Source organism: Hippoglossus stenolepis, chromosome 14, assembly GCF_022539355.2.
Source record: "Hippoglossus stenolepis isolate QCI-W04-F060 chromosome 14, HSTE1.2, whole genome shotgun sequence".
NCBI lineage: Eukaryota > Metazoa > Chordata > Actinopteri > Pleuronectiformes > Pleuronectidae > Hippoglossus > Hippoglossus stenolepis.
This window is the reverse complement of record NC_061496.1, coordinates 13,380,359-13,512,450: the sequence shown is the minus strand read 5'-3', so window position 1 is coordinate 13,512,450 and position 132,092 is coordinate 13,380,359. Positions and strand designations below refer to the sequence as shown.

The 132,092-nt window shown below is 42.3% G+C and overlaps 10 protein-coding genes across 15 annotated transcripts in view; 3 read left to right on the top strand and 7 right to left on the bottom strand.

Annotated features, from left to right (window-relative positions):
- Positions 1-6,896, bottom strand: part of mindy4 (MINDY lysine 48 deubiquitinase 4) — a 7,933-nt gene extending 1,037 nt beyond the window's left edge. The window contains exons 1-18 of the mRNA XM_035176656.2: positions 5,822-6,896; positions 5,369-5,488; positions 4,955-5,163; positions 4,593-4,860; positions 4,250-4,503; positions 4,067-4,119; positions 3,846-3,949; positions 3,620-3,736; positions 3,421-3,512; positions 3,127-3,228; positions 2,385-2,448; positions 2,240-2,305; positions 2,081-2,148; positions 1,819-1,882; positions 1,231-1,392; positions 818-998; positions 507-579; positions 1-360 (exon numbers count right to left, since the gene is read on the bottom strand). The exon at positions 1-360 is cut by the window's left edge and continues 1,037 nt beyond it. Coding sequence (XP_035032547.2) covers positions 312-360; positions 507-579; positions 818-998; positions 1,231-1,392; positions 1,819-1,882; positions 2,081-2,148; positions 2,240-2,305; positions 2,385-2,448; positions 3,127-3,228; positions 3,421-3,512; positions 3,620-3,736; positions 3,846-3,949; positions 4,067-4,119; positions 4,250-4,503; positions 4,593-4,860; positions 4,955-5,163; positions 5,369-5,488; positions 5,822-5,881 — 2,106 coding nt within the window. The 5' untranslated portion in view covers positions 5,882-6,896 and the 3' untranslated portion in view covers positions 1-311. The remainder of the gene's footprint in view (positions 361-506; positions 580-817; positions 999-1,230; positions 1,393-1,818; positions 1,883-2,080; positions 2,149-2,239; positions 2,306-2,384; positions 2,449-3,126; positions 3,229-3,420; positions 3,513-3,619; positions 3,737-3,845; positions 3,950-4,066; positions 4,120-4,249; positions 4,504-4,592; positions 4,861-4,954; positions 5,164-5,368; positions 5,489-5,821) is intronic.
- A 140-nt stretch (positions 6,897-7,036) lies between these two features.
- On the bottom strand, positions 7,037-19,810 carry nexn (nexilin (F actin binding protein)). 2 transcript variants are annotated; one of them, XM_035176655.2, is made up of 14 exons: positions 19,640-19,809; positions 16,803-17,247; positions 16,473-16,670; positions 14,885-14,969; positions 14,639-14,787; positions 12,286-12,486; positions 12,021-12,194; positions 11,592-11,780; positions 10,488-10,679; positions 9,459-9,653; positions 8,986-9,207; positions 8,631-8,819; positions 8,147-8,510; positions 7,037-7,994 (listed from the first exon to the last, which is right to left on the bottom strand). In XM_035176655.2, the coding sequence occupies exons 2-14, from the start codon at positions 17,196-17,198 to the stop codon at positions 7,981-7,983; spliced, it is 2,568 nt and encodes an 855-aa protein (XP_035032546.2). In that variant the 5' UTR covers positions 17,199-17,247; positions 19,640-19,809; the 3' UTR covers positions 7,037-7,980. The 2 variants fall into 2 exon arrangements, with proteins under 2 accessions (XP_035032546.2, XP_035032545.2); XM_035176654.2 differs by lacking the exon at positions 7,037-7,994 and having other exon boundaries at positions 8,112-8,510; positions 19,640-19,810.
- A 5,347-nt stretch (positions 19,811-25,157) lies between these two features.
- Positions 25,158-33,461, top strand: tab3 (TGF-beta activated kinase 1 (MAP3K7) binding protein 3). Of its 2 annotated transcripts, none has more exons than XM_035176657.2 (7): positions 25,158-25,448; positions 26,118-26,286; positions 27,531-28,794; positions 29,194-29,354; positions 29,740-29,833; positions 31,998-32,081; positions 32,596-33,461. In XM_035176657.2, exons 2-7 carry the CDS (start codon positions 26,185-26,187, stop codon positions 32,739-32,741), a joined length of 1,851 nt encoding a protein of 616 aa, XP_035032548.1. In that variant the 5' UTR covers positions 25,158-25,448; positions 26,118-26,184; the 3' UTR covers positions 32,742-33,461. The 2 variants fall into 2 exon arrangements, with proteins under 2 accessions (XP_035032548.1, XP_035032549.1); XM_035176658.1 differs by lacking the exon at positions 32,596-33,461 and adding an exon at positions 32,310-32,548.
- Positions 33,462-33,537: 76 nt separating this feature from the next.
- Positions 33,538-41,058, bottom strand: tmem47 (transmembrane protein 47). The gene is made up of 3 exons (XM_035176659.2): positions 40,633-41,058; positions 36,327-36,467; positions 33,538-35,993 (listed from the first exon to the last, which is right to left on the bottom strand). The coding sequence occupies exons 1-3, from the start codon at positions 40,856-40,858 to the stop codon at positions 35,815-35,817; spliced, it is 546 nt and encodes a 181-aa protein (XP_035032550.1). The 5' UTR covers positions 40,859-41,058; the 3' UTR covers positions 33,538-35,814.
- Positions 41,059-45,091: 4,033 nt separating this feature from the next.
- prrg1 (proline rich Gla (G-carboxyglutamic acid) 1) lies at positions 45,092-50,953 on the top strand. 2 transcript variants are annotated; one of them, XM_035177407.2, is made up of 4 exons: positions 45,092-45,172; positions 46,297-46,338; positions 47,138-47,298; positions 48,161-50,953. In XM_035177407.2, the coding sequence occupies exons 1-4, from the start codon at positions 45,148-45,150 to the stop codon at positions 48,620-48,622; spliced, it is 690 nt and encodes a 229-aa protein (XP_035033298.1). In that variant the 5' UTR covers positions 45,092-45,147; the 3' UTR covers positions 48,623-50,953. The 2 variants fall into 2 exon arrangements, with proteins under 2 accessions (XP_035033298.1, XP_035033300.1); XM_035177409.2 differs by lacking the exon at positions 45,092-45,172 and adding an exon at positions 45,547-45,758.
- A 681-nt stretch (positions 50,954-51,634) lies between these two features.
- On the bottom strand, positions 51,635-55,817 carry cpox (coproporphyrinogen oxidase). Its single transcript, XM_035177404.2, has 7 exons — positions 55,091-55,817; positions 54,814-54,957; positions 54,585-54,695; positions 54,207-54,348; positions 53,057-53,275; positions 52,366-52,470; positions 51,635-52,267 (listed from the first exon to the last, which is right to left on the bottom strand). The coding sequence occupies exons 1-7, from the start codon at positions 55,653-55,655 to the stop codon at positions 52,183-52,185; spliced, it is 1,371 nt and encodes a 456-aa protein (XP_035033295.1). The 5' UTR covers positions 55,656-55,817; the 3' UTR covers positions 51,635-52,182.
- Positions 55,818-56,616: 799 nt separating this feature from the next.
- Positions 56,617-61,895, top strand: ccdc181 (coiled-coil domain containing 181). Of its 3 annotated transcripts, none has more exons than XM_035177403.2 (6): positions 56,617-56,835; positions 57,528-57,671; positions 58,039-59,037; positions 59,434-59,580; positions 60,329-60,477; positions 61,138-61,895. In XM_035177403.2, exons 2-6 carry the CDS (start codon positions 57,588-57,590, stop codon positions 61,307-61,309), a joined length of 1,551 nt encoding a protein of 516 aa, XP_035033294.1. In that variant the 5' UTR covers positions 56,617-56,835; positions 57,528-57,587; the 3' UTR covers positions 61,310-61,895. The 3 variants fall into 3 exon arrangements, with proteins under 3 accessions (XP_035033294.1, XP_035033293.1, XP_035033292.1); XM_035177402.2 differs by having other exon boundaries at positions 60,317-60,477; XM_035177401.2 differs by having other exon boundaries at positions 60,314-60,477.
- A 5-nt stretch (positions 61,896-61,900) lies between these two features.
- On the bottom strand, positions 61,901-121,726 carry p3h2 (prolyl 3-hydroxylase 2). Its single transcript, XM_035177400.2, has 15 exons — positions 121,062-121,726; positions 76,968-77,120; positions 75,939-76,128; positions 72,827-72,958; positions 70,237-70,364; positions 67,687-67,776; positions 67,187-67,227; positions 65,965-66,056; positions 65,720-65,847; positions 65,416-65,511; positions 64,853-65,003; positions 64,398-64,515; positions 64,193-64,268; positions 63,470-63,610; positions 61,901-63,215 (listed from the first exon to the last, which is right to left on the bottom strand). The coding sequence occupies exons 1-15, from the start codon at positions 121,470-121,472 to the stop codon at positions 63,123-63,125; spliced, it is 2,040 nt and encodes a 679-aa protein (XP_035033291.1). The 5' UTR covers positions 121,473-121,726; the 3' UTR covers positions 61,901-63,122.
- Positions 91,066-93,088, bottom strand: LOC118121493 (homeodomain-interacting protein kinase 3-like). The gene is made up of 3 exons (XM_047343213.1): positions 92,815-93,088; positions 92,320-92,576; positions 91,066-92,225 (listed from the first exon to the last, which is right to left on the bottom strand). Exons 1-3 carry the CDS (start codon positions 92,854-92,856, stop codon positions 91,940-91,942), a joined length of 585 nt encoding a protein of 194 aa, XP_047199169.1. The 5' UTR covers positions 92,857-93,088; the 3' UTR covers positions 91,066-91,939.
- A 3,171-nt stretch (positions 121,727-124,897) lies between the features above and the next one.
- Positions 124,898-127,135, bottom strand: LOC118121167 (claudin-1). The gene is made up of 4 exons (XM_035176876.2): positions 126,758-127,135; positions 126,208-126,372; positions 125,640-125,718; positions 124,898-125,530 (listed from the first exon to the last, which is right to left on the bottom strand). The coding sequence occupies exons 1-4, from the start codon at positions 126,957-126,959 to the stop codon at positions 125,365-125,367; spliced, it is 612 nt and encodes a 203-aa protein (XP_035032767.2). The 5' UTR covers positions 126,960-127,135; the 3' UTR covers positions 124,898-125,364.
- Positions 127,136-132,092: the final 4,957 nt, after the last annotated feature.

The window sequence follows — 132,092 nt, the reverse complement described above, 5'->3', positions numbered from 1 at the left end:
ATCGTTCTTAGGAAACAGCATGAGACTTTGTGGCTGACGTGATGTGTCGTATAGTAATTTGGACCCAAAGCTGCACATACATTATGTGATTATGTAACATCTAGATCATTGTGGCACGTGAACAAATGGCAGTTGACTGTTCCTCACTTGGAAGAGAAAACGATAGTGACATTGAAATATATAGATCAATATGAAGAGAACATAAACAATATGAACAAAATTATGTACATAAAAATGGGTAAAAATAGCGATACGTTGACAAAATATGATCATTGTTGGGCCTGGTAAATTAGATAAAACCTAGTGATCAGTTAGAGAATCGGCTCTGTGTCATTCCAACTGACATATGCATCTGTCCACCTGCAAAAAACAAACAAATAGGAAAGAAATTTAATTAGTGCCTTGTGGTCGTGCGACTCCACCAAACAATCAGCGGGTGTATGGTCAATTTAATATTTTCAGGGTCTGCTGAAATCACTGTGCATGTATGTATGTCCATGTGTCACCTTGTTCGGATACAGTGCTCCAGCGGAGGAATGAGATCAGGGTCCTGGCTGCTCATGGTCGATTTACCAACAGCTACAAATGCAAAACATTTTCAGTTTAGACAAACTAACAGTTAGTGACACAGCAACTTAATCAACTATCTTACTGCTACTAAGGAATCAACATTAGACAGATCCAAAGAATTAGGATTGCCATGAAAATATGAATTGTATGACAAAATCACTTCATACAAAAGTTATACCTGAATCTGAACATCTGTATATTTCTGTGTTTAAGTTTAAAGTACTTGACTACAAATAAAACCACATACAGACAGTGAGCCGGATCTCCTCCTGTTGATTGGCCAGTCCGTCATAATAGTACAGGTCAAACTCCAGCTCTCTGTCCGGATTGGTCAACAGCTCCCTCTGCAGGCCAAAGAGCACGCTGAAGTGGCTCTCACTGCACACCACCCAGATGGGGTAACGGGGCGTCTTCATGTAAGCTCCTACCTTAAATAAACAAAACAAAAACGAACCCAGCAGAGCAGACTCCAATATTAGCATGTTAACTATTATATGAGGCCCGTCACAGTCTTAAGAACATTCTTTGCCGGGATGATGGACACATCTGTGGTGCAGAGACCAGCCCATAATTACACTGAAGAATGCTCATTGACGTCTTGTGACTTAACTTGAATCAGATCTGTCAGTGACCAGAGAGTCAGCCAGCGATGTCACTCACCTTACAGATGTTATAATGTTCAAATAGGGAAAGCAGGCCAACATCACAGCGGCCTTTCATTCCCTTGAGTAGAGTCATGTTTCCATTGCCAGAGTCTAACTCCATGTCATTGTCAAACACATTCGAAACTGCTCTGCCACAGAGCAACAAGTTGACCAGCTCCTGGTAAACAAAGACACAAGGACATGTTAGTGCCACAATACACTGTTTTTTATATATAGATTAGTAACAGTATTGTATCGATTATAATACTTTTTGTATGTCTGAGATTCATCTGTTATTGTTCCATCAATAAACTCAGCGTCCTCTGTGCACATCTGTTACACGATCAAAGCACATTTCTAACTGTTTGATTTAATTTATCATTTGCAGTTGCTGATTGAAGAGCTGTTTGTTCGTCTGTAAAGATGACACGTCTTTGACGCAACTGTTCCAACACTGTAACATGAACGCTGCAAGCAGCAGACTTGAAGAATTACAAGTAAATTAATACCTTTCACACTTAAAACCCGCCAATGATTTCAAAGTAATGAAGTCCCAGTGTCACACAACACCCAGTGATCCTAAACTGTTTGTTTTGTGTCAAACCTGAGTGCAGTAACCATGAGCTCCGATGAGTGTGGTGGTGGGCACGTCCATATCTTCTCTTATTCTTCAAAAATAAAAAAGAACGCTCATTTAAGGAAGTTGTTTCACAATCTGGAACATAGGGGTTTAAACTGTACATCACAAAACCAGATGCATACAACGAAGTTAGGAGCGCTGCTTTGGTGCATTCAAAAACAGACAAAAGTGTAGTGATGACCTTGGGGAGGAAATATTGTTGTAGTGTAAAGAGAGATCTACATACTTCTCAATAGATCGAGACAGAACAGCAGATATGGTCAGCAGAATGCAACCTAACACTCCCGTCTCAAACTGCGGAGAAAAAGAAAATCAATTACCCGCAGAAAAGTTGCCAGAGGTTTTCATCATATGACCAGTTCAATGAAACTGAAGGATCTCTCACCTGCTCCATATGCTGCTCCAACAGCAACTGCAGATCCTTGATGCTCTCCGCAGAGAAAACGGTTACCTACAACAGAAACACAACAGTGTTGATACGAACAGCGTGGCTAACTCCGACAACATAAACATTTCACAGGTGTCTGTACCTTTTCAAGCACCCCTTCATATTTGTAGTGTCCTGTTTGGGTGAAATGATTTCTTCCTGTACTTCTGTTTACCAAAAATAAATGTAAAAACAAGGGTTAAATCAATGCTTCAACTGAAACAGCAGATTTATCAGGTACTCTGAGATGAATGGCCCAAGCTCGGACAAACACAAGAATAGCACTCAGTAGAGCGCAAACCTCTGCCAAGGCCCGACAGTCCGCTCAAATCCAATCAAGCCGGATCGAATGAGACACACTAATAGATACCAATCCCTTAATAGCCCTGGTTTTTTTCATCAAGGTCCATGAATTATTCCTTGGGGAATTGGGGAATCTCCCAATGTCAAAGAAAGTGAAACTAATTCTTGGATAAGCCCCCTGATTCAGATTTGCACCCAAAATTGAATGGGTTCCTCCCTGACTCATACCTCCTCCTTCCACTAAGTTTCTGCCTGTACTCCACCTGTAGTTTTTATGTAATGCTGCTAACATACAGACAAACAAAAACATAACCCCCCTGGCAGAGGTAATAATGATGGTGTTGGGACACTGGAGTTAAACTTTTTATTAACTCTTGGCTTCTACAGGCAAATTCAGTCCAGTTCAACAAAGTGGATGTTGCTCATGTAACAGTGACACACTGAACTTCCCTGACCCTTAACATCTGAGCCATGTATTTACAAGGTTCAGCGTGATGGTGGCTGTTTGGATGTAGAGGATTAAAAAAAGAGTAAGATCTCACATTGCAACTGTGGCTTGTTTCTCCTCGCCAGCCCTCCACAGGATTTCAGCCACGGCTAAGATGAGACACTTTCTTCTGATATTGCTGGAAGGTGTTAATCTCCTGAGAAAAGGCATTTGAATGAAAAGCAGGTCGTCTCGCATAATAATACAGTTCATATCAAAATTCAAGGGTCAGTACTTGACAGTGGCTGAGCGCTCCTTGATGTGAATTAACGGCTGTAAAAAGCAATCCAGTGATTGCACTGGTGCACACAGAGGTCAACAGCATAACACTGAAAGAGGGATAACGTACTGGAGGCCTGCGTTCTTGCTCTCGCTGTTCTCAAACAGCAGCTTCTTTAGAACAAAGGCTTGGATGGATGCCAGAACTCCACAAGGACCACCCTAGAAAATACATTTGCAGAGGTCAACAAGCAGCCTATTGCCACAGTTCGATAAGTCGTATGGAAATCTGTGTGCTGTATTACTGAGTTTTAGCAAACCAAGACAACCTTTTTCTGCACAATTCCATATCTCAGGTCGTGCGTTTCGGAGAATGTGAAGCCCTGATTCCTCCACTCGGCGCTGAAGCAATTTACGCTGGAACCGAGAAGAATCGCTTTCAATTCCTGGAACCGAAACAAAAACAGAAAAACAACAAGAATGAAAATCAAATGCAACTGCAGAAACCGTCCCCAGCGTTTTCTAAAGACACCCTGCTGTAAATCACCAACCAACCACGGCAGTGTGTTGGTCCATCGGACGGCCCGCAGAGCTGCGCTCTCTGATGGTTCTCTGGAAGGACACTTTAGAGAGATCTTGCAGCTCGTCATCAATGTCATCTAGAAATACAGTAACACCTCACGTCAGCTCGGACAAATCCAAAGCAATATAGGGTAAAACCGAGGAATTATGCCTGTTTTTTCTATTCTCTACATTGCTACATATAGATTACCTACCTAAAGCCATCTCGGACACATCCAAATCCGCCACAGTGGGTCTGGTCTTTACTCTGAGAAAAGGGACATTATACATAAACTTCTAAACTATAGCCTTAAGCTTTCCAGTAGGAAAACATGCTCAACTGTATAAAACCATTAAGTCACTCGCCATGTAGAGTCTAACATCTTTAAGATATTTACTTGCTTGTCTTGAGCAAGTCTTGCCCCACTTTCTCAAAGCTGTTTTCACTCTGCCTTCTCTCTGGTGCACTCAGCAACTCCCGGCTCCCTCCTGCGCAGTCAGCTGAGCATATCGCTGTTGGACCACTTTCCACACTTTTGAGATGTGAGCCTGTCACCAAGAGTCCATTGCTCGACTTCCTGTGTTCTTCTTGTTTTCTGAGCGGCAGCTGGGGAGCTTCTACCCTTCGACTTAGCCTTTTTTTAATTGATTCCTAAAAAGATAAACAACAGTTAGGGGTAAGGGTATGATGAAGATTGGGATCAACGTCATATCTTAAAAACTGCAACACAGTCTCAGCACCTGAGGGGAACTTGCTATTGGTCCAGCCATCATGCCACGTCTAATTCGATTAGTTTTGCTCCTTTGGGCGCTCTCAGTGATGGTCGTCTTTTTCTCTGGTTCTCTTCTCATGAAGCTCTCATTGTCCTGGGCAGGAGCCAGCAGTGGATGAGCTTTGTGATCCTCTGAGTCATAGGTTTGGAAGCATGTTTGATTGTTGCCGGACAGACTTTCAGGCATCGATGAGGTATATGTAGGTTGAAAGGAGGAGATATCTTCTACATCAGACCTGTGAGAAACACAATCCCATATCAGTTCAAACCCATACTCAAAACAAAAGTCAAAACAGCACAAAATGATCAAAGACGCTGCTTGTGAAATACCTCGGTTTGATGCGTTTGCTAATAACAAAGGCTGCTGTGTTATCCTCGCTCATCTCTGCTGGTGTGAAAGCAGGAGGAGCAGCAGAGCCGACAGCCGAAGCAGACAGCAGACGCTCACTTTCACTGCTGGGGACCTCGTCATTATGCAGACCTGCGATGTGATGCTTCACAATAATCTCCAGTAAAGTTTTCAGGGGGGAGCTGTGAACCTGCAACGACAGAGATGTCAGCCTCAGACTGGTTTGTGTCGTTCACTTGCACAGCAGCCATTATCCAGCTGCGAGGCAAGTCGAGATTCCCATGCCTCCTGTTAGAAAAGACACCGCACGCCATGTTTTCTGTTTACATTTTGCGTCATGCACCAAAAACGCTTGGGAGTCGCACTGAGGTAAAGTGACCTGGTGGATCTCTCACCTTGTTCTCTCTGTAGAGACTCTCTATGTTGAGGATCTGCCTCAGGTGGGATCTGTTGTTGATGCTGGCCTCTGTGCGCGGATGCTCCTCGTCCATACAGCTGATCGTTCTCTTCAGTCCCTGCACATTAACAGGAGCAGTGTTACATCCCTTTTATACAGTCTATGGTTACATCCTGATCTGTGAGCCGTCAGACCCCCGAGACCCCCTGCAGAAGTTTTATTTTTGTGTTAACCATGATCATAGAATCTGACGCTGATTGAACATAAAGCTATGTTAGCATCATCCTAGCCAGAGCTAAATACTGCAAATACGGTCACATATTTCACGCTGGTTTCCCAGATGAATCTTTATCATAGCATCAGACGAGAGACAGAGTTCGACCCACACGAACTCTTTAGCATAGCTGGCCGGGGGCTAACGCTAACAGTGCTAGCTAGTTAGCTTACTTACCTTCCGACTCAGGTATTCCCTCACAAGAGACGAAGAGACCTCCTCCACAGAAACAGCCATGGTGGGAACATACAGTGTTTGATTCCCACACGACACATCCAACAACACGGAGCCCTGTGGAGCCGAGATGTGACGCACAGATCTACGGTCAGCAGACGCGCAGATCTACGGTCAGTAGAAAAACACAGATCTACGGTCAGTAGATGCACAGATCTACAGTCAGTAGATGCACAGATCTACAGTCAGTAGACGCACAGATCTACAGTCAGCAGATGCACAGATCTACAGTCAGCAGATGCACAGATCTACGGTCAGTAGAAAAACACAGATCTACGGTCAGCAGATGCACAGATCTACGGTCAGTTCTGCAATGTGCGTTTCCATGGAGACGCCAGTCGCGGATCAGTGGATGAGGTAAACAAACATGGCGGCCTGTGATTTTCCAAAGGAAATTCTCCCTGGAGCAAGTTTATGAGGGAACGAGACTTCCAGAGTCCGAGTTTACCGTGGATTCACAATAATAACAATAATAATAATCATAATAATAATAATGCATTACTAGATGGATTTTTGTTTGTGTTATTGGTGTGATGGTCCTTGTTTTGCCATGTATTCAGACTGTTATAACTACTGAAAATGCATTAGTCCCCCACTGATCCCCAACCCACCACTACCATCAATAGTCTAGTTCCTCCAAGTTCCCATCAAGACTATAGTGCCCAGTTCTCACATGCAGCAATAATATATAATTTGTGCTGCTTTGTGGCAATTAGATTAAATACAACTCAACCAGGAAAAGCAAAACAAATATTTCATACTTCTGTTTGTATGAAATCAAACTGATTTGGAAACATGCCCCTTGACAAGCAAGATATTGTACTTTAGAGGTTATTTAAATAAACAAAATCAACTGCCCTACAGGTCCCAGGGTGGCTGCTTGCTTTACCTGGACAGTAAACTAGTCTTGAAACATTTATTGAAACAGGGTTGCAAGTGTTACAAAAACTGGGGTTACATTTCTGTAATAAATTCAATTTGTAATAGCAATGGCCCAGAGCATTATGACACAAAACGTTGGCCACTATAATATAATCCCGCTCCACAGCCCGAACTGTCGCTTTGAACCCTAAAGCTACACAGCCAAAGTATCATGTACAACAATCAGGTAGTAGGTGGCAGTTCTTACATCACAATAAAATACAAAGACAAAAAAGATGTTATCTTTTGTTCATTTTATTAAAACATTTTCATATGACAAATATTCAGGCTAGTCTAGTTTTTCTTTTCTTATCAAACCATACGACGGTGACCTACTGTCCAGCACGACTGAATTATGACAACTTCATCAAGAGTATGACATTCAAAAGAAAAAAGGGGGATTGGTGCATTAAAAATCAACATATTAAAATGGTTTATATGCTGCGATCAAAAAACACTTTATCTGGACTTCAAGAGTTTCATTGAAAATCAGGATGTACACAAGCTCAAATTGCTTTGATCCTCCAATACGTGGCTATAATTACAATGTCACATCATCGAAATACAACCCCACAGAGATGACTAACATGTTAGCCTTTGATATAATACCAGCCAAGTATCACAATACCATTTACTAATAAGAGGAGGGGTGCATAAAACTACACACGACAATACTGATGATATAGTTGAGCATTAGTAGAATATAAACTTGTAAGGTGTTTTCCCGTATATTGTTCGTTCAAAATCAGCAGACAAGGACGTTGTACATTTGACATTTCTATGCCTCAACGTAACATTTGCCATGTATGGGAAGTCTGATATTTACATTACAGTACTATGATACTGAAAAATTGCTGGTATCCCAAATATCACTACGGCCTCTGAGTGAAGGTGGTTTGAGAGCTTTGTGCAACCCTTGACATGGGAGCAAAGAATCCTGTCGGTTTTTGGCACATGTATCATTCTACTCTAGCAGGGAGTGCAGCTTTAACATTGAGCAATATGTAAACAACATCTTGCTTTTGTGTGTGTTTGTGTGTGCGTGTGTCCCTCCCTAAGGAATGCCAAGCATACTGCTATTTTCTTCCCTCTGCTGTTTGACCATACCGTACCACGCGGGGCAAAGTTTTACAAAGGGAGCGAGAGACAACAGGGAAAGTTTCCAGAACCTGGAAGGGACGTCAGTAGTCGTACGCTGCAAGAAAGAAACAGAAGAGCAGTTATCCACATCTGCCACCCGGCACAGGTTTGCAAGGAAGAGGAGCATGCGATCCACTTCATGCAGAGAGGCTGGAATCCACATCGGAGGTATCATGCAGGCATGCAATCACACCAAGGTGGTCTTACTTTCTATTGTGAGGATGCAGGTGCTCGCTGCTGTGCCTCTGCTGTTCACGGCCTTGCACATGTACTCGCCCTCGTCCTCCGGGAAGGTCTCGGGCAGGTAGAGGCAGGACGTCTCTCCTCTCTCTATATACTGATAGTCCTCACAGTCCTGGAGCATCTCCCCCTCGAACCACCAGGTGACCTCAGGCTTTGGCTCCCCGGTGATCTTAACAGTGAACCGCACCGGCTCCTGATCCACCACCGATTGATTCTTGAGGGGCTTTTTGAACCACGGCGCCCCAGACCTGGCGTGATCCTCCTCATCTTCATAGGCTGCGGAGCCGTTGATGATGCTGCTGTCATCCTCCCCATCATCCTCCTTTTTCTGCAAACACATGACAACAAGAATCACGAGTGTTAGAGTCAAAGCGACCTGAGAACAAACTCTCGCTTGGCTGTCATCCAGTCAGAATACATATATGGTCGTGAATATGGGAAGATTTACTTTCTGGAGTGCAGCATCAATCTCCTGCTGCTCAAACTGCATCCTCTGCAGCTTCTGCTCCTCTATCCTCTTCTTCTCCTCGTCCTCTCTGGCTTTGGCCATTTGTTCAAATCGGGCTCGCATGTCCACCTTCTGTTTGAATGGAGACTCGTCGGCCCTCGCTGGAGTCGTTTCTCTTTCCTCATCCTCCTGAAAAACACAGCAACTTCAGTATGTGACAATGAGGTAATCCTTCAATGGTGCCACGTCTTAATGAAAAGAGTGAGACCGGACTCTCTGAAGAAAACCTAATATCTGTCAAGAAACATTTCATGAATTTAAAGAGACAATATAAATTGAGGGGCAACATTCTTACGTCTTGGAACCTCTCGGATTCTCTCTCTTTAATTTCCTCATCGACCGCCTTCCTCCGTGCTCTCTCCATCTCGATCTTCTTCTGAATTTCCTCTTCACTCAGCTGCTTGATCTTCTCAAACTTGGACTTGAGGTTTTTGGCCTGGATGGAGCCAGTCCTCTTGAGCTTCGTGAGCTCTTCATACTCTTTGCTCACAATGTTTGAGCTTTCATTTACTACGTCCTGTGAAATACAAGCCAGTTTAATTTGCACAGGGTTGAGTACTTATATAAATCACGGAAAAAATGTGCTAGGAAAAAAAATTACTTTGTTAAATTTGTTGAGTTTTGCATGTTTGTGATACAAAAAAACTCCCGAGAAACAAATACAGTTATTTTCTGGTATAATTAGTGGACAAAGTGTTGATAGTTTTGATTGATTGATCAATATTGATTGATATGCTTCACATGTATTTTAAACAGTCCCTCACTGACCTCGCCCATCTCTTGTCGGAGCTGCTCAAATTCCTGCTTCTCCTGCTCCATCTTCTTCTTGCGCTCCTCTGCCTTACATCTTCTCTCAGCTTCCTCCTTTTCTTTCAGCAGCTCCTCAAAGTTCATCTCCAGTTTTCTGGGGTACAGCGCCTCCTGAGAATCGCTCTTCACTATCCCTTCTTCCTCATCTAGCACCTATACACACAAAGTACACACAAAGGCAGATATTCTTTATATGGGGGAGAGTTACTGAATCCAGGATTATGGCCATGTTGTATCACTGTCTAAATCTGGTTTCAGTTTAAAACAGAGCAAAACAACTACTTACCCACAATTGAATAATGTCATAAAACCAGGAAAACACCAAGCAGCTGCCATTGTTATTTTTGTACGTTGCACACATCCAACACACATCCCAAAAAAACCTCATCATCATCTGGAGACCTTCATGTCCATGTATTAAGATTAAATGCATTATTAGAATCAGTCTTATACGATATATGAACGACTGTTGTTTCTTTTTTCTTCTTCGTGGGAGTAGTGTACATTTGAAATTGAAAATATCTTACTGTTTCATCTCCATATGCAGACATTCCCTGATCCAGGCCAGGGCTCTTATAATAACAAATAAAATAAATACATGTTCAAAAGTGATGCATTTAATTAGAATCCAATTAAAGGTGCACACATAAAGTCAGTGTGAAAATATAAAATAAAATAGGTCTTAGTTTGATGTAGATCACAACTGCTGTGGTCCGTAACTGATATTTATTGATAGTGTTTTTAATAAATATTGTTATATGCTCTCAATATCGCCATGATGATGAAGTATATATTGTGTTTATGCACATTTCTATGAGCATTGTGCTATTAAAATGTTTCTAATGCATCTGTCTCCCTGTTGTTTCACAGAGAAAGCTATGCAGCAGACAAAGACAACATTTGAGCAACAATAACGCAGCTCTGACGTGTTAGTGATCAGCCACATATATACGTGCACACTACAGTTCTTGTACCACGTGCACGTACCATACTCTTGCGGGCCTCAGCGAAGAGCCTCTTCTCCTCCTCCAGCCTCCTCTTGGCCTCCTCCTCTGCTTTCTTCTGCTCCTCTTCTCTTCTCTGTCGCTCCAGATCCTCGAAACTGGCACATATCTTCCCAGGTTCACTGCCCTCCAAGTTCAACAAGGCCATCAGCCCATCATCGTCCTCATCTACCAGCTGAGTCAGAACACAACAAGGTGAGCTTTGACGACTGTTGATGAGAAGTTTTGTGTAATTTCTCAAAATGTGGCTCCTGCACAGAGTACTTCGAGTTCAAGTAAAAGCTGAGGCTTTGTTCAACATTTTTAAACAACACATTCATTTGTAATAGTGGAGGAGAGGTAGATTTTTTAAAAAGGATTTAAACCTCACATGTGTTCGGTAAATATGAAACTACAGTTGAGTTGGTTAACTTAGCTCAAATGCTAGAAACAGCAAACCTTCAGTTTTTTGCCTTTTGTCTGTTGCGTGTTAGAAACGCCATCAACACCCAACTCACTTGCTGTGATTTTTCTCACATGGGCTGACACTGACACTCTGACAGCCAGGGGACTGGCAGGAAAAGCTCCAGAAAAATATCCGAAGCAACTGACTCGGACATTTGCGTTCTCACATACAGCCCCTCCAGAAAAATTCAAGAAAGAGTTCAGCGCATGATAATTAAGTATCTTAATTAACATGTTATGTCTTATTTCTTAAATCCGTACAAAAAACAAAGCTTAACAACCACAATTGTTTGTTGACTGTTTCTTGGCCCTGAGCAGCTTTCAGACAACCAACGTAGTCGATGGGAAGATACTGCTCCCAAACCAGAAACAACCTGGGCAATAATAGCTTATAAAATGTCAAAATGTAATTTTCACACCTATTTTTGTGTGGGTTTTACAAATAATGTGATAATTAATAAGCTTTAAAGTCACTGCTAGGGCTGCTGTCCCCCCGCTTTCCAGTGGTTGTTCTAAGCTAGGATAACCAGCCTGCCAGAAAGCATCATGTAACTCTCTAATCTTTCTAATCTTTGGGAGCTTGTCTTCCTTCACTTCAGTTTTCATAGTGTATTTTGCAGGGATTCCTGTGAGGCATACTGACCATGCTCTTTCTGGCTTCAGCAAAAGCTCTCCTCTCCTCCTCCATTCGTCTCTTGGTGTCCTCCTCTGCTTTCTTGCGCACTTCTTCGACTCTTTGCCTCTCCAGCTCCTCAAAGCTCAGCCTCAGTCTTCCAGGTCGGAAGTCCTCCTTGTCTTCCTGAGATGGCTGATCCTCGCCCTCACCTTCTCCCTGATAACACACCAACATGCAACCAGCACTGAGACAACTCAACGACATTCAAAAATTTACTACACAATAAAAGTATATGTGGAGAATTATGAGGTGTAAAACAAACCCAAAGATACTGCTACTGATCACTCACAATGAAAATTATATTGTATCAGTATAGAGGGAAAGGGGATAATCATGCAAGAGTGCATTATTTCAATTTTCCAAATTTCAATTGTCCAACTAAAGGTTGTTTTTTACCATTCCCAGTCTGGCCTCCTCAAACGCCTTCTTCTCATCTACCAGGCGGCGTTTGGCCTCCTCCTCTGCCTGCTTCTTCCTATGGTCCTGTCTGTCCTTCTCCAGCTCCTCAAATGTCATCTTCAGCTTCCCAGGAGTCACCTGCAGCTTCTCAGAGGGCTTCTCCTCTTCATCCTGACGTCAAAAAAGAGGAAGGCTGTTTCAAACCACAGCATCTGGATGTTCAAAAAAAGACTTTCAACAACCATTTATCTTTGTTCCTTACCTGTTCAACAACAGAGCGCCGCTTGGCTTCCCTGAAGGAGAGTCTGTTCTCGTCGTAGCGTCTCTTTTTCTCCTCCTCTGCCTTCTTCTTCAGGTCCTCCTCTCGGCCCTTCTCCATGTCCTCAAAGTTCACCTTGATCCTGCCCGGATGTCGTGAAGACTTCGCTGGAACCACCCGCACCAGGATTGTGTCATCTCCCTCCTAAAGAGTACGATTATCCAAGGCACAGAGAGAGGAATTCGTTATAGTGAAGGAATGATGAAATATAGACCACATTGTCAAGTCACGTTCAAGGTGTTCAGCTCTTATAGAGGGTGTAATACACTAACTATTCAGTAGCAAGAAGGAAAACCAGTTTAGATCACTCACAGTTTTATAAACTGTGAATAAGAGCATGTAGGTGAGTTGGGAGCAACTTTATTGGCATAATGTCACCCAGCACCATTTGCAGTAGGTCAGAGGATGGGTGTCAGTCAGATAGCAGAGTCTAATTCAGTCACAGTGAGGAGGACTGGAGCTAATTCAGTCGCTGGGAGGTGTGGGAAACAGTTGCCAGTCACATGCTGTCTACACCTGGCAGCTCTGTTCCAGCTTTTTAAACTGTTTCACTCAGTCTTACATTTAAACATGACCCTTTTAGTTGTTAGACACTCACTTGAGACAAGAGAAGAAAACGTTATTATGTCAAAGTAAAAAATGGATCTGACTCACTGTAAATAACAAGTATAAAGTATGTAAAGATGTATAAGAGAACTGTACATATAGATGGATGGGCATGTGTTTTCTTTTGTTTTTTGATGCCATTTATGAGTCAGGTTTTTTACAATTAGAAGAAACTACGGTTGTTAATGACGGTGTTCAATTGACGTACACGATTCCTGTCTGCATCAATACTGGAGCAATTGCCAGGATTTTCAAATGTCTTAGTATTTTTCAAATTATTTAGATTTCTCCATGGTGAGCTAATCCATTTATATACTGTCGTCAAGCTTTACTTTAACAGAGCAGTTATTTCAAAGAAAATACTCAGAAAACCCTCAACTGCTTCTAAACTCAAGATAAACAACTAAATTAAACTGCCTCACAACTTTATCTCCACATGAAACGTCAAAGTAATGTCATCAGAGTCACAGACCAAGTTTTATTTCCCTACATGGACGTCTAACTGCTGTTTCAAAGCTATATTCAAGATGTGGAAATAATCGGAATCAGCATCAGAAAACACATAATTGATCCCATCAGGGAAACTGCTTTGTTACAGTAAATACAAAGTTAGTAGTTAAACCTGGTGGAATAACAAAGCATCTAAAAGCAGTTAAATTAGCCTAGATAATGTCAAAGTCTTTAATTGTCGAATGTAAGGCTCCAAAAGCTTTTAAAACCACTAAATTCCAATAAAAAGCCAAAGGACAGGATCCCACAGTCCTCAATGGATCATAAACTATTGCTTTGATCATATTAATTATGAAGGCAGGGTAGTAAAGACAAAGCCATCAAACCCTGGTTAGTTCAGCAACAAACTTGCTCTTGCCTGTAATGTTTTTATAAGTGTTTTTATTTTTCAGTTTTATCTCTCGATATATGTTCACCAAGGAGGTTATGTTTTCTCCCCTGTCCATTGGTTTGTTTGTTTGTTTGTCAACAGGATTACACAAAAAAATAACAAAACGGATTTTCACAAAACTTAGTGGAAGGATGGGACATGAGCCAAGAAAGAACTCATTACATTTTGCCCTGGATTCTAACAAAGGACGGGATCCACTTTCTATGCCATTGTGAGATGGGGTGTTTTTTTAAATTGTCCGCAATTTCCCTGGAAATAATTTATTGGTCTTGCTGAAAAACATCAGGCATATTTAGAGGACCGATATCAACAAGTATCTGCAAGTATCTAGTTATAGGACTGTTCTGACGGTACTAGAGCAGAACTAGGGCAAGGGAGTCACAGGTAATAGTCTTTAATTGCCTATCTGGCACAGGAATGCTTATGTAAGCATTCCCCAGACCTACACTCTCTGTCTGAAGGTATATGAAGCCTTAAAACTCCATAGTTCCACACATTGTAATGTACTGCCACAGGTCTTACCCAGTGAGATGTTATAAAGGCGACCAATTCACCTTGAGTTCACACACTGGTCATGTCAACAGTCCTACTGGTGGTTTCAGACCTATATCCAGCCTCTGCCAACTGTTTGGTTCTCAAATGCCACTTAAAATAACTCATCCGAGTGGCAGCTGAGGATTACCTGAATCATTATAGACACGAGTACCCCTGTTCTCATCAGAAAGGCAGGACTGAGCCACTCAGACGTTCCACTTCCCTGTGCAGGGACTTCAGCCCAGGTTCACTCACCTCAGCTGCTTTCTTAGCCAAATCCTTCTTGATTTTGGCTTTTTCCATGTTGTCCTGGGTCTCCCTTTTCTTCCTCTCTCCGTCCGCCCTCTTCCTTTCCTCCTCTTGTCTTTGTTTCTCCATCACTGCAAATTTCCCCTTCACACTGCCTGGGGATTTCACAGAGCAGGACACAAGCCTTCAGCCTCCCTTTCCTCCCAGACCCCTCACTGAACATCCATCTGTTCAACCCTCTGTCTGTCTTACCTGTGATTTTGGGGACGTATGATTTTTCCACCTTTGCTGGCTTCACCTCTTCCTCCTCATCGCTGGATGCGAGCAGTTCTTTTATCTGTGGTGGATCAGATAGAGAGTGTGGTGAGGTTACGGTTTAGCTCGGATCATCTCCTTTGCCATCCAGGAGCCATGCTGCTCCCAGCAAGAACAAGGGCCTAATCCCTGCTAATAGCTTGGTCATCTGACCTGCAGGTTGGCCTGTGATTGGGCCACGGTGTTGTTGCACAGACTGGAGATGAGCGTAGGTGTCCAAGCCTGGCCAGCTATGGCAGGGCTGTACACAGGAAGGTTGTTCTGTCTAAGTATCACGGATAATCCATTGCATAGCACCTTATCACTGCATTTATTGTACCACAGTCGATCCTGAGGAAAAGCCGCTACACCCCGGGAATTCTTAATCTTTGATCCACATATTTAAGGTTAAAACATGTCTTTCACATCATATCATACATATGTATACTCTCTATTTCTTCTAGTGCATTAATTAAGCTATCATATATCAAATATCAAGTCAAGTGATAAAATGAAAGTAAATTGTGCATCATTCTATGCTATAGGGTTGAACCTAACAATTATTTCCATCATAAATATATATATATATATATATATATATATATATATATACACACAATTATTTTTGTAATTCGCAAATCAATTTATACATTCATTAAATGGTAAAAAATGTCTAATACAGTTTTCCAGAACTCAATCTTATTCTTATTCTTATTCTTATTCTTATTCTTATTCTTATGTTTCTGTATGATTCTACCTCTCCACATTTGATTGGGAAAAAATTTACTTTTATTCAACAATATTAAGATACAAGTAATTTGGTAGATTCAAATTAGATTATACAGAATATAGTTGGCTGGTTGTACAATTAGATACGTTAATATAGGTTAAGATTCAAAATTCACAAACTACCCTGCATTTTAGCTTAAATGGGCCCCATCTTTTTCAGCTGCAACATTAAAGTGATGTAGAAATGCATTACTAATTATAATGTAATATGATATAATATTCGTTATTCAATTGGTAATTTAATTATATTAGGGTGGGTATATGCTTTGATCGGCTTTTCCACTAAATTGTTGATTTCTTTCGATTCGTTTCTGAACAATGTCAGATGCATCTCTCTGTTGTTTTGCCGGATATATTTGTTATAAATTTAAATTTGGGATCGAGATGATGATTTACAATAAACTTCTGTGACCTAAACAAATGTTCGGCAGCATAACATGCAGTTTAAACTATAGATCCACTCATGGGTCAGTGGGCTTCAGTTGTGCAGTGTCCCTTGTGCACATTAATAGGGTTACAAAATCACATCATCTTTTCAAGTCAAGCACAAACCAAAGTTGAATATCACATGAAGTCAAAACCATTAACAGGTTAATTGTATGAAACACAGTGTTGCTTCAGTGTTGCAGTGCAGTGTGTTGCAGTGCAGTGTGGTATAAAGTGATATCTCACTCAGACTGGCAGCCTCGTCAGCCTGTCATGCCTCATCATGCACACGGGTCATGGTCACAGGTTAGTCGGGTTATCTGTCTTTGACCTGCTGCTTCCTGCGGCTCCACTCTCTCTCCTTGACGAATTGGTCTTTCCTCTTCTGCTGCTCATCCGTGTTCCTCTGCCTGCTGCGATCCTCCCTGGCCTTCTGCATGGCCTCATACTTGCTCGTCACGACCCCCTTGTCTTTGTTCAGCTTGGGCATGTAGGTCCTGGCCACCGGCTTTCTAGATCGGAGAAGTTTCTGTCGTTTTTTCAAAAAGAAATTGAGAGAGAGTTATTTTATGTGGCAGTGGGAACAGTTTCTCTCCAAGGCAATATTCATATGAGGAGGAATCACATCATCTAAGGTGTTGTAAAGATGCTTAAATCTCACCTCTTTTTTAAGTGCCAGTTCAGACATTTTCTGGCCTTCATTTGTATCAGATTGTGCATCCTCTTTCTCCTCATCATCTGTTGCTTCACCATTTGTCTTATCATCTGTGTCTTTTTCTTTGTGCTCCACACCGTTCACATGTGGCTTGTCAGTCTCAGTACCGTCTTCATCATTTGTGTGGCAGGTTTTTTTGTCTTCCTCCTGTGACGTCTCCTCGCTTTTCTTCTCAATGTCTTCACCTTCATCAACTGCCACATCCTCCTCCTCCTCCTCCTCCTCCTCGTGCGTCACATCATCTTCCTTGTTTTCTGCGTCGCTCATGCTGTGTTCATTTTCATTCGTGACATCGTCCATGTCGTGGGCGACCACCGCCGCAACCTGCGCCACCTCCGTCATGTTTGTAGCACAATGACAAGTTGACAAACAGGCTCTGATAAAATGTTACCTGGGGAATAGAGAAAGTATTACTGTATTGTTGCATGATGTGCACTTGATTGATTGATAACGTCAAACTGGTTTGAACATTAAACAGTTCTGATCATGTGACATGAATCATCACTAATTTCCACTGGATTAGCAGATGCTTGTAAAAGGCTATAACAGGTCCAGTGTGTAAGATTTAGGTGAAAGGGATCTATTGGCAGAAATTGAATATAAAATAATCCTACTGATGCTTCCACTTGTGTGTTTCATCTAAACTGGATGAATTGTTGTTTTCTTTACCCTAGAATGGGCCCTTTATATTTAAATACTTTATATTTACATCGGGTTCTCTCTACGGAGGTGGCCATGTTTTTTTACAGTGTCCAGACTGGACAAACTAAACACCTCTTGAGTTTATATGACAACTGAAGGCTGCCACATGTTTGGAAGGGGAGGATGAGGTGAGGTGTATTCAGCTGCAACATGCAACTTCACCACTAGATGTCACTAGGTTCTACACATTGAACCTGTAAGCAATTTGACTGACTATGCAAAACATAAAAATATTAATAATCAATATTCTATCAGAACATTAAAATTTGCAATACTCTTGATATTGATACATTTATCAATAAGGTAACCGATACAGGGTTTGTTAGTTTGTGCTCTCATGGCTGTAACATTTATTTACCAATAAAGGAATCTGAATCTGAATATGTGTCGATGTTCAATGTCTGTCCTTTTGTGCTCATTTTAAATAATTAAGATTCCTACGAAGATTCACAATTACATTTTGACCAAATATTGATTCATTTTGACCAAATATTGATTCAAATGTAGAATTCTTTTCATAATCTGTGTTTTTATTGCTCAGTTAAACGTCAACAAGTAACAAGGTCACAGCCGTTGGAAAGGTTAGATCCTCTATCTTCCCATCCATCTCATGATTCTGTATCATCACTGTTTAGGATGTACATTTTCTTTTATGTGCAACAGGTACTGGGACAACAAAGTTAAGGGTCGAGGAGAGCTGCTCCACTTCCACTCGTTGAGAGAGAAGCTGGCTGACCTCTATTAATAGCCCACTTGTGGGTGCAGGACATGTGAGCATGGCTATTTCTGATGAGTGATAGGCATTTACACAGAGCTCAAGTTGGCACCCACATGTCGCCCCGCAGACCTTAACAAAATGGCCAGGCTGAGAGCGAGACAACTGGATGAATGAGGGACTGTTGGGGCAGTTTAGTCATCCAACACTTAAACTGCTGCCGTTTATCAGTGTCCTCAAATACCTTTTCTATTCAGACATGACGATCATAGATAAGCACAATGGCACAATTCTGCAACCGTGTATACAAACAGTGGAAACTATGAAGCACAGTCTGTCTTCTATTTATTAGTCATCAGAGGTCATCACACTGAATTAATCTGAAAATAAAATACACTTCTCAGTATATTGTTTTTTTTCTCAAGTAGAGGAGTCCAAGTGTGTATTTGTGTGTCTGTCATCACAGGATTAACAAATGTGTCGAAGTTTAGAAATTCAGAATAACGAGGACATTATATAAGTAGATTACTGCATTTGACAATAAAAGAACATATTCTGCTTTCATATAGAAACCATGGTGCTTGCCATTCTGCCAAATATCAATGAATTAAAACTCTGCTTATTGGTTATGACCAGTTATTGATTCTCTTCATTTCCCCGATGAAGTGTCAGTAACATGGAGGTGAGCGACAGGAGTCAAAACGACATCAGATCCTCATCTTCTATTTTCAAACTGCAGCCTGTGTCAATGTTATGTTGTTTCGTCTATAGCACATTCATACATTTTCTGTATTAATGTACAATGTGACCCAGCATACCCAAGTAGGTTAACGTAGTTTTTACATAGCCTATATTAAGATTATAAGTTTTAAAGTCATACTAAGTTCTTGGTGACTTGTTGAGGATTTTAAGTTTCTGAAAGAAAATATACAGTTACAGGAAACGGTCCAGGTTTGACTGGTGATGTTATTTCTGTTCCCAGCTGGCACAAGATATCACGACTGTGTGACAGAAAAAAAAACGTTTGGCTCTGATACAACTGCAATTACAAGTTAATGCTTCTATACTGTAGCTCAAATTAATGAAACCAGGGTGATATTATATATTACTGTAGGCCCGATCACAAGTTATGGACATGAAAAGTAACTAATATGTGTAACTGTAACTAATAAGTGTAACTGTAACTGACCACATTTTAAAATGACTTGATTAACACATTATTATAGTTAAATAATTCACCTGATGTCTGTCTAAATTAAGAATGAACACTGATTAAACTCACTGACAATGAAGAACAAGACTGCTTTTATGTTTTACAGATCTGCTCCTCTGGCCACACCATCTATCAAATGAAATCAGAGATTACCTGTGTAGCGAGCTGTGGTCCTCCTGTCTATGATTTCAAAAAAAAAAAGAAAAGAAATCCTTTGAGTGGATATGAAACAGAAGAAGTGAAACTCAGACGAACCGAGACGCGACCACCGGTGCAACAACTCGACTGGCCGCTGCTGCTGCTGCGTGTGTGTGTGTGTGTGCGTGTGTGTGTGTCGGTTTCCATAAAAGTACCGTTACTTTCTACCGGATACTGCATACCCCGCGCGCCTGCCGCAGGTTCAGCTGTTGCCTCGCACAGACGCGGGCACGCCCACACTCCCATCCTGACCACTTCCAGTCACAGCTACACTGATAATGTTCATAATCACTAAACTGTTCGGACCTATGGGACCAATAAGTGTGATGTCAGCAAGTATATTGCAGTGATGTAAACATAATCATAGCCACTGTACATTAATGTAAGGTTATAGAAAAATTGTGACTTAAGTGATAACGTTTTATATTTTACTTTTCACTATCATATGTTTTTAATTTTTTTTTTTTTGCCTTTAAACTGAGTCTAAAATATTGAGTTTTTTTTTCCAATTTGTCTACTTTTGTTTTGTCAACCATTCCCCACTTCCTGTTTAATTGTTAGCAAAGAAATATACAAACAGATAAACATCTTTTACAGCAACAAAATGCAGTTATATGGACATTTTAAGTGATTATTTATGAGCTATAACTTCTATTAAGACCTTTATTACAAACTACAGGTGATATTATGGTTCATCATCATACTGCCATGCATCATCCTGAGGGCCTTCACTTCATTACAGCATGTTATGGACATTTATGTTTAGTGCATAGGGGGAATTTAAAAGAAATGTTGCCAGTTAACACTTCACCAGGGATATTTGACAAAACAAGTAACTGGCCTCTTAGTTGTTCACTGAGAGAGGACACAGAACTTCAGGGAGGCAGTATTTAGTGTCTACGGTCCTCGCCTCTGGAATTGTCTGGTAGAAGAGAGACACTCCTGGTCAAGTCTGTTTGGGAGCACTACAGACATTACCGTTATGGGCATGTTGGTCTGTTAGAGCCTGGATTCCTGACTTATCAGCGTTCCCATTGTTGAGATAACGTGATAATCTACATATTGCTGTCATTCTGCTATGCAATGACGGTTGGAACTCATATCATCACCCACAGAGCCAATCCTCACTGGTTTTGGTTATGATTATGGTTACATATCGTCAGAGACCACGCATTCCTACATGTCTGACATTTTGAAGTCATAAGTTCCCAGTATGACGTATTTATCATCCTGATACACTGAGTGAGTCTTAATTTAACCTAAGTCTGTCTGTCTGTCTGTCCCCTGTGGATTGATTAGAAACCCTGCTGCTGCTGGAGACACATTTGTGTGCTCCAATGGCTCCATGCACAACTGCTGACTCACTGACCCAACAGGCCTAATGCAGATAAAAAACAGCCCCATTCAAGTATTACACACACGTTATTCTGCTATTGCTGCGAGGCCATAATTGGCACAATCTATATAATCACAGTATTTGAAAAACAACATTCCCACTAGAATTATAACATGAAATGAATAGTTCACAGGTTAAAGGTGTCATGGTAAACAGTGAATGTTTCAGCAATCCCTCAGTGTGTCCAATTAGAGCTGCTGAGGCTTCGGGGAAACCCCCAACAAGAGGCCAGAGCTCTCACTAATACTGTACTTAGAAGTGAAATCTGAGAGCCAGCGTATTATTGGAGGAGAGAGAAATGGAAAAAGTCCTTTGAATGAAAGACACTGGAGGATCCTTGTTTGCAGAAAAAACAGTGCACACAGAGAATATTATAATATATTTCACAGCCAGGAAACACACTTCAAGCTCCTAAGCTCGGCATGGCGCTTCCCCTTGTCTTTATGTTGTTCTCTCTGGACCTCATTTCTTCACAGTATCTGACACATGCATTTACATAGATTTAGCATGTTGTATCCAAACATGCAAAAACACAAAAATGTTCTTTTAAAATTACGTTTGAACATGAATAAAAATACATTTGCAAAAAAAATGTAGATTTGGGGTCCCTCTTTTCTTTTCTTCATTTATTCACTCCATTCTTAGAAGGCATGAGGTGGATGGGGGTCTGTTCTGTGAACTATTGGGGTAAAGGGGCTTCGTCCTCCTCTGTTTGGAGTCCTTCAGGACATCGGGGACTACAAGGGGACTGCTTTAAATAGCACCACAGCTGTGGCAACTAATCAACAGTGCAGGGACAGCTAACCCGAGTCAGACTGGGCCTTTAGCTTCAGCTGCTGCAGCTCAGCCCAGACTCCCCCATACATATTTTTGTGGTGGTACAGCCCAACACCCCCTGCTGAAGCCAGAAGACTGGGTCAGCATGTCACATCCCCCATCCACACCTTTTCAGTTCATATCAGCAGATTTCTGGCTACGTTACCACATAATCCTGCTTTTTCTATGAACAGTTACTCCCCATCCACTTTTATACACCAGTCCCACCATCTGTCAACAAATCAGCAGAGATATAAAATCTCCTCCTTTCATCATCAAATCCATTGTGTCACAAACATATGATCAAAATAGCAGGTCAAATCATTTCTGACTCGTCTCAGTTAGCTCACCAATTTTCCTAACAGCCGAATACCTGCATGCGAAAGGTTCCACCTAGAACCCTCTATGCAAGGATCTACAGAGAATGCTGCTGTAATGGTTTCTATAAACCATCTTGTTCAAGCCACTGGCACACAGCATTGTTTGTCCGGATTGTTTTTTTATTCCCTTATTTCTGACAGTGCACACTCTCCTGTACATAAAAACATTAAAAGCCATGTCTAACATCCATGTCTAACAGTGTATTCTTGTGGCACTTTTTCATATCGATGATGTATTTACGTTGTCCATAGCTGCCTAAAAAGATACCTGTTTTGGGAAAGAAAAGAAAATGGAAGAATGCCACTGAGCTGCACAGACGTCTGCTATTCCAGGACAACAAACCTGACCTGTGAGATGATCTGAAGAGATGTCAGGACGCTCTGTTGTGTTCTTACTTTGGGTTTGAATGTGCTTATCAGACTAGACTGAAGACCACATAGGTGATGAACTCTACTCAGTGCTTCTGACTTTGGGTCAACCAGGGTGAAATCTGGTGCTGCTGAAGTGGCTGACAGCCCTGCAACAAAAAACATATATGTTTGTGCTTTTTGCAGAAGAGAAGCATTTTTAGTGTATCAGAAATCAGATGACAGTCGTTTTTTTTTTTTTTACATATTACAGTAGAAATACAGCAGAAGTTATAGTTATAGGAGGTTTGCAATTGAACCGTTTCTGTGTGGAACTACGTGAGTAGTAAGTAATGTCACTATTTCCCAGCTGTGAGTCGTGAGTGCTCAGCTGTCATGAGGAGAAAAAGCAGCTCCACCACAGAACAGGTGTGGACTGTGGTGGAGCTGGCCACACTGAGCTGCTTTACAGGCCGAGTGAATCAAGAGCTTTTGCAGACATGACATTTAGCAAAAAAAAGTAATTAAGTTCAGCATCATATGAAACGATGGGAAATGACACGTATGATTTAAAATTTGGCCACAATGCCTTGCAAGACTGTCTTTGAAAACAACAATTCTCTCCATTGGTAAGATGTGGTCTGAATTGGCCCAAAGTTTATACCTAATTTGACCTGGCTTAGCCAAGAGGCGCAACGCATTAAGATAAACTAAATTAAGATATAACTCCAGACATAACACCATCAATTGCATCATCATAAACCTCTATATTACCGTGCAGTTCGTAAAGAAATATCTGATCTAGCAAAGGGTTTATATTTGTACTGTTTTCACTATGTGAAAGATGAGTCTTGTCTCCTCACCTTATAAACCAATAAAACCATAAAGCCACAGCTCTCTTTACAAGACCCATCCAATTTCCCTCCTGTTATTGTTGCTGCTTTATGGGAGCTTGTGCAGAACATAAGAATCGTTTACTGCCCCCTAGTGAAAAGAAGTAGAACATGCCCCTAACAAACTTTGTTTTAAAGTATAAAAACAAACTCAATGTGAGATAAAAGGGGTCAAACACAGTTCAGGCCTGTACTTCATTCTACATTATTTACACACATTTACATTGGGACTGTCAGTGTATCGATTGGTCAGTGAGCCAGAACCAATCATCAAGTCATGCAAAATGTATTTAGATCAGATGACTGATCTCTGCTGCTGTCTACATGTGCAGGCTGCAGACTCACAAGCATGTGGAATAGGACATATGATATCATTTATGCTGGTTAGATCTTTCCTCAGGGCTGGGAAACCGAGAGCTCATCCTGTTTGCACTTTTCATGCTTTGGCTTAGTAGAGTGTGTTTGTTAAAGTTCCTACCTCAGAGAACAATGTTCAGGAAAAACATTATTTTATACATTATAACACAATAAATAAAACATTATTTATTACAATATGCAATATGTCTTCAGTAAGAAACAAGAAACACAAAATGCAAAAAATGTTGCTGTTTGTATTTGTTAACTGATTATTGTTTATGCTTTGGCCCCTGATGTTTCACTGTTGGTGAGTAAAACATGTTTTCATTCATGTGTGGTGTATATTTTTAAAGTCACTTTTCTTTCCAATATATAGCAATATTTGTGATCTTTGTCATATTTACTTATTTTTGCAAAATAATATTAACAATAATGTTAATGTCAAATCTAAATATTTAATTAAAACCTAAATGTTAAATCTAAATATTAAATCTAAAGTGAACTTTTTCAACATACAACGTGACCAACTGCAGATGAATTATACTTATACCTGTACAGTTTAACTGAATGTAGTATCATATTGTTTGCTTCACATTTATCCAATTTGTGTTTCTAAAGTAGAAACTTTTCATTCATTCATTCATTTTTAATTATATCGAACATGTAAATAAAAAAAAGAGAAATCGTACAAACAAAAGAAAACAAAACAGAAAAAAGTATTGTTTACAAACAGTGATGAGGAAAAAAAACATTTAATGATTGAATCTACATATCTACCTCACCCCGTCTCCATAAGTCATTCATTAATAATTATCTTATACTTAATCAGATTCCTATATATTTATAAATATGTTGTTTACCTGTGCTATAAAGTACCAAAAATCAATGTAATAATAAATACAATATAAGTAATAGAAATCAGGCTATATATATTTATACATATATACAAACTCACACACCTACATAAAATCAACTAAAAACAAATTTCCATTTTTATTTATAGGAAAAAGATATGAAGATAAACTAAGGAACAATAAATATTAAATATTAAGTCACAAAATAAAGAAACAGTAAAAAATTTTTGCTTGATATGATACATTTGATTGTGTATAATGTGTCATGTATGTAAATGTTGATGTTCTAATTACAAAATGAATTAAAAGACAATGACAATATTAAATAACATGTACAGGTTTATGACCTGCTGTGGGCTGGAGTGATTTAAGACTCAAAGGGAACTTATGGAGGATAATGTGAGTTCAAACCAGTAGAAAAGTGGATGGAGTTCTGCGCGGGGAACATCGGGGGCACGGCCGGACACGCACTCCGGCGTCAGTCAGGCAGGTTTGCGCGACTTCCTGGTCCGGGAACGATGTGACACTATCGCGATAGACAGTCTCTCTCTCCGTGAGCAGTTCCGCGGCGGGGGCCTGGCGCTGGAATGCGAAACTACAAGTTTTTCAGCCAAAACAAACAAACAACCGACAAACCTCCGACGCTCCGTCTCGCTAGCACCTTAGCTGCCCCCCGGAGTCAGCTGCGGTCCGAGCCATGAGGGAGACGCTTCACATGCGGTGGGTTTCATCCAGACGTCCGCGCTAACGCTTTAGCATGGCTAGCTAGCTAATCCATCAACACCCAGGCTTGTGACAGCTGACCACTGGGCTACAGCTAGCACTAGCGCGGCTAGCTGCAAGAGCAGTTGGCGAAATTGAGTAGATCTCGTTCAAACTCGTTCAGATGACTGTGTGCTGCGGTAGCCACGAGTGTCGCGGGACAAACTCCCCCGGTGGTGGGGATGTTATTTCCCGCGGTAGCCTCTCTGTACACCGGCATGGTTGTTTGTTTGTTTGTGTGTTGCACGGTGGCTAACCGATGCTGCTGGTAGCTAGCCTGCTAGCTAGCGCTGGTATGTCGTCGTTGCTTGGTGCAACAGTACGACCAAACAAACAACAACAGCCTGACAGGCACCTTGTTGGCACCCTTCTGCTAATGGGAATGAAAACCACTGACTCATTTCTGTGTGGGTGCGTTGGTGCTCGACTCTTGTACTGAATGAATTATGCTCTTCCACAAACTCACGTTGTCATGTCTCACAAAGGCTGTTAAATTGACATGTTGCTGCAGTTACTGCTGACACATCGGGGTATGTGAGGGACATTTTGCAGGCCAGCAGTGCTAATAGGTTTATTGCAGCATTCCCCTGACATTAGATTTTCCTCTGTCATCTTCTGCACCTTCAGGGGATGAGAGATTGGCTGTTTCCCCCACTGCTGCTCTGGGCCCGTTGACTCTCTGTGTTGGCTCAGGATGGCGCAGGGAGGCTCTCAACTCGACTACCACATCCTGCAGGACCTCAAGCAGCGTTTCCCGGAGATCCCAGAAGGGGTAGTGTCTCAGTGCCTTCTGCAGGTACTCACACACTCACTCATGCACATGCACACAATAGCTGTTGGCAGATTGTTGAAAATTGTGACAGTGTGATATTCACACGCACAGAGGGTTGTTTTATTGCAGGATGTCTTGCTATTTTTGTACAAGTCAGCCTTTAGTGTTATCTCCTTTCATGTATGACAGTCGTTTTATTTTAGAATATAGGACTAGATGGTGAATATCCCCTTGTACGTTTGAAGGTCTTCTGCACAATTTAAGGTACCAACTACCAGCAGATGTTAGCTGGTGTTAGTGGCCACCAGCAGATGTTAGGGACGTAACCTCGGTTTTGCACCTTAGCGTCATCAAGTGTTTTGGCCTTGTGAACAACGATACAGGCCGATCTTGAGGGTACGCTGAGGCTAAAGGTAAATGTGACTGGCTACTGGCTTGTAGGGCAGCACTATGAAAGCCATGTGGCCCACTTAGTAGATCACCTCTATGCCTTTTTATATTAAACACTGTACCATTTTAGAACATGGAGACAAGATGGAGAATATCCCTTGTATGTGTCTTGTACTTAATGCCTGCCGCCAGTTGATGTTCGCGGATGTTAGTGAACACCAGCGGATGTTAGGGACAAGAGTTCCAAAGATGAGAACTCAAACACTCTCTAGCCGTTTTCAGACATGACCCCCAGGGGATGTTTGGAAGATTGGGTTCAGTCTTTGTCCAGAGCTTGCCTTTCACACACGCACACATGCTTTCTCTGCTCAGACGCGTTCACAACAAAGAGGCAATCTCTGGGCGGTTCAGGTGAAGGGTGGTGCAGCAGGCAGGTAAAGGGCGTAACGTATTAATTCTACTGCGGAGATCACATGTTTTTGTTAACAGTACTAAACACCGTTGTCGGCCCTTATCACCAAAAGCTGACATGGGAGCTTTTGGTGATAAGGGCCGACAACGGTGACAATCTTCGTTCAGTGTCTTCCACGTGTATCGCACTTCTGCTTCATTTTTGTGTCTGTTGCATGTCAGAAACGTTATCAAGATCCTGCTGTGTTCTCAAATTGGCTCGTCCGGATTTTCTGTGAACTATTTTCCAGAGGACTAGCTAGAAAAAGTCCGACGGGAGTCCGTAGGTTAGGCAGTTAAACATTTTGGTTCACACTTACGGCCCTCTGGAGAATGTTTGGAGAATCTCAAGAGTTCAGTGCATGTGTGAAAGCAGCTTCTGATCCAAACTGAATTTTTAAGTTGAGACTGTTCTGTTTCTATTTCAGAACAACAACAACCTGGATCTCTGCTGCCACCTGCTGGCTCAGGAAAGTAACAGATACCTGTACGGAGAGTTTCATCACAGTCCAGAGGAGGGGCGACTCAGCCGAAACCACATGCTTCACATTAGTCTGGGCTACCCAGGCTCGGAGGCGGCTAAGGCCAATGGAGGAGTGTCAGGAGTAGGGCGCTCTTTGGTGCACAGCACAAGTGACAGTCACATCGAACCCCAGCGGCAGAGCTACCCTGAACCACTGTCAGCTCCCGCCACCATGGCCCCCTCCCCTGGTTACAATCCTTTCTTCATGAACGATCAGAGCCGCTCAGCGAGCACTCCTACCCCTCCACCCTCAATGCAGGGCATGTCTCCCACATACTCCCCTGTCCCACGCTACACCATGAACCCCATAACAGTCACACTTTCACAAACTATCCCCAACGTCCCACAGGCTCTGCAGATCCCTCCTGGCCACTACGCTAACAGCACCAACACAACCCTGTATATTCGACCTTCACCCTCCCAGAGTCCTCAGCCAGCGCCCTGGTCCTCTTCAGGGGCACCTGTCTATCAGCATCAGCAGTCCCCCTACAGTACTCCCACATATGGCTCCCCTTACAGCTCCCCTCAGCATCAAGTCCAGCCACAGCCTCAACCGCAGCCCCAGCCGCAACCCCAGCACCAGCAGTATGTCTTCCTCCCTATTAGCTCCCCAACCATTCCCAGCATGCCCTACCATCACCAGCAACAACCCCAACAACAGCCAGCTGTTTACAGGCCCTACCACACAAAAGGCCCCCTAAAGAACCAGATAGAGATTACTCTGGAGGGTCCACGACCTCGCAGCAACTCACCTGTGCACACCCCTCACCCCCAAGGAGCACTTTACATGGCCACCAGCCCCTCCCCGAGCTCCCCTTCAAGGGGCATCACTATGACTGGACCTCCAGGCCCGGCAGCCTTTCACCCTGGGATGTATCTGCAGCACCAGGGCCCCGCCAGGCCTCGGCCTGCCTCCTCTCCTCAACCAGGCCAATCAGCCTACACTTTCAAAATCAAAGTGTCCCCCGGCGGCCAGGCCCAGAGGCCCCTCAGCTCACCTCCTGTGGCTGAAGCAGAGTCGCTTCTCAACATAGTTGACCAAGTGGCACACAATGCTGCTCCTGCACCCATCCTGCCCATCTCCGCTCTACCAGGGAACATTACCAATCAGTTTCAGCCAATGCCCCGACGTACCAGCTCAGGCTCTGATGACTATGCCTACACACAAGGTAAATTAATTAATTTTCTATTACTCTGTATTTGTGTGGTATTCTTCACATTCTAAATTTACATCTTTTTGTCTGAAACTGGCAAATTAAGTGCCTAGCAGTGTGTAGTGTTAATGTCATATCATAGGAATCATTTGTTAGATTTACTATATTTTAGGCTGTTCCCTCAACCATATGATTTATAAAGGATGTAAGACAGCTTTGTCATTTTTCCTGTTTAAATGTGATTGTTGTCTGGTGCAATATATTGTCGTGATTGTAGGAGTTTTCAGTCATCAGATGTTCTGTACCTCAATGTCCGTATAAATACTATTAATTGATGCAGTGTATTAACAGGGTACTGAAGTGAAAGTAGCTGGTATTTAACAAGAATCCTGTGATTCGTTTGTTCTCCTCCAGCTCTCCTGCTTCACCAGCAGGCCAGGATGGAGCGTCTTATGAAGGAGCTGATGATGGAGAGGCAGAAACTAGAGCAGCTCAAGGCTGATGTCAACAACATGGAGTATGACGCGCTTCAAAGACGCTTTCGACGAGTTAATTCCAGCAGTCTTATACCCAGAGTAAGGACTCGTTAGTAACACTCGTTACGCATTTGTCAATTTTATGTCACGACATATCTTTTTTTATACATTTCCATATGCTCACAAAACATGATGCACCACCACAGACTGGTTGTTGCCTCACGAAAATACTTTTCTATGGATGCTAATTTGGATCTATTAGCTACATCGCAACTGAAATTCTGGGTGCACATCAGCCTTTGGACTTTTTCAAAAAGGAGGAAAGAATCAAAAGTAAAATTTCATAGTTTAGTTGTCCAAGTGCAGGGACAATGCAGTAATAAGTCATTGTAATAAGGAGACAGGTTAGAAAGGGACACTGGAGAATATTTGGTGATCTGTTTTTATTCAATCTAACTGGGTTGCGTGTTTGCTCTGACTGCAGCCTGAAGAAATGACCCGATTGCGGAGTTTGAACAGAATGCTTCAGATTGATATCGACTGTTCCCTGAAGGAGACAGATCTACTGCAGTCTAGAGGTATACATACACACACACACACACACACACACACACACACACACAAATGCACATTCCTGCACAAACCTTTGAAGTGTGTCGCTGTTTTATTTGAAAGCATTGATCTTGAAAGAGTGGAGCCCAGAGACAGACAGAGTTGGGTCCTAAGTGATGGATGGTACTCCATCGCACTGCATACAGATTCAGTTCTCAAAAATGACTGGTTGGTCCTTGACAGGATGGGGGCCGATCTACGGTTGGCCCTCACTGGGTCTCTTCACAGTGACTGACTGATATATGATCCTTGTAGATTACACCGTTTCTAACAGTACAGCCTTGAAATGCCCCTAACTACAGTGTGTGGAAATAAGTTGTAATGCTTTATTTATTTACCTGCAGTGATAATATTGTAAGCTGACACAGTGTAACTGGCAGTAGACTCAAGACTGAGACCACTTTCAGTTAGTCCTTTGCCACTGAACGTTTGGACTGTAAATCTCCCCCGAGTCGCAGTTCTTTTGCAGACTGCAGCAGCGTTTCCTCCAAGACTTATTTGTATTTTGTTGTGTTTATTTGACCCTCTACCTGAACAGGGCTGAGAGGGTTGTGCTTTAGAGAAACATCCCCACAGCATGATGCTCTCATGTTAGGCTTCATGGTTGTGATGGTGCGTTTCTGCAGATGTTTGACATTAGGGTCAGAAACGATACAAGATGTTTCAGGCCAATGAGGATTAGGGATGAAACAGTGGCAGATTTTGTGGTATAACATGGTTACGTTCCAGATAGTTAGTTGTCCTGTTTCCATCTTTAATTACCCAAATTACTGCGTTGATTTGATCGATACTGTTCAACAACAAATAAAGCTAGCAAGTCTCCAAGACACAGAAGCAGCAAACAACTTACATTTGTAGTTGTGTTCTAAAAGCATGGCGTAACAGAATTTTTTTAAGCAGCCCTTACATTTAGCTATAAAATGGAAGCAGTGGTTAGGAATGACTGAGCTTTCACTTTCACTTGTAGTCTGGTGAACCAGCAGTAACTGAACTGATGAGGAAGTTGTGGATTTATCTCTCAAATAACCTTTTGGCAAACGCAGATCAAGAAAATGTGATGTAAACGCCTTGTTTTCAGGCTGCGGTTTCTCTTTGACGCTTAAATCTGTGACTGGTGAATCACCTGGGCTCCAGTCTTTGAGCTTTTGTCAATAAATAAATTTGAACTTGCAGAAAATAATAGGATTTTCAAGTCAGCCAATCATTTTAAGCATCGTGTCTCTTCCAGTGTTAAAATGCTAACCCCTGCAAGTTTGTAGGCAGACAATAAAATTGATACTCGGATCATATTTGTTCTATGGGTGTTTGCAACTATTTATCACTGTTCTTTTCATTTAATTTTAGTATTTATTATACAGAAACATTCTTTGTCTGCTTATATTATTTTTGGTGGTTTGCAAAATATTTGATACTTAAGGCTGTGACCAGTTTCAGTGTTCAAACTCAGAAAAAGTGTTGTAATCTTTGTTGAAACAGCCAATATAATTGCATAATTAGCTTGAATGCTTTTAGCGTAGTCAACTATAAGCAAGTGAACTCCCTTATTTCATGTTGACTTAAAATAATATCTTATGTCGAAGTGAACTAGGTCTCCTGGCAAAATCCTGTAGAAGTCTGGATCATGCTTTAAATTTAAGTGTGTATTTAATATCTGGGATTCCCAAGAGGCTGCTAAGACCGACTGAATAAGAAAAACACAAGGAGCTGTGTTGGTCGGGGCATGTTGCTTCACGTGCCACACATGATAAACTACAACCCAGGATGGTCCGTTTGAAATATGGAGCCATGAACTTTAAGGCTCTTTTGAAACCAAAGCACAAGAAGTTGGTTATATCACAATGAGGCAGAATTGTACACCTCTGGAAAGTTATTACATATTATGAATTTGATTGGTCAATATATTTAGTAGCTAGATGATGTCTTATTATGTTCAACAACTTTTGTTACCGTCATCCCTGCGTTTCTTCATCCTTTGTGCTTTGCAATGAATGCTGAGGCTGCCATCCTCTCTCTGAACACCACAGCCAGTCAAGAGGCCCAAAGAGAGAAGCTGGAAGCCAGTTGGACTTCTGGCTGGGATGGGCACTTCTAAATAATCGTCAGTATCAAATTTGTGCTTTTCCTCCACAGGGAAGTTTGACCCGAAAGCAATGAACAACTTTTATGACAACATCCAACCTGGTCCAGTTGTGCCGCCTAAACCTGGAAAGAAAGGTGAGAATTGTTCAAGCGGTTTTTGGGCCATGAATAGGGATCATGAGATATTTTCATAAAGGTGTGTAAAGGGGGAGAAAATAGATTTTCTACATGGTAGAATCATATGGTAATACTGTAGCTAAGATACAGATTTGAGTTTCATTGCAAGACCATTCAGGTCCTTGTTACTCTTATATTTGTTGTATTTGGCTTCCAGCACATTGAGTATTTGGGAAATTCTTTTAGAAAATGGAGAATAAAAGCTAAACGGACCTTGGTCTGTGTTGGCCTCCACAAATCTGTTGGCATGGAAACACGGTGAGAAACCTTGCCGTTAAGTGAATGCCCTTGTCTATCAACATTTATATTTAAATAGTTGATGCTTGAATGCGTGCCTTGCACATTTGTTGAGTGACAGCCATGGTTAATTCCAGCCCTGAGCTGATGACACCTAAATTGTTGCTGCATTTTACGCTTTTATCACAGAACTAAATAGTCTTTTTTATGTTTCGGTTCCTTCTGTTCGTGTCAGAGGGGGAGCAGGGCTCCAAGCCAGCGCCAAGGCCTCAGAGGGACGAGGACTTTGAAGGCGCCCAGTGGAACTGTGAAAGCTGCACCTTCCTCAACCACCCTGCACTCAACCGCTGTGAACAGTGCGAGATGCCCCGCTACACCTGAGCTTAGGTCTGTGCTGTATTTCCCATCCCCTGCCAATCCTTGGATACTATAAGCCCCTCCAGAATCTGCAGAATCTGTCTAGAGGTCTTCCCCCGTCAATCAATATATACGTCCCTCTTACCTGCTGAGGAGGAGCCTTCTAGACTTCTTGTCCTGCTCCCATCCACTACTCCTGTGCACTTTGACCCTTGTTTCTGTTGGCGGATGATGAATCTTATTTCCGGACGGTTAGAGACTCTAATCATGGCAAATGTATAAAGAGGGAGTGACATGCTGCGACTCTGGCAGTGGTTGGGACAGGGGGCTCCTGAAAGGTCAAAACAATTGGGGTTTTTAAAGAGACAAGGAGCTACGGCTTACCTAGCGAACATTCCACGCAGAATGAGTGACTGCCCTGTTTACACAACTGTGCCCATTCCTGAACTCAACATGGAGGAATCTGTCTTAAATCCAGAACCTGTAACTCCCTCTGTGACGGTGGATTAATGAAAGCAAATGGTATATAAGTTCTGACTAATGCGAAATGTAGACTGTACACTGTATCTAGCTCTGTATTAGAGCTCATTTCACTGAAAGAACACTAAAGACACGTGCATTTAAGTATATTCCTGGTACTTTAATGCATATTATGCCACCCTGTATTATGTGTTCAAAAGATGTTGATTTCCTGTGCAAATGCCTCAACTTGCTGTACTTAATAAAGGAGCTGATTCTATGTGACTTGACCGTGCAGCTTGCATGTCTGTATAGCTGATGTCATAATTCACGGATGCCCCCAAAAGGAACCAAATACACATTTTTTTCACAGTACATGTTTATTATGTTAGTAATCAAACCAGTGGGAATCAAATACAGCAGCACATGGCTGTGGCATGCACATACACACACTCTTTCTCTAATGTAGGTAGGGGGAACTGAAGCTTCTGACCATTTTAAATAAGGTTTGAGAGGACAGTCATTACCAGAGCAGATCATTGTAGGTCCAGTCACCCCTCATGTTCACCCTGTCCTCCTTTTAGGTATGAAACTTTCAAGTTTCCATTTAAAGTCCCACTCCAGTAGCTTATTACCCTAAAACAAACAAAATTACATATTCAAAAGGTAATGAAAAAATCCCCCAATGGACATTAAATGACATCAATATAACTCTACACCTTCCTTCCTCACGCTGTGTCTGGGATCTATGAATGTGTCTCCACCCTCACTGCTCACTTGCAGTTGAGGAGCCTTTTCCAGCTGCTGTGCTCCTCTCATAGGTGGACAGGATTCCTAGGTTTGTGACATCACAAACTGGTTGTCTGAGGGTCCTTTCACCCATACAGGAATGCATCAGTGGTGAACCTTCGACTCCTGTTCACTTCCAATCTGCAAGCAAATCGCATCAGGGCTTTCTCGTGGAGTTCAACTTTGGTGCACATTGACCTGTGATATTTGCTGGGAGCGGGCCCTGAATCCTTCTTTTTCAGGACTTGCATAAGTTTACTGTACTGCTTATTTCAATCAAAATATGTTTATGTATAAAAACTACAAGGGGGACATGTTAACATGTTTAAAAACTTGATTTTTAAACGTGTGATCCCCTCAGCACATTGCACCCTTCCTAAAGTAAAGTATCAGGGACCTTTAACTTAGAAGCAAAAACCACATATACTGACCTTTTCAGTAACTACACTTATTTCCTTCTGTTGCTTCTCCCTCCCATTTGACAACTGTTGCTTTTTAATGGGGCCTCCTCTACTGAGAGCATTCCCACAGCGTTTCCTACGAGTGGGAAGATAAGGAGGCATCACATGGGCTGGTGTGTGCTCCATGACATGTGGTATGATCATGCAGACATGTGCACACGCTCAGCAGACATGGTCATTTGCCATCTTCCTTCCCACTGGTCTGCTTGGAATGAATATTACTTAATTATGCTTACTGCACATACTTACATATAATACAACAGTTTTATCAAAGGTAAAACTCAGGTTATGCTGCAGGCCTAATTTAGTAGCCATAGGTTTTACCCCAGTTTACATGTAAGAGACACACCTGCTCATTAACCAGTAAATGTTCTCATCCTATTGTTTGAATGTTCCTGTGGAATGTTTCCCCTGTGTTTAGGGAGTTCCTGTTTATTTATCAGTTCTCTGTCAAACTCAAAGAGGGCAGCAGAAAATCAAAACCAGTCCACTGGAGCGTCATGACATGTTTTCATCAAAGTATTTTTCTAGAGGAAGACGACAAAGCCGAGTTCCAGATGAAGTGTATCTGTGGGGAAATGTGGCATTTTGCATTTCCTTAGGTGGACCCAGTCTTCCTCACTTTGTCATCCTCAGGATGTGACTTCAATAAGACGTTTCCTTTTAATTCCCTGATTGGCTGGAGTTTCTGCTTTGCATCCTCTGCTCTGATTGGGTGATTTAGTCCACGAATCGTCCTGGTATGGGGTCAGTGAATCCATCTGTTCCCTCCAGATTTTCTGCCCAAATCTGAGACCTACTGGAGTTCCACTTAAAGGGGACGCACTCTTCACTGAATGGTGACATTGTCTTAAAAAAATTAAACTGGCTGGTTTTGGATTTCTTTGCTCACAGCCTGCTTTGCTACCAAACCCCCCCGAGAGAGCCCAGGGCTTCAGTCCAATAAGTGTGGAAAGTCTTTGGGACAACAAGTCAAGAGGCTCAATTCCAGCATTCAAAGTAACAATAAGCATTTGTGTTTAACATTTTTAAGCCTTTACAACGGCGATAGCTGTGGCCAAAGGCATTAGGTTTTCAGGTTGTCCATCCTTTTGAGGGAGTTTCTTCAAATGTGGATCAAACGTTCACATGAACTCAGGGATGAACTGATTCGAATTTGGTGGTCAAAGGTCAATGTCATCGTGACCTCACAAAAAACATTTTTGGCCATACCTCAAGAATTCATATGCTAATTATGACAACAAACACTTAATTCCATCTATAAGACTGGATAGACAAACGGCGGTAATTCTACTTGTAGTCTGTGGTTGTGAAACGTTGTAACAGACAGAAAGTTCCTATCACTGAGATGACTTGAGTCCTGGTTTCTCCTCTTCACTGGCATATTCTTAGTAGTAGTCTTCGTAGTTTTTCGGGTTGAGGCAGTAGAGGATGGCGCCTCCAAAGGAGAAGATGGTGGACCCCCAGGCCAGGCCGTAGCCCCAGTTGAACTCATGATACATCCTCAGACTGATCGTCTCTATGAACTTGATGGGGAACAGGACCAAGCTGCACACCTGAAGCACCACTGCAAAGGAATAAAAGTGGGAAGAGAGAAGGTGTTTATGTCAAAAATAACATATAACATGATGCGTGTTTAAAGCAACCACTGAACAACTTACAAAAGCTGGAAGGAGAGGGATCTGAGGTGCACTAAAGCCACTGAAATCTTACATTCACATTTGAAACAAAGCAGGATTTATTTGCCTTGGAGTCTTACCCTGACAGTCAGCCTACTATGCAACCTACATTTCTTTTGGAAGCTGGACAGTCATTGTTTTGTAATGTTGGATTATCCCTCAGCTCTTCCCTTTTGCTTTGTTATTTCGCTTCCAAAGGGACCGAATCTCTTTTTACGTACCTGCAGAGAACAGCATGACAGCCACAGGCTTGTAGCAGCGACTCCTGCAGCCGAAGCACAGGGACACCAACGCCACGAGGAGGGAGAGCAGGGTGAGTGCCGCCCCCCCCAACAGCAGGGCCAGCGTGGCAATCTGCCAGTCTGAGGCAAACACACACAGGGACAGAGAGAAGGAGGGGGGGTGGTGGAGTGAGGAAGCATGAAATCACACTGAGATAGAGCGTGACATAGGTAGCTAAAACGAGGTTACACTGGAGAGCTGTGTCCGTGCTGTTGACAGCAGAGAGGAAGGTGCACAGATAAATGAGGAGGGGGAGAGGGAGGCTGCAGAGTAGGTCACAGGCCGCTGCCATGCTCAAACTGTCACAAGAGAGAAATTAATAGCCACAGTGTAAACACAAACTATTTGTGGTTCGAGGGATGAGACAACTCCCCCGTGCATATTCTCAGAAACTCAACGATTGCTCATAACGTTCTGATGTGAGCCACCGGGGAGCCGCGGTCAGTGGCAGCACAGGAATGTGAACCACGCGGTCAATGACCCTCAAAGCGAGCACAGCAGTTTTCTGGCTGACAAGAAGCAAACAAACGAATGCACGTACGCTCGGTTACGCTCAGATTTCAGCAGGCTCAGTAATGGATCCCCAATGCAGCAGAAAGACAAAGTGATTCTTGTGGGGTGACTCAGATAATGAGCATCCCTCCCTGTTGGCGAAAGTGCAAAGCTCAGCTGCGATCTCAGCGTCCCATTCAGATTTACTAGAAAAACACTCAACTGGAAAAAAGAAAACACGTCTTAATCTTGTTTCCTTTCCTTGTTGGAGTGGAAACAGACAGAAAAGCAGAAGGGGAAGAACATGTTCGTCAAAAAAAAATCTAAAAATATTATAGGAGAGCAAAGAAAAGACTCAGACAGACTCAAAATATCTAAATTATGGAGACTTAATTATCACGGGACAGAAACTGGGGATTGTTGCGAGCCTGTTTCGTAACTTTGCTGTGTGCTCACGGAAACAGGAGGTGCACATGTAAACAGGCAGGGATATTATGATGAAGCATTCGATTACACAGGAGGAAGTCATTTAAAGTACACTGGGTGGAAGAAAATTAATAACATCAAAGTATAAAGGGGAGTTGGCTCTAAATAAGAGATTCAGTGTTACAGTAGATAGACTGACAACATTGTCATCATGGTTCCTTTATAAGTATGAATGTTATTGTTTATCATGAAGCCCAGGAAATAAAGGAAGTTTAAGCTCTGCCAAGAATATTTCCTCTCTGTTGAGGCAGAAAATCATTAAATCATCCACCAGTGAGGAGAAAGTGACAAAACGTAAGCAGCTTAAAGTGCAGTTCCCACTCGTGTTGGAGGGCTTTTTTCTAGGGGGCCAAGCGGCTCAAATATAAACAAACATCAACTGCTTTTGACCAAATATGGCTCAGGATTTAGAGTTTAAAAATGGGCCCTGTCACCACAGGATGTTGGAGAGAGCCCACAAAAAGCAGAGCACCCGTTCCCCTCCGGCCTCCAGCTTGCATAACACCAGGCCCCCTCAAAGACCGACCCCTCGAATTTCCCTGCCACTGCCTCGCTGGCGGCCTCGCAGTAAAAAAAAGAGAAAGAAAAAGGCCACGGTGACTTGACCCGCAGCTGTCAATGCAAATTGCTGGAGAGATACAGTATCATCTCTAGGTCAGTTTGGTGCCTTCAGCCAAGCCGGTCTGCAACCAAAAATTCTTATCAGTGCAGCCGCGAAACAGCAGGATGCAGAGAGTCCTCTCATCTCCGATTTGGAACATGCCCTGTGCGCGCCGTGCAAGAAACACAGCCAGAGTTATAGCGCTTAAAGGCTTTGACGAGCAGGAAGTGCCAAACTATTAATCAGGGCCCTGCATGATGACAGATGGAAAAGTAGATACAGTACACAAGATCTAATCTGAGAATTAATTATGGACCCTTGTGTGCATGTCCGGGGCTGCAGAAGTGTTTCTCGAAAAAAAACAAGAATGCTTCAGGGCCCCATTTCGGTTTCTTTGTCTGAGACAATGGCGGAAGATTTGTGTCACAGAGGAGCCTTGAGTGTCTCTCTCTGTCTCCCTCTCTCTCTCTCGCTGAAGTGAAGGTAGCAGGAAGATCTTTAACCAGAGGTCCCTGCTTCATGACTCCATGAGTCAAGACATTGAATCCCTACCAGCTCTGTGAAGAACACACTGTTCAAAGAGAAGACATTCACAAAGTACAGGCTCTGTAACATAGTACATGATTAATATGCTTTGGCATCACCGCGTCTGATTGAGCTGGACTCACTCACACGCTGGCTCCACATTTATCCCCTCATCTCACACGGAGCTGGCATCCACACACACACACACAAAGATTTTGCATGACCGTAACACATTCCTAGCCATGTGTCTTTTTTATGATTTACCTCTGACCCCATGCCTGAGTGTGTGTGACTGAGAAAGAGAGGGAGAGCTGCCATATGTTTCTGTATATTTTTAAAACTTCGTGAGCCTGTAACAAGACCATATTTCATGTCTCCTTTCTAACTCACACTGCAACGCACTGTGTTCTCCTGGACACACACACACACACACACACACACACACACATGCAGGCCTTGCAGTACAAGCTCAAAACATCTAAGCGGCCAGCTGATGTTTCAAACTAACAGGATTTATTTAATGCCAAGAGCATGACACTGAGGAAATATTGGGGGGCAGACGGGGGCTAGAAACTGATTACCGGGATTCAAATCAATAAGCGGAGCCAAGTTCAAGCCTGAGGAAATGGGCAGTTTGCTGTGTGCATTAACTGTGGTATGCTGCTGCTGCTGCTGCCGCCGCTGGGAGCTGACCCGGAGACTGCATGTCTTTATATGGCACCAAAGTGCACTTTGTCTGTGCTGACAGAGGAGGGCCGGGGCCAGCGTGACCCACAGTTACTCATCCCTCAGACAGAAGGAAAACATTTTTGTCAGACTAACAAAAACACAATTCACCACTCACGCCGCACACATGCAAGGAGAGGCCCGGAGGCAGAGAATGTGGATATGATATTTAGCTGCCTCAGACCTGAGAGTTTGGTCAACTTTTAGGCCAAAATGACGCTTTAGCAAGTTATATGTAGAGATTCAGGTTCTTGATCACCAACGAGCACTCGCCATTTCTTGCGACCTTAGAACAGCAGCGGTGGTCAACAGGGATTCTTCAGCACCTCTTTAAAGACCAGTCAATTTGACATGTTCAAGGCAGCTTTTGTTTTCTAATTCACAATCAATTTCAACCTGATATATTAATATGACAAACTGTGGCCCGGAAATGTACCAGAGCGGAATTTGTTGCAAGAAAAATGTACATTATACACCAAACAAAGTACATGACTGTTGTTTTGAATCTCATTAGCTTTTATAGGCTGGTCGCCATGGCTGAAGAGATGGCATTTCCTGACATCACAATTGATTTTCTTGTTAATGTTCACAGACACCAGTTAAAGTCCAACAACCCTTGTTCACCCCTGTTTGTGCAGCTGTGGGTGGAAATATGAAATGCTTCCAAATTAAAATGAGGGGATTCCATATACAGAAGTTTCCCCCTCTAGCAGAGAGAAGCAGCATTGCTGGAGTGCTTCACTTGTTTCCCTGGTTACTAATCTCCAGGCATCTGGACCTCTGGGGAGCTCTCTGCTCGGAGTTGCCCTCGCTCCTTGGCCGGTGGAGAAACCCACACAAAGGCTCATTTTGTGCGCAACAAAAGGCCAAATGAAACCCCAGCTGGACCGCTCCTGGCGAGGCGAGATTCCCACATCATTAAGTGTCGTCCTGGGCAAAAAAACTTAACTCTCCCTGCATAGAAAATCAGTGTTGGACCTGTGTTATTATTGACACTTTTCTAGACTCAAAAGTTTTTTCCTCGGTTATTTCGCACAGTTTTACGCACGCCATTGTTCACCATCTTACTTGGTGTAGAAAAAGGTTCTGCAGTTTAAATTAACCAGGCAATAGCTGATTATAAAGTAATTAACATTTACCATTCTCTGGGGTGATGTTTTATAATTCTCACGCACAGAACAGATTGCTTCTGCCTGCAGGGACTCCCTTTGTTATCCCTCTGCTCCGTGCGTCTCTTTCATTTCAAGATGTGGGTGTCTGCTGCGTGCACCCCCCCAAACTCTACCCCATCCCGGCCGCAGCATTTGAAACAAAAAGGGTGTTTTTTGAGGATGCTGCGGCCTGTTTCAAAACTTCACAATAACACGGAGGCGGATCAGCAGCAGCCTCCCGTCACCATGGAGCGTGTCTCTCACCCGTGGCCAGCGTGCTTTTGCAGGACCACTCCACGGAGCTGACGGGCTTCCAGCAGGACGCCCACAGGGACAGATGGTACTGGTCGTCCGCCGTCACCCACGCCGGGCTCAGCATGGCCCCGGCGTCCAGGCACAGCGCGAGGAACACGCACACCAGTCCCACCAACTTCAGGGGCGTCAGCACCGACACCCGCACCTCCTCTGTGCCGCTCAGGGATGAAGCCATGTCCGATCTAAAGTAGCTCACTCATCCAAAAAAGAAAAAAGGAAACTTGGAGAAGAGCATGTGTGATTTCGAAACGGTGGTCCGCGTAGGAGTTGCGGCAGCCCCCCCTGCCTGTGCCCGGGATGAGGGAAGCAGGATGGGGAGCTCCGCGCACTGTGCGTCCTGAGGAGCCGGAGCTGAGATCTGCTGAGAGACCCGAGCTGAACATCACTGAAATAACACGGTGCTACTGCTGCTGCTGGGTCCTAGTGCACACACACACACACACACACACACACACACACACACACACACACACACACACACACACACACACACACACACACACACACACACACACACACACACACACACACACCATCTCTCTCTCTCTCTATGTCTCTGATGCTACTTTTAAAATTATAATGCAATTTTAGATTTATAAGTGATTCAATTAACGAGTATTTTTATACAGTGTGGAGGCAGAACTGAAAACTGGAAAAACAGTTTATCAGTGAGAATTATTCAAATACACCACACATCCGTGAAAAGCTGCACAGGATTTTAAATAGTTTTTCCCACGTATTGTTGTTGCTTTTTAAAATGCATGCGATGTGATGAAATGTTAGTTTCAGTGGTTTTCACTTTTAAATCAGCTTTACTTGCGACACACTTCCCCCTTCTCTTTCTCTGCTCTATCTCTTCAGTTTACACTTCAACACCCCAATTACTGTCACACACACACACACACACACACACACACACACACACACACACACACACACACACACACACACACACACACAGAGCTGAAGAAAGCTCACACTAGTATTTTTTTTCCTAATTGAACTTAGCTAATTCTTTATCCCTAGGGAAGTATCTTGGAATTAATACATATTGCTTAACACACACACACACACACACACACACACACACACACACACACACACACACACACACACACACACACACACACAGTCTTTTTGAAGCAAATTAACTTAGGAGTTACATTTACAGTCTCTGTGGTAGACGCCTTGTGAATTCACCATGAGTTCCTGTATAATGTTATTAGCTGGTTGGTGGAAACACTCAATTAAAGAACAGTCGTAGTCTATTTCATAAAATGTTTCAGCGAGATTTCAATTTTATACGTTTATGTTATTTCTTTTATATGCAGTTTTATATATGCATATAAATATGTACATATATATGTGTATGTCGCTCTTTCAGTCCTTCACAGCAGTTTGGATTTGACTGTGTGTGTGTGCGCATGTGTGTGTGAGGGAGGGAGGGAGGGAGGAAGACAGACAGAGTGTGTAGGTCACCTGTTCCTGGCGGCAAAGTCTTTCAACATCATTGCTGATGATTACAGATTGTAATCAGTGGAGACTCACATGGTTGCAAACAGGAGAAACACACACCCACCTCCTCAGTGTTGCTGAGTTGAATTACATTCACATGTGGAAGGTGTGTTACTGCTGAGAATGAACATTTAAATGGACTTACACAGAACATTAAGCAGACAAACCCTGACGCCCTGACCTCTGTGGTGATGAAGGCATTTGAGCGCCTTGTGCTGTTCCACCTCAAAGCCATCACTGACCCTCTCCTGGACCCCCTGCAGTTTGCCTACAGAGCCAACAGGTCTGTAGACGATGCAGTAAACATGGCCCTTCACTTCATCCTCCAGCACCTGGACTCCTCAGGAACCTACGCCAGGATCCTGTTTGTGGACTTCAGCTCTGCCTTCAACACCATCATTCCAGCTCTGCTACAGGACAAGCTCTCCCAGCTGAGTGTGCCTGACTCCACCTGCAGGTGGATCACAGACTTCCTGTCTGACAGGAGGCAACACGTGAGGCTGGGGAAGCATGTCTCTGATTCCAGGACCATAAGCACCGGTTCCCCTCAAGGCTGTGTTCTTTCCCCTCTACTCTTCTCCCCGTATACCAACAGCTGCACCTCCAGTCATCAGTCTGTCAAACTCCTTAAGTTTGCGGACGACACCACCCTCATTGGGCTCATCTCTGGTGGGGATGAGTCCGCCTACAGGTGGGAGATTGACCATCTGGTGACCTGGTGTGGTCAGAACAACCTGGAGCTCAATGCTCTGAAAACAGTGGAGATGGTTGTAGACTTTAGAAGGAACCCAGGCCCACCCACCCCCATCACCCTGAGAGACTCCCCAGTCGACACTGCGGAGTCCTTCTGCTTCCTGGGCACCATCATCTCCCAGGACCTCAAGTGGAAGCTGAACATCAGCTCCCTCACCAAAAGAGCTCAACAGAGGATGTACTTCCTGCGGCAGCTGAAGAAGTTCAACCTGCCAAAGACAATGATGGTGCACTTCTACACCTGCATCATCGAGTCCATCCTCACCTCCTCCATCACCCTCTGGTACGCTGCTGCCACTGCCAATGACAAAGGCAGACTGCAGCGTATCATCCGTTCTGCTGAGAAGGTGATTGGCTGCAATCTGCCATCTCTACAGGACCTGTTTGCCTCTAGGACCCTGAGGCGTGCAGGTAAGATTGTGGCCGATCCTTCCCACCCGGGTCACAAACTCTTCGAGGTACTTCCCTCCGGCAGGAGGCTGCGGTCCATCAGGACCAAAACCTCACGCCACAAGACCAGCTTCTTCCCGGCTGCAGTTGGCCTTATCAACAAGGCCCGGGACCCCCACCTGACTTGGACTCTTATCCCGCCCCCACGCCTCAAGTCTGTGTTACATTAACACACATTACATTACATTGCACATTGCACATTGCATATTGCACATTCACATTGCACTCCTGTTTTGCATTTTACTTTTTACTTTACTTTTTATATCTTTTATATCTTTTTATTTTATATATAGTTTTTTTCTTATGTGTAGTACTTATTGTGTTTTTATGTTTTTATGTTCATTGTATGCACCTATATACCAAGGCAAATTCCAGGTAGGTGTAAACCTACTTGGCAATAAATACATTCTGATTCTGATTCTGATTCTGACAAATGGAAAGTGTTGTCTCTTCCTCTACCATTAAGAACCAGCTGCCAATGAACCAGTGCTGATCAGTTGATGAGAGCAACACCCAAATGACTGTGGGTGAGGAAACAGGTTGGTTTTCTTCATTAGTCAAGAGGGAGACTTGTTTCAACAGTAAACGTTATATTTCTAATGAGCTATGAGCAAATATTAGTCAGTCACCTGCAGAGAAAAATGTTGATGAATCATGTGTTCAAACAGAGGTGTCACTAATGAGCCCAACAGTTGTTCTTATCAATGGCGGATTACCAATGATCCATGAAGCATCTGTAAATGATATACTAAGCATCTATAAATCATTTAGTATGAAAACCTTTTATAAATGATGATTCATAAGAAACCTTTTTATCCTTTTGACTTCGAGCAATGTGATATTGAAGTAGTGTCTGAAGGAGAGGCATCACAGGCCGTTCCTTCCTGCAGCAGTGAGACTGTAAAACCAGCTCTGCTCCCAGTAAAACTACATGCACACCATTATGGACTGCACTTCTCAACTGTGCAATATTTTCTGTACTATATTCATTTGTCTGTGCAGTAAATGGTTTGTGTGCAATCCATTCACTGTACATATTCTGACACATAAAACATTTCTTTACACTGTATATACTGGTTTTATTACATTTACATTTTCCATATTTTTTCTATATTTGTATATATTTCTTACATTTTAATTTATAGGGTGCTCATAAAAACCAAACCTTAAGGAATTGAGGCAACTACTAAGGTATTTTCTGTCTGTTAATCAGAATCAGAATTGGGTTTTATTGCAGAGCAGGTTTATACATACAAGGAATTTGCTGTGGTGTATTTGTGCAAGTACATATCTAAAAAATATAAAAATAGGAGAACATTTTTTTATATAAAAAAATACTGTATACTATATAACAATAATAATAATAATAATTATTAGTATAGCCCTTTTCTTAACAATTTTACAAAGTGTTTAACAAGAAGACGTAAAATACAAACAATAAAAACCCAGACAGCTGACTAAAAGGACATTGGCCACAAAAAACAGTAAAAATGAATAAAAGAATTGTAAATAAAAAGCAGATGGAACAGTCAGAGAGGTTTGACCTCTGTACTTTTCCTGTGTTGTTCTCTTCACACTCAGTCTCTGGTTGTTCTCTCGTGCTGTCATCGTGTGTCGATCCAGTCCAGGATGTTGTGAACTGTCCCTTTAACTGAGGGGCAGGGCCGCATCACTGACCGCTGCACACAAACAGATCAGTGCGCCTGCGCTGCACAGTGGAGCGGCGGAGGAGCGGAGCGGCCGTCGATGCGCATTTCGGACACAGAGAGAGGTGAGATAAACTTTACCTCCTTAACAACACATGGCTTTAAATGGAGTAAAAAACATGTCGGGTCTAACGGCAGAGTCTCCATCCGCCTCTTTGTCCTTTAAACCGTGTGTCCCTCGTTTAAATGGCTCCGGGAGCCGCTGATCCCACTAATCACTCCCCTCCGCTTGTCCATCCGCGGGGCGCTAACCAGCAGGGGCCCCAGCCCGCTCACACACTCACGGATGAGGCCGGCTAACAGCAACATGGACGCTCCAGCTAACGGTGGCTCCACTTGTTGGTCCGCGTCTGTGGTGATGGGGTGTAACGGGGCGGCGGCGGCGGAGGCGGCGCTTTGTTAGCCTTGTATCCAACTGCTGTGGATCTATTTCGGGTGGGGGATTGTGGCTTCCCGGAGCGAACACATCCAGCGTGTGGAGCAGTGGCCTGCGGACGCCATTGGTCACCAGCGACTCTGTGGTCAACCAGGTTTCATGTTCACAGCAGAAAAACACGGATCATGTCTGTTAATCGATTAATCTGTTCGCATCAGATCTTCTTGTTCTGACCCTCAGCGGACAGGCGATGGTTTAAAACCAGACAGCTGCTGGTATGCACTGGTTTCACTTTGTTTCCTTTTACAAGCCAGCTCTAAAGGGAGTCTCCTAAATTATTATTTATTATAAGGGATTTGTCTATTAAATAACTGTTTTTAAAATGTATTGTCTTAATATGGTGTCTTATTAACCGCCCTTTCCATGTAAAGCACGTTCAGCTGCATTTAATGCTATGTGAATTGTCATATAAATGTTTGTTGTTGTTGTTATTATTATTATAATAGATTTGTTCCCTGTTGCAGAAGCTCAAATAGTTCTTAAAATGTGACATTACCTTACCTTATCTGCTTCCTATTGTTTGCCTTCAGTTTTTAAACTTGTAGAGCTCCTTGTAACTGCGTTTTGAAAGGTGCTATACGAATACAGTTTATTATTATTACTTTTCAATCACTTGTGTTTATTAGTCAATTTTTTTAAATCTTAAGAGCAAAACAAGGGTAGATGTGTCGCTTTTAATAAGAGCACTCAGGCGACTATTGTCTGACTCATATCCGCAGGTTGTACATTAAGGTGTGTTTTGGTTTTCTGCAGAAAAATCGTCCCGAAACAGACTCGCAGGAATCATGGGGAGCGGTAAGTTTGCTGACATTATTATGATTCTACCTGTGCCCCCAAGCAAATACACTTGCATGAACTTCCTCATAGAGTCAGAGTCCTCAGAAATGGACACTCTCACTTCCTTACTTCCACTTTTCTCTTTTCGAATGTGTGTGTTCTCAACATTGTCAAACACAAGTTAGACGTTGAACTGTGAAAATCGCCTTGAGCACACAAACCTCGTTCTTTTTCAGGAGTAGGTCTCCATATCCATTTATTTACTGGTTTATTTTTGCCTCTCAAGTCTTGTGCTGATCACATCCCTGATCACACAGACTCCTTTGCTTGTTAATTCCCTCGCTCGTCAGACGTTCCCAGGGCAAGTTGTGGCATCTTGTGCGCAAGTTTGTGTTGGAGAGTCCTATGTTCTTATTCTGGGAGTGTGGAACAGAGAAGCGCTCTGTCTCACTAACTTCATGGAGGATTTATATGCTGACATCAAAGAAACGTTTGTTTTTTAGGCAGAAATGTGGGCACTGGGCAGCGCTCAACTCTGCTCTACTGCCTTTTGTTCTCCCAGTTTTGGCCTTTTTTCTGCATCTCTATCCTCTTTTCCTCCCATTGCCTCACTCTTCTCTTTTTCTGTTCTCTATCTTTGCTTAATCCCTCTTTTGTTTCCTCCCCCTTACTTATACACACTTGCCTCTACTGTCGCAACGTTATCTGAATTCATGCATTTTTGTCGGACATTTAAAAAAACTTGTATCCTTTCCCTCCTTCTTTGCCCTTGTCTTCTGTCTCCCCTGCCACTCCTCTGCTCTCGCCCTCCTCTCAGTGTTCCTGCCGGCGGACGCAGCCCACTCCGTGCTGCGGCGGCTGCGCAGGGCCAACTTCATGCTGGAGGAGATGAAGCAGGGTGACATCCAGAGGGAGTGCCGCGAGGAGATCTGCACCTATGAAGAGGCCCGCGAAGCTTTCGAGAATGACGAGAAGACGGTGAGGGGGCGAGAGAAAGCATCACATCAGAGGCTACAACTTTTCCTCGCCAGAAAATTAAACACACACCGTAAAATACACATTATAACACACCTGCTACACAAAACCCACCAACGTGGCCTTTGTTAGTTTAACATTTGGTTGTTTGAGTGACTCATCAGTTGCGATGTTTATGCTGGGATATTAACTCCAGCAGATAGTCATGAGATTTCCAGGCCAGCCTGTGACTGGGCACACAAATATTTGCCACAGCGTGTGTGTGGTCATTAGACAATAATAAGCGCCAACACACAACTATCCACCGGAAAGTACAAATGCCTGTTTCTACCGATTATTTCTTATTTTAATACTTCATCTGAACAGTTGCTGGAAATCTCGAAACACGAGACTCCCAGCCAGGGCTGAATTTCACAAATCAATATTACTACTGCTGCCGTGTAACTGACACCAACCGTCCTATGAAAGAGAATCCAAACTATCCCTTTAATGTGTCAGGTATTCAATTTTATGCCAAGAGTGGTAGCTTGTGGAATGTGGGTGTTTTTCAGGATGTGATGATTATCAGCAGGAAGAACAGCCGAGTACATGCTGGAGAGGGGGGGGGGGCGTGTTGTGAAACCATTGTGAGAGGCCAGAGAGCAAAGTCACGCAGATGGACGTGCACAATCGTGTGGTCTCTGTTTGTATGGCTGTTGTTGTCTGCGGCCTTTCAGTTGCAGTAATCCATACAAAATGTATATTGTATACTGTGACCTTGGGTTTTGGAAACAGTTTTGTGCATCCTGCATGAAAGTAGTTGAGTTTTGCCTTGAGAAAAATATATCTAATCTTGACTGTGTGTCTTTGTTCTGACTGGCTGCAGAGACGGTTTTGGGAGGAATACGTGCGTGAGAGCAGTCCGTCCGGAGGGCTGGAGACGGTGGTAGGTGGAGTCCACTCTCTCTACTTGATTGTGCCACTGATGCTCGTTGTGTTCATCATCGCTGCCGTCGCCATCACCGTGTGGCGCTGCCACTCCCGCAAGCGCTCGCAGCGCAGCCCCAGCCTGGGACACTCGCACCACGACCACGTCCTGTCAGTGGTCTCGATGGACCATTGGGGGAGGGATTACCACCATGGTGACCAGTCAGAACTCAGTATCCACAGCAGCCCAGCTTATCCGGGCTCAGAGATCACATCAGGGAGAGGAAGCGCCGGAGATCCGCCGCCATCGTATGAGGAGGCTGTGGGCCACACAGACGTCCAGATAGAGACGGAGCCACCTCCACAGTACGAGGATATCGTCACCAACAGCGCTTCTAGTGTCAACGGCCATGGGAAGTAGACCTGCCTTTCACTACCACCCCAACAAAAGCCCTAACCTACACTAAGACTTCTCTTATCCTCTAGCAATGCCACTGTTGTGGCATCACCAGCCTTCCCCATTCTACACAAACAGAAACACTAATGGTCAATGGATTAATGCAATCTTTACCAGAGCTGCTGCAGTTTGCACTAACCTTTATTCAGTGAGGTGAAGTGATGGCAGGAAGGATCGAGTGATACTGCAATACCAAAACCTGGACTGAAGATCCTGAAGTTGTATCTATGCTGTCACACTGTAGTAAATCAATTTAACTCTACAGACATAACAAATGTTGCATGTAGCGTGAAGGGGAAAAAGTGATAATTGCCATAATGAAGGCACTGTTCTCAGTGTACAAAGGGGTTGGGCCGATGATTTATTGAAGATTAGTGCCAATTAACAGATGTTTTTAATGTTTAAATTTGACCAATTTGTTGTCAAAACAAGTACTTACTGTTTCCACTTGCAGTTGTTTATATTGCAAAATTGTACTTTGCAAGATCCAGAACCAGCTTTTAATCTACACATCAATTTCAGTGAAACCCACACTAATTTAGATTGAATTGTCATTTTTGTCCACTAGGGGACAGAAAAAAAAAAAAAATCCATTCTGTCATATATTATGTCTAACCTGTTCGAGATTCAATAATTATTTAGTCACCCTCATAAACAAAATGTCTCCTTATTTCTCCCACATCCAGCCATCTAAAGAAAAGGACTGTTAACTTACCATCTAATACAGAACATCCCAGACCGTAAAACATGTTTTCACAAGATAATCAGTGTAAATTGTTTCATCTTGATCAGAGTTTTATTCCCCCGTGGTTATCCACAATATTATTTTTGGGATTTAGACTAGATTCTAGATGGAATAATAATTTTGTGAATTACACGTTCTAGTAATAATCGTGAAATGAGAAATTAGTTTTGTCCCATTAGGCGACACCTGCCGCTCTGGCAGTCAGTTTGGATATCGTGATTCCATTGTTCTGTATCGTGGTATCAGATTGTTTTTGCTTTGGGGTTTTGGCTTCGGTTTCAGTCATTCCACCCCTAATTTAGACCCAACTATTCAGCAAATTTGCTCAAGAACCGGAACAGTTCAACTAAAGTTGCACGACTCGTGATCGCTCCACATTACTGTCTTTTAATTTGATCCATTGAAATCATAAATATCACATGACGCAGGTTTAAACAATCAAGTTGCCAAACTAATGAATTGGCCCAACTTCCTTTTACACTTGGGAATGTTTTTGAGTTCAAGACAAGGCCGTCGGTTGTCATGGGGGGGCTGAAATACATTTTGTGAATGTGTGTCACGTGTGCGTTTCTTTTGGTCATGCATGCAGCTGGGTTTGTACTCCTGAGGTTGGATCAGGCTCTGCACAGCTTGTTGTGCGCTCTTGTTCATGTTTGTGCTGCTGACAGATGCTCAGAAGCTGCTTTAACTGTGAAATATGTCCCCCCCCCCTCGTTCCCCTCGAGCAGTTGTAACTGTGTTGGATATGGCTATGTTGTCTTTTGCTAAACGTAACTGAGGATTCTACAAGTAGATTTGCAGCTAAATGGTTAATGGAAGTTTTGAAGTGACTTGCACAGGAATTTGGGACAGGCCGCAATAGAGACAGACTCTAGGGTTTTCAGTTATCAGAGGAGTGAGGATATTTAATGTCACTATGGACAGAGTCCATGTTTAGCATGTGTACTGTATCTGTATATGTATATTGTGCGTGTGAAAGTAAGTTACAGTGAGATTGTTCTACTTGACAGGAAAGCAGTGAGAGTGAAACCAATGGAAGGATTAAACACTCGGTTGTGAGTGAAGGAGGCACTTTGTGTTCAAGCTCAAAATGAGCTGCTGAATGAAACTGGGACAGCCAGACGAGCTCAGCGTGACTCTCAGCAATAACGATGTCCCTGTAATCCTCTGGAAAACAAGTGCTCCTGATCTATATGCAATGCTGCTGCATAAAAACCAAATATATCTGACTTCCACCTGATACTGACGACTGTCACATTTCCTGTCTGCACCTCACACACTTGTGGGCACTGGTGGTTGTTATTTGACTTATTTTGTGAGTTGACCTTTGAACCTCAGCACTTGCTATGACGTTGCTATTTTTAGGTTGTGCTGGTAGAGGGTAGCCATTTTGGTAAGGTCAGTTGTACTATTACTTACAGAGCACTGTTTTTTTTACAATGCCTTATCAAACAAACAAAATGTTATATAACATGAAGTGCGAGGGAACTTGTTATAAATCCTTTATCTGCAAAAGCTTGAATTAATTTGTAATAAAACATTTAAAAATATGACTTGTAAATGTTTCCGTGTCTCAAGAGTGTGATCCAGTGTGTGAAAATGTATTTGTGAGTTTTAAACAGCTCAAGTCCTCTGGAGTGGACCCTCACAATGATCATCATTTTACAAACTATTCTTTGATAGCACAGCCTGAACCATTTATCGGTAGACCAATGAAAATTGGCCAATTTTCACAGAATCAAAGTTTATGTTTGCAGATATATGCAGATATGAAAACTTTTATTTTACAAATATTGTATTTTGTTTTACAATAACAAATGTTGAAAAGATGTACATTTAAGTTTATATCAAAAAATGTAATTGTATTAGAAATGTATTACTCCTTATAATCTGTATCAGCCTCCAAAAATCCATATTGGTCAGGCTCTAGTGACTCGAAGCTACAGACATGAGTGAAAATAAGTTTGTAACATGAGTGACAAGAAATTAAGACTAAAGAAATTTAAAAAATCTTAAAATAAAACTTATTATAATTTTAGCTATAAATTATCTTAAAGGATATGTCTCTTGATCATTTGTGTTTTAGACATTATTCTGTCTTCAGGGAACCACCTAACTGGTTTCCCCACATTCATCCTCTCTGTGGAACTCGATCCAGAAATCTAACAACTGTTGCTGCTGTTTAAACAAAGCAGGAAGTGACTTCACCACGAATGACCAGCCAGCCGCAGTGTGAGTGGGACTCGACGGGGAGCAGTTTAATTCCTCATTCAGCTTTGATGGTCAGAAATAACCCACTGTGGTTGGCAGATGCACTTGCACATCAAAAGCAGACTCATTAACATTTGATATGACTTTGTGGCACACATACAAAACACTGTGGCTCAGTTTGTCCTTGTTTTCCCTTTCAGTGCCTTGGTAAAGGAAAACAGAGTGTGGAGAAAATGCTGCTTCAGGTAGAACAAGGCACAGAAAATACACAAGCGGCTTGTGTTTGACACAAACACGTCTTAAAAGCAGCTCAGTCGCTGAGTTTCACAACACAAGGTCTCATTAATACAATATTAAAATCCCCTGTGAACAAGTGTTAACGAGGCTGACTTGACAAAAAAGCAAAGAGAAATGTACCTTCAAGCTATTACAAATAAAGCTCCCATTTTTTTTGGGATAAACAGCGTTAACTGCTGCTGATAAAGTCAAACAGGTGACGCCTTTGTCAAATACAGCAAACACTTTTCCCTGCATGTTTTGTCAATATTGAAACGTGTGAAAACCGCGATCAGACCCAATCCTTAGGGTTTCGTAACACCTCCAGCATATCGGCCTCCCGGGTCCCTTTGGCAGGCTCGTGCATGTACTCCCACCTGAGGAGGAAAGGTGAGTTCGTTACCAGGCGACGCAGATGGATCATCACATCACACAGGCGCCAGGTAACCGCTGCCTCAGCGTACAGCAGTCTTACCTGGCGGTGAGGGGGAGCGACATGAGGATGCTCTCGATTCTGGAGCCGGGCGTGGCCAAGCCAAACTTCACCCCCCTGTCGTACACCAGGTTAAACTCCACATATCTACAACAGCAAAACACACACAAAACCTGCTGTAGACGTATTGCTTCATGGAACATTCATTCTTAGGAGTCCAAGGTTATGTTGGATGTTTTTGAATGCTTTTGAATTTGCCTTTACACACCACCAAAATGTTCACTGTGCCATTGGTTGGTATCTTTTCAGCATAACGTTGCCTTTATTACAGGGCAAGTATTATTTCCCCTTGACATAGTGTATTAACGTATTGAACCCAAAATTACACAAAAAATATAAAATCCAATATGGAAAATCATGGGGTATTTTATCATTACACTGAATGTTCTAAAATGAAAACAAATAGTATAAATAAAAATAAAAATGCGTTGATGTTAGGCCTGTTACTGTGCTACTCTCAAAATGTCACTGTGAATTTTTTATTTTCTCAAACTGATATTAGAAAACTTTTTTGTCTTGCAGTTTATGCCTCTCACCAGTAGGAGGTGCAGCAGGCTCCTTGGAGGTATTAAATCAGCTTTACTCTCTGAAATAGCTATTTATAAAAAAAATTATGAACTTACAAAATCTCCTTTTAACACTTTCTCTAACCGCAAGACATCTTCTTACTCACCTTCCTCGTCGTACCTGCTGCCAGTCCTTCTCCTCGTCAGTGAAGGCATCACTGAGGTGTTTGTGTACGATAGGCAGGTAGCAGGGCACCACAGTGCGAGCGCAGCTCTTCACAAAGTTGAACGCTTCCTCCTGACTCGGCGAGTCCAGGTCATCGAAGAAAATCCCTCCTATCCCCCGAGTCTCTCCTCTGTGGCCGATATAGAAGTATCTGTCACACCTAGAGGACAGAGGGGTTGGAATGTTAACTACTTTCACGGCTCAAAAGAAAAAGATTTCTTAAATATGCTCATTCAACCAATCTCACATCTGTACATTCATTACAGAGCTACAGTTAGCTTAGCTTAGCATTAACCGTGCATTCGCAGGATCCTCGGAAGGTCCCACTTTTCAAGTTATCAGGTTGTTGTTAAGAGTTTAGTGAAGTGTTCGTGTGCTTCGAGGTCGAATAGTGGAAAAAACATGGAAGCTGTTGTGTTCACGGGTTTTGAGCGTTTAAACAGCACACCTCTTTACAATACTTGCATAGTAAAAGAGAGCGAAGAAAAATGTTGTGTGTGTGTGACAGACGTATAAATAATTTAAAACATGCACGTGAATCATAAAAACATCTGTATTGGCAAAAACGCATGGTGGTAGGTGCAGTTTGCAAATGAAGAAAGTGTAACGCTTGACAAGTGGACATTAGAAGCTCATATCTAGAGCTGACTGTAAAGTTGTGTCTGTTTATAAGTGATGACGTCAGGAACTCATGCGTCAAAACTTTCACCGACTTTCCGAGTTGTTCCAACTTGAGATGGCGTTCACATGAATTTTTCCACGTTGTGAACTAATATTTCAAATTATTATACAATGTCACACTATTCCTTTTAAATTGAACTTCAAATGAAGAGGACAACATTTACGTATTACAAGCCACATCAGATAAACCACACCCTTTCCCTCCATATCCTCAAAAGGTCATTAAGTGGCTAACGTCACGGCTCAACGGTTTTTCTGCAACTGCAAACTTTAGGCTTCTCTTATCATCATCTGACAGTGAGGCTACACCCACTGTAATCCACACAGACAAATACACAGAAATCAGGAGTGCAGATGTGTACGTGCTGAAACACACACACACGTGGAACTGATCTTGTGTCGAACCGTACCATTTCTTAAAGTCGGGGTAGTACTGCGAGTGGTGCTTGTTGCAGGCCTCCTTCAGGGTGTTGTGGAAGTGAAAGGCATCGTCTTTATTCACATAGACTGGAGTCAGGTCTGTGCCTCCACCGAACCACCACTGCTTGTTGCCTAAAGCACACACACACACACACACACACACACACACACACACACACACACACACACACACACACACACACACACACACACACACACACACACACACACACACACACACACACACACACACACACACACGACAGACAGACGAGGAAGAAGAAAACAAGGGTAATCATTCATTCTTGTCATCAATAGTGTCACTGACACCGAGACACAGCTGCTGACGTGGAGGAGCGGCGGCTCACCGTCTTCCTCCTCGATCTCAAAGTATCTGTAGTTGAAGTGCACGGTGGGGATGTGGGGGTTCTTGGGGTGGATGACGGAGCTCACACCCATGGCACAGAACGGCAGCTTCCCTGAGAGAACACACAGTTTGAGTCAGAACTCTGTTAGTGTGTGCAGCGGTCAATGAATATCTGAGTGTGCTGCACAAAAAAGACGAGGTAGATGATTAACCAGGATGAAAGTGCTCACCATCTTTCCCCTTCAGGACTTTGCCTCGGGTCCTCATCTGCCTGGCGGCCTCCTCGGTCAGGTTCCCAAACACCACTGACACGTTGACCCCTGCTTTCTCAAAAAGCTTTCCATCCTGCATCACACAGCTGATTCCTCCACCACCTGAGACACACACACACAGGGTCAAGATGGATACAAAAAAAGACATGAGATTGTTGTGGCCTGTCAGTTTTTATCAGTCCTTATTATGATCAGGAAAATAAATGATCAGCTGTGATCAATTCCCCCTCCTCACCTTCCTTCCGGTCCCACCGGTCCACCTTGAACGTGCCGCCGTCCACCTCCTGCAGGGCTCTGCAGAACTCGGCCTGGGTCTCCATGATCAACATCTCCATCCTCGTCCGCATCTCCTCCTTCCTCCCCTGCAGCACGTTGATGTCGCTCACCGGCGCAGACATGAAGCCCCGGCATCTCTCCAGGATGTCCCCCTCCTGCTCCTCCTCGGCGGCCGGAGCCACTCTGGTCGCCATCTGTGCGCGCTGGAAGTGGCTGGCGTTGGCTACGAGTCCCGCTACAGCCGCTGCTGCTGTCACCGCCGCGGCTGCACCGAGCACCAGGGCTCCCCTCCCGGTTCGCCCGCCTGCGGCTCTGCCTGCGCTCCCATGGGACATGAACCTTACCCCGGTACCTCTGGATAGCCATCTCGATCCCGGAAGCAGGGTCCCTGCCGGGCAGCGAGCGAAGGGACACGGCAGCAGAGCCTCTCTAGCAGCGGGTGGTGCTTTTAAATGTGAACTCAAACACCGTCTGGCTGTTGTCTGCGCCGCTTTGTGTCCCGTGTACAAGACGATGGAGGCCATTTGTAGGAGAAACTCACGCGGCTTCCCGGTGAACTCGGCTCGGGGGCGAAGCGGCTCACTTCTCCAGAGACTCGGACATGAATTCCAGCTCGTGTTGACTGACAGGCTTCAAGTCCGGGGGCGTGTCGTACCTTGGAAGTGACAGAGGCCCCACGGGAGTTGTAGTGTTCCGCCATTCACGGCGCCCTGCGAACTTCAAGACCCAGAATGCAGTGCGGCTGAAATCAATTGTTGCGTTCAAGTGCTTCCTCTATGCTCCGTCAATCGCGCTCAGCACTGTGAACGAATCAGGTCCGAGCAAGACGTAGTTTTTATCTCAGTTAAATGTACTCAATTAATTCAATTACAGTGTTCTGATAGAACCGTAACTATATCAGTAACTCTAACTATAGTTAGAGCAATAATGATAACTAAAACTGTAACTGTAACTGTAACTTTAACTGTAACTGTAACTATATCTATAACTAACTATAACTGTAACTACTCAGAACATAGTTTTACCACATTTGATATATATAATCTTTGCATCATGAAACATCACATCATCACTCAATGTTTATTTTCAACTAGAGAGAAAATAATTCTTAATCCATTTTTAATTATTCAATAATGTCTCCTCATTTTGCACAATACATAAGAAACGTATACTTAAATAAAAAAAGACATTTGAATAAAATAACTATAAAAATCGAACTGACACTCATTTAATCTAATTTTAATCCAAACCTAGTGATTAAGTGTGACCCTTGTAATCAATAATACATCTTTAATTTCACATGATACTGTAACAGGCCTTAATATTTAAAGTAATACCTACAGAGTTAGTGCTATGTTAGTCCCACATATTGTTGTTTGTCCCAGCTCCTTTAGGTAACATCTTGGGTTTTAAAGTGTTTACATGAAGATTTTATTATCTAGTCTGTAAAAGGAGTTATTCGTGACCGCGCATGCGCAGCTCGTAAAGCGTGTTGTCGGTCTCCATGACGACGGCTCCATTAAAAGCTGTCAGGGCTGCGGGGGGAGCAGCAGCGGATTATGTGCTCAGGTGTTGTCCCGCACTCTGTCACGCTCCGTGTGGCCCACATAGATGGAGAACTAGTCCCCAAACCAACCCGGCTGGAGGTCCTCTCTCTCCGGCTTCAGGTAGTCAGGAGCGCCGCTACGCAGGGACCAGCTGGTGGTGAGTTCAAGAGCCCCTGTGGGCGACCACAGTTTATTACCGATACTTATTTCCAGCAGCCAAAACTTTGCTCATTATGACTATTGTGACTTTTACTTGAGGGAACTGTGTGTGCTGCTCAGCCTGTTAGTCTGTCTCTGTCCGGGTTATTTTTATGAACCTGAGAGATGTAAAAATAAACCGGATTACACAGTCTGTGTGTCACATGTTGTCTGGTAGCCTGTGAGTGTGGGTCTGAGTTACAACACGAACACAATTACAAGATCTAAAGTAAATACAAGCCACATGATAACAGATGGGAGATCATGTCTGTGTAGCCAAGGCAATAACAATAGAGTACTACTAACCCCTGCAGTACTGCTTTCTGTCCTGTAGATGACGACCAATCTCACATGTATATGACTGTATATTTACAAGTAACCTATAACATAAAGTATATATACTGTGATGTGGTGGGATTGGTATGAGTATCATTTACAAAGATTAACCACAACTATAGTTGGATGGAATTTCTGTGCTACCGATGAAACTATACTCTGACAACAGTCCCCTGATAAAACCACATTTAAATTCTGGAATTTTTTTGGGATATAAAAAAAATATAATACTGCACACCCTTACAAATATGTCAGACCCTTTATTTTCTGGCTGGTCGATCTTGCTCAGGTTTGAATGGTAGTTTTTACTTGCAGGTCCAGCAGATGGTGTGGCAACAAACAGTCCTTCAGATGTGTCTCTGATCTTGTCCCAGTATGAGTGAGGTGGTTTGTAAGTCCCAGGAGGAGTATGAGGACGACTTTGAGAAGGATCTGGACTGGCTGATCAGTGAGGGGCAGGTAAGAAAGACCGACTGATTCCATTTCCTCTTGTTTTTATTTATTACCCTGTGTCTTTGTTTCATCGCTTCTACTTTCTGCAGACTGAGATCTGAGCAGGTCCCTGACCCTGCTCTGTGAAAGTATAACAGGAGGCAGCATTGAGTTACCCGAGCTGGCACATCTCACTGTTTGCATGTGAAACCTGCTCTGTTGACATACAGTGACATACTTTCACTGTGCCGCTGCTGGATGCAATATTGATGAACACACTTACATGTGTCTGTTATCGCACCAGCGCACCTATTTACCTGCTGAGTATTGATGCCGCTCATTCATTTACAGTCAAACCTAATGAATGAATGCCTTTGTCTTTTCCACCACACAGGGTCCTGACATTGATGCTCCTGACATTGAGGACGAAATTGACAAAGAGCTGGAGGAGGATGAGAAACGGCAACGAAGGAAACGGAAGGAGAAGAAAGGCAACAAGACAGAGGCGGTGGAAGAGGATGAAGATAGGTGGCCCTCACCTATGGAGCCCTTAGAGTACGACTCCGACAGAGACAGCCCCAATAAGTCATCACCTGTAGTCCCACCCCCCCCAGGGACGGATGAGCAGACGGACGAGGAGAAGAAGTACATCCTGGAGAAGATCCAGCAGGCAAACCGAGAGCTGCAGGACCAAGAAGCACCAGATATTACGAGGCGCAGGCGATTGCATTTCAAAGAGACGCTGGTGGACCTGGTGGTGCCTCCGCTGCAGTTTGACAAAAATGGCAAAAGTGGTGAGGTGGAAGGAGGGAAGGAGAACAAGGATAGGAAGGATGCAGAGGCGGCGACTGTGTCAGGGAAGTTGTCTGAGCTAAAACTTTCCCCCCGGGAGGAGAATGTAAGGTCTGGAGGACCTGGCCGGGCTGTGGAGATCAGTGATGGAGGGCAGGGGATGAGGGAGGGCAGAGTCCTTGTAGAAAAAGATGGGAAGTTTGACCTGGTCAGCTTGAAAGAGATGGAGAGTCAAGGGCTTCTCCCTCCCATCACAAGCAACTACAGCGACTATTCACGTACTTCCCCACGCCTCCAGGAGCAGACTGTGAGCTCCAGGAAGACCCACAGCTCCGCCTCGTCCTCCTCTCCTCGCTCTCGTTCTGGCTCTTCCCCCTTCAAGAATGGCTTCGATCCCCTCCGGGCCCCGAGACCTCCAGTGCAGCCCAGGAGCAGGCCCAGCTCAGCCAACCACAGCCACAGAGGCAGCCAGAGGAGAGGCATCAAGCGGCGGGTGCAGTCGGCCACTGGGACACCTTGCCAGGCCACATACACCCTGTCCCCCCAGCAGAAGGAGCTGCTGCACAGGATCCAGGAGAGGAAGGAGACGCTGGCCAGAGAGGTAGGAGAGAAGTCCCACAGCTGAGCAAGTAGAGGTTCACACAAAGTTTTAATTATTTACTTAAAGGTTCAGTGTGTAAGATTTAGGTGAGAGGGATCTATTGGCAGAAATTGAATATCAAATAACCCCAGTGATGTATGATAAATGTACGAACTGTTGTTTTCTTTACCCTAGAATGGGCCCTTTATATTTAAATACCTCTACGGAGGCCTCCATGTTTTTTTTTTACAATAGTACAAACGGGACAAACTAGTTTTTAGGACAACTGAAGGCTGCCACGGGTTCTCTGTCATGTTTGGAAGGGAAGGGTGCAAAATGCAACTTCACCACTAGATGTCACTAAATTCTACACACTGAACCTTTAAATCAGTGTTTAAATCCTGTTTCCCACGTCAGGCAGAGCAGAGGAAACGTGAGGAAGAGGAGGTGAAGAGGCAGGAGAACGAGCTGGCGTTCAAAGCCTGGTTACTGAGGAAAAGAGAGCAGCTCCAGGAGGAGAGAAGGATCCTCCGAGCTCAGGAGATGGAGAAGACAAATTCTAAGGTATGGCCACAAGAGGGCACACTAACCCACTGCACCACAATACTGTATAGATACTGGATAGAGCTTTATGTGGGATGAAGATAAAGGCTCTGTTTTGTCTGGTCATTTGAACATTTTTGTTTTTATCAGGTATTAGTAATAATTTAATTAATTCATTAGCCACTATCCTTTCAGTGCCAGGTCTTTAGTTCTTTAACCCATAGGAGCAAAGCTTTTCTTTAGCATATCAACATGAATAGAAATATTGATACTGAATTTATTTAGGAGGCTAGATACTCCATTATAATCTAATTTTAAAGGATATAGAACATTTAATTGTCAACCTATGGTCCCAGAGCAGACAGAAAAATATTAGACACATTACTTTCAAGTTTACTATCACATTTTGCACCAGTCTGAAGGTTAGTAATGTAACACAGAACAAATTCGATTCCATACAGATGGCATTAAACTTGTTTTATTGGACAGCTTTGTAATACACTTGGCAGCAGATCAGTTAAGTTCTGTCAAAAAAACTTTGCAGAGAAAGGAGAAGGAGTCGATATATGAAGCACTGACAATAGTTTATTAATTATAACCGGAGGAAGAGAGGTGGATTTCTGTGCCGAGTAATCCTAAAGAGAAACCTACAAAAACCCAAACCTCATTCACAGAAAATATCGAGATCCATTCAAAAACATTGCACAAAGATATCCCACGTTGTCACTGCCTTGTTTTGGACTTCTTCACCCAGAAGGACTCCTCACAGGGCGACTCGGAGGAGGCGTTCAAGCTGTGGCTGCAGAGGAAGCAGGAGCAGCAGCAGAAAGAGAAGCAGCTGGTGGAGCTGAAGAAGCTGGAGGAGGACGATGGTTACCTCCTTCACAGCCGAGAGGAGTGTGAACGTGCCTTTAAACTGTGAGTTCACCTTCATCTGTTTCTCCATTTTTAAATGATAATAAACTGTTTTTAAAGTAAGCCAATATTTAAGTATTACTGTCTTCTATTAAAGTTGCAGTCTGGATACTTTCCACCTATTAAAGCCTCTGGTCCAGACTCACTTGTCTCTGACTTGCTGGTAAAACTGCCTTCTACCCTTGAGCAAGCAAGAGGGTAGTGGGTGGAAGTAACAGTCCACAGAGCACTGATGGAAAAAAATCAATACCACAAAGAGTCATTTTCTGAATTATCGGTAGGAGTCAACAACGTTTACTCAGACATTTATTACTGAGCTGAGATGCTGGGGCACAGCAGGGCCTCAGTCCCCCCCCCATCAAGATCTGTTAATTATAATGTTAAAAAACGCCCTATTTCATAAGGTAATGGACCCACACTAACATTTTATGGGTTCTTCCCTGACTCATACCACACCCTTCCACCAAGTTATGTGGTAATCCGTCCAAACGAACCCAACAAACTGACAGGGGTGGAAAATAACCTCCCTGGTAGAGGTAACCAGTAAGCAGAGAGAGCTCAGAGGAATAATAAATATATTCTTTTAAGGGTTTATTGACAATACTCAATAGTTCACTTCATTCTCTAACGTTAAAGTGTATCATCTGTCCTCTTTGCCATCAGGTGGGTGAAGCGAAAGCGGGTGGAGAAGCGGGTGGAGCAGCAGGCAGCTCGGGAGCACTCTCGCAGGCTGGTGCTGGAGGGGCGGCGAGCACGACGCATGCGGGACCTGCAGTGCACCGTCAACGAATCCAAGTCGTTCAGATTCACAGAGCAGCTGGTTCACCACTTCTGACCCAAACGCACCTGAACAAGTTGGATTCACACGTCCTCACATACAAGTGGAGTCAACTCTGTTCATACAGTAATTCACCACAGACTGAACAGCACAAGACCTGGTGTGGGTCATGAGACATTATTGTGTGTTAAGTTGTTGCTTGGGTTTGGTTTGATTTTTTTTCTGTTTGACGTTAAAGCACATTTCTTTAAATAAGTTTACGGCAGTGACCTCGACTCAGTGTGTGTATAAATCATCCAGGTGAGATAAATTGAGGGTTGTTTCCTCTATTTACAGGCAGATGCACTTTACTTTATCTACACTGCAATTCTGTGCATTAAATACAAGGACATAACCAGTTGTTAGGCTCCTGCAGGCCTCTTATTAGTGTTTGGTTACACACAGGGACTATTACAGGATACTTTAATGTAAGCGGTTATTTTGATGAACGGTAAAGGAATGAAATCTTTATCTGTATGAAGAAAGTAGTAAATTTGCCTGACGTTCAATGTCATGAAACAGACATTTTTGGTTATAACAAGACAAAATTATGTTAAATTTTATGCAGAAAAATAACATGAATAAATAAAACCATTATACACAATTAAATAAAGATGGGGAATATTATTTTTTAATTTATAGACATGGACACGTACATTTTTTGTGTACCACAGCATTTCAAAATAAAATATCAGTGAAACAAAAGTCACCGACAACATAAAACAACAGGATTAAGTTTCTGGTAAGCAGTTTAAATGTATTTAAAAAACAAACAAAGCTACTCTTCATAGGTTTCTCTCCACTGGATTTACAGTGCACGACTCGGCCTCTCATCTGTATCATCAGAACAGATATAAGGACATAAAGGACCGTACAGGTATGTATTCCTTGAAACAGGAACAATTGACGTCTTTTATGAAAAAAGTTCCTCATATTAAAAGTAGACAGAAGCTGTCTATTATTGAAAACACATAAATTAAAGTAAAACATAAACACGGACACACAGATCATGTCCTCAGTCAGTGAACATGTAAACCTGTATCCTGCTCTGGGGGCCCAGGAAGGAAAAACAAGAGGAGACAGTGGACAAAGTAGAACAGACAACATCTTCAGTTTCTGACTCAACACACAGAAGACAGAGTGCATGACCATTAAATATTCAGCATATTAAAAAATATCTCTTTGTTTGTTTCTTTTGAATGAGTGCCATTTGAGATTTATAAAAAAAAACAGTGCACTGCCTACTTTGAAAATAATAATTATTACTGGCACAGAAAAAAAAACATAAAATAATAGAGTATGTAATAGTACCATTAGTACAAAAACCTAATATTATTTTTGGACAACTGACCACTCAAATTAATTACTTTGAATAACTGTACATAGTGTTTTTGAATAAAAACCCACTGAATTCATTGTCCAGAATAAGAATAAGAACAACCCAGAACAAAACAAACAGTCGAGTGCCACTTTTCTCTGTGGCTTCTTCACAGTGAGACTTACAGGTACGAGCAGTCTTCAAAAGAAACTGTCGACATCACAAACTCTCCAGGTACGAAAACAATAAACTAAGTGAATCGGACTTTGTCTTAACTCGAGGCTGTGAAGAAAAAGACAAAATCCCAAATGTAATCTCAAGTACTGGTGTGCGAAGAAACATGAACAAAAAAAACACGTCTGACAACACAAATAAGACAAAATGACAACATTATTGATCTTGCACTTCAAACAGTACAAAAATAGAAATGATCTGATCCAAAAGTCATTCAATAAATAGTTAAAATATATAGAATGATTTGATTTCGGGAGGTGGGGGCAGCTCCTCCTGTTTCTACAGTTCATCTTTAGGGTTGATGTTGAGGCCCTGACCCCCCACAGACTGTGTGTCCAGTGCCTGGATCACCTCATCTGCCTGGAGCCTTTCCTGGAGGAGAAGAAGAATAAATGAGATGGAGGATCATCAGAACAACAGAGGAATATGATCAAGATTAAAATACTGAAATCAAGACCTTACTTATACTGAAATTCCCTAAAGAAATCAAGAAAGTAATTGAGATAATAACAAATGTTTAATGCAAAATAACTTCTATATGTTTTATTTGAGCCGTGATGGGAATCGAAATGTGGATGATTATTACTGAGAGACAAGATGGCTGCCAAAGAACAACAAGTACTTACCAGTTCTCTGAAGAGTGGATCCAGAGTGAACCACAGGGCCACAGCACACCTCTGCCCACTGGTGATGGCCTTCACACCGTGAGGGTTCTCCCCCCCTGACGAGAAACCCACCATCCTGCCGCACATGGGCTTCACTGAGGCCTGGAGGGGATGGAAGAGAGGGAGCAGGGTTCAAACTGTTGTAATCTGTCGTTAGTACACAGAAACTTCATTATTAGCTCTGCCAAGGAAGTCATGTTTCCACCAGTCTGTTTGCACAAAAATAACTTTATGGATTACAATGAAACTTGTTGGAAGGATATAATATGGGTCAGTGAAGATACCACAAAACTTCGGTGCAGATCTGAATCAGGGGGCGGATCCAGGATTTTTTGTTGTTGCTTTCTTTGACATTGCGACATAGTTTTATTTAACTTTTTCATGGTTTTTCCAGGAAATAATTGATCGACATTGATGAACTTTTGGGTCTTGACTGGGATTATTTTGTTCCATTCTAGTTCTATGTACATTTGGTTTCACTGATATTGGTCAATTGGTTTGTCCTGCATCTGTGGAGAGTCGAATCGTAAGTGATTAAAAAAAACATTGTAACTGTTATATCATAATCTCCGTATAAAAAAATAAGTGATATATGGAACTTTATTCATCAAGGCTGCTCCCACTGGGTATCAAACCCCTGACTAACAGGGAACATTTCATTTTGCCGTAAAGATCATTACTCACTGTGACTGTTTTGGCATCCATCTCTGTGAATATGAACTCCCCTCCTTCAAAATTTCCATTTAGATATAACAGTGCACTGAAAACAAAACAAAAGTAAAGGTCAGATCAGACCCAACAGTAAGTGGAGATGTTTAACTGAGTGACACAGCAGCATGGACGCAGACTTATTTCTGTCCTGTGTATTGACCTCAGTAGCCTGACTGACCTGTAGTCTCTGTAGGTGTAGGCTGGTGGTTCCTTCCAGCATTCATTGGCCTCAGGGTCCAGCAGACAGTTGTCAGCATGGATGGGATGGCTCAGGTCGTTTCTGTGGTCCTGTTGGCCTGAGAGCAAAAACACACAAAGGACGCAAAAAAACATAAACACAAAAAGTATCTTTACAGGAAATGACATAATGAATCAACACAGGAAATGTCCTTTTACATGTTTTCCTTCCTGGATATTTAATCTACCACTACCCTCTCGTACATGATAGCAAGAAAGTTTCTTCAATCTACTCTGTTGGTGTCTAGAGTCTCTGTTCCCATGACAACTGCTTTTCACTGTAATTATTAAATTTAAGATATTTGAGCACAGTCTACAATTTAGCTCTTTAACCCTTGACAGGATTTAAGTCATGATATCAAGTGACAGTACGTGTGTGTGTGTGTGTGTGTGTACCTGTGATGGCTGTGCGGCACACGAGGTGTGTGTAGGAGAAGTGCAGTGTGGAGTTGAGCAGGAAGTAGGACTCAGTGATGCGTCTCGCTCGCTCGCTGATGTTGTAGAAGAGGCGAGCGCTTTTCATCGGTACTCTGCCCTCGTAGCCGTACTGCAGGGACGAGGAAACAACAAGAGACTGTAAGATGCACTCAAACTATGAACCAGGGAGATCACACGTGCACAGTGGAGACATTTTACTGAATACTGTCTAAGATAAAGCTCCAGAGGTGTTAACACGATCAGCTCAGTTGAATTTCAACTTATAAGGTTTAGATCCAACACTTTTCCTCAACTTATGATCAACCACAAGCCCAAAATGTGCTAAGATAATATATAATTTATATTTAAAAATGAATTACCATGGATCATGTTGACAGCTGTAGGGATTATGGTTACAACTAGATTTCTTAGATACACAATATGCTGCAATTTGATTGAATTTAAGAGGATTATTGAACGTAGGTATACACTCTAGTGAGTGACACGAGTTACACAAAGTTTCCTTTCAGTAGTTATTGTACCTGCAGGGTTTTGAGAACAGTAGCTCCTTCGAATTTCTCGTTGGGAGTGTGTGGAGACATCTTCCCTCTGTAACCGTCTCCTGCCATGGTGACAGCCTGAGAGACGCGAAAACAGTTACACGTACACATTCAAACACTGAGCGTCTCTGTACGAACAGGCTCAAACAATTATTCATCGGAAGCCAAGTGTAATTTTCCTAAATGAAGAGGTATTAAGAAAACTGCAGAGGAAGATTGATTGTTGTTCCTGACAGTTGCAGTGATTTAAAGCTCTCATTTCATTAATATTGTGTAATGGCCTCACATGTGCCAGGTGTGTGAGCTCCGCACACTCCTCCTCAGATATAACATGATCCAGCAGCACCCGCTGGGTCCCATTCAAGGCCGCAGAGTTCTGCACCAGCTGCACGCTGTCGTACACCAAGGGGCCACCTACACAGATCACAGAGCAGCAACGTGTTACCTCAATCCCACTGGCCACAGAGGATTTACATAAAAGCACATAAGCACTTCAATTCCCTTTGGACTCTGGATGCAGTGGAGATCTACCTTCTTTGAGTGGCTGCTGAACAACAAAAGGGACGTTCCTCTTGTCCGAGAGGGGAACGTACTCCATCCATCCGTCTGTACCAGAGGGAATCCTGAGAGGGCACACAACAGAAAATACATGTTGTGAGGAGCCAAATTAGGGTTTTTACACTTGAAAGGACTTCAGTTTTTCTTTCCCCGGGTGTGTTACAGGTTTTTCAGAGAATGTAAAAGTTCTGCAAAGTTAAAAAGCACCAAATCCTCTCCCCCATGGAAAACACCACTCTACTAAAGCTCCTGAAAAACCTCATCAGTAATCTGGTCTGTATTTCCGGGTGTCATGTGACATCACACCTAGTCTACCTAGTCCTGGGTAAAGCGAGAGCGGAGGCCGACATTTCCTACACGCGCTGGAAGCTGTTGACCAATCAGACAAGAGGGATCCAGCTGGCCAATCAGAGCAGACTGGGCTTTATCTCTTGAAGAGACGGACAGTTATGAGGAGAGTGATGTTGATTCTGAACATTACAGCATGAACTATTTTTAAAGTAATAAACCAAATTAAAACGATGAACCTGAATATGAGCGTAACATGTCTCCTTTAAACTTCCAGTAAGCAACAGATTTGTTGGTCAATTGGAGGCAGTGACACAAAGCTGTGAAGAAAATGAAGACATATTACCCCACTTAACGTTAATAAAGCAAACTTGTAAAGAAACAGTTGCTGTTAACAGATCCAGCAGATACTGAGCAAAGTTATTACTTTTTAAAGTTATGAATCAGGCTAAGTTCAATAGTCTTTTATGTCTGCTGTGGTCTCCACTTCCTCTAAAGGAAACATCTGGCTCTTTAGCAGCCCAATGCTCCACTATATGTTCACCCGCACGTCGAACTTTGTCTACAGTTTGGGTGCTTGTACTTTTTTTTTACAACAGCTGCCAGCTGTGGCTGCAAGCGACTCTGTGGGAGCAGTGAGGGTGAACCCAGACCAATGAAAACCAGAAAACCAAAACAAAGAGCTAAAGGACGCCGTAAATCTCGTGGAGGGAAGACATCAGAGTTTGGATATAATTCTCTGCATGGTCATCAGTACGAGCGACTCCCCCACAGAGCTATTTGATCTGTTGTTGCTATAAATTTATTGATGATAGCTTCTTTAAAGTTTTAACAGTTTCAAATGCAGCTGTTGCTACAGAGGAAACTTCTTTTACAGTTTTACAGCTGCAGTGATTTTTTTCTTTACCTGTTTGAGTCGTCTCTTCCACCCGGGCTGCTCCAGTAATTCTACAAAAAAGACAAAGGGAAATGTTTAATTTTCAGTGTTAAAGGAAATCATTACAACAAGAATAGCTCCAGGGTAATGATTCGCCTAATTTGTCAGATTATTTGGGACAGAATCAATTTTCTACAAAGAAATGTGGTATGTGACATGAGAGAATATGGCCAGTAGGTGTCGCTGTTTAATGAGAAGACAGTGGTGGAGGGCAGCCGTGCCAGACACCTGTTACCCTGCCTCGACTCAGCTGGCAGCGGCCACACTTTGAGACTGTTTACACACAGATCTGCTCTGCATTAGACACATGTGGACTGGATCACCAGTAACTAACTGTTAAATTACTAAGTCACTGAGAATTAAAAAGGACGCTGGTCTGACTATAAGTGCTCACAGGCTAAGTTAGGGTTTTAGTTAATAGTCGATAATGAACAGTAACATGGGGATTAAGTTGTATTCTGCTAGCTCACCCCTTCAGTGAATTCCACACCCATGGTATTGCTGCCGATCAGCAGCAGCTCCAGTTCCTGTTTGTGCCTCCGCAGGTACCACGCAGCTTTCTGTCAACACACACACACACACACACACACACACACACACACACACACACACACACACACACACACACACACACACACACACACACACACACACACACACACACACACACACACACACACACACACACACACACACACACACACACGAGTTATTATTGGGATACATGTAAACTCAGCTTTAGTCTTCGACAGATGTTGGCAGCAGGTAAACAACTGAAGATAGAAATACACATCTCACATATTTTGCAGTACCATAAGGAGAAGGTTGCATAACGAGCAAATGTTTAGCTAAGACAACGTCATCTTCATCTCACGACATCACCAGTTCTACTGTTTGAAGAAGAGTCACAAACATTCTCATTTTGTCTGAGTCTTGTTTGTGATTTTCTTTGTTCACCTTTGAAAAGCTACATTTTCCGCAATCCCTCTCAAATAGAACCAAAGGGCCTTGTTTATGTTAATTGACACAATCGCTGCATTGTTTCTGAGCTCAAAGTTGCATTAGCAGTTACATTAACAATGAGTGCTTTTTGACTTTGACAGACAGGAAGTGTGTTAGTTTTAGATTTTACATTCAGTCGGTTAGTTGAGCAAAAACTTACAATGATATTAAAAGTTTAAAATTCAAAAATAGTATATAACGCAATACAAAAACTATTAGGTTTGAGGACTGATGCTCTGAGTGAAACAAACAACACATTTAAAAAATCTGATGTAGATCAATTATGTGCTATACATCCTCACAATAAATATTAGCAATATGTCGATATATATTATACCTTTGTTATATTGCTATTTATGTACATTATATATTGCAAAAATTGCTGATATTGTTCTGTTGCTGTCAATGAATGACAGCAGTATTCTCTATGTGTGTTTGTTTTCATATTGTAATGTGACAGACATAAAGTGTACATCTATTTACTGTAAATGAGTTGTGAGACTACACACGTCCTGTCATGTGTATTTCAGTCTGTTTGTGAGAAGGGGGCTGGAGTTGAGGAGGGAGGTCAAGATGAAACTTGTAGCCAATAACATTTTGGTTGTAATGGTTTGAAAAGGAAAAGTCTTCTCTTGCATTCCTCTTAATACCAGCAGCCCCCATATTGTTCCGGGGGACTTCTGTGGGCACTGGGACATGACTTTTTCCTCCTGAAAGACAGGATTCTTTGGCAGCGAGGCAGCTCGGGCCTGGCACCGAGATCTAGGGCTCTGTAAATGAGCTCCCCCAGGCTGCAGGGAGAGAGGACGCTGAGAGGAGAGGCAGACTGTGGGCCAACAACTGTACTGTAAACTGACGGGACTGGAAAGACTTGAGGGCGACAAAAATCCGAGCAATGAGTAAAAAAAAACTAAAAACACAAGCTTGAGCTGCAGCGTTTCAGCTCTCAGCTTCTAATCTCACACACACACACACACACACACACACACACACACACATTCAGTGTCAACCCCACTCCCACGTTCACAGTCCTGGTGGGAGCCCTGCTCGCTCTAATGAGTACCAGGCTTTCTAGGAAAAGGAGGTTGTGTAAATGGGACTTAAATAAGACACCGTTTGACTTTTCAAAGCACCAATTCTCAGTTCTGAAGTGTCTGACAGCTTCGCTAATATAATTTTCTCAAACACTAAATTACTCAGAGTTAGGAACACAAGGGGACAAGGAAATAGTAATGAGCGTGCCCTGAGGAGAACACAAATATGTTGTTGTAAACACATCAAGTAGCAGAACTTGCCTCCCGACACCAGCTGGAGGGAGAGCATACATCCACAAGTGAAAAGCAAACTTTATGAGGCAACTCCTGCCAAACAGCGAGTAACAAGTTCATCCAAGAAACACAGCAAACAGCTCGGCCGCCTCCCGTTTCCACACTTTTCCTCTCCAGCCTCTCCTCTCATCCCGTCTTTTTTTTTTCTGGAGTCTCTCCACACATTCCTTGTTATACGGCTATAATTCTTTTTCCTCCTGTTTTTAATTTTTCAATTAATCATCCCCAGCTTGGTCAAGATTCTGCTGCCAGACTCCAGAAATGTGGTCACACTGTTCCAGTTCTAATAACATGGGGTGAAAATAGTATTAAAAATGTTGTTATTTCCAACAGGAACCTGCTAAAAACGGGTCCAAACTGGTTAGGTCATCTGAACAAGTGAAGTTGTTGTTGATGTTGTGGCCCCTGATATTTGAAGCAGCTTTCTATAAAAGGCAACATTTTGCAGATATTTTAAATAATTTCTCAAGGTTCATGCTCTAAATATGTTTCAAATGATGTGTTTTCTATCCTCATATAAGCCTTTTAAATATTGTAAATCATGCTTCATTGCTGTATTGCAGTTTTAGCTTTAGTTCATCTGTGATTTTACTATTTGTAACTATTTTGTAAACAAAATATTCAAAATCAGAAAAGTTAGTGGACAAGAAACCATCCACTCCCCCCCACACACACACAGCAGATCCTGACCTCTTGTGGTTTGCCGTCGTGTCCCAGCACCTCCCCGTAGTACTCCACATTTTCTGTCATGAACTCCTCTCCCTCGTGGAATAGCAGGTAGGTCAGAGCGCACTGCAACGCCTCCTCCAGTCTGTCCACTGCGGATAGAGAGCGAGACAGAAAGCATTTTAAGGGGTTTGCGAAACAAAATGAAATAGCTGTTATCACACACACACACAAAGATCTCGCCAGGTGTAGCTGAGCAAACCGTGTTATTTTTATTTCGCACATAAAACAAAAACTAGAGTAAAAGCTGCACTCTGACATATTGGAAACAGCACATACATATGCACGTACACGCACGGACACACACGTACACACTCAAAACCCATGAGTTGGTGGATGAGGTCAGACACCACAATCACATACATGTAACCACCACACTACTGTTCTACTGGCTTGTAAAGGTGCAGGGTTGACTGGTGGTGAAGCTGATGTGTTACCAGGTCAGTGAGAACCTGGAGATTTGAGCTCAGTCGAACAGAGAAACATCACCGAGGATGTATTTATGAAACTGTAGGAGCTAAAGAACAATAGGAGGTTGCTGAGTGAAAGCAAGTGTTCACTGCAGCAGTGGGGGAAGAGGTGAAGAGCAGGGTCACTGTGTAGCCGGGTGTGTAACTTGTGTTACTAACTATTGCTGTCTTAGAATGTCTTGAAAGTTCACAGCAACGTTGACCTTTAACCTTTTGGATATTGTTGAAATGACCTTGTCATTTGATCCTCTTGAACATTTGTGTGTTTGTGAGGTCATGGGGACCTTAACCTTTGATCCATTCATCCGTAATGGCGAAAGTGAATGTTTGTGCCGCATTTGAAAGAACTCCCTCAACACATTCCTGAGATAGCACAGTCACAAGACCAGAAACATGACCTTCACCTTTGACCTTTGACCACCAAATCCAAACACTTCATCTCAAGCGTCCAAGTAAATGGAAGTTTGAGGAAATTCTCTCAAGACGTTAGTGAGATACAGTGTTCAGACGGACGGACCACCCAAAAACATGCTGCCTCTGGTTGCAGCTGTCTCCAGCACAGAGACAAAAAAAATATTCAGTTTAGTTTGACTGGATATAAACAAACATGCTCAGTAACAAAATGAGAAGCTGTCTAGTATTAGCAATTTAAAACACGACTGTCAACATACACATATCACATAAACAATCATATATTCCAGCATGAGGATTTTAAAGTGTTACATAAACAGGTGCTCAGTTAACATACACAGTTTAATAAGATGGAGGAAGGGAAAGAAAATTAAATATTGAATTTGATGGAACATCCTTGTAAGAAGTCGTTTCTATGCAGCAAAAGGAAACAGTCGAGAGCAGCTTTTTGAAAGTTTTTGACTGTTTTCATTTAAAGCGTGTCGACCTTCATCCTGTGATCCTGACCATTTAATTCCTCACTGATTTGATGTGATCTGCGGTTTTCGGGAAATAACGGATCAAATAATGATCAAATGTAACATGCACCTGTGAATCCCTTGTGTGAAGGATTGTATTTTGAATCTCAGGCGAAAAAGGGACAACTGCCAGTGACAATATTAACTACATTACTACAAAGAGAGGCAGCACGCAAATATAGAGAACAGCTGATGCTGAAACATGCCAGTGTTGAATCATAGGCTAATTGATATTGAAAAAGTAAGGAATTAAGGGTTATAGAGTCATTAAAGAGTCATTTCCACTTTCACAACATTACAGCCGAATCACAGACACACTCTTTCATCAACTCAGGTAAAGAGATCTTGACAAGCTCACAGAAAAAGAGACAGACACACACACACAAAAAGACAGACAGACACAAAGACAGACAGACACACACCCATCAGCTGTAAAGAATCAAAGCCTGATCTCAGTGTGTTTGCACAACTTTATTTTATGAGAGCCACATGCTAATGGATCATTAAGTTTAATCTGGTGATCTCACAACCACTCAGTGCCCCGTCCTTTCCAACAGCGCTTTGTTATCGAGCCAAAACTCTTGTCAATAGAGCTTTTCATTAATCCATCAACAATAGGGAACTTGAGGCAATCTTTTCTTACACACACACACACACACACACACACACACACACACACACACACACACACACACACACACACACACACACACACACACACACACACACACACACACACACACACACACATACACTCCTATAAAGGCATCCAGACAAACACACACCAGATAATATCAGTAATACTTGAAGTGAAACCAAGGTCTACTTCTAACAGGGTGTGACTGACTCGACCTGCCTTTACTTCTTTGTGGTCACCATGAGTTCATGTACGTGCGTGTGTGTGTGTGTGTGTGTGTGTGTGTGTGTGTGTGTGTGTGTGTGTGTGTGTGTGTGTGTTCAGGTGTATGACCTGTGGGTGTATCCATCTGCTTTGTTCATAATTACACAATGTGCAGCCAGAGAGTTGTCATGTTTTGGACAATAATAACTACACTCATCTACCTTTTGTTTCCTCTGCTGCTACAGAAAGAGTGATGTGATGATGATGATGATGATGATGAAAGACAAAAAGACCTTTGAAGAGGTGTGACTTACACTGGAAGTAGGCAAACTGAAGGTAGTCGTAGTGCAGGGGCAGGTAGTTCTCCATGGGCGAGAGGCGGCCTGGCCGAGTGGCGAGATCTCTGACGCACTCGTGTTCACAGTGAAGCACCTGAGTGAAGTGATCTGAAACAAAATAAAAAGAGTTGTGTTGAAAATTGATCATTGGTACATGTGTCTTGTGTCCTGTCAACCAGTTCTGGCTAAGGGGCTGTTTGTAGTTTAAAAATAAACACTGTTCTCTCCTCAAAATAGGAACGATGCTTTCATGTCGTCATGTTGTTGCTCATGTGGTGATAAATCCTGGTGTGTGTTGATCCTTCAGGGAGGACAGATTTCACTGGGTGCCACATATCCCTTCCTTATGTCAGGCCCTGTGAGGACCGGCAGCAGACTGGATGTTTGTGTGTTGTGAGCATGTATGTACAGTGAGGTCACTTTTGAGCAGCTGCAGCTCTACTTCTCCTCTCTCTCTCAAGACAACAGAGCTCTGGTCAATTTCAATTTCTCTCAGCAGAGCAGGGATCGGAGTTGTGTCAGGATAGCATCACGGAGAAATGTAAAGCTGTTTCTGGGTCAGTGGAGCCTGAACATGAAAATGTCACTCTGTGAAATCCTTATACACAAATAAACATCATAATCACAGTCGCCACTTTAGTGTAGCTGCGGAAAACAATCCTCTGATTGTAAGTAAAACAAAGCTGGGCCAAAAGTAATTCCCCGTCTTTTCAGTGTTTTTGCAACTGTGCCGTACTGAGACAAAGCACACTTGTCAGCAATTAAGCTGCGGCTACTGCACACAACTGGTTTCCAGAGAGAGGCCTGACTTATGTCAACACGAGCCCCCTGGACCAAAGTTGCTGTGTAAGTGTAACCTCGTAATTATCATCTGGTGCTAAAGTGTTTCCCTGTGGATACGAGCATCTCTCCACATCAAACGTGCAGGAAGACAGTTTAAAACCACAGACACCTACAGCGCTGACTCCATACCATGCTCCTAACATAATAAAATAACACACCAGTTAAAATGTGAGATTAGTGCTTGTTATCTATGAAGAGAGAGAGAGAGAGAGAGAGAGAGAGAGAGAGAGAGTTATGAAAACTTTTATTACATAAAATTAAAATGCATTTAATGTCAAATAAAAATATCATTGTGTGAAAATGTCATTTTTAAGACTCAAGTCCTATTTGTTTTTGTTTGTATGTTATTTTGCAACATACTCTACACATATTTGTCTTTTTCTACTCTTATAAAAAGTAACTTCATGACTGCTTTATTTTTGTCCCATCTATAAGTGAGAGGACAGAAATTAAACATATGATACATATATGATGCAATCCAATGGAACACATCACTAATTATAACCTCAATTCTAAAACACATGCATAAAAGAAGAAGAAAAAAGCAACTGAACATTAAAGGCATCGTAAAAGCAAAGGTTGTGATTTGTTTCCTATTGCCTGCAGTTCTGTTCCTATTAAACTGAAAACTGAGTTTTAATTTACATGACATGATAATTTAGATGTCAGAAAGACAACTTTGAAAAACCTAGAAAATGAGCGAACACACACACACACAGTGACAACAAAACTATGGTAGAACTAATTCCAGACTGGAGTTCTCAAAGCTTTTCTATTTGTATCTGGAACAACTTAATTCATGTCATTTGTAGTAAATGAAGGGAAAAAGCACTTCAGTTGCTTTCTTGCAGTGACGGAACGAGTCTAAGTGAGGTAACAAAGAGCCAAGGAGGAGAAGAGACACAAGTGGCAGTGACTCCTCTGGTGACTCATGGGATTTCGGCTGCTCTCAGGCTGCTTCCCTGGCTCTGACTCAGGATGTTTTCTTGGACTGTCGAGTATAGTAATGGAGCATGTCTACCGAATCCCACAGCTAACTGCACACAGCTCAGCTAATAGTTTTAAACAACAGAGGATACAACTCAACACATCGGCGCCAACTGGGGCTTGGCCAAACTTTCTTGGTGTTATTCCCTATTTTTTCATGATATGATTTATTTCTAAGAGACTGTGTAAAACAAATTAAGTTTCCGTGCTGCATCTGCACTTAATGTTTTCTGGAGAGTTTGTTAAAACATGCAGTGTAAGTTCAGTACTCCCAAAGTAAATGGGTTTGGGCGGTGATATAGATCAGCTGGCAGTGGTACGTACCAAAAGTCATAGAAACTATCCATAGTGTTTGTATTGTCCGTGTTTGTCTCTTTACCAACCATTTCTTTGTGCCTGGTATCGGGGGTGCCCATGAGAGCGTGATGGGAATGAACTCACTGGCCAATCATAACACGTAACCAACCCTCACCCAAGTTCCTGCCGTGCCAGGCCGAGACTTGTACCAACGAATCTGCACTGAAGCTTTTAGTGTGAGTCGTTTATTTACACCTTTTTATCACCAGGAATTTCGAGGTCCGTGTTGACACATAAAACTGTATTTCAACGTATGGAGAGCCAGGAGAAGCTTGGCGACTGACATAAACAAATATTGAGCAAATCATCTGAAGCTTGACTGTGATGAACTGTTTATAATTCTTTTTTTGGTGGGCATCTCTGGGCTGCAACAAGCAGGAGGTGAGCAAAGTCCTTCCTGCTCATTTTGACACCACATCTCCATGAGTTGGTAAATTAGTGCCGGCTATTATCAGATCGTCAATTCAACGTTGACATGTTGATGAAGTTACATCCATACACGGCGTAAATGACCTATTTATGAAATAGATGATTACCCAACATATCATATCCAAATAAAAAGTAGTTACTGGATGTAACTCCAGTTCTATGAGTATGTGTGTAGCTCTGTAAAAGGCCTTATAGCGTTTTCATGGCCTTTCCTGGCAGGTATGTGTTCTCAGGAACCTTAGGCAGTGGGTGTCTATGCTGTGGGACTATAGGCTTGTGGGCTGGGCTCCAGCTGGAATAGCTCAGTCCCTAACAGCCTTCCACTTTGATGTAAAACATACTGCAAAGTCTTAAGTGACCCAGGGAAGGTGAATGAGCCCTATCGCTTACCAATTCCATATTTCAGATTCTATAGAAAAGACATGTTCTGTGCTGACTGACTTCTGTTTAATTCAAACTCTTGAGTTCTTACCTGATACGAGTTCATGGAGGCTGTAACGGTAGCGGAGGTGATCATGGCCCTCAAACCTCTGTGGCCCTTGGCACAGGGCCCGACACTCCACGTCTGCTGTATAATACTCCACCAGAGCCTCCTCAAACAAAGCGATGGCGCCCTCGTAGTCACCACTGCCATACAACCTCACTGCTGCTGTGAATGACTGCTGCAGGTGGAGGAGAGGAGAAGAAGATGAGGAAACTGGGAATCATAATTTATGATCTTATTTATGACCTAGTTATCTTTTACTTTTGAGTAAGTAACAGTTTATTGTTCTTGAACACATTTAAAATACTGTGCATAAACCTATAACCACCTCATAAAAGCTTTTATAAATCCTCCAGCGCACATTAAGTCTTTTGTTTAGAATCAACAGGAGGACAGGAAACTGTTGCCAGAGAGGAAATGTATTGAATTTATTGTTTCCAGAGGATATTTGCACACCAGCTAACTGCAGTAACAAAATACAAAGAAGCTGAGTAAAAGCTGAAAGGTGCAGAGTTGCGAATTTATATTATATAGATTATTAATTTAAGTACAGTAGGTGTGAATATAGCTTAAAATCTCTTTAAGGTGGATTTGCACGGAGAGAGTATCAACTGTCCTCCTGAAGGGAGAAGCCCATACACAGAATGGAAAGAATGAGAGAAAGAGAAACAGAAGCAGACAAGGGATTCAAATCTCTTTAGCATTTAGGACTCCACCACATCCAGCACTAAAAGGCCTAAATGAGTTTCCAGTCATTAAACTGCATGGGCCATTAATACTAAGGGTGGGGACATCTGCACGTTTACCCTTTAGGAAAGAATTGAAGTAGAAAAACACAGAAGCACTGGCAGAGACATTTTGGCAAAGGCTGACAAGAGATGGCTCAAATGGCAACAGGTTATTAACAAGAGGCCTGACGAAGAGAAAGAAAAGAAAAGAGAAGAAGAAGAGAAGTAAGGACATAGGGAACTTGATGTATCCATATCAAAACTGACTAACTCATATTTTCTGGCTTACCTGGTGAGGCCGGGCCTCTCGGTCTACAAAGTGATCCTCCTCGACGCCCTGCAGGTCCTTGTACTGCTCCAGGTTCTGACCCATCTCCACGTGTTCTGGATTGGCCTGGAAGTAGGTGTGAGCGGCCGCTGCTGCTTTTTCAGGCAGCTTCAGCTACAGACACAGAGAGAGAGAGAGAGAGAGAGGGAAAGAGAGATGTGAATACTTTAGCTTGGTTTGCTTTACTCTCCAATGCAACATGAAAAACTATGTTTCTCTCAGACGCAAATCGTTCATTACCAAGTAGGTTATGTTTTGATCTGTGTTTGTTTGTTTGTTAGCTGGATTAAGTATAAACGTTTTTTGACAAAATCAATGTTTAACTCTGAATCTTTATAAGTTTATCTTCTTTTGGACATAAAAGAAAAACACAATCTGAATTATTTCTCTTAAGCCGTTACTGAAGGAAGATCAAATAATTTTGACTCCACTTGAAATGACTGATATTGCTGAATTTGGTTCATCAGGCCGGAGGAAAGAATGAGCAGCTTTACAGCGACAGACTGTTCACATGCATATCTCATCATTAGGGAGAGCTCTCATCATTACAGCTGATATGATAGATGAGGTCTCTGGGCCTAATGAGTGGTGGGAGTATTAGAATGAAGAAATCATAAGAATGCTTTCCACTTCCTGAGAAACACATCCATCACAGACACGAGAGAAAAGAGACATGTCGACTAGAACAGAAAATGTTTGACACTGATTCACTGCAGACCACATCCTGAGTGAACGACTTCAAGGTTAGAAAGATAAAAATCCAGCAGCTGTTGTTTCTCAGCAGCTGGAAAACTAACACAAACAGTTATAGAAGTACATTCTCATAAAATATGCATGTATAATATTCAATATAACAATACAGAATATGTTTGCAAGGATTTGTAATATAAAAAAAGGATAGTGCCTCATGTGTAACAAATTCCCAACACATTTTTCAATGTTTAAGGTTTTTACTTAATCAAAATACTATGGAATACTTCTCGACAAATGAGGGAAGAGATCCATCGCTTTGTAGTGAACTTACGCAAATATTTTCTTAAAATATTAAAAGTCTATATGAAGATCTTTACATTTGTTTGAAAATAAGAGACAAAGTGCTCTGAAAGATTTCCTTCCATGAACTGCACTGTGCCAATTGTACTGAAGAGCACATAAAACTCAACTCATATTTTTAACCATCTTCATGATTTACGAAAACATATTCCTACTAAAAAAAAAATCATATTCAATCCAAGTGTCGTCTGACTGCAGCGCGCTCTCCCTCAGCTTCTACCTTTCCTTCATGATTGCGATACTGACGCAGCACAGACGGCCTCCTACACTACAAAACCACCACAACCCGACACATCCCACTATACATCAAACATCCTCAGACATCAGTTCAAATATTGTCCCTCAACATCAAAAAGCAGGCGAACCACAACTCTCTGGTATCACACAACACACAGCACACGTGGGTTCTTCCTCAGAGATGAAGATTCCAGATGTCTGCTGTGAGCTCGTGTCTCGTAGTTTTTTTTTTTACGATGCTCTTTAGTCCTCAAAGAAATGTTGTTCTGTAAGAGAGTGACAGTCAAAACATGCCTGGTTCCATTCAGATAAGATCCTATTGGTGGTGTACCCTCGACACGAACCTGAACTGACTCCCCCTCACCGCACACCACACAACAGTTTGCTCTTTTCTCTTTTCCCATTCGTTCTCAATACAAGATCCCGACTGATTTATCAGCCGCCCGATAAAAATGGCTGATATTAGCTTTTTTACAGACATATCAGTGTAAGTGTTTATGTCTACGGATGTAAAAACATATTTTACAGAATAAACAATGCAGAAACAAATGTGCATTTGTGTTTATATTTCATAAAAATGCTTATTTCTTAATTCAAGTTCAATATATTTTATGTATCACTGTTTATATTAATAGTTAATTATAATTAAGTTTATGGCTAAACTGTTAAATATCAAGCTTTAAAAACATTTCGTTCAAAGAAGGAAATGGAGTGATGAAGCAAGCAGGGCACAATGGAGGGTAAAAGGAGGATTGAGAGAGAGAATAAAAGACAGATAAAAAGAGGTAAAAGCAGAAACACAGTCCCTTCCCTCTTATGAAGGTTTGAATATCTCAACCTTAACTCAGTTTCGATCTGCAGGTGCAAACCTAAAGCAGTTCAGAGTGTCCCAGCCTCTCTCCTGAGCCTGTCTGGCCTGGCCCCTCTGTTAAACCACTCAGCAATGAGTCACATGTGATGGGAATAACACTTGTTACGACAAAAACCTTTGTTCTCTTTGTAGTATTTTCAAGAGGATGAATTAGCAAAAACAAAATGTGGGAATTCCCACATTCATCTAAGTTTCCCATCCAGATATTTTATATGGGGGAGGCTCATTATTTCCACAAAGTCTGCACAATGCATCATAAAACAGAAACTGGACTGCTGTGATAAAGGAAGCAGAACGTCTTCCTCCCCACTCCTTTCTGGAGAATGACTCCCTGTGAGTCTCTTTCATGTGGTAACAGGGGAGGCAGGAGAGAATAGTCCATGCAGCACATGGACACACTTGGTTACACTATAAAAAGCCCAAGAGTGAGAGGAGGCGACAGGCACATTCCTGGTCCCATCACCTGGCTGAAGCCACCGGGACACACCCAGCATCAACCACCCACCAACCACCAGGGGATGAAGAGAGCTACGGTCCAGTTTCTGATGATTTCATACGAGCTTCATGACATCACAAATGCCTCTGGGAGCTAGAGAACGGATTAAAATAGTTGAGTGGAGAATGACGCACCACGTCTAAACAACAGGAGGGTAAATATGTGTAATATACTCTTTGTCTTAAAAGGCAAAATTCCCTTTTGTTTTACACCTTTGATTCGTGTTTTGTTGTCGATATTCCTTAATAAATCTTGTTGTTTTGTGGCTTTCATATTCACATGGATGCCAGTCCAACCTTAAGGCCTTAGTCTCATATTTCAGATGCACCGATGATTATCGGCTGGTCAATATTCAGCTTTCTGAAGCACACCAAGTCAATCAAGTTTATTTAAACAGCACTTTTTATATGACAAGCATAGACTCAATGTGCTTGAGATAAAAAGATAAGATAAAATGTGACATGACTAAACTTGTCAGATGAAAATGTATAAAAACAAGTAAATTACAAAACATAAAAAATAAGTGAAAAAACTTTGACCACATGCTAATGAAAAGCTCAACTTGAATTAGTCAGCCATGTTCAAATGTCTTGAATGAGACAATCGTGCAGCATGAAATTAATCTCCTGATTAATCAATCAGCAGAATTATCAGGAAAACAAACTGCACACAACCAAATGTGAATGCACCAAGTAAAAAGCCATTAGCAAAAGGTCTTAGGAAAGATGTGCACATAAATCACCCAATAATGCAGACACAGTAAAACCTGGAATGCATTAGACTGATGAACTCAGTGATTGTGTATCTGAGGGTGGATTTTTTTTCTCCTCTAACTGATGTTGCAACAGCCAGCACACAACTCCGCTCCGTCATGTCTCCTCTGCTGCTGCTGCATTCCTCACAAAGTCTCCCCCTCATCATTCAGGGAGAAAAATCCTCTTAACACAGCTATTGTCCACATGGCTTTACTGGATCTGATAGTCATCTGTTGATAGTGTATGTTTTGTCCTGACTAAACAGCAAAGATCGCACAGGCTGAGGAGGAAGGAGGTGAAGGGGAAGTTATTCTGCAGTCTGCTCTCACCTGCCTCCCCCTCCTCCTCCAGCCCCGGCTGCCCTCAGTCCCTCGGGGACGGCCCGGCTCAGTTCAGAGGATCAGCTGGAGGAAGGGGGAGGGAAATAACTCCAGTTCACCACACCAGCACAAGCAGCTGTGGTCAGCCTCTGCCAGATCTATTGTCCTGAGACGAGAAACCCACAACGCAGGGAAGCCTTGAGCACAGGAGACTCCCTGTGTTCCTCCTCCTTCATCGTGGGGATTCATGTAATGATGTGTGAGAATAATTATCATATGTTCAGGAACAGTCGAGTCAGAAGCAAAAGACAAATCTAGTGTCTGGTTCAGGCAATGACCAGATGAGCATTTTAGCTCTGCATCAGTAATAACCATCGTCTGGACATGTGCATGACAGTGTGAACAGGAAGCAGATTGTCTGCAGTTGGTTAAGTTGCTGAAAAATACCACAAATGAGGAAAAGTGATTGCTAAAGTAAAACAAGGGATTTTGTTGCTCGGTTGCTATGAGGAGGTGGAACTGTTAAAGGACAATTCAGGTATTTTTCAACCTGGGCCCTATGCCAACAAATGTGGGTGTGTAAATGAATGTCCAGCCTCCATCAGCAGCAGTGGAAATAATTCAATCTCATGGGGCAACTGCGACAGTCGACAAAATATCCACTTAATATAAAGGCAAAAACTTTTCTTACGAATCTTTGCTTATTGTCTGGCAACGTTACACATTAATAGCTTAACGTGAAGTCTCGCTCTCAATTATCCTGAGACAGCATTGTTGTAGTGTCCAAGGCATCGTCTGTGGACACATCAAACCACCAGTATCGTGCATCTACAGGTCCCAAAGTGTTAGAACTGGTTGTAATTTGTTATCCATGTTGGATTCACTGTGATGTTAGTTTAAAAGACCCAATCAAGAAGGCAAAGGGGGGTGTCACTGTTTCCAAACAGGGCCCTGCACCAGCAAAAAGTATGTGTTCTAAACTAGAAATAATGGATTTACAGCAGCCGAGCTCACACACACAAGAACATAACTGTTACTTTATGGAGACAGATAATGCAACCTGGAGGATTTCTGAGTGTCTGACTGCTCCATCAACTTGTCAAAAACAATAACTTGGAGATTCTGAATTAAAAACACATGCTCATAAATCAAGGTGAGCTGAGTGCAAGGTTAAAACACCACCTCAGCAGGAATCCATCATGGCCTTGAAGGGTGTTTGCCATTACAGTGAATGTTGTAATGGAAAACAATTCAGCCCAGAAACAACCATGCATGGGTAAATCAAAATGACTTCCCTCCTGTGTGTAAGGAGAAAAACAGGATGATAAGAAAGTAAGTTATTTTCCAAGAAACGCCTGAAATGCTGCAGCCGTTCAATCATTAGCCGCGGTGTTCCTCTGTGGGAGCAGGTGGCGTGCATAGATAGTTTATAAAACTGAATGTTGCAGCATCAATATATTGTGATGGAGTAGATTTTCTGAAAAATCTATGGATAAATAATTTGTGGTTAAAAAACACAGACAGAAATACAAATAAAACACCTGTCGAATTAAGGTAGTAATTTAAATTATTTAAAAATCATGTAATAATACAGTCAATCAGTCACCATGAAATAACACATATCAAAGGAAGAGCTACAAATCTATACTATCAACATATTGCTCAACACAATATTTCTCTATCGTTTTCCTTTTTCCTGGGAAACTGAATTGTGGGACTGTTTTCATACAGTTTTTTTTTATTTTTATTGTAAAGTTTTAACCACAGTTTTAACCCTCTGAAATCTGAGCTACAGTGATCGGCCCCTAAATGGCTGCGCCAGATTATATTTCTTATGTCCCTGTTCAAATTGCTCAAAAATAAAAACCATAATAGTTGGAGCACAGAGGGACAGAGAATAATCTCAAATAAAAATTGTACATATTTCAAACAAGTTATAGAGTGTTTGGATCTATTATATTTTATGTTTGTTGTATTGACTTGGGTTGATGTTAAAGATTTTACAGATATGAAACACTTGAAGATGCCAATGTGGCACTGGCGTAGTTTCGAGGGTTAAAGTAACTGTTGGGAAGCTTCTGTTTTAAATAATTCTTTGTGTTTGTAAGTCACTCCTACACACAAACAGAGAAGAACTTCTACACAACAGAAACACTTCATCTAAAATCTGACGTTAAATGTTGACATGAAACACGACAGGATTAAAAATCACAGCAACGCAAAAACTTTGCCATGAAAAGCAAAGCTTCATCCAGAAGTGCACGTCTTGCACCAGATGAGGACATTTTCCCCCCCACATGAATTTCACAACCGCACCTGCAGAGATGAAAAACACTAGCACTCAGTCCGAGCCCTCGGTTTGCCCTCCTCGCTAAAGAGCAACCTGTGTCTGAGCTGCTGGACCGCCGTGCCACGCTCTTGATGTGGGTACAGAGTGGTGCCAAGCCAAATGTACATTTGCATGCCTTTCTCCTCCGGGCCTCCTGCCTGATTCACAGGTATGTTAATGGGGCTGGTCTGGCGCCACAGATGCAGAGATGATGTTTGTGACAAAAAGCATTGAAAGTACCTCAGTGCTACTAACAGGCCCGCTGAGTCGTATACAGACAACTTACCACCCAAAATATGACTGTAGAGCTGGCAACAAGTGGTCAAACCTGGCAACCGCAGGGCTGAATACTGAAGAGACGAGCTGTTTGAAGGCGTTTCTACAATTCTCAAGAGGATAGGAAAGTCGAGCGAAGTAGACAGAGGGTAGTGTTCAAGTGTTGGTCCAAGAGGTGCTGCAGTTCAACACGTCCACATGTGGAGGAGTACAAGAGACAGACAAGACAGACAAGAGAGAAGCACATAGAGCTCTCTCCTTAAAATCCTGTCCTAATGTCATAAAATGCTGTGCTGTGTTTTGAACTCTAATAATCCTTGGACCCGCACCATTCCTGCTATTTTCAGACTGAACTCCAGTGATAATTGTTTATAAAGGTATATTTTTAGCAGTGGTCAAAAATACCATTTAACCGGCTAGTACCTGAGCAACCTTTCCTGAAAATGTGCATGAAAGTGCTCACGATTTTCAGGTTTTCCTTTTCTTCATATATAGCTCATACTGCTTTGTTTGGGCATGTAAAAGGTCTGTTAAGTGAAAAAGGTCAGTCTGCAGTAATGGGAGTCCTTCTCTCCCGCACACAACTTTGCCCCTGAAGAGGCTGAAATGTTTGCATTCCTGGCTTTTTTTTAATTCATCACCAAGTAACATAACTTTGGCTCAAATCAGTACAGCAGACCCAACGCCATTGTTTCCAAGGCTACAGCACAGCTGATCCGAAAGCCTCCAAGCAAGGGGCGTGACATTTCAGGCAAGCTCTTAGTGGCTGACCATTCACAAAAGAGTGGGCCAGCTGACCAATGAGTGGAGACTGAACTTTGTTGGAGACTGGACAGAGGCAGAGGGTGAAAAGAGGAGCTGTAGCAAAATATGGTACAAGACAAATCATGAATATTTTCAGTCAAACTACTGCAGCGCCTGTGTCTCTTTGGAACGGGCTGTTTGCTCTGCCTGTGGTTATGCTGGCTGCAGCTGTCTTTATGAAACTGTAGAAGAGACCTGCAGTAATTGAGCCGTGGTGAGTAAAGTCCAGCTGCAGGACTCAGTCCACAGAACCCTGAAGCTGCATCACCGCTGCGGCACAAAGAGCTGTTCATCTGTTTATTCAAAGTTCAGTGAAGCTGGACTGGAAGATCAGTTGTCCTTGCCGTTGCCATGAAGGCGTCACTTAAATTGGCTGCGATAGAGCACTAGTCGCCTGTTTATTAAAATTGTTTTATTATTAAATGTATCACGTGTCCAAATCGTACCAAGTTCAACACTGCATTTTCTTAGGCCCTTGATAAAACACATGCCAAGTGCAAAGACGATAAAATGAACGATTCTGGAGAAAGGCGTTCCACACACAGACACACAGACAGAGATTTCTGAAATTACGAGAATAGAGGAACCTGTAAAAGGCCCAAATATGGACAATGTAAATCATTGCAGGCTACCTACAGTGCTGTTCGGCGCACTACCAGTATACATTGAATTTATTCCAGCAGGAACATCTGCAAGCGTGTGAACAGTGTACACACACAGCCAATAATGGTTTGAGGCCTGTGAAGGAGAGAAGTGTCTGCGTCTAAAGGTCAGCGTGATACGGTTGTTTAGGAATGTGATGTCACATCAACACGAACCTGCCCATTACAGCAGGAGATGCTGAGGCGTTGTGTTTACATGTCACCAGACATCAACAACCAGATGATTTGGATGCCGTCTATAATAACAAAAAAAAGTTCAACTACACTTGAGCCCTTGAAAAAAAGAGGATGGAAAAAAGTAAAGCTCATCCATGAAGTGCATGGAACACTCCTCTGTTTTAAAAAGTAGACGGACAATGTTCAACTGCCAAGAGCTGTGAACAGGTTACTCCTAAGACTGTGGACCTATAAACACAAACACACTTTCCTACACGGCTGGGACCAAACCATTCCAGCCAACTGTCTGAGGAGCACTAGTCTGTACTTACCGACACCAGGCTGTGTTTTAAATGGGAAGAATATTTACTCCTCTGTAAACAAAGGAGTCATTTTTCAGACCAAACCCAGAGAAGGTTTACTGTCACTAAACCAACATTTGTGTCACTAGGTGGAGGGTTTGAAGCATATTGCTCTCGACATATTTATCCAGCAGGCAAACGACATGATATCCGTCTTCGGTTCGGCAGCAAACTTTGAGTGTAGATGTGTTGAAGGAAAACCAGGCAAAGACAAACATTTAAACAGTTCAAACCCAACATGAGGTGAAAAGAATGGAAAGAAAGGAAATGAACAGATCCAAAAGAAATGTATTCAGCCAACTTTAGTTTGAGTCATTTTATAAATAAGAATTCTCAAACATTTGGTTGTCAAATGTGAATATTGTCTGCTCTTCATGTTATAACATCATAATAAAGTCAAGGGGTTTTGGACCGTTGGTCGCATCACATAATGATTTCAACATTTCATTGCGTTCTTAAAGATCTAAAGATCAAACAATTAATCAGGTCTTTGACACGTTAATCATGTGAAGAGATTTTTATGAAAACAGTATTTGTTATTCCTGGCATTGATGTATCAAATATATTTTGAAAAAGTTTTTGAATAGAGAGAGGAAATGCACAGTAGACTTCAGTAGGGTCCATTCAATTAACAAGATTCAAGGTTGAGAAAACATGTGTCGCTTTAAGAGGCTGGCACTTGGAATCAAGCATCTTGGAAAGAGGATCGAGAAAATGTCACAATACTCAGGAATCATTAATGAAGTGGGATTCATTGGGATTAAACACGCTTTGTGAGGAACGCTGCATACACCCTGACTGTTTATCAGAGCTCCTTGTTGCCGGTGCTGCAGCAGCTGCTGAGTGAAGGTCCTGGCTCTGATGCCTGGCATGAAGAACTAAATGGCTGATTAGCTCCCTGTGAAGCGAGCGACCCACTTCCCTCCACCCAGTATTGTTTCTAAGTCTCACAGGGAGCACTTTGACTGATGATTCAAGAAGCTTCAGAAATTCCAAGAAGTCTGGAAAACCACTTTCAATGCTTACACTGAAAGACCCCCCAAGATGTAGACCCTTATCCAATCGGAATGAAGTAGAACTTGACAGGATGGAGATAAAACATTCGATTGGACAGACATACTTGCACATGTGTCAACACGCACACATTCAAACAGGAAAATATGCAGAGGTGAAGGAGCTTATGATGTATGTGTGGCGCTTAATTGGACAGGAAAAAAAAAATCACGACCTCTACAAATTTACCTCTCCATCATGCAGCCTTAAATCTTTCATCTCGTTAAGTCGACAACTTTGATGGACAAAAAACTGCTTCAGCACATGCTTACTGTACACACCGGCCACATAATGTCTTTACTGTACACTGAGGGTATGAATAAGTTGCTTGATATTCTCGGCTAAATGAACCCGACAAGGGTTTGTTTTTGCGCCGCTGCAAAATCAAATAACACTTTCACACTAGATCTGGACAGAAACTTGTGCCATGCTTGTCAGGAAACCAGCCGGCCGGTCAAAGTGTACATTACATGCAGGCTAATGTGTTAAGCACATGCAGGGGGGGCAGCGTTTCCTCTTAGTGATGTCATGGGTAAACGCTGTCTACCTTGATGTCCTCCCTTCCTCCCTCCATCCCACCCCCGTCTTCCTCTCATCTGTGCAGCCCCGCTGACAGCTTAGCACAGGGGCTTCTTTCTGCCTGTCCTCGCCCCACCCCGGGCCAGAGTGTGCACCTCCTATAAGGTCATGTCGAAGGAATGTCTGAAAAAGCCTCAAAACAGTCGCTGCTAAAAAGCCTCTTTCATTACCACCGTGAAGTCACGGGAGGCATGACGAGCCAGGGAAAAGCTGACCCTCCGGCTCCCTCCTTCATCTGGCCTCCATCCCTCAGCTTTCCTAAAAATCCCTACATCAAAAACATAACAGAGGTAGAATCAGAATGCCACCGTGCAGAGGAGCGAACCATGACTCTGGCTTTGTGCTGCATGGCCGACCTGTGTGTTTTAAAACTGCTGGCTTTGATTAGGGGGAGAGAGGAGTGAACATACTTGACCGCAGCGGCATGAGCTCGCTGCGAGTCCAGAATGTGGAGCAGAAGCTCACGATCCAGAACCCATTACTTATCCAAACACAGTTCATGTCCATTAGGAGCTAATCTGGGTGGCTGTACATCTGAAGCAGTGTCTGCCCTGCCGCTGACATCATTTGGCTGTAGAGGGAAATGACTGCTTCCATTATCCTCTCCAGTGTCAGTCCAGGTACATTTTGTGAGGGTTAACACTGAGAGACTACTCAACCTTTGCCTCCCAGCTATCTTGCGGCCACCCGGCACCCCCATTGGCTACTGTATCCTAAGTCAACCATCACACCCTTTCCCGTGTCTGATCTCGCTTCCTGGGCAGTTTCAGGACACACAAGGGCCTGCTTTGTGTGGAGACCTCGAAAACACAAGGTGTGTACGGTTTAAGTAGAGCAGACGGGGTGGAAAATCACCTATAATGTCTTCCTCCTCCTCCTTCCAACACTTTCTCTCACATTCCCTCTTGCCTCAAATACACACAGACACACGTTTACTTTTCGCTGAGGAACTTCTAAAAACAGGCCTGGTTAGCCCACAACTTATTTTTATACTACTATCCTCTGATCCCACACTCCAACACTTTCCACTCACATAAAGGCACCTTTTTCGAAGATGGAAAAACACACTGGTCACAAACACACCTGAAATGTGGCTCACAGTTGTGTTTTGTCTCTGTTGCCTTTTGTTTGTGGAGGTGGTGTGTGTATTGAATTATAAGTGTATAATAAAATAAGCGGCTATAGGCATGATGTTAAACGTGGATAAACCTGCTAAAAAAGGTGATAGACTCCTTTCCCATTGCCAGAAGAGGAGTTTTTCCCCCGTGCGTCATATTCAACGCACCGGGAGGGATGGTTGATTGAATCCATTCCCATTGCAGACAAATCTGATGTTAATTGCCGTTAGTGTCTTTTTTGACCAGTGCAAAAGGGGCTATAGCAGCATTCAGGCTTTCCTCAGTGACCTCTGCTTTTCTTTCAACTGTGGATTGCTACATGTGAAGCATCACTTCAGTTCAACCCTCGTCATGAAAGCATTTTCCCATAATGTTGAACTTTTCCTTGAGCACCATGGAGAAAAAAAAGCTCAAAAGTCCCAACAATCTCAGAGGAGATGACACGAAACCAACCACTTCAGAAATGTTGGAGACCTTTCCCCCATAAAGCTCCAGAGACTGGGGGATTTTCCCATCTGAGAGTTACGTTACGAGGAAAAGCACATTCAAAGGAAACGTTTACGGGTACGCCACTCACAGACAGGGGTCAGGGGTCGCCCTTTCACACGAGCATGGCCACTTTTCCACTGCGGCTGCAAAGACAGATCAGGCAGGAAAAAAAAATAAGACAAGGCGTGCGTGATGTGGTGTTTAAGTGTTAAATCTAAAGTATACAAATGTTTCGCTCACACACAACAAGGTCTTCAGGAGAAGCATAAACTGTGCGTGCGTGCGTGTATGTGTATGTGCGTAGCAGTGAGCCTGGGCAGACAATGCAAGCATTCATCCAGCCACTTGGTTCTCAGCCTTTATAGGCCTCTCTGTACCCCAGAGAAATATTAAATATATTTGTTCAGTGTGAAATTAATCTGGTGTTGCATTGAGCAGACAAAGGGTGTCGCTACATGAAGCCTGAAACAGTCAATTTCAACTGGTGAGAGACGGAAACGCATCTAAGGACCAGTGATGGGTGTTAAGTTCATTAAATTTTAATAGGGGAGTTGATGGACGCCATTAAATGTTGAAAATTTGGAAACAACGACAAGGAAGCAGGACCTAGAGAGCAACTTCCCATGTCAGTGAAGAATGTTAATCAGTCAGCTGTCAAGACAGAAAGATCATCCTTCCCCCCCAGGATTAGTGTATGTAAGGTTCAAGTGCCCTGAAGGAGTATTCCCTGCTTCAAGCTTCAGCCCCTCTGATGAGGTAATGGATCCACTTTTTTTTGTGTGGGGGCCTAAATCAAACAATGACAGAGCAGTTCTGTTCACCGTTTCATCACAAAGTCAGTTCATCAATCAAGCCGCCGCCGCCCCCTGAGCACCACAACCTCCCCAGGCGTACTTCAGACAGTTGCATGGAAAAGGACGACAAATGGCCAGGAAAGTAGGCAAAAAAAGGGGAGTCTGCGTGATTTAAGGATTACCTCAAGGAGAGAGGAATGCAATCCCTTCAGTCTCTTCCCTAAAGCTGCTGGTGGTATGGGAGCTGAAACTAAGCTATCCACAGCCAAGCATGACGGAGCAAATGATAACCACGAGAGACCAGGAGTCCATTATATATAGCTTGTAATGCGTCCATTGGCTGCAAAATAAACCTCATCTCCTTTTACACTGAACAGGTTGGATGGAGTAGAACTAAGACTCATTTATTCTCAACATTAGAAGTAGAAACAGACAGAACTGCTGTTCACACTGTCTTTCGTCCTCTGAAATCTTAGACAGATACGGATGAAACTGACGAAACGTTGCCAACATCCTTTATCAGACGTTATTTGCTCCAAAGCTATAGCAGAGACGGGCAAAGCCACAGGTAAAGCAGATATGATGCAATTAAAAGGAAACGCAAATGAAACCTTGAATGAAATTGGGGATTGCTCTGGGTTTAAACATGGTTGGAAACATTATGGATAATGCAAGTAGGCAAGTCAACAAAATATATGACATAGGTCTAGTCGTTTTTTAGACTTACATATCATATCTTTAAAATATCTTTTCAGTGTCTCCCATAGAGATACAAATGATACATGAAGGATGCAACTGGAGTCAGGATATCCTCCCTCTGGGGTCAAACAGTTAGATTCTATGGGTGGAGAAGGCAGTGTGTGTGTGTGTGTGTGTGTGTGTGTGTGTGTGTGTGTGTGTGTGAGATAAACTTTTTATTTCCTTCTCTCTTTCATATTTTTTTATTTATTTGAGGAGAGTAGGGGAATCCGAGGATAGAGGATCCGGCCAGACGAGAGTTGAATCATGCACCACTGACTGTCTGCAGGTCATTTCAGCTGTTCTCTGTTGAGAAGGATGGCATCTCTCGACAGCTGAGATTATTTAGCTTGTTTTTTGAATTACATGGAAAATCGAACAGTTTATTTAAGATAGGCCTCCAATGCCTTCTCAGAAATCGGACACAATAGTGGGAGGCCGTCTGTGTTGTATTATTTAATAACTCAAGGAAAAACTGGAACAAAAAAAACCAAAACATCCAGAACAGTGTCAAATTAATAGAGAAATATTTGAAGGTTTATTAATCAGTGTGTAATAAATTCAGAGGGGCCATTAAAGAACGAAAAGCTTAAAATAAGAATAAAATGTTGGGTGTAAATTGTACTGACAGGCTGGAACCATTATTGTAGATGTAAGAAATTCTTGACATAGCTGGAAGCCAAACAAACAACTGAGGATTGATTGAGGTTAGAACTGAAAATACACACACACACACACTTTTATGTTCACCCACTAGGAGATCTTGGCTCAGGCTGCAACACATTCGACTGGCAACAATAACTCAAATTTATTGTAAGAGCCTTATAACACTCAAAACACACTCCGTATGTAATGAGACGAAACAGAGAGCAAATAAATATCCAGTGGAAGTGTGGAAAGCATCAAACACTAAAGGTACATCTCTCTGCAGGCGTCTACAGAGCCTTGTGCTCCCTTCAGAAACACAACGTGGTCCTGGTGCTGCTGTCACATTACACAAATCTAGCATTCTTGACACACAGCATGCTGACTGGAATCCAGGCCAAACTGGACAAATAACGCACACACACGCACGCACGCACACACGCCTCATTGATTTACATCGACTTCCTGTTACCTTCACCATAGTTAGCTCTGTAGCCATCATGGAAGCTGAAAACATGCTGTTGTGAGAACTATGTGAGAATTAGCTGCTTTTCTTTATCTTATGTGATGAGTTGAATATTTTGCAGCTATAAGTTGCTGATAAGAAGATGTTTTGATGTCACCTTGAGCTTAAGGATATTTATGATGCAAATTGACCACAGTTTTCAGTTGTTTTATGGACAAAACCTTTAATTCTACAGTGAACTTTCGCTCTCCTCGGGTTTAAATGCCACACATGATACTATTTCCTCTCCAGCACATTTAGGATGAGCCTATAAGTAACACCTTTAAAGGCGATATGTTACAGACACAGAACAATACATTCCCACACAGCCATCCCCTGCGTGTTTTTGGGTCAGGAGGTACCTGACACAGAGACACTTAAATATGAGCACAGACACTTCACTTTTCATCTCACTTGCAACCTCCACCTTGCCTGTGTTTAAAAGTTCAAACTTTAGGATGATGAGAGGTAGCGAGGAGGAGGAGAGAACGTTTCTCTTCTCGTCGGGAAAAAGATGACAGGATCTACATATATATGGGATGAAAATGTATTTATCAATAACAAAGAGCAGATACAATACAAGCTGGGATCTTGACACGCCAGTTCAGTTTGGTCTAAATTGACAGTTTCTAACAGGCAGGTTCAACCCTTCTACAGACTTTCCTCTTTCTCTTCCATAGGCATGTTTTGTTTAACACAATAAACGAGGCAGTGAACTCGGGTCGAGCTGGACAGGGTTGTTCATGGCTTTGAGTATGTCTGTCAGCTCTTTTTTGAGTCTCATCTTCCTCTTATTCCCTGAGGGCTGGTCATCTAATGTTGGACCATCCCTCTTCCTCTGTGATGTTGGAGGGTTGGCAGTCCTGTTGGATGACTCCTTGTTTCGGGACTTTGGCAGGATCTTCTGGTCTCCATCTACTCCATCATCAGACTTCTTATCCTGGCAGCTGCTCATCACATCCAAACTTGATTTCACACTGGAAGACAAATGACACTGATGAGCCAAAGAACTTAATCTACATATATCTCATATTATTATCTATATCTCTCTGCACAGACATACACACTTACTAGAGGCTGTTTCTGAATGGACCCTCAAGGTGGCTCATCGTGATGAACGGATGCTCAAGGATTCCTCTGGGGGTAATTCTTTCAATAGGTTTTAACGTCAGCATCCTCTTCAAAAGGTCTATAAACCACGCCAGGTCAATCCGTTCAGCATTGTCATCTACTCCATTGACTATATGAAACGATGCCCTGAATCTCCATTCCATCCAGTATTTTGGCCAGAAACAATGTTGTCCAACCGTGTATAGAATTTGATTCCACTGTGGAGAAAACACAATGTTGTGAGAATATGTTAACTGCAAGTTTGCAAAGTCATCGGTGATCAGGTAACTTAAATTACTCAGACATATGGATGAAGTCTCTCTAGTTTGTCTCATTAATAAAATAGTAGAAATCAGTGAACTTGTACTGAAAACTCACTATAATAATCAAGCGTGTGGATTTAAAAATACAAAAACATCACGACAGATTGGTTGTGTTTTGAGTGCAGATACTGACCAAATCAGTCTCATTGTAGGCGGGGAACAGTGGTCTGCCCATAAACAATTGAGCAACAATGCAGCCTAGAGACCATATGTCGATGGCCCCACTGAAAGGATATCCCGCCAGGATCTCAGGGGATCTTAGGAGAAGACGAGAAACACAAACGTATTACTGAGGTTATAAAAACTAAGAACTAAACTCTGTGTTACCATCAGTTTCTGAGACATAAACCTGACATGCCAGCGTACAGGACTTGTTTAATTCGTTACAGCAAACACAGCTGTCCCAGGTATACAGATGTGCTGGCGGTTACTTACCTGTACCACAAGGTCTGAAGAGTGAGACCTGTCCGTTGCTCAGGATAATCGAAGGCTAAGCCGAAGTCAATGAGTTTAACTTTCAGTGGCTGCCTGACATGATCCACCATCATGATGTTATCTGGCTTCAAGTCTGTATGAATGATCCCTGCACTTTTTAGAAAGGCCAAGGATGCAGCCAGCTGAAATCATTCAAAACATAATAATAATAATCATGAGCTACAGGGTTCATTTCATCACCAAAAACTATGACAACACATGTTCATTGCTGGCAGCAAAAATCTGAAACGTGAGTATTTTGTCAGATATTCCAAACTCGTACAGTCGACTATAGGAACAGGTTAACAAGATGGTTTTAGACCAACATACACAGCACTAGTGATTGTACACACTAAATATGAGGATTGGAAGAACTAAAGGTGTCCATGTATCCACCACAAGTCACCATCACTAGTCTTCAAGGACATTATTTAACTTAACATTTCATTTGTTGTTTTGAAACAAACAAATATTGATTTGTATCGCAGCTTGCAGTTTGAAAAGAAAGATGCACACTGATGGAAATTACAACTGGAATTTTGACAAAAACTGTAACAGACACATTTTAGAGACCAAGTTTACTTTTCACCCTATTAAGCAGTTAGTGTAAGAGCTTGTGTTTAAAAAACAAACCTGCTGCAGAATGGGGCGGATCTGCTTCAGCTGAAGGTGTTGACCCGGGCTGATCTGCATGAATTTATTCAGATCCATATCCAGGTGCTCAAACACAAGACAGTAATGTCCCTTGTAGGTGAATGACTCGTACAATCGGACGATGTTGAACCTGTCTGAGTGGAGCTGCTGCATGGTTTGAAGGGTTCCCAACTCTGCCTTCGCACACGTAATGTTTCCCGTGCTTTTGATAATTTTTAATGCCACCGTTTCATTGGTGGTCAAATTCCTGCATTGGATGACCACTCCATAGGAGCCACTGCCCAGGTATTTCTGTACCTGGTAATGTGTAGTGGGGGAGCGGATCAGTTCTCCAATGAGGATACTAAATTCTCCATTTTGAGACATGATGAAAGTATTGTTTTCCTGTTTCTCACACCTGTCTGGAGAATAGAAAAGAAGGAAGTTAGACACAAAGCCACGTATGCTCTCACACAAACAGACAGTTCCCATGTATGTAGCAGAAATGTTTACAGACAGTTCATCAAGCTAAGCCGTTTTAATCTTGAAAATCCACCAATACTAAAAGTACCGCTTAAATCAAAGATACATTACAGACCGATAAATATTTCTTTCATCTATTACTACTACTTGTTCACGATTCAAAATGTAAAAGTAAAATATATATGAAGATAACTACTAATGACACATGAAATGTTAAACTTACCAAGAGGGTTTATCCAGGGAAGTTGATGTCCATTTGGGTAAATGGATGACGCTTTATAACCATAAACCTGTCACTGTAACATCAAAGAATTCTAGAATTCCCATTATCCTATTACCTTTAATGTTTGAGATCAAAGGAACATTTGTTAAATGTCTTTATTGTCTTCATCTGTTTTCTTTTATGTTTTTCATATAAATCTTTATCAACCTATCTTTTGTTACAAAAACACTAACACAAGTGGAGACCACTTATCTCTTCATACAGTGAAAGTTGCACTTCTGACATACACAGTTTTCACACCTACTTAACAGTTTATTAGGTTATCATTATGTTACTGTTCACCCTTTTTATACCAGTGAGGGTGGGCGAAGTGAAACACTGCTCAGTGTAATGACAGTTTATCAATGACATAGGGGTTTGACAGAGGGGCTAACCCTAACCTGCTAAAACACAACAAAATACAAAACTGCCTCTGTGCTAGGTCCCACTACAGAAGGTTAGACCAGGACTAACTATGCTTAGAATGGTCCTTACTAAGATATAAGTAAAGGGTTCATTCGGTAATGTAAAATGAAAAAAATATATGGTTCGGGAAAATTTAGTAACATGTAAGCTACATAAACACACACACGCACAATATTAATTAGCATTCATTTACAATATCGTATTAGATCTGAGAGGTTTGAGACATGTGCCTGTGTGTGTGTCAAATCTATGACCAGATGTTTTCCACCACAGTAAAAAAAATAAAGAATTATCAGTCTGTGCTGTGTTTGCTTTATAGATAATCTTTATTTTCTGTCAGTTTGTTTTAGAGACGGGACAAACATGAGTGTAAAAGAAATAAGTGAGCGGGTGTGTAAGCAAGCAGGTCTGCGCCTGTCTTCTTCCTCACACACTTCTGGGGTCCACCTCAGGACTTCATTAGATGAGGAGAGTCCATTCAGAAAGTGCTGCACCGATACAGCAGGAAAAGTTTACTGTGTGAACACACTGTATATTCTATCCAAAATTTAAATAAATAATATAAAATCAATTGAATCTTAATTGAACATACAACAAACTAACAATATGTCAAACACGCTGGTGTTATAGGATCCGAAGAACTAGTAAATGAACATTCACAAAAAGGCCAAACAATCACAATGGGCTGATGCTAAATGCTAAACAACGCACTAAGGCTAACTGCTAAGCAACATTACTAACTAAGCTGAGCACAAAGAAACTGACAAACTCAAAAAATATGAAAAAAGAGGTGTCACACAGGAAGGAGACCATGATGAATATGTAAAACTGCAAAGACATCGACATCGAAGAGCTTTTGGCGATAAGGGCCAACGCGAACCCTGCGCTTTCTGCTGCAGAATGTATACATCATGTGCTGCCTCCTGCACACTGACCAGAACGATCTCCTGTTGCATTCTTCATATGTGAAAGATGTCATGACTCGCTGTGGCAGATACAGCCTGCCTTGTGAACCGTGCATTCTTGGGTCCTCCATCTCCTGGTTCTGATAAAAGGCAAACGGAACCCAATTTTCCAGAGTTCATGTCTGAAAACAGCTATACATACGGGTGTTTGTTTTATAACTAACCAGGCACTATAGCTGTAATATTTACAGGTTTTTACACTTAAGACAAACGTCTGACTTTCAGACTCTTTAATGGTAACAGATGTAAAGTTCTCACAGCCTCAGACTCCACTGCAGAGCAGACTGTGGACAACTTCTCTCATTCACTTCTACTTTGGTGGGATTTACTACTACGCCTTATGAATGGATGTAAAGGAGATGTGATTTAAAAGCCTGAGATGCGATGACGCAGCCTGGCTTCATAAGAGACTGTGTGTTGTAGGGAAAGTGTTTATAATAGGGCAGGGTAGGAGAACTTGACTGCATCATGTAATCAAGGCTGTGGTTTTGTACGACATGAATGAAACAGCGAGGGGCTGAGACTTGCTTATAATGTCAGTTTGTGTGAAGGTAACTAGGCTGAAATCTCAGAGAAACGCCATCTTCAAAAGTTTACCTAGAAATAAAAACAACTAACACTACAGCCATGCTAATCTCTTACAATCATAGATCGAGATGTGGCAATAACATGCTCCATGTGGGTTTTCCTTGAGGCTTTACACACAGTACCAGCTAGGATTTCCATCCTCCTATATGAGAAGCTGTTTCCACTTGTGCTCTCAATTGTTCTTTGTTAAAAAGGGTAAGCCCTACATGCCTCTACGGCTGGAGGTTTGGGATACGCTAACATTGTGTGTGCCGGCTAATGGAAACCAACTGAGTCTGAGTGTGTCCATTTGGTTTTTATTCGAAGCCAAATTAAAGAAAGAGTAAAGGTCTGTGTCCCTGTGATTGGACCTTGTTAGAGAAGCTGAGCTCATAAGTCTTGGTCTGGATCCTCCACGGTGTGACAGGTAGGAAAAATTAGCATGAGGGACTGTAGTGTGAGAGCCGGCTTGTTTATTATCTCACACTATTTGTTTGTCCGTTTAGAACGTTGTTAACATTCTAGTTCCTGTTGTAGCAAACCCAGCGTGGCCACACACACAGACTCCCACAGCATCATCACCTGTCTCTGTGTGTCTGTAAATATACTCAACACTGTAGACTCAACACCATGCACACATATCAGTGAGACTCAGAGAGAATATTGTTTAGCATCAAAGCATGTAAAACAAATATAATTTAAGTTGCACAGAAAATAAATAACCGTCTTGCGTTGAAAATAGCCACATTTGTAGATGTTTATCTTAGTGGCTATAAATCTCAGAGGCTGTGAAAAACACTGTCTAAAAATTTTAATAAAACACCATCCCAAAATAACACCAGCCCCTGAGGCTACTATCAGAGTGAAGCCCTGTGGGAGATGGAAATAATCACCTCTTATCTCTCTGCAGAAGATCTCATATCCTGTGAGAGCCTTGAGAATATTGTTTACATAAAGGAGGCACATGATTGAGCCCAGACATGATCAACAGATCTAATTTTTCTGCACAGGTCACACATGTCTGATATGTATAATCAACCCACATAGACTGTCTTCTCACATCTTATGTTTAATACGAGTTACTAGCATCTCCATGAGGCACAGCCATAGACCGTATATACAGATGGACAACTAGCCCGAACCCTAACCCAGAACAGGGGATGAAGCTGTGGTAGCAAGGTCCCGCCAACTTTTGGATTTGCTCCATGTCATGTTTACTAAAATGGAGGAGGCAGGGTTTATGACCTGTACTGCAGAGTCAGACACCAGGGGGCGATGGAGGTGCTTTGGCTTCACTTTTATGTAATTGATCTTTATTGGATTGCGTTTATTGGATTTCGGCTGCATTCAAACTACAATTTGAATACAGCCGCCTGGTTAACAGTTTACGGACCCACCAGCAGCACCGGCCATTTGGACTAAGTGTTTCTGTCTGTGCTTATGAGAACTTTTTCGTGAGAGTGATGACTGACAGAGGCTAAAGTCTCAGTATGAGCATCCTGAAACACTTGACAGACAGAGACGTCCATCAGCACCCTTCAGTGTGCCTGGCAGAGCAGCCCACCTGGTAATGGTTTCGCTGCAGTCAGGCTGGGTCACAGGCAATGAAATCAACACACAATCGATGCTGAGATTAAACCTGTCCAGGTGAAACAAGAGTCACTGTGATATCAGTTTGGAGAAAGAAACTTAACTCACTATGAGATCAGTTTGGAGAAAGGTGGAGGAGAGGAGTGTCGGCAGGAGGAGGATACATGTGTCGAGTTATTCCTTTGCTCGTGTGTCCCACCTGCATCGACTCCCCCCGCCTGTGTGTGCGGTCTCATGTGTGTATACTTTAGGCACAGAGTTGTTTGAGCGTCTGTGTGCTCATGCATGCGTGTGTGTATCCGCACGTCCACCCATGTGTGCTGCAATCTCCCTGCTGGGGTTGAGAGCTTACAGACTCTCCGCTCTAATTGAGCACAGAGAACAAACAATGACAAGTGTTGACCTCTGAAACCAAAAAAAAAGGGGCGCACAGATGCTCTCTCTAAATTTATTTTGCACAACCTCCCGTCTCAACCTCCCCAGCAGTGTGTGACAGCAGAAAGAGACAGAGAGTCCTGGTTGTCTTCTGCCAAACACCATAACACAAGCTAATGGAATCTCCCCTTCCAAGAATCCTGAACATTCAGACTCTGGCAGCTCGGACTCCGCTCCACTTACAAGCTTATTTTCAGGGCTGTGACTTTGGCAGGAAACAATGCCAGCTGCCACTTCAAATAGTGAACAGAGAGGCTTCTGGACCTCGGTGACAATTAAACCCTGGTGAGTATTTTCAGACGTTAGCTGGATGTCTGGACTACAGAGGTGAGAGACTGAAAGGGCTCAGCCTCGGCTGGGCTCTGTGCTGGTACACTGCTGTGAGGAAGTGGTTTGGCATATGAGGACCCACAGGAGGTCAGGAATTAGACACGTGGTCGTTATACGAAGCCTGCTTCTCCTCTGCAGAGAAATCCTGGTCGTAGCTGGCAGACTGCGGTCAACAGAACCCCACTAACAGCTGACTCTGTTTCACTAACACCTTGATCCCGAAGATAGAATTATGAAAATGTTGTCTGTATAACATCTGAAAATCCTGCTGATTCGATTGAGCAGAAAAAAAAACACAAGGTAGAGAAATATCTCAAAATGTCTAGAAAGGCAAGTTTTGACAGCACGGGGCTCAGTGATCACCTACATATCCAGTAGAATTAAATGTAAAACAGAAACCATTTGAAAGTATAGTCGCTGGTATATACAACAGTGTGGTCATGGTAAAACATTCAGAATCAGGTCAGAGTTCAGGTTCGCTGGGTTGTGCCTCATGAGTCAGCAAGCAACACTTTCAGACCAACAACAGCAGCGAAGTCTCCATTTAGTTTGTTTCATCATTAATTAATCATTTTCATCAGTCTCATGCATTTACTGTAGACAAAATGAATGAGGCATCTCCACATCTGTCCACTATCTGGATATGAAGCCAATATATCCAGATGTGAACGTTGCCATGTTGAGACAGTGACATCATTTGGAGCCAGAGTCTGTGCAGCAGTGATCGTGTTCTGGAGCTTCAGTACAGAAGTCCTGCAAAATCCTACAGTGAATTTCAAATGTTTATTTTACAACTAAACAATCTTTAAATGTAGAAATAAACTTGTTTCCCACAGTTTGTGCTTTGGTGCTGCTCATATTTACATTTATACGACAGGTCGGGCTGTTCCTGCTGCCCTCTCCTCTCGTCTCTCCGCCGCAAGCGCAATGCACAATGATATATTGCTCGGTTAGTGACCATCGGTTGTACACTACTTTTCACGGTGCTCTATATGGGGTATCAAAAACTTCACTAAACATTCAAACTCTGCTACAAAATGGCGAACTCGCTATACAATGCCCTATATAGTGATTAGTGAGGGATTTTGGACACAGCCTTTGGCTTCACTTTTACAGAGCTTACCGGTCATTCATCTTTATACACAGTCTATTATCTGCATACACTCTATGGTCTCAAGTCTGAAAATTGAGATGTCGATCAATCAATAATCAATCAATCAATCAATCAATCAATCGCTACTTTGTTTTCAATGGCTACTTTGTAATTGTTTATTTTTGTATCCCTTTATAAATGTGTATCATTTCTGAAAGTCAAATTACTTTACTACGAAAATAAATGGTAGAACTATTTAAATATAAAATATTCCAATCTCAGGTTACCTTGGATAAACTCTTCAGGCAGCCATTATACAAAAATGTCTCATGGTGACAGAATATGGACAAACATCTGATGATAAGGAGTGAAATCATAAAAACAATATGTAAGCATCCAGGATCACTGCTGTTATTCAGTTCCTTAAGATGAGAGCCAACGCAGGCTTACAGTGGGGGACATTGAAGATGAGCTAACCACCACTGTAAAGGGAAAAGACCACATGAGTTCAGCAAATTCTCTGCTGACTGAATGTATGTGTCTCTTGATGCTGGATGAGGATATGTCTCACAGTCTTCCCACACACACACACGATGGTCGCAACATCTGAGACACTGATGCCATGTAATATTTCCTTTACTACAGACATAAAGTGAGATCACCGTGCAGAGGCTAAATGAAAGAGGAAATGAAGAGGGGAAAATGTCTGATACTAAAACTGGACCGGACTCAAGCTCTGAGTCAGGAGGCCCTGGAGTGCACGCTTACTCATAAACCACGGGTCTTTAGTAGAGATGTTCCGATAACGTTACCGATACCTGGACTTTGTGTAAAAAATGTTATTGTCTACTTTGACAGTCATATCTGAAAAAAAAACCTCAAATAGACAAATAAATCGAGGAAAACAGCTGCTAAAGTGAAGTTTATGCCATCCCTCAAAACTGAGGTACAGGTACACGTCACAGTTTGACCTGTGGAACTTTCCAGTGTGAAATGGAAGGAAGGAATGTTTTGCTGGTATCGGTATTGGAACATCTCTAGTTTTGGGGAAATAAGAACAAAGGAAACAAGGTATAGAGCTAACAGTGAGTTTAACTTTGAGATGTTTTGGTCTCACACACCATCATGATCTGAAAGTTTACAACTTTGTCTCCCACAGAGTCTTTTCCTTGTGAGAAAAAGCTCCACCCCACGGATTTGGGTGTAACTCTGCAGGAATAGCATTATTAGGAGTCCTTCTAGGGAGAAGAAAATGACTAACTGACATGTTCACTAAAGTACGGGCCATTGAGGCCAGAGTTCACCCCACCCAGCTGTTTAACAGGAGGCCCCTTCGGCACAACTGGCCGAGATTTCTATCCGTCTCCCCCTCCTCTGCGATGCTAATTACCCTTTGGAGGAACCCTGTGTGACACACAGCAGGCTTGGCCAAACTTGATGTTTTATTAAATCAGCTCAGAGGTGGAAACAGAGATTTACATTGAAGTAATGACGGACTGCTTCACTTCGCTTTGCTTTAAGGCGAAACAAGAGAAATCCCAGAAGACGGGTTTTTAACTGCATGAGATCATTCAGGAGAGGTTGTGTAAAAGCCATCTGAGTTAGTGTCTGAACAGAGCTTGCATATTCAATCTAAATGAGTCGGTGCGTTACCAATGACACGCGAGTCTGAAAATTGAGATGTATTGCTCCTTTGTTTTTCTACAGCTGCTCGGTGATTGGTGCTCAGCTATGCTCTTGTCAGTGTCTGTGCTTTCACTTGGGACCATTTCATTTGAGTGCATCTTGAACAAAGTGAGTTTGTCTTCAGGTTTCTTTCCCAGTCGTCCCAGACAAGGCAGTGAATTAAAGAAGTGACTGCATTTCCTAAAAGGACAAAACTTTTTGTCCCAAACCCAGAGCTCATCCAAACAGTGAAAAGTACGAGCTGAACGGAATCTGACACCAACATTTCTGTCAAAGTAAAGCAAGAATTCATTTGACAAGAGTTCATTTTGGAGGCCTGCAAGAGAAACTTAAGAATTTAACTTTGTAATTTCCAGCCTGTTGATTGGACTGTGTATTTTTGTTTCCCAAATCCATCCAACAGTTGTCCAGATGTTTGGCAGGTCTGTTTGACAGTGGGGTCAGCCCTGTAAATGTGACTGTCTGTTGCTGACTGACTTAACACATCATTGGTCAGTCGAGTGCCACTTGATCGTGGTGCGAACAGTTTATGTTCGCCCTTTGTGGGCATCGGGCCAGTTTATTGTATTTACTTTCAGGATTTAGCATCTTTTGAGACTCCATAGCATATTTTTTTCAAAACACCCACCAACACACCACTACCTTTTAGTCTTAAAACGGATCACTGCTGCTACATTTACACCTGTTGTCCACATGATATAGGTTTTCAGGTGTGTGAGTATGTGCAGGGATTATTACGGATGCAGAGCTAAAACACTCATCTGGACTGAGAGGGTTTAGTTTTTAACTGTCTAGTATGGATGGAGACTATTTCTACTCTGTTCAGTGAGTGACAGTTTGTTACCAGACGGTGGCTGTGCAGTCTGTGACAGACGAAATAATAAAGATATTCTGTCTCTTCTAACTCTGACTGATGTTGTGCGTGTAAATGTTGCTGAAATCCCAACAGCGCTGTCATCGCAGACGACATTTGCACTGTTACTTAAAGATGGCTTGGAGGTGACTGCTGGGTAACAGGTAACATTTATTGAGAATTTGGCTGTTTGACAACATTGTACATGTGAGCACAGAGAGTAAATGAGCATCAAACAGATAAAGGCCTCACACCAGCCAGCTCCAGGCAAAATGCAAATATATGTTAGACTGAAGTTCCACAACGGTTTTCATTTACTTTACCTGCTCAATTATACATATTGACACTACATGCTCCAGCCATATCAGCCCATTCATCCAGTGTCCATCACTTGATCTCATTGATAAAATGAGAAGAAACAGATTTTGAAAATGTTACTATTGAAATTCAACCATGTTCTCATAAATCGAGAATGATTTAAAAAAGAAAGGGAAAAAGAGAGTTAGAGCCGTTATATTAATTTACCCTCTTCTCCAGAGCGAAGTCATCCCACACACAGCTGACAGAGTTATAGGAGAGAATGACTGATTTTCAGGATGTTTCCATTTCTTTTCCTTTTGCAAAGTGGCAGTGAGCCAGTCGTAATAGTCTGCTGTGAAACCTAATGAAACGCTACATCAGTTTTGCCTAATGGATCCAAGGTTTTTAAATCTAGATTTGCTGATTAAAAAAGAAAAACTGTTTGCATCAATCAAACGTAAGAAATCGCGAAGGAAGAAAAAGTTCCACTCACTGGAAATAGATCTTTCCGCTGAGTCACAGCTCTGATAACAGGAAGTCCCCAGGGGAGCAGAGGAAATCCCCGGCAATGTGGAGGAAAGAAAACACCAGCAGACCTCCCAAAACAAAACTTTATGGAGAGCGCGACGACCAACAGCATTAAGAGGGAACCAGTTGGCGTCTCATCTAGACAAATGCCCCATTAAAACATACTTCAATATGGTGAGATGATGACAAAGGAAAGAAATGCATCATTATTATCGGTGGTGTGTGTGTGTGTGTGTGTGTGTGTGTGTGTGTGACCTCATTTCTTCTCTGTTCACAGCTACCTCATACTGAGTCACTAAGAATGAAACCAGCCATATCTTAGCTTTGCTTGTCTCGTCTCCCTGCCTCCGTCCATCCGGCTGGAAGATGACATGGCGTCCGACCACGCAGCCTCCAGCCGCAACTGCTGTTCCCATTAACTTCATCAGCCGCCACAGACAACATACTCAAATGACAGCTCTTTTGTTTGGGTTTCACTGGCCTGCAAAGACCAGGAATCTGCTGGGATCCATTACGAGTGGCGCGGGGAGGAAGACTAATAGCTGGAAACTGGCATAAAATTAAATAATCACATGAAACCTCATAAAACCTGCACGTTGCACACCTCGCCTTCACGTCACTGTGGAAAAAAACACTCTCACCTGATGGCTGCGATCGCCTCAGGACGTGCGGAGGCTACTGTTAGAATCCGAAATCATCCTAATGACATGCTTACAAAACAGGGGTAATTTCCAGAACACGATCCCTAAATTAGAAAGTAGGGAGTGACGAGTATGTGTCTAAACTTTCTCTGAGCATTCCACGAAGGTAAACAAACATCTGCATGTGCTGGAAGAAGCCACTTGTGAGAAGTTAATAACATGTACTGTTGTCTTTCTGAGGCCTGAAGGATCTAAAGGATTCTTTCGGGTGGAAATATATACATTAAGCCATGACAGCTGTAAGTGTGTGTGTGTGTGTGTGTGTGTGTGTGTGTGTGTGTGTGCGCGCGCGTGTGCCTTAGGCCCATAAACAATCAGTTGAAACAAAGGTGAGAAGGGGGGTTTGAGACAGAGTTGCCATGATTGAAAACACACAGGGCAGAGGTTTCTTTGGAAACACTTCACTCAGAACTGCTGATCCACTAAAGCGACCTATTTAACCAGGAGACATGATGATGGATCTGGAGCAATACTCACAGTAGCTCTAATCCACCTGATCCAAACCAGAGCCGACACACGGGACGCTGTGACACAGTTAAAGGACTGGATGTTTATATATATATTGGCCATTAGATAAAAAAGAACTTCAGAAAAAGAAGTATGAAAATTGTGTGGCAAATTAGAAGTGGTGTTGTTGTACAGATTTATTTGTCTCCAAGACTGTGATCAGAAGGTATACGTTCTTAAAATGTCCTTAAAACAATGTTTCTACGTGTGTGTTGATGTAAAAAACATTATTTTCAGCTGATATATAATGATCAGATATCATTATTTCTAAAATACACTACTGATAAGGATATAATGGTCTTTATACCTATGACAACATGTTGAATGATTCTTGGTGAGAGTCACATACATGTTGATATAGTTTGATGCCCCATCAGCTCCACCAAGGAGGTTGTGTTTTCACCCGTGACTGTTTATGTGTTTCTCTGCTGGTTTATTTGTGAGCAGGATTACGAAACAACTACTAAACCGTTTTCCACTAAACCCATTATTTCCAGAACCCTTTATATTTTGGTGTTAAGGGACAAATCTTGGATTTTTTTCTCCCCACTTTCTTGTGTTAAAATATCAATTAGTTTATGAGAATTCAGACCTTTCTTTGATAAGACTTGACAATCATGTGCTAAACATATCTGTTTTCTCATCAAGATTATTGTTCTCGAAGAAATCATCAGACCTGTTGAAAAATGTAACACCCCCCCCATCTTCATAAAAATTTAAAGGGTTCTTCTCTGACTCATATTGCGTCCTCCGTTTGGTATAAATGTGAAGAGCACTGATCGCAGACAGAACCCATGTTGGAAAATTTTCGAAACACGATGCATCATCCATTCCACATTTAAATTAAGTCACATGAGCTCATCTCGGCCTGGCAGCAATACAATGTCTGAGGCCAAGTTAGTGCCTGTACATCCCATTACTGAGCCTCTCAGCTATTCCCCTCACACCACACATACAGCCCGAGCTGCCGGAAGCCTCCTATGGGTTGACGGTGCATTAAAACCCCCCACCGTCTCCGCTATAAACCACAGCCAGACTGTACAGTAGAGGCATGGAAAACATGAAACACGGAGGCTTGACTGTATATGTATGACACACTTACACTTCACTGACAACCACACTGCAGCCAGTGAGCGAGAGGACAAGACTGTTATTGTTGGCTGAGATAGAGCAGCTGTGTGAGGAGACCCACGGAGCAGTTTAAGAGGAAGGACGAGGAGATACTGAGAGCATCCTCATTTGAAACTTAATTAAACTGCACCGCTGAGCCATTTGAAAAGATCCCTTTAATAAAAATGTCTGTTTTCATGACAAACTCGTACCAGCAGTGTCCTGGTGCTCAGCATATTAAAAGCTGTCAAGACAGGGTGACACACTGCCCCCGTGAAACCAATAAAACCTCCCACCAGAGAAACTACACTATGAAATTCTAATAACCTAGATTTTCCCACTCAAAACTCTGCGTATAACAAAAGGAGGGTTGTTTACTGTCCAACATCGACATGATGTCATAAAGTAATGTCTTCACAGCACTACAATGACTGTACTGTACAGAGAGTCATATTCCATTCTCTCTCACGTCCCAATCTCATTCAATTACAGACTCTCTTGGGGAATTAACCACTCGTTTCCCTCAGAGTGACACACTCCAACATCCAGCTTTCAGCCCAAAAACCATGTTAAAATTCCTCATCGATGAAGGGATGCAGTAAGTCACCACATCACAGAGCAGCAGCCCTCTCATTCATTCTGTTTGTATCTGCGTCGCTGCTTGGAAACCAACCCTCAAGGTGAGTTACTGCACTGGATGTCATTTATTAAGGCTCAGCACTTTATCCAGAGTTTCTCCAGCTGGGCCCCTGGTTAAAATAATGTCTGAATGAGCCCATGTGAGAACACAGCAGGTGATCCTCTGCAGGATTCACAGCGAGCATGTGGATGATGTTTCAAACACGAGATGGACTAAAAACTGGGAAAAACAAAAAACAATACAAATATCTCAGGATGAGACGGCAGTGTCATTCACGTAAAACACACGGACAAAGATATCAGGAGAGCCTTTGGTGACAAGAGCGGAGCCAGTGTCGATGTGTTGTAAACAAAAAGGAGATCTCCACAGCAGCATTAATACGTCACATCCTGTCTCTGCCTTCTGCCCCGCCCCCTCACCTGAACAGATTCCTGTGTTGTTGTGAACGCGTCTGAGCAAAGAATCTCCTGCTGCGTTGTTCACGTGGGAAAGTCAAACTCCGGAGAAAGTCCGGATCCAATTCTGCGGACAGTCTCCAGAGTTTATGTCTTAAAACTGTTAATGAGACCTGGTTCCGTTTGCGTGTACAGTTAAAAAGGAAGGAATTCATTTAATTACACTGCACAGCTTATGATTCATTTCAGCTCCGCCAAAGGGCACAAAATGCCACACTCTCGCAAACATATGCCGTAAACACGTGAGATATTTTTAGGGCTTTAACGTCTATAATCATCTAAAACCACTTTAACTACCATGCACGGCTTTATTTAGGGCATTAAATGCAAACATGCTGTGGCTTTACAAGGGCGATGGGTTTGCCAGTAAAGCAACATGAAAAGGAAATTTCTAATACGTCCGCACTTCAGAGCTCCACAGAAAAACGTACAGTCCTCTTAGGAGGCCGTCTAAAGCTGAATGCATTTCATTTCACTGAGAAGAACAAGCTACTCGGATATTTATGTTTTTCCAAACTCCGGGGACTCATCCGCATGTCAAGAAATAGCAGGACACAGAGGAACTGAGATGGTTGTTTCACAGATGTTCTCACAGCCACTAAGTTTGTATGTCAGAGATGCCCTGTTGTCAGAGATTACAAACCGTCCCAGCTGCACGGCCTCTTCATCCACATTGTTATCTGATGCACCACTTTACTTTCTTCCTTTAAGTGGAAGAAAACCATGGTAAACATTGCCAGCAGCACATTGTGTGGAGCCTGTAACTGTAAATACAATTAAAAGTTCATTGTCTCTTTGGAATGCACTGGTGTAATTGTTATTACCAGATGAAATAGATAGAGTGAGGCTTATAATTGAATTTGAGTATAAACTTGGCATTTGTTAATATGATTAATTTGGTATCAGCCGTTTACACACAGCTGTGATTACAAAGTGACAAACTTAATCACAGCTTTAATACGCCAATGTATAAGCATTACCTCACATTAAAAAATAAATACAACTAGAGTGGCACTCAGTGGAGCGCAAACCTCTGCCAAGGCCCAACAGTCTCACAATGTTTAAGAAAGTGAAAGTCAAGAAAGTTGTTTTTGTGTAATCTTGCATACAAACAAACAAACAAACAAACAAACAAACAAACAAACAAACAAATGCAACACAACCACCCTGGCAGAGGTAATAATAAACATGAGAATTAGTTTGTAAATGTGTAAAGATTAATTTCTAAAGCTCAATGAAAGTCCTGTTGAGCGTAACGTGCCAATACATTGTGTACGAGGACGCAGCGAGAGCAGCTATACTTCAGTAGAGGTTTCGTGCAGGGCTGGTGTGGACGGTGTGTAGGACCTTCTCACATTCTGTAAATACCTCCGCGCTGGGCCTAAAGCAGCCCAAGTATTTTAGTCTGCTAAATGAAGAAGCCTATACGAGCTTTTACTCGCCACATTTGCATACCACAGGATAATCCTGTTTCTATTAAATTCCTACAAAAAAAACATAAGCAATCATGGCAGAAACAAAGCCGTTCATTTTCCTCCATAAAAGACAGATTCCACTTTGTTCCAGTGGCACAGATATTAAAATTGAAAGAGCTTCTTCTACTGAGCCGCAGGCAAATATTCCCCCAGATAAGGTTTCTTCAACCTCTGTCATTATAAGAATGACTGAGGACTTTCTGTCATCAATAAACAAGTGATCCTTCACTTTTTAAACCTTCACCATAAATCACTCATCTACATTATTCAAAAAATGACTTAGAACAATCACCGACAACGTATCTGCCAGAAGTTCTGAGAATTTATATCTAGAATATGAGTAAATAAGTAAATATAAAGGCAAAAAACAACGTACAACTGTTAACTAAATACAAGGATCAATTACAACAAGACATTATTTTCCTCATGCTGTATATTTTGTACACTTCACACCATGTGATATATTTTCCATTGCCTTCTTTCTGAGGAATCCTTCAGTGAACGCTAATAATCACTTTATAACAACAGAAGTCTTTAATAAACAGAAACCGGAGACTGAACAACAGAACTGCTTCAAGGATAAAACATTAAATGATTGTAAACATGCAACCACATTAAACAAAGCACATATGTTCAGGGCGACACTGGATACTCTGAGCATGGGCAACAAACAGTCTGTGAACCCCCACAAATCTCTGTTCTCCAGACCTGAACGTGTCTATGGCCTCGTCTGTGTCATAGTGTTTGTGATCACAGCAGGAGGAAGCCTTTATTTTCAAGTTGTATGGTCCCTGCTGCCCTGGAGACATTTAAAAAGGCTGATGCCTTCCCATGTGCATGTGATCAGAGGGTGATACACTGTGTTGAAATGGCAAGTTTGAAAGTTGTTTTATCTTGAAATCACAACTGGAGCCAAAAAAGTTGAAATTGTGTGTGTGGGGACCTACACACTGATGTGATGAGCCTCAGTGAGTAAATTATTCGACTACACCATGAATATTTACGGTTTATTATATAGAGAATACACCTACTTTTAAAACCATGAGTACAACATGTCTGTGGTTATCTCATCTTCTTCTAAATGCTAAACACTGTCTGATTATAAAAACATTTGACTAGTGCCAAACATGCAACACCTGTAATCTGATGTAAGACAGTTAAAGTTTACAACCTGCAGTGTGCTGACTTTCCAGGCCTGGAAGGGGATGTATACAAAATTACATATTCAACAATCATTTTGATGATTTAAAAGACGGAAATTTGTTTCTGCACTTATTGAGGTGCCGCAGGCTTGTTTTTCTAGAACTAGGCACCAGTAATAAAACTCAGGACAACACCGGTGTTACCGATTACACATATTACAAGAGAAGAGTGCATTCAATTTCCCAGCTTCACTGTTCTACTGCACTTAATTACACACTATGTTTCACACCAAAGAAGTTTTGTGTTGTTGCTTCATTGAAAAGTTGTCAGCGCCCTGCATGGCTGTCTCTCTCTCTCTCTGTCTCTCTCTCTCTAACACGTTAACCTGTCGGTCAGTGAGATCGTGGACCTCAAAAACATCCATAAAGTTTTTCCTATCTTTTAGCACCAAATCCAGTCAACTCTAATTTTAGAATTTAGATTCTTTTTTATTTGATGAATACACAAAAATGAACCATATAGGTTTTATGTAGATGCTACAAAACGGTGGGGTTAGGTGCCCGAACACTGGCAACTCTATTTGTAACTGCTAAATGTGTAACTAAGCCACTCAATGCTCACAAGATCACCATATCAACCTATAAAGTTATAAACTGCAAGCATCAATACGGTCTTCAAAACTTGCTTTTCCTGCCGTAAAAGTGGCCAGAAAATCAATTTATTTATTTATTTTAAACTCTATAATAACAATAATTTTGCATCCCGAGTAACTCCTTCTGTTTAACTTTTCACCCCATTCATCAGTGAAGCTCATCTTTAAAAACAGGACAGGAGATACCAGGAGCTGACATGAAACTTTTCACAGGTGATACGTATTCCTGCCGCTGCTCAGGCCAAAATCCTGTATTTACTTTTTGAAAGGCTCTGTAAGGACATTTGGCTGAGGTTGCTTTTGAGTAAAGATTTACACATGCACACCTTTCAGTTATATCCTGTTTACCACCTCCTGGAAGCTGTAAAACTACTTTCTAGAGGACACAGTTTAGAAACAGATGATTTTTTTTTTCCTAAATAATTGCCTCATTTCAGTTTAAGCAGCATGGATAATTGTAGAAACAACAATCACAAGGCAGTTTGAGGCTATGAAGCAGCTCTGTGAAACAAAAAAAACACTGTTAATGTGTAATTCATACAACTGGTAGACGGCTTTACTTCCAAAATTGAGACCAGTAGTATGTTGACGGCCAATGTCACAGCCTCATCACCTGACCTGCAGGAGGGAGCTCTAATTGGCTGAAGATGACATAAGTGCTACCAAATAAGCACGTACTTCAGCGCACATTCCAGCCTCCCCCTCACTTTCTCCCTCTGCTGTCACACCACTTTGATAAAGCAGACACGCCTGCGGCTCCTCGTGCCCCGTGCTGTTTAGCACTGTTATTAGCTGCGATTCACAGAGAACTAAACCAGATGTGGAGATGCTGCAGGGTCAGTGTCGCTACGTGTCAGGTCAACATGAGATCATGAAAAGCCGCTCTCCCCCTGTTCTCTGTCGGCGTAATACTACCTGCCTCCCTGCAGGGAATCTACCGGCAGCTCGTGTCAGGGCGGCGAGACGCTGAGATCCGACGACAAAGCAGCTCACAAGCAGGGGTAATAGTTGGAAATCCTGCGAAGATGAATTATTCTTTGGCAGCCATAGGTTGGAGGGGGGGTTGCCTAATGGAAATTGTCCCCTTCTCTGTGCCAGCTGTCAAACTTAGCTAGCTGATGTTTAGAGAAGGGCGGATTCCTGCAGAACTTTAATGTTGATTTTTCATGGTGTGAAATAAATACATGTGTGCTGGAGCATTTTTAATAGAAGACAGACAGAACGAGGCTGAAGTCAATCTCAGGCTGACTTTTTGACATGTAAGAAATATTCAAATATTGTCTCCCCATCTCTCTGCCACATAAGCACACGTTGACCACTGAGTCACCGTGGCCCTGCAGGCTGACGACAGCGGTGCTGGATAAACAATCAGCGTTTCTAATAGAATTTTACAGGAAACAGCTGTGGGGTCAAAAAACTAAATGTGAAGGAGGATCTGACACAGGACCCAAAGTTGAATATAAGTGACGAAAAACACATTTTGTTCAGTTTACTCTGTTCATGTATCTATCAGAGACAACATGATGTAAATGTGAGGATTTATCCAAAAAGCTCATTTTCATCCACAGTCTCAACACTGGTTGATAATTCAGAGAGGAAAAAAAACAACAATGTGTAACATTTACCCAGTTTAACATGATAACAGTCTGTACATGCTTTTCTTCTTTAGTCTCAGTTAGTTGTATGGCTGATAAAATATCAGAAAATAGTAGAAAACATCAGTTTCCCATAGCATGAGGCCGCAGCTCTAAATACATTTTGTTCAAATAGCAGTCCAAAGCCCAAACATATTTGACTGAAAACTCGCTGTAATTCACATTTGAGAAACTGAAATCAGAGAATGTTTGGCTTTGGTTAACTAATAATTTCAGCTGTAGTGTATTCTAAGTGCCATAAGTGGAAATACACTGAACTACAAGGACACCTAGTAGAGCACAAACCTCCACCAAGGCCCAAAAGCTTCCTGAAATTCAATAAAGTTACACACTTTTATATCAGTTCTCTAAATGTGCCCGATATTTTTCATCAAGACCCATGAAATCTGTGAAAATGACCAAAACGTACGATCTCGCCATGTTGAAGAAAGTGCAAAAACATTTCCCGGATCCGTGCCAAAATGACAACTGTCCTTTCTTGGCCCCCATCCCATCATTCCTCCCATTATAATGGAAATCTGTTCAGTCAATTTTGCGTAATCCTCCTGACAAACAACCAAATGACAGGGGGGCAGAACACAAAACCTTCCTGGTCGAGGTAATTACATTCTTGCTGCAACAAATAAAAAATGTACAAGCATATAGGAGAAGTAATACTCAAAATGTAAACGATATCCGAGTTACTTCCATTCCAGTATGTTGACATTAACACTGGAGAAAGACGTAAACAGCGATACAGCTGCATCCCATCATGCATCCTTTTACTGAATTGTGGCGAGACCCAGACTCACTGATCCAGTCAGTGTCAACAGAGCGTGGTCGAGGAGGTGGAGACTCTCACTGTTTGGCTCCTCTGCCGAGCACAAATATCAGAACAATATCATTTACCATCTGCTGTCAGGGGGCAGTGGAAACGCATGCGATCACATTGCGGCGGGCCGTGGCTAAAGCATGCTTCAACAAGCCAGTGGAAAAAAGGCACAAGGGAGAACATGACTTTGTCGGATCTCTGCTCCGATCATCAGTGGCCATGCAAGGTCTCGGTTTCTGGGACCACAAACCAAAATTACACAAACCTCCTGCCGCGGAGGATTGAAATGAAATTTCATCCAGCTCATAGAGAAGCTCTCAGCTCAATATATGACTTAGGCGTGGGCTTCACGGATTAAACTCTTTATTTAACTTCATAAACACTGTTGTTAGGATCTGTGTCAAAACTGATGAAAGGCAGCACGGGAAGAATCATGTGTACCTGAAGTGAAAAGAAGAAAACTCAAGAAAATTGCTTCATTTTCCAGTGTTTTCCAGAACAGATTTCACTTCCTGTACCCCTCCACCCTCTGTGTGGTTTCCACCCCTGAGTTTCCAACCCCCTCTCCGATTCCTAGAAGCGATCAGCCCAGGACAGATGCAACTTGAGCACAATTTATACAGTAGCTCAAGGTTGTGCAGAACAAGCTGTGAGGTGGATATAGGACACTTCAGCAAAACTGAGGAACATTTGACTCTTTGTGTGGAATAAGAGGTTGGATTAAATGTGGGCCAACAGTCCTGTCGCAGCCAAGTACTGTATGGGTTTATTCTGTGGACTCTAGATCCTATACTATAAAAGACCAAATTAGTCAGTGTATTCAGGCCCCTTTCCACTTCTGTTTTAACAGCTATGTTTACAGCATAAAACACACCCATGGGTGAATAAATAACTCAACCCATTGACTGTATATAAACATGGACGACACAACTCCAACATACTCTGTAAACATATAACACTGCACTCTCACGCATTTGGAGCCAAAGTCTGTGCAGTAGCGATCGGGAGATGGAGAAGCAGTAACGAGGTCCGACCAATTGAGACGGTCTCAGCTGTCAATCGTGATGCTTCACCCCATTTTTATGGCATCAAATAACTTATAAAAAACAAATTTAATGGAAACATAAACACCGGAACATACGTCAGTGTGATAAGAACTAAACTAAAACGACAGAAACCATCGTTGAGAAAAACAGATTTGATGTGTACTTAAGAGTTTTTAGTTTGCTCCATGTCCAATCCACCAACATGGAGGAGGCGGGACTTATGAACTATACTGAAGCCAGCCACCAGGGGTCGATTAAGAAACTTTAGCTTTACTTTTGGGACCTGTCGCGTCGTCCATCTTTAAATACAGTCTATGGTTCAACCTCATCTTCTGTCTGATGCAGCGGAACAGTTGACTTCAGTCATCACATTCATGAGACACAGGAAAAGTACATGCAAACTCCTCTCTCCTCAGTTTCTTTGCAGTCAGTGTGACATTTGACTGAAGCAAATGTTTTTGTGTTTCAAGGGGACAAAAAAGGAAAAAACACTGATCATCCAGTGTCCGGCTCAGCTGAGGTGCTAGAGCTTAAAGAAAAAGTTCTCTGACCAGACATTTTCCCAGAATTTGGTGTGAAGATGCCTTTCTTTTCTCATTCAAGAAGACAAAATACAAAACTTTTCCATGTGCAGATAAAATACAAAAGGAGAACATGAGATATAGAGGTAGTTTGTCTGTTTGTACCCTGCAGCAGCCAACGCATAGCTCAAGTCACTAGTGAGACTGAGCAGATGCCTGGCAAACTCTTGATTTTCCATCCCAGCCCCGATTTCTACACACAGACACCCAGGAGTCTTTGGCCAGGCTGATAATCACCAAACACACTGAGTAACACACACACACACACACACACACACACACACACACACACACACACACACACACACACACACACACACACACACACACACACACACACACACACACACACACACACACACACACACACACACACACACACACACACACACACACACACACACACACACACACAGACAGAGAGAGACATAAGGAATCTGTAGTAGCCAACCAAGTATACTGAAACACTCAAAAATGAATGCTGCTCTCCAGCTGGTTGGATCTCAAAACTGAGTCTTGGTCCAAATCCTCCCTTTGTGTGACCTGGGATGTTGTGATCTTCCATAAATTGAAGAAAACTGTGGTCAGAATACAGTCACTGTCATAAATATCTCAATTCATTTCAAAAGTGAAGGTTTGGAGCTTGAATCAAAAGATTCTTGACTGTCATCAGCTCCCGCTTCTGGCTGATCTGCTGTTCTGCTCACACTTTGCAAAGATGCCAGCGTTTCACAAAGTCACCTTCAAGCCAAGTTCCACAACCAGCAGCCGTCGCATCCCAGCTCACAAACCACTGCAGTGTTTTCAGGATTGATCCTTAATCAGCCTCCTCCTCCCCGTCACCATTTAATTGTTAATCAGGGCGAGAACAATATCGGTGTGTTACTCCACAGCATGCCCCCACATTCCTGTGGTGCGTTATCCCATCAAATCCAGTCATGCAGAAGACCTTTGGCACAACCAAGTGCCACAATGTCTGGCCGTCTGGGCAAAGCTCAGTGGTCAGGGCCAGGAGAGCAGCCGCAGGGCACGACAGGTGTGTGGAGCGGAGAAAGGGATGCAGAGAAATATTCATATTTGTAACATCCAGTATGGCAAAGCTCTGCATCTCCATTCCCCATCATTAATATGATTTATATTATAACGTTTTTAATGACCGAGGACTTGGAGGCATTTTAATATTGTACTTTTTTTGTATTTTAGCCACAGGCAGTAAAATAAACAGATGTTTCTTTGATAGTCATCTCACCGACAGAACTGAATCTGTTACCAATGATTATGGTCAATCAACACGTGAGCACCAGGTTAAAGGTAACATATGTTACTGTCCTGAAAGCTATGTTAGCTTTATCATGCAGATAATCTATGTCCCTGATGCTGAGCTGCTTTATGCATCACAAATGCTTTGTAGAACTTTTCATTGAGTCACTCTTGCGTAACCAATGTGAGTTAAAGGTTTCTACTGTCATCTCGTCTAATACGTCATCTCGTCTCCTTCCAGACACTTTGTAAAGAGGATGACTTCATAACGACCCCGCTGATTCATAAAAAAAATATATATCAACAAATCTGACCCGGCGGCCTCTGAGCGACTGGGAGCGTTTTCTGCTTTGCTTTAACCAATCACTCTCCCTGTGTCTGGACCCTTCCATCAGCTGCAGATGACAACAACATGTGATTCTCATCTACAGCACAAACACTCACTCACTCACTCTCAACTCTGTCAATGCAAAATCTGCTCATTGTTTCCACTCAAATGTTCACAATGTTTAAAATTCCTTACTGGGGCTCAACTTGACCTAAACTGGAAGCAGAGGGAGTAAAAGGGAAAATGCCAGAGATGGATCACAACATCAGTCGCCCTCAAAGACTGTCCTGACTCACCCTCACCTTCCACATTGTGCTGGGAGGCCCGTGGCTGAAGTTCTCACAACAAAGCGATGATGGGATGGTTATTGAATCATGTGTCTTGATTCCCAAGACAAATCAAGTCATGAGAAAGCTGCTCTTCATTCTATGACTCAATTAGAAGAGAAAAATGACGTGAGTGTTAAATAACAGTCGGCTCACATTCTGCAGTTGGTTGCCAACTCTCCACATTTTTTGGAGACTTGATGTATTTGGTTCACATCACTGCTGCCACATTTAGACTGATGACTCTGAACTGAACACACAGGATGAGCAAGTCAACAGGATCATTACGGAGCGTCAACACTCCCCCTTAATCACTGGGAATTGCCGCCCCGAGCCCTCAAACCTGAGAGGAACCGGATCATGATCAGAAATGATATTTTTGCTGGCAGCCTTGTAAAGCAAAGTGTGTGGTTATAATGAGACACACTTCACTGTGACATCAGCACATTCACACACACGAGGACGACAACAGTGTGTATCTTACTCCTAAACAATTTGAATGCAGAGGACAAGTTTCTCGCTGTGTAGAATATTTCAAAAGGACAGAATTTTGGAAAAGGAGGCGAAGCTGAAAGTTTAGCAATAAGATGGATGACATGCTGCTTTCTATCCTCGCCTTGTGAAGTAAGATTGTATAGATTGTGAAGTCCCTTTCTACTGGTCGAACACAACAGGCTTTTGTCTGCAATGAGAATGGATACAACCTGCATTCACTCCCGGGTCAAAAGGACAAAGGTTTTTAAATCAGCTCCAGCTCCAATCGATACTGATGAAAATACACCTGAGTGGCCATTGTAGTTTCTTCTTCTGCTTCTTAATTTTTGCAGTCTAGACACTGACGCCGCACGTAGGACACGTACTGCACTTCCTGCCGTTGGCGTAGAAATAGCCATTTGTTATTGGTACTTAGAGTTTTTTTAAAGTTGGGAACAACATGCAACAGCGCTTTTTTCTTACTCTCCTGCAAGATGCAACATTGGCAAGACAGCGAGGTGAGAGAGCTTCTCAGTTTCCGGCATGTTCGTGACGTCAAACATGACTCAGCAGGGGGACAAAAACAGAAAGGCAAACTCCCTCAAAAGGCATTGGCAATTTTGTTTGCCTGCATTTAAAAAAACTTGCACACACCTGCTAATTTTGATATAAAAGAGGTATAAGATTGTTTCACCAAAACGTGTTTTGTCAATACTTTGAAAGACACACGTTTTACTTTTCCACCAAGAAGCTTAAAGTTTGTTTCAGATCATTTTTGTCTCTCCCACAGTATCAAACATTTTATTACTTCTGCACCGTGTGGTTCCAGCTCTTCACTGAAGCTACAAGTTTACACTGAGTGAAACTTTCAAGCCCAAAACTCCCTTGTTCTATACACATTCAAAATTCACTGTGACATATTTGGCATCGTGGGAAACTTTGGGACCCCCACGACAAATTATAAGAAAGTTATGTGGTTTTGACGAACGCTTGGCTGCACAGCTTGAGTTTGTAATGACTGACAAGAAGAGTGTCGGTAGATTCAGGTCTCTGCTTTGCCTCTTATAACTAAAGCTGATCAGTTTAAACAGATTTTCAGGAATAAAATTTCTTAAAAGGATTTGACTGTTTCAACAGATTTTCAGCAGCATGTTATGTCTCCGTGCAGCCAAAAGAAAATAGGAACTAGAAAATGTCTGCAGCAATAAAAGGTGAAGCAATGAAAAGACTGTTTTATTTTTGTATATTGGCTTAATGGTTTTTATCTAATTTTCATTTATTTCTAATAAGAAAAAACTGATATAGTCATAGGTTGTTAAGCCCTTACACAATCCTGAAATAGCAGCTCTGTCAGATCACAGATCCAGCAGCTGGAGACACAATCTCTCCCCTCCCCTGAGGCCAGTTCATGGCCTCTGATCGCTCAGCAGTCGGGCGACTGCAGTGAGAGCCGTGCGGACAGCGGCAGAGATCAGCGGAGGTCATCGAGGTCCCGCCCATGTGCAGGCAGCTACAAAAGCCTCCCTTTAATACCTGCAAAAGGTGGCGTGTCTCCCCTTTTTTTAGAAAAGCAAACAGACCACAACAGGAAAATAAAATATTTGCCAGGCTAAACGATGGGCGAGCTGGGGACATACGCAGCAGCCTGAGTGAAGGAGAACAGTTGGTGACTGTGGAGCCGAACTCTGACAGACCCAATGGCAGCATTGTGCCAGAGGCTGTCAGGGAGAGGGCGTGTGACGCAGGAATGTTAAATACTGCAGGAATGTTATTTATTTTCACAAACACCACCATATCAACACACATGTGAGGGTCCACACACACACACACACACACACACACACACACACACACACACACACACACACACACACACACACACACACACACACACACACACACACACACACACACACACACACACACACACACACACACACACACACACCGATTGGTGTGATGCACTCTAAGGGGCTTGGCCAATAGGAACGCTCCATCTCGGCCTCTCCTCGCCCATGTTAAGATCAACATGATCGTCCTTGATGTGCTGCCATGTCCTCACTTCGTAAAGACGTCAACACGCCAGGAAGCACAGAGCAACACAGGGAGAGGCCGAAATACACGGATCAGCACCAACATTTATTCAAGAAAAACTAAAATGTGCCACTTTTCCTCCACACAGATGTTGTGGAGGAATCATAAATTCTCTGCTAAATAAATGAGCAACATCTTTGACAGCTAAGTGAGTGTCTCTGTGTGAGGCCGTGTCTGCGCTCGTGTCTAGACAGAAGCGTTCACTTTGATGTGAGGATAACATCAGCTCTTAGTCTTTCTCTGCCGATTCAGGAAAAAAAAAAATTTGAGGAACCAGACAGGGCCGATTAACTCCCCAGCCACTTTCTGAGCAGTGGAAGCTGTGTGTCATCGCCCGCACATTGGAAGCTGGTCTGCAGTCACCGGCAAGACTGGGTCTCAGGTTCATGTGAGGAGATGCTGCCAGCGCACCAGCTCCAACTGGGTTAAATCATCACCCTCTTACTTTTACCAAGGTGAGAAAAGAAATGAATAAAACACATCCACAGCTTGAGTGAATTATTTTTTATACTAACATGTCACTGTTGTATCCAAGCTTCACTTCAAGACACTGAAAGTACCACCTCCAACCCTCACCCCCAACAAAGTGACCCGAGGTTGACCCTGACTGTGCTGTTCAGGGACGGATACAGGAATCACTGTATCATTGTTGCACACATCTTATTGTACAACTGCATGACGGATGTAAAGTTGTTTGAAGAGATCAAGTTACACTTTTCATCAGTTGGCAGTCTGATATAACATTCTGCAGGCAAAGACATTGGGACATTTGTCACACACCCAGAGCATGGAAACAAATCCCTGCAAATAGATGCAGGATCAATGCAAAACAACAGAGTTTTTCCGACTTGGAAAAAAAAGACATCCATCAAATGGATGATGTTCGTACTTTATGCACAAACCTGAAAGCAAATATTCTTAGAATGGAAACATCAGAATTTCTTGCTCCTGAGGGACTGGTGCAGTATAAAGACGCAGAGGGTCTGAATAAGTGATTACATTTGAATCTGTCTCTCAGTGAGTTCCCACGCACAGTCCTCAGCAACGTCCTCGCCAAAAAAGGGCTTGATGGGAAAACGCTGTTTTTGTGTAAATGTAGAACGAACAACAAATACTTCTAGTGAGTAGAGATTGAGAAATTTGTGGCAGATTAGGACAAACTGGGTCTAATACCTAACTGCACTTTGCAGATGATCTGTGGATTAGAGACGAGGCTGGAAAGGGAAAGAAAAAGCTGGAGCCGCCAAAGCAGACAAGAGCCCAACCGAGGTATGTTCAAACAGAGCATCGCACACAGAGGAGCCGTAAAACACAAAGGACTGGAACAAGTGTACGGACATCTGTAGACAGAGGCGGCTCCGACCGGACGACTGAGCCTGTAAATAGGTCTAATCAACACGATACAACCTGTGACATGTGTTTGGTGCTTGGACGAAGACACATGTCGTCTACATCACACTGTTGCATGTTGCACAACTTTTAAAAAACTAAGATAAACAGCTTTAGCTTGACTGTGTATTATTATTTATGTTTCTACACTGATTCAACATTATCAAAAGACTTCTATTACTGGCCTGTAGATTATTATATTATAGACTATTGTACATTGTATTTGTGTATTTGAATGCCTATCATACACTTGCTTAAATACATATGTTCTATGTATTCTTTACAATGTCATTCCAATGAGGTTTGCCATGTTAAACAATCACCCTCAACCTAGAAAACATTTGTTGTACGAATGTAAAACATCCTGTTACTTAACTGTCAGATTATAGCGTGGAATCCTCATCAATCTGGTTTTACACTTGGTAGATATTGGGAAAGATTAAATATATAAGTTTCAGTTTATTCTTTACAGAAAACGTACCAGTCATGTTTGGAATACATGACTCAGCTTTGAAGATTATACATTTGTTGTTTAACCCTAAAATATCCTGTAAAGTATCAGCAATGTGGTCGTCGTCATCAATCTGACTTTACATTCATTGTTGAGTACAGTAAATGTATTTCAATAAATATCAGAATCAACAGAAGCCAACATTTACTAAGCTTCAGTCTTGCGAAATGAAGCAGTAGCTGTGTGCCAACTGCAGGCTGACGCAGCAGTTTCTCAACTTGCACATGTGTCTATCAACAGGTTTTCTGACACACACTCTACATGTGTGTATCAACGTGTTTTCTGACACACACTCTACATGTGTGTATCAACATGTTTTCTGACACACACTCTACATGTTTTCTGACACACACTCTACATGTTTTCTGTTACTCCGCACATGAGTGAGGTCCTGGCCCGTGTCCTCCTCTCTCAGTGCGCAGTAACCCAAGTGAAGGAGCAGCAGCAGGTTAACACAGAGCTGCTCCTCTCATCCCTCTCAGCATCTGGTGATGAAGCAGATGATGAAGACCGGAGCAGAGAGGAACCGGCCCCCCGCTGAGAGGAGAACAATGGAGCTCATTCACACGCGCACCCTCCACCAGCACCACCACCTACCTTCTGATAAGCCAGCTGGAGGTAGTTGTAGGGGATCCTCCTGCGGAAGTCCTGCACCACATCGTCGCTGACTTTGTGCACAGACTGCGCGCCCAGCTTCTCCTCGATGCACGCGTCCATGCACGCCGCTCTCCGGAGCACCACGTCGAAGAAGCGCAGGTCCGAGAAGCTCCCGTCCAGCGGCTGCTGGTCCTGGCACAGCAGCCGGCAGCGGACCCTGGTGCTCCGGGCGTCTGTGTAGCTGCTGAGCGCCGCCTCCATGGACCGCACCACGCCGCTGTAGTCTCCGGAGTAAAACGCCTGCACCGCGGTCTCATACAGGAGGTCGCAGGGCTCCAGGAACGTGGCGGAGGATGCCAGGGAGAGCAGGAGCACCGAGCACAGGGCAGCCGGGGAGAAGTTCACATCCATCCTCTGCGGAGGTTCAGGCCGTGAGGAGCGGGCTTCAGGCGGACAGCGGGCTGTCAGTCACCGGGGCTCCACGGTCAGTCCATTTAAAAGTCCCTCTCTCTCTCTCTCTCCCTCCCTCTCTCTCTCTCTCTCTCAGGCGGACTCGGGGCAGCGGCAGCAGGAGCAGGGCGGAAATAACGCTGCTTCAGTCGGGGACACACATTTTCTTATGACCCTTCTCCGCTTTTCCCCCTAACTCCTCCCCTCAAGTGTCCGGAGCTGGAGCTTCTCCTGCGGGGCTGACATCACAGAGAGGGGCGGGGGGTCCTTCAGGGAACCCCGCAGGAAGCCGCCTACACACGGTCCGCTGATCCGGCTCCTGCTTGCACCACATGTATTCATAATGAAGGTCTCAAACTTTGTTAACTTCTGTTTCATGGGATGTTCAAAGATGCAGATATGTGGAAAGTGGAAAGAAAAAAGTTCGGGTCCCTTCTTCAGATAAAGTTACCCCGAGATGTGCCTGAAAAAACAAATGAGACTAAGAAACTGAAAACAATCACAAAATAGACATTTATAATCCACATTTATAGTTAATGTGTCTGTGGTGAGTCATTTTATATTCTTTGTAACTTTGTGTTCAAACTGAGGAACTTTATGTTTTGATTAACTGACTCAAATAACGAACTAACTAACCAACTAACATCTGTCCAGGGACTAAAGATGAAACCTTGTTAACTTGCTGCATTTGAATATATTTACTAATGAGCATGTATTATTGGACACCATCCATGTTAAATACACTGGGAGGCTAAATTAGAGTTAAAATAAATAAGTTTCAAATATTTGATTTGCCTGGCAGATAGCTTTGTTTCATAAGATGTTAAAAGCTGCAGATGTGAGGAAATTGGGAAGAAAAAGTTTGGGTTCCTCCCTCAGATAAAGTGACCAGAGATGTGCCTGAAAAACAGATGAGTCTAAGAAACAAAAAACAACCACAAGATAGAGTTAGATAAATTAAAGTGTGACTGTTATCTGAACAAGCTATTTATTTTACTTCTATATTAAATCCAAATTTATAGTTAATGTGTCTGTGGAAAGTCATTTTATATTCTTTATAACTTTGTTTTCATACACTGCTGAGGAATCTTAGGCATAACGTTATGTTTCTATTAACTAACTAACTAACTAGCATCTGTCCTGGGAATTAAGATGAAAAACCTAATTGTTACTGCATTTGATTAAGTATATTTAATAATGATCATTTATTACTGAGCACCATCCATGGTAGACTAAGTAAAAATAAAAAGAAATAGGATTCAAATATGTGAGTTGCTTGGTAGTTATTTCTGAAAGATGCTAGTATTTTGATTCATAATGAACTATGCAGTTGTGTATTAATTCTGGCTGTCTTGTCTTCTGGACGGTTTATTTTTCTCAGGAGGTTCAGTCAGATTCTGTCCACTGTAATACAATGTCTCCCTCTTGAGGAAATGTTTGGTAACAGCATGAAAACATCCAGGACAACGTTGAATCTTTAAAGTTGAATAAATTAACACTATCAACCTGTTAAACAGCCTCTTTGAAAGAATAGAAAGCATAGAAGCTACAGATATGTGGTCCATCAGGTGTAACGCACCTCTGTGTACCAATAAGGAGTGTTTGTGTTGTTTCATTCTACACGAGCGTGTGTGTGAGAGTTAAATCTGAGTCCAAACTTTAATCAGCCTGAAATCTGACTGAAACACGTCTGTGTGGTTGTTTAAAAGATCATATCATGTGACCTAACAACAAACTGTGAGAGTTAGTACGTGTGGATTTCACCACTAGAGAGCAGAAAACACAGGAGACAGGTTTTATGTGGAGGAAAATTCATGAAGTTGCAGTCTCAGAGAAAACCCACCAACTTTTCTCTTTACTGTCATCGTCCACCTGAAAGACTCTTAACCCTCTCCTTAATGTGCAGTGCATCGTTTGAAGTCTTCCCATCTTCTATTTGAAATAAAGTGAATTTGTGGAATAATGTTGCAGAATCACAAATAGGCTTACTGGAAAAGATTCACATCTACTTAGGTGTTTCTCTGATACAGATGAATTAAGTTTGTAAAGACTTTATTTGTATTTGTATCTGTGCACAGTAAAACTAAATTTACAGACTGGACATGTGAGCTGATTACATTTTTGCCTCAAACATTCCTGATTTTACGAGAATGACACCATGATTGTAGAACTTTTACAGAAACTCTTATCTTATTAGTTAAATGTATTTGTCCATAATGATCATTAATTGCACAAAGACACTAAAACCATAAGAGACAAAGAAGTCAATTTAAACAATTCTGCTTGTTTGTACAGAGTTTGTAAAATACATTTTAAAATCATATCAGAAATGTCATAACTAAAACAATACGACCCAACAAACAGAAGAGACTAGCGCCTCAAGAAATGAGAGCAGAGTTGCATCAATAACTCGAATCAATCAATATTTCTTATGAGACTGTTGGTGTTGCTGGATTGCATCATGTCTGTTTGCATGTAAGTACAGCATTAGTTGATACTGATATTAAAATAAAAAGTCTGCTGCTTTGTTTTACTCCACAAGGTTTCATCAGGTCCCAGACGTATTGAATTCCATAGACCTACGTGATGAATGATTGATCACATTTGTGGTTGTGGAAATTGGTTGAACTTCTAAATAAAGTTCTTTGTTCCTCTGCCCCTTTTCTTTTCTAATGAACATACTATAGATTAAGGGAGTCTTATTGATATTAATAAAACTATAGTAACTCCAGGCAAGTCCAACTATTCAGGCTAAACTTCTTTCCTCAAGGAGGAGGAGGAACGGTTTCATTCAAATGTTCAATAAAGTTTAAAACAGGGTGGACTCAATCAAAAATGCTCTGAGTATGAAAACCAGCATCAAAACAACAACAAGTTGAATTGACCAGGATGTTGACTGGTTACTTTACACAGCACCACTGCCACAAATACCTCCATCACACAGTTTACCATTTTCTCCAGTTTTATTTTCACTTTTTGTCTGAGGATTCAGGAAGTGAGTCACTCCCATGAGAGATTCTAACATGATGCTTATCTTCATACTTTCCTCTTGATTATACATCTGTTTTTGTTGTTTCATTTTCAACCTGATGTGAGAAGTACTACAAAGTTTTATCGGTCACTATTTAAGCAATAGTTGTGATACACATGATATTTTTCTAAGCTGGAATTATTCCGAAATCCTCTCCCCTATTCCAATAAATTCTCTATTAGAGTGCACAGTTGTAACAGATACCATTAAATACCTTGTGTTGTGTACAAAGATACATATAAAAGTGTACTTAATCTAATTTAAAATAATTTATAATAGTAAATCTTTATCTAGAATCAAAATGTGTTGAGTTACACACAGATGTCTATGCAATCTGAAAACAAGGTCAACAACATTATTGAAAACAAATTCATTTTATTTTTTCTTCTCAAAATGTACAAACTGTGATCTTTGTAATTTCCATAGAATGTAGAAAAACAACTTGATGAGTTACGGGACTAAAGATGTAAAACCTTAGTCATGAAACATAAACAAACATTCAGTCTGTGTAAAACTGAAGAGGTAAAGGGAAATGACCTGTTTACAAAAGTACACTGTAAAAAAAAGTACAGAAATCCTGCTACACAGTGAAAAACTTTACAGCTCCACTGTAAACTATTCAAACAAGTGTTCTTCACTGTAGCTGTGAAGAGAAACATCATGATTTCATATGAATTCAAACAGGCCGACAAAGTCCAATGTGTTTAAAATGGACATGACTAAAAAAACCAACATGGAAATGACTGGCTGGATGAAGCTCGTATATTTACAACAATGAAGTTGTCCCCTGGATGGACTGTGTCGCCTCCCGGCTCCCCCCGACTACACGTAGTTGGACTTGGAGTTAGTGGTGGGCAGGTGGAGGTTGGAGTTTCTGGACTCAGGAGATTCAGACCGTGAGCATCGACGACAGCTCAGGAAGGTGCCACCGGCCATAGTGAGGAGGCCCCCGACCCAGCTGACAAACACCGCCTTACCAAACTCAAAGCTGCAAGAAAAACAGATACACGCTCATTTAAATGCATGTGCATGTTTACAAGATCAGTTTGTATGTGTGTGTGTTCATGTGTACTGAAGGCATCTCTTCACTGCTGTACCTTTGCAGGTGATTGGATGAATGGAACTTCTGGACGATCATTTTAACGTACCAGGAAGTGATGATCAGAGTCAATAAACCTGAAAAAGAAGATATCATTCATCAAAGCCCAAATCCTCATCAGTTCAGACTGCAAATAACAGAAAAATCTACTGATCTTCTTGTAAGACTATGGTAATTATTCCATCCCAGTTTCTTAAAGTCCATGTGGGATAATGGTGTGAGATTATGTTTATCACCACATTGAACAGAGAAAATAATCTGTAAAATAATTAATTAATATATAATTATTATTTTGCTATCAATGAATTGATTTAATTGTAGTAAAGTTACTGGGAAAACTTCAAAGAGGCCAAACAAAAACAAGAATACAAAGGTTCAAAGACAACAAGCTTAATACATTTAAAAGACAGCAAATTATAGAGTAGAAAATATCAAATCAAGGACAGCAAATAAATTAATACAACCTCATTTAAAATTCACGGCAAAGGAAATTGATAGTGAAGTTCCCAGTCCGAGCTCCTCGGGTCAACTAACCCACTCCACACTATAAAGCACTGAAGTCACACCTGAGATCATGAACATGATTCCTCCGATCATGGCTGTAGTGGATTTGCTCTCGTTCTTTCCATCCATGAAGCGCGTGCACTTCATCCCCACAGTGGCGACCAGCAGGGCCACAGCAGAGAGGAAGATGCTGAGCAGCATCACGGCCCTGGTCGCCTGCACCTCGGCTGCGGAGGAAGACAGATGTGAACAGATGTGTGAGCTTCAAACTGACACAGTCTCCGATCGATGGACATAATCTCTGGTTGTGTCTCTTTCTACAACAAGCTGCATGTTACTCATATTTAAGCCGTGGAATAAATGAACCTTTGTCAAGAGCAAACGATAGAGGTGAAATAAAAATGTAATTGTACAAAATAGACAAGGAGGAGATTGGCAGCAGTAGAATAAAAAAGAAATGATCCTGTGTAAATTCCTCATGTGATGCCATCACGTCAGAAGAGATCAACCCAAAGACTTGAGTCTAATTATAGACAGTTATTGTCGGTGGAAGGCATCTCAACGAGCAGCGCCTGGTTTCTGGAGGAGATGTTGTAAAAAATGAAAACTCACTGGGCAGCTTCAGGAGAGACTCGTGGGATTCGCACGTCGTTCTCTCGTTGCCGCTGCAGCTCTTCCACAAACCCTCGTACACCCGGTGCGTCTTTCCCTGCGCCTGCTTCTTCCATTCCACCATGAGGGTGGCGGCCACCGTGGTAGCGACACCGACCAGAGAGAGGAGGAACCCCAGGAGCTGAATGCCCGAGCTGGCCATCGTGTACCCCGGCTACAGCAAGGGAAAAGTGTCCGAGAACTTTGGTTGGAAATTGCTTTTTAAAAAAAATCTAAATAAAGGAGAAAGAGAGGAGAGGAGACTGAAGTTGAAAGTCTGTTCAAAGTGGCTCCTCTCACCTCCTCAGACCGTTATACACGCGCTCCGCTGCAGAGTCTATTTAAAGTCCCAGGGCTGTGACGCACAGGAGGTCTGTCCTCCACCTGCAGAGGATGATGGGAAGTTCATGTGAAGTCTTATCAGAGCATGTTGGTAAATACAGAATCCCCTGAATAAAAAGGAGTCATACACAAGATGAAAAGTTTAAACTGTTTAAAGAGCCTCCACCTCGGAGTCATGCAAACTTCTCAGCAGCCATTGCTTTAGGTTAGGTTTTCATTTCAAACATTTTTTAAATTTAAAAAAAGTATCAATATAAGTAAGTGTACTACGAACAAATGAACTTTAACAACACATGCTCAAAATACATAAATACTTTCTTCTATATTTCATGAAAACATTTTGTGGGAAATGCTCTAATATTCCAGCTTTCATCCTACAGCTCAGTCACAATCAGACAATCAAATAGCAAATAAACATTCATGACTCAGCGACGGATGATAAAGACAATTAAAGCAAACAAAGCATTTAAAAGTCCAAGTCCCTGTCTCACATCCCCCCATCATCCAAATCATGTCTATTCACCATACTGGTTTAAATATTCTGATAGAATTTATGTAATGTGGGACATGTTTTCATTTTGTCGCCACAGTTGTTCCACAGAGTTACACCTTTGATTGTTATACAATGACTTTTAGTATTCCAGCCTCCTCCTAGTTAGTGGATGGGACATGGACCAAACTGAAAAGTAGGTAGCTCTTATCACACTGATGTACGTCCATCCGTCCATCCATCCATCTGTCCATCCATCCACTATCTATAGCATTTAACCTTTGAGGATTGTGGTCCCAGCTGACATTGGGCGAGAGGCTGGTCACACCCTGGACAGGTCGCCAGCATCACAGGGCCGACACACAGAGACTAACAACCATTCCCACCTACAGTCATTGAATCATTTAGAAGCTTCAATTGGCTCATAATTGGTCAAGTTCATGTATCGACTGGAACTCAGCTACCTCAGCTCCATCGCCCCGATCCCTGCTGCTCAGACTGTGGCTCCAGATGTGCAAGATGATGGCGTTTGAATCCTGGACATTTGAGCTTCATTTCTGGATGGTGAGAGGAAGTGGAGACACGTCGTCCATCTTTATTTACAGTTTTTTTCTCCACATGGTTAGTGATGGCCTGAGCTCTTTCTGCATGATACCATCTTATAGCCCACCTTAGCCTCACTTGTGAACCATGAGCCACAAAGAAAAGTACCTTGGTTCCACGTGGAGCAGTCAGTCAGTGACGTGGTACCCACACAGACAAGTTGACAGGAATAGTAACCATGATCAAGTTTATTTTCATCATATACATCAGAGCTGCACATTCATTTGTTTGTCATTGCATGTGCGGTTTCACTTAAAGCACGGAGTCTTGTTAAAATGGTTCCTGGGAGATCGCAGGCGAACCAACAACAACAAGAAGAAGAAGCGAAAGGAGCAAAAACAGGAGTGAGAGATGCGGCCTTTCATCCAACTAAGTGATGGTCAACATGCTCAATTGTCGCTCCCTTCCTCAGCAATTTACTGCAGCAAGCTCTTGTTTATGTGAACAAATAGTCTTGGTTTTACTCAGACAATTACCAAATGATTTGACCGTATTTGGTGAAGGGGGATGTCAGTTTGTAAACACCCTGCGTTGGTCTGTCAGATCGGATCAGTGTCACACCCATTCCTGAGCTGAGCCTCAACCAAAACAGTTTGCTGCTCGCCCAAAGCAAGTTGTTTTGTGTCCCTCCCTGACATGAACTCCCTTCGTTTATTTATTTCCCTCACACCCACTGTAAAGGTCCATCCAGGACAAACTTTATTTTGAAGGGATTGTTGTCGTATGTTTGCAGCCCGCAGGCAAGACCACATGGTAAATGACAAAAAATTAATCCCCACTCAAAAAGTGACAAATTCACAATTAGAAATAATCGCACCACAGGTCTAAATATAAACAGACTTCCTCTTCACTGACGGTACAATGTGTAGGTGAATTGGAGGAGGAAGAAATGTGTCATCGCTCATCCCGACAATCCTCCCACGGATATAATGACAGCTGAACCCTCCCCAGCACATTTAAGAACTGACTCACATCATGGGAGGATTTGATGAGAATGTTAAAGATGTAACAAAGTGATCAACATGTAGATTAAGTGTAACTGGTGCAATTGAATACAAGAAAAAGGAAAATAAAATAACTCAAATGAAACTGAAACTCAGTAGAGCATATACCTCCACCAAGACCCAACAATCCTCTTAAATTCAACCAAGCCGCACCAAATTTCATAAATATCAGTTCTCTAAATATGACTGATTTAATTCATCAAGATCCATGAATTGTTCCTTGGAAATCACTGAAAACGAAAAAAAACCCAGATGAATTGATTGTCCCTTTGGCTGAACCTATGGAGGAGAAAAATAGTGTCAGGTGTTCTTTATCAACAAAACTAAGCACAAGGTGAAGTTTGTGGAAATCAGAAACTACTTGTTTAGGTAAAAATCAGGAGTAGCGTAAAAGAACAACATCCGGAAAGCTGAAACTTTCCTCCAGTCACAGATGTGGTTCCAGATCTTTGAAACCGAAAATAAATCATAGACCCTTAATTTCCTTAGCTTCCAAAAACAGTTGATTCCAGTTGATCCACAGAACAGATATCATGTGCTTTCAAGAGGGGAAGAGGTCAGTGTGTGTGTGTGTGTGTGTGTGTGTGTGTGTGTGTGTGTGTGTGTGTGTGTGTGTGTGTGTACAAATTAGTCTGCAGTATTAAGAAAGACACAAAAACAGAGGAGGAGTCAGTGTGTGTGACAGATGAGACTGTGCTGATCAGCAGATACAAACACCTACTGAAGACAGTCACATACAGAGTCAGAGTCAGAGATGAAGACACGTGGGAGTAAAAAGTACCTCAGATACTTCTTATAAGGGTCAAAATACACTTACAATGACTGCAAGACATTTCTGACACACAGATATAAATGTTAAAATATAGTTTAATAAAAGATTACCTTAGAAAATGTGGATGATTCTTTTTATCATATTTCATATTTTATTTAATTATCATAAAAACTAGCTGACCCTGCACCCAATAAATGATTGATCTGAATATTTATTAGTCGTTAATCCATACTGTTTCTTTATTGTCTGCAGGGATTAAAAAAATAAATGCTGGTTGATGGAATAGACATGAAAATCTGCAGATTTAGTAAAGAAAAGTAAATGTAGTAAATTTTGATTTGTTCAATATTTAGTATGTTTTTTTATAGATTTTATCCAAAATCCTGCAGAACTAATGACGTCAGCCTCTGCTGGACTTTGTGTTTAGTGCTTTTTAATTCATGTTTTTAATGTTTGTTTGCTAACGTGCTAAACGAAGATGGCAAATATGTGCTATGTTTAAAACCAGATGTTTCCCGAGGTGCGTTTGCATCCAGATGTTTTTAATCCGCATTTTCAAAATGTTCACATCAAAAACAATTCAAAACTAAATATTAAAAACTGATGACGTTATTTAGATGAGGGCTTTATAAATATATAATGTATTTTTTACAAGGGGAAAACCGGCTCTTCATGTCACTGAGGCCAAATGACGAAACCTCCTCACACACACAGAGACGTGACCCTCCACATCAAGAAAGACGCAGTGACTTCACTCTTTATCAAAGATCAGCAGGCTGAGATTGTTTCCTCTAAAAGTCTGTGGATATAAAAACGTGAAATGACGAGAAACTGCAAATGCTGTGTTTAAAATGAACAGTGCAGGGTGTTTTGCTCAGGAAACCGAGCTCCTTTGAGATCAGTTGTAAACTCTTCATTGTTTTCTACGAAATATTTGTTATTGGGGCCATGTTGGTGTCAGCAGGTTTATTCTGCTGCACAGGATCCACTGCATATTCCAGGAGTATTTGTATGCACTGAGCTGTGTAATATGTTGACAGTGAGCTTCTCCAAATCTGTATGATGTGCTGTCCATGCACACGTGATCAAACTAGTTTCCCCTCTTCATTTACCTCCTCCATCAGCTACACGGCACCGCAGCTCTTCTCGAAACATGCTCAGCACAGACACACTCCGGCTCTTGCATCCTACTTGCAATGTGGACGTCCTGTGATTTGGAGCAAGACTTTTCAACTTTGATTCCTGTGAAGCAATCGAGCTGTTTACAGAGAACTGATTTGATTATATGCAGCAGATTTGAACAAGCATAATAAGATGGTGACTGCCTCAGGGGATAAGAACGGAGCTCTCTCTCACTCCCAGGATTCCAGTGTAGGCCGCATGGCTTCCTGCAACACGCTGCCTAACGCTCCCCAGCATCACACAAAAGGAGGAAGCACACATCAGGGAGGAACTGCGGCGTAATGTCACTTCGGGGGAATAACAGCGAGACACTGGAGTGAATTACACCCAAATATTTATTATGCTGAGGTGTTGAGTAGAGAGGAGGGAATAGAGAGTAAGTTAAAGGCGTGTGCCGTTCTATAAGATCTCCAGAATGTGATAAACAAGTCAAACAGTTTCACATTGTTTCAGGATCTCTCACAGGGGAGTGAAGCCGACACAGTGCCACAACACTGAATACAACTTTCTAAAATAAAAAAAAAAGTAGCTCAGTGAGTCAGGAAGATGAGGAGGCATCACCCACTGTGACATACACTGTGTGAGGAAGACGCCATCTAGTGGTCAGCAAGACACGCACCAAGAGCAGCTGAGGACAAACTGAGACACTTGTTACAGCGACATGATCCTGAAGCTGACACAGAATCCACTGCTCACAAGCAACACGACAACCTGATGATACTGAGATCATCAATCTAACTGTGATCACAAGGTCATTTATATAATTTAGACGTATATAATATATTTGACAATACTCTAAATCTCTACTCTTTACATCTTAATGCAACAGAACCTTGGCAAATTTTCTGAGCTACACCTGAGCTTTTTCTGCTCGATAAGAGAGTGTGTCTGACAGACCTCCTC

What these genes read in the sequence shown, in the direction of transcription:
- nexn (XM_035176654.2), bottom strand. Translation starts at nt 17,198, where the DNA reads ATGACGGAGGTGGCGCAGGTTGCGGCGGTGGTCGCCCACGACATGGAC. An exon ending in TGGCTAAGAAAGCAGCTGAG is followed by an intron (nt 12,487 to 14,638) that starts GTGAGTGAACCT and finishes CGTACTCTTTAG; the next exon opens with GAGGGAGATGACACAATCCT. An exon ending in CTGAGGCCCGCAAGAGTATG is followed by an intron (nt 9,654 to 10,487) that starts GTACGTGCACGT and finishes TTGTGTGTATAG; the next exon opens with GTGCTAGATGAGGAAGAAGG.
- tab3 (XM_035176657.2), top strand. Translation starts at nt 26,185, where the DNA reads ATGGCGCAGGGAGGCTCTCAACTCGACTACCACATCCTGCAGGACCTC. An exon ending in TGACTATGCCTACACACAAG is followed by an intron (nt 28,795 to 29,193) that starts GTAAATTAATTA and finishes GTTCTCCTCCAG; the next exon opens with CTCTCCTGCTTCACCAGCAG. An exon ending in AGATCTACTGCAGTCTAGAG is followed by an intron (nt 29,834 to 31,997) that starts GTATACATACAC and finishes TTTCCTCCACAG; the next exon opens with GGAAGTTTGACCCGAAAGCA.
- tmem47 (XM_035176659.2), bottom strand. Translation starts at nt 40,858, where the DNA reads ATGGCTTCATCCCTGAGCGGCACAGAGGAGGTGCGGGTGTCGGTGCTG. An exon ending in CAAAAGCACGCTGGCCACGG is followed by an intron (nt 36,468 to 40,632) that starts GTGAGAGACACG and finishes TGTTTGCCTCAG; the next exon opens with ACTGGCAGATTGCCACGCTG. An exon ending in TGTCATGCTGTTCTCTGCAG is followed by an intron (nt 35,994 to 36,326) that starts GTACGTAAAAAG and finishes ATTCCTTTGCAG; the next exon opens with TGGTGCTTCAGGTGTGCAGC.
- prrg1 (XM_035177407.2), top strand. Translation starts at nt 45,148, where the DNA reads ATGCGCATTTCGGACACAGAGAGAG. An exon ending in CATTTCGGACACAGAGAGAG is followed by an intron (nt 45,173 to 46,296) that starts GTGAGATAAACT and finishes GGTTTTCTGCAG; the next exon opens with AAAAATCGTCCCGAAACAGA. An exon ending in TCGAGAATGACGAGAAGACG is followed by an intron (nt 47,299 to 48,160) that starts GTGAGGGGGCGA and finishes GACTGGCTGCAG; the next exon opens with AGACGGTTTTGGGAGGAATA.
- cpox (XM_035177404.2), bottom strand. Translation starts at nt 55,655, where the DNA reads ATGGCCTCCATCGTCTTGTACACGGGACACAAAGCGGCGCAGACAACA. An exon ending in CCGGTGGGACCGGAAGGAAG is followed by an intron (nt 54,958 to 55,090) that starts GTGAGGAGGGGG and finishes TGTGTGTCTCAG; the next exon opens with GTGGTGGAGGAATCAGCTGT. An exon ending in CAGCAGGTACGACGAGGAAG is followed by an intron (nt 52,471 to 53,056) that starts GTGAGTAAGAAG and finishes TTGCTGTTGTAG; the next exon opens with ATATGTGGAGTTTAACCTGG.
- ccdc181 (XM_035177401.2), top strand. Translation starts at nt 57,588, where the DNA reads ATGAGTGAGGTGGTTTGTAAGTCCCAGGAGGAGTATGAGGACGACTTT. An exon ending in AGGAGACGCTGGCCAGAGAG is followed by an intron (nt 59,038 to 59,433) that starts GTAGGAGAGAAG and finishes TTCCCACGTCAG; the next exon opens with GCAGAGCAGAGGAAACGTGA. An exon ending in TGGAGAAGACAAATTCTAAG is followed by an intron (nt 59,581 to 60,313) that starts GTATGGCCACAA and finishes TTCTTCACCCAG; the next exon opens with AAGGACTCCTCACAGGGCGA.
- LOC118121493 (XM_047343213.1), bottom strand. Translation starts at nt 92,856, where the DNA reads ATGGGCAGACCACTGTTCCCCGCCTACAATGAGACTGATTTG. An exon ending in CCTACAATGAGACTGATTTG is followed by an intron (nt 92,577 to 92,814) that starts GTCAGTATCTGC and finishes TTTTCTCCACAG; the next exon opens with TGGAATCAAATTCTATACAC. An exon ending in CCATTCAGAAACAGCCTCTA is followed by an intron (nt 92,226 to 92,319) that starts GTAAGTGTGTAT and finishes TTTGTCTTCCAG; the next exon opens with TGTGAAATCAAGTTTGGATG.
- p3h2 (XM_035177400.2), bottom strand. Translation starts at nt 121,472, where the DNA reads ATGGATGTGAACTTCTCCCCGGCTGCCCTGTGCTCGGTGCTCCTGCTC. An exon ending in TCCAGCTGGCTTATCAGAAG is followed by an intron (nt 77,121 to 121,061) that starts GTAGGTGGTGGT and finishes CTGTGTCTGTAG; the next exon opens with CTGAAGCTGCCTGAAAAAGC. An exon ending in TACACCTACAGAGACTACAG is followed by an intron (nt 64,269 to 64,397) that starts GTCAGTCAGGCT and finishes TTTTGTTTTCAG; the next exon opens with TGCACTGTTATATCTAAATG.
- LOC118121167 (XM_035176876.2), bottom strand. Translation starts at nt 126,959, where the DNA reads ATGGCCAGCTCGGGCATTCAGCTCCTGGGGTTCCTCCTCTCTCTGGTC. An exon ending in GTCTCTCCTGAAGCTGCCCA is followed by an intron (nt 126,373 to 126,757) that starts GTGAGTTTTCAT and finishes CTTCCTCCGCAG; the next exon opens with CCGAGGTGCAGGCGACCAGG. An exon ending in AATCATGTTCATGATCTCAG is followed by an intron (nt 125,719 to 126,207) that starts GTGTGACTTCAG and finishes CTTCTTTTTCAG; the next exon opens with GTTTATTGACTCTGATCATC.